Raw genomic sequence first — 125964 nt, 5'->3', positions numbered from 1 at the left:
GAGCCCATACCTGTGCCTTGGGTGTAACACCACATTACTAAATTCATTTTAAATACAATAAAAGGCCACACCATGGTGGGAAGGGAAAGACCTCCGTTTCCATTTTACAGCCAGCAAAGACCAAACAGCACTCAGGCCGCTACTGCCATCAGCTGGGACTATCCTGGTAAGTGGGCAGCAGAGCCGGTTTATGCCCATAGCCATTCAGCCACCAAGCCCAAAACACATGGGGCAAAGTTTGAAAATTTGCACTACTGACCCTCTGCATGGGACCTCTCAGCCTCTGGCCAGGAGGACAGGATGTCCTTCAGGTCACATCTCTAATTCCTGCACCCCTAGAAACACTGTGGGGACCTCAGGAACGGCAAGGGTGGGGGGAAATTAGACCATATCTCTTCTATATCCTCTTCCACTGATTCACAGCACCTGTAGGCTCAACTCAGACAACAGAATAGATGCAGCAGCTGACTTTCACCACCAGGTGGCAGCACTGCCCTCCAAGCAGCAAGAGTGCATGGGTCTGTGTCAATGTGCTTCAATCGCTGCCTGTGTGTGACCCAGATATTTGTCAGCAAGGCTGAGGGAGGAGAGAGTCAGGTGGTTGATCTAACAGAAGGAACTGTGCTCCCCTCCCCCGCCCTCCTGCCCATTACACCACACTGGTTCCTGTCCCTTGGCAGCCCTCACTCCAACACCTTGGCTGCTAGTCACAGCTATTGATTTGAATTTCAAATAAATGATTGAGGCACCTGACAAACTTTGCATGAACCAGCACAAAGCCTTGTTTAGTCAGGGCAACTGGGAAAACAGGAGCCAAGATATTTGCACCCTGAATTCCACCACAGCTCAACCTCTGGAGACCAGCCTTAGGGAAAAGCAGTCGCACTTCCGACCAGGCGATGGGGCAGTGGGAATGGCTTACTTGACTTTCAGTCAGCAATTCAAATCCAAACCAAATGAGGGCCTGTGTGTGCAGTGAGTTAGTCACCACAGAAACTAGAGGTGAAAAGGGGCCCATTTAGCCTGCTGCCTGCTCTCCACAGTATTCAAATTACAGTCAAAGTTTTCAGGCAGGTGACGGCCTGGTGTCAGACACCTGTACAATTGGGTCATGGCTGGCAGCTTCAGACGAAAGGTGTGATGTCCTCCTTTACTTCCTAGAGGCGGCATGCAGGGCAGTGATGAGATGTACACACAGCACCCAAGTCACCAATGAATAACTGTGTCTATAAAAAGCCCCTACCTGGACTCACAGCTCTGATTCCAAGCTCCAGCTGAATGACACATCCTTGAAACAAGGTTTATAAGGCAGCCCCAAGCGCAGCTTGAGGGGGTCGCAGGACTGCAGTGCTGCCCATCTTAAATGTGAAACTTGAATTGCCCTGCTGCTCCCTCCCCATGTACCACACAGGCCAACCCAGTCATACATCCCAGCCTCTCTCTTAGGCAGCCCACCAGCCCCCACTGTAGGACTCCACCAGCTCCTAGAGCCAGCATCCTGCCTGTCCCACAGAGGTCCCACAGCCAGGGAGCTTCCATGTGCTTCTCCCACTGATCTAATAACCACATGATCACCTATCTGATGGCACTGTGCCCCGGGTAACCGTGCCCCCTATTGAAGGGGAGAGGGGGACGCTCATGGGGAAGATCACAAGAAAGGAGCTCTTGTCACATGCACCTGGAAAACATGGGACAGCAAGAGAGAATGGGTGTGTTTGTTGGGGGAGGGGGATTACTGCAGTTACAAGGACTACCAAGTACCTAATAGGTAGAAAGGCAGATGGATTTACAAGTGGAGTTAGCTGGGTCTGGAGGAGCAATGACACAAGCAGGCCTATGTCCGCCAGCATCCACCACAAGAGCACAAAAGCAAGAAACCAGCCCAGCAAGTGTGTCCGAGCCCCTGGCCTAAGCTCTGCTGTCCACTACATTGGGTGGGTCTACTGCTCCACAGAGGAGAGGAAGGATTGCTGGATCTCATCTCCTCCCTGATTAGGAGCTGGCTGAGAGGGATGCTACTGTGTTCATGCCCCAGTAAGACAGATCCCAGTTCAACGCTCAAAGAAAGTCACGGAGGGACCCCATACCAGTGGAGCAGCCCCTTAATCCTGCCATCTGCCAGCTCCTAAGGGGGGCAAAATCCATGGAGAACCTCCCATGTTTTAACACAGTCAGCTGGTTGCCAACTGCCTGCAGCAATGCTCCTTGGTGTGATGTGCTTTTTAATGGTGACCCCGGGTTTTGCAGTAAGAGGCTTACAGCAGAATCAGGGCAACTCAAGGCACTGGTCATTGATGACACTGACTAGAAGATAAGATACAAATAATCCGATTGAGACAACTTTCATGCAAAGCAGCCAGCACATTCCCCTGAGGGCTACATGGGGAAAGTGGGTCCCAACCAGCATCTGCATGGACCCCTGCTCCTTGAGAACTTCAGGGTTGATTAGGGTTGAGATTCTTCACCCCACCAATGGAGCCAGACAACCTCCCCTAGGGGGAGACGAGAATTCAGCTCCAGGCTCCCCTGGGCTCCTCCTGAAGTCTAGGTCAGGAGATGTGACCTAGGAGGAAGGGGAAGGGAGACTTCAAGAGCTGGAGCATCAACTCTACTGGATACACGCGGTGGAACTGCACCTGGGCCATCTGTCACACTAGAGTTCCAGCAGCGGGTGAACAACAGGCTGTTTGTGGCACCAGCACTTCCCGTGGAGACAAGCTGCACCACAGTAGGGGAAACCCCTTTGCAGTGAGGTGCTTTGTTAGCTTCCTGGGACAGAAGCCCATGGACTCATGTAACTTCCAGCACAGACTTGGTTTCCAAATAGCCGTCCTGGGAAGAGATGAACCTAGCATCCTGTGCTCCCTTGAAATGGATCTGGGGTGAAGCCCCTGGAGTGCGAGGAAAAATGAACCTGGACCGGATTTCTATGCCCCTAGGGGATGGTGTCAGGGCAGCACTTATTGGAACACACCCAAATGTGGGGTTGTGACCACCTTCGCATTGTGACTCAAGTTTGCCATTAGCTGCTGCTCCATGAATAGTTTGCTGAGCTTTTAAACTACTCTGCTTAGTGACCATTACTGACAGCAGGGAATGTTCTGCAGGGCACACAGAAAGCACATGTGACTGCGTGAGCAGTTGGTGGGGAATTAATCTGGGATGTTTGACTAAATTCAAAAAAAACCATGCTTCAGTCCTATAGTATCATGGTCAGGTCTCACCTCCCAACCAGGAGAGCATACAACCTCTCCCAAAGGTGAATGATGCTCTATGTACCAGACCAACATCCAAATCATAGGGATGGACAAATAACTACAGTTGCCTGCAAGGATCTTTCACCCCAGCAGATCCCTCATTGCAGGGAGAGGTGCAAACCTATGGACAGACTCATCAGATGCAGAACCTGTGATCATAAACCAGAGGTGGAAACTGAGTCACAAAGCACATTCCAAACCTAGCAAGAAGCAACTTCAACCAGCATAACAGGGAGAGACTCGCAGTGTGTCCGCACACGAAGGAGCCAGAAAGTCCCCAAATGATCACGGACAAAAAAAGAATAAAAAAGCAACAAGGAGGAGCTGGGCCCTGGACAAGGAAGAGTTGTGGAGATGACACTGAGCTACCTATCACTGGGCATTAACCCCCAACAGAGGGTGAAGCCCTGCCCTACGCAGATCATGCCATCTGTGACACAGACCTGAGAGCTCCACCTCCGTTACACACTGGCTGTGTTTGTATAGCTTGTCAAGCCAATGAAGTATAAACTGAATGCAGGCATTTCACATCAGTGTCTCGCTGAATATATCCAATTCAGGGAGGGGAGGGAGAAAAAAGCCTCTGTTTCCCATTTCTTTCTCCCTCCGACACTGGCTTTCAGCTCCCCTGAGTGAGGCAGTGGCCACCTGCACAGCATGACCAGGCAGAATTTAACTTTTTATTAGCTGAATTTTGGCCTCATGAAAGATGCCTGACTCAGAGCCCAGGAGATGGAGGGCCTCTATTTCTCCCCAGACTGGGGACAGAATAGGAAGCAGGCTTCCCACACACCCAACTTTCTCCTTAGTCAGATCCAAACTCCACTGAAGGATCTAGGGATCTTGCTGCAGAAAGTCTCAGCATTCATTCTACAGCTACTTCCGATCCATGCTGAAAAGTGTGAAAGTGTCCAACGATCGCTGCAGCTTGTTTTGATGTTGAATTCAGTATAATTTTCACTGTCCCCACACTTTCACTAGGCCACAGACTCATCCTGCTGTAGCGTTACAGTCCTATCACAGAGTGGCTGGCCCCTGTAAAGGAAGCATGTCCAGTCCTCCTGTGCCAAAACGGGTGCTCCCAGTTTGGTCAATTAAGAAGGTGGGGCAGCACCTGGGGGCTAAAAAAGGTCGGGAGTGACATCCGGTGAATCAGAGCAGTGGAGGAGGAGACTGGAGGAGGTTTCTAGGGAAAGCTTTGCAGGTGCTCCCTGCAAAGACGAAGGAATTGTCATCAAGAATTAAAGCAGAGGGCTAACTGGCTGATCTTATAGACCCAAAGCCAGGGCTGGGAGGCTGAAAAGGTGGGGGGAAGGGAGGAAGCCAGGAAGAGGCTAGCCAGCTGTCCTTCCTGAGCCAGAGAGCCAAGGCCAGAAAAGGCTGGAGAGGGATGAAGGCTGGGAACAGCAGCGGGAGATGCCTGCTGGCTCTTGGAGCTAGACAGCTGGACCCAGAGGACTTGGGAAAGGCAAGGGAAATGAGGGAGGATGCTCCGGGGGTTTCTTCTGAAAATAGCAGGACTGCACTCCACTGGGAACGGTGAGGGGGAAGGGGAAAGAGGTCATCTGCATACAGACGGGGACGACTGAAAGTCTGGGCGTGGTTGAAGGCACTAATCCCTCATTGCTCCACATACCACACACAAGATGTCCTGAGTTTTAATGACTGCTTATACTGGGGTGAGAAACAGACTGTGCGTGGGGGACTTTTGTTATGGACTTTTGGACTATATTGTTTTAATTATCCAACCCCATCGAGGTGTAGCATTGAGAAAAAAAAGCCTGAAGTGAAGTTATCAGGCCACCATAGGGGGGAAACTGAGGCAGGCATGCCTGTCATGCAGGGGCAGGTCATAGGAGGGTGCTCCAGGCAGGGCCACCCTATAACAAGCCCATTAGATGAAAGAGCAGTTCACTTCTCTCGGGGCTATTGTTTCAGGCCCTCTACAAGCTCAGGAAGACAATGCTGTATTGGTTACCCTGGGTTCACCTTTCTGAGGTTTCCTTCACCACCACCACGGCTAGAAACTATTTATTTATTTAAAAGCAGAGATTCCAGGACACAGTTCTGTGGCTAGGGGTGAATTTAATAGCCACAGAATTGTGGGATACACCGCATCCTGCCAATGTGTTTCAGTCGCGTCCTGGAAGGACCAGCTGTAGGGGTACGAAGGGCATTCAAGTCCCAAAACCTATCTGGTTTCTTTGCTAAGACTATGGACTGGGGCTAATGAGGCCCACCAGAGGTGCTGGACTGTGCAATGCAGACACATGCCCATGTGAGGCTGTACAGAGCCTGACAGCGTCAGATGACAAGGATGTTCACCACTGACCTGTGCTACACTGGAATCAATGACCTTGAGGAGGTAACAGCCTCCAGCCCTCTCACCACAGGAGCCAGCAAGTGCATGCTTGAGAACAGGCTCCTGAGAGTCATCTCAAGGGGTGACCTGGGAACAGCAGCAAATGAAACCAGAGGGCTAAGGAAGCTATATTTAGAGGCTTCAGCAGGTCTCAGGAGAGACTGTCTGCTCCTCTGCATTACAACACAAGAGACCAGCCCTAACTCAGTATCTCTGCCCTCCTTCCAGAGCCATATCACCCTCTGACAGAACCTCTGTTCTCCCCACCTGACAGGCCCTGTCCAGCTCCTCACAACTCAGTGTTTTTACTTCCTGACAGGGCCCAGGCCTGCCCGGCCAATTCACAACACCTCACCACATGCATTCGACCCCACTACTGTCCCCAGAGCGTCTGCCCCCTCTTCGCTGATACCAAGCATTTCTGCCCATTCAGCTAATCCTCAGAACCTCTGCCTGTCGCTCTGTTTGGGCCTGCATCCAGTCCACCAACACCCAATGCTGCTCCCTCCTCCCCCACTATTGCCAATGCCCCTGCCCGCACAATGCCCAGCGCCTCTTCACCCCCACCACCCAGGGACCCTTAATCACTCCATCATTCCTGTTCCTAGCACTTCTTCTCCCTCTCTCTGCCTGAGCTCCTGCCCTCCTTGCCAGGGCCCTCTGTCCCTGCTGCCAGGGCCCATTGCTGGCCTGACACCCAGCATTTCTGCCCCAATAGGGCCCATACCCACAACTCCAATGCCCAGAACCCCTCCTGACATGGCCCGTACCAACCCAAGTGCCTCTAGCCCCCAAAGAGGGCCCACATCACCAATATCCAACAAGTTGCCAATGCCCCTGAAATGAGAAACAGGCCCAGGCAGAAATGTTCCCAGGGCCGTCCCTAGCCATTTTGGTGCCCTATGCAGCCCCTCCATTGGGGGTGGGGAACGTGTCCCCAGGTCTCCATGGGGGGGGGGGGGAGGGAGGAGCAGGAGCAGGCTTGGAGAGTAGGGGGGAACCGCCCCCCAGCATGAGCCGGCAGCACAGAGCAGGTTGGGGCCAGGTCGTTCCACTTCCTGCCGCCCGGTGATTGCAGGGCGGGCCCAACCCCGCACTCACGGGGCAGCGGGAAATGGTGTGACCCAGCCCCAGGCGGCTCTGCTTTGCTCCCCTGGCTCCCAGTCTCAGGGGGAGGGGGAACTGCCCCCCTAGCACTCACTGGTGGCGTGGAGCGGGCTGGGTCGCTCCATTTCCCACCACCCCATGGGTGCAGGGCGCGCCCGACCCCTGCTGCAGTCCTCAGGGGAAGGGGTGGGGCAGGGCGGGAAGAGGCAGGGCGGAGCAGGGGCTTTGTGGAAGGGGTGGAGTGGGGGCAGGGCTGGGGCAGAGCAGGGACGGGGACCATGGGGAAGAGGCGGAGCAAGGATGGGGGGGGCTTTCCTGGGCAGCTCAGCCAGCTGGGGATCGGGCTAGCCGCTGGAGCAGCATGCAGCTGCGTAGGGCACCACGAAGTCTGGAGCAATTTGGTGCCCCAAATTTCCTGGTGCCTTACACAGCTGCATTCTTTGCGTATGGGTAAGGATGGCCCTGAATGTTCCCCTCTGCACTCTAATGAAGGGCCCACTCCCCCAGGACAAAGGGGTTTGTAGCCCTCCCCTGGGTCTCTTGTCCCCTTGACCGGATTACAGAGTTTCCTGGAAGGCGCACACTGGCCCCTAATCAGATTAGGAGACCTGCCACCTTCTCCACAGCAGCAAGCATGGAGACACAGACAGCCCACTGCTCTGACCTCTGCAGGGCAGCACAAGCAGGAGCTGTAGCTTGTCACCTCCCCCACAACCAAACAGAAGTGTCAACAGGAGAGGAGCAGCTGTCCGAAACTCCTGCAGATGCAGCTCAGCTCAGGAGCCCAAGCACTGGCTCCTGCACAGGCACGCAAACAGCAAAGCCCTTCTTCCCTTTTCCCTGACCATGCTCGTTATCTGTGAAGTGAAAGGAACGGGAAGAACCCGAGGTTGAAGGGTTCACCATGGGTGGCTTCCGGGACCCCAGCTAGTATGTGTGTGGGGGTGGGTGGGGAGGGAGGTGTCTTTTCCCACCCCCCTGCTCAAGAGCCACATCCAGGTGCAGCTGTCGCTGAAGTCCCTGTGGGACTCCTGCGTTGAATTCTTGACGGGTGCTCTGCTTGGATCACAGCAGTTTGCAGGCTTTAATCTTTAAATTCTAGGTCATCCCCATGGCTGTCTGATCTCCATACAGCATTGATTCTCAAACTTTTGTTCTGGTGACCCCTTTCCCCATAGCAAGCCTCTGAGTGCACCCCCCCTTAAATATATAAAAAAGTGTTTTTAATTTGCAACATCATTGTAAATGCTGGAGGCAAAGCGGGGTTTGGGGTGGAGGCTGACAGCTCGCAACCCCCCAAATAATAACCTCATGACCCCCGAGGGGTTCCGACCCCCAGTTTGAGAACCCCTGCCATACAGGTCTCTTGGTTCCTGGGACCAGTCCACTGCAAGGTCCCTGCACCATTAGCTGCTTTTCCCTGGCAACAGCATGGAGATATATACAAGGCCCCATGTACTACTCCGCAGCAAACTGGGCCCATATTCTGTGGCAAGGCCCCTTGGTTTGTGACAAGAGCAACAGACTGAAAATTTGGTAGCGGATTTAGATGAGTTCACATACAGAAAGGTGGCCAATTAAAGAGGACAGTGAACAATACAGTTAGTGCAATGGGAACCGGGGCAGGAGGAGACAGCCCAGCAGAGTACAGGCTACAGAGACTCCTCTCACCCACCTCCGCACATACATGAAATAAAGAGACGCCAAGTCCCCAAACTGAGTAACACCTCAGAGAGGCGTAGGCGGGAACTTGCTTTGGTTTCATGTTTGCCAGCACACTGCCTCACCCCACAGACCTTCCCTAGTGTAACTGCTCCTCTCACCCTGTTCCCAGGGTCACAGTGTGACAGCACAGTGCCAAGGGAAGGAGATCAGCCAGATTCATACCACAAGCTAGCTGGCAGCTCCATCTACAAGCCTGGACTGGGGCTTGTATCGCCATCACTGCTGATCATTAACATCCCCATGGTTTATAATTCTCAGTGTTTGGTCTGATCACCCTATTTACCTCCTCTCACAAAGAACCCATTACACTCCATGGATGGGGCCCTATTTCAACTGCTCACCTATAGGGCAAGGAAGGTTAGGAAAGGATTTAATCCCCATCACATGCACCCCTCCCCCCACGTGGGAGGGACTTCATTCTGACTGCTCACTTACAACATGAGGAGTGGGGTAGCCAGAAAGGTGGTGGGGATTAAATTCCTTATCACCTGATCAGCTCCAACCTCTTCATCAGCCCAATTAAAATACTGCCCATCTGGGGCCAGGATGCATGCACTGTGTGCTTGTCTGTATCAATTCCGGAGCCTCCCTTTAAGGCAATTACAGGATACAGAAATAAGCCTGTTCTCAGAATGCATGAACCTAACTTGCTGCAATTGTGGCTTTCAGAGAAAGCCAGTGCCACCGCCTCTTCCGCCTACCAGGCCCATTCCCAGCTCTTCAGGGAGCACTTTATTAGAGGTGGCACCAAGTTCACAGGCATCACATGCCACTGATGCCCACTCTGGATCCCAGAGAAAAGAGTAGGAAGCAGAGAGAATGCCCTCACCGTTTGGATTTGTTGCCCCTCCAGTGACACTGCATTTTTATGAGACGTGAGTGTGGTTACTAATATATGGAGATATACCTATCTCATAGAGCTGGAAGGGACTCTGAAAGGTCACCGAGTCCAGCCCCCTGCCTTCACTAGCAGGACCAAATACTGATTTTGCCCCAGATCCCTAGGTGGCCCCCTCTAGGACTGAACTCACAACCCTGGGTTTAGCAGGCCAATGCTCAAACCACTGAGTAAGCAGCTTAAGCTACGCTGCAATCCACCCGCAGGATTCCATTGCAGTGAGGTAGCAATGACACATCAGGTGTCAGCTATTTGGGTGGGCGGGTATCTGGGGCATACATTGCTGGCGAAGGCATATGCCAGGCAAAGGGCAGGGGGGCTGGCATTGGCTCAGTCTCTCCTACACAGTATTGCCTGTAGTTCCACGTACTCACTGCTTACCTGATTGAATGCGAGAAGGCTGTCGCCAGGTCACCTGAGGCTACAATCTCATCAGCTTAAGCTACAGTGAGCAATGTCAGGTCTGGGCAGTGCTAGGATGGGAGTCTTTCAAGGAGCAGTCAGGTGCTTCAGAGAGTGGTGTGGACGACTCAGCAGGGGGCGCCCTCCTATATAAGCGAGGACTGACCCAAATGCTAGGGAGCATTGTGATGCTGGAGGGGACATCTTTCAGACAGGACATAAACCCAAATTCCTGATCAATTGTGGTCACAAAAGGTCCCTGTGGATTTAACCCCCATGTGCTGGCCACGTTCCAGCCTAAGGGAGGTGTACGCTTCTCAGACAATCACTGTTAGAAGGAAGTGCATACCAGGGATAAAGACTGTCCAGTATTATCCCTCCCCAAAACACTGCCCCTAATACACCAAATGCCAGCCTCACCTCACTCCCAATCAGGTGGGACTCAAGCCCACTTGCCACTCTGAAATTCACATGGGAGCCACTTGCATAGCAACTGAAGCAGCTCACAGGTGATGTTCTACCCGGTACTCACACCCCACCCCAAGGATCACTGTACAAGGACTTTCCCTTTCTCCAAGGCCCAGAGAGAATTCTAACTACCCTATATTTTTCTGCAGTGCCCATGACTGAGATTCTTAAGTGATGTATCTAAATCATCCCCATCCACAGGGGAACAACCTACCCCTCCAGCATGGTGCTTCTGCTGAAAGAAGAGGTACAAGAAAGGATACAGCCACCAGATAGCTGGACTAGAGATTCCAGCAATGCTGGACAGTACAACGTCATGAGTATGCAGGACGTCCTTTCCCCCACACACACACACCCTGCCTCCTTCTATACCAGGGGTAGGCAACCTTTCAGCAGTGGTGTGCTGAGTCTTCATTTATTCACTCTAATTTAAGGTTTCGCGTGCCAGTAATGCATTTTAACATTTTTAGACGTTATATTATATAACTAAACTATTGTATGTAAAGTAAACAAGGTTTTCAAAATGTTTAAGACGCATCATTTAAAATTAAATTAAAATGCTGATCTTACACCACCAGCCTGCTCAGCTCGCTGCCAGCCTGGGGTTCTCTTCACCTAGGCCGGCAGCGGGCTGAGTAGGGCCTGCGGCCAGGACCCCAGACCTGGGGGTGGGTGTTTCAGGGGTCAGGGCAGAGGGCTGGGGGAGAGGGTTCAGGGCAGAAGGCTGGGGTGTGTGTGGGGGGTTCAGGGGTCAGATCAGAGGTCTGGGGGCTGTGGGGGGTGCAGGGCAGAGGGCTGGGGTGCTCGGCTCGTGGGGGTGCTCCCCTGCCCTGAGCGGCTTATGGCAGGGGGTTGGAAGGGATATGCCCTGTTCCACCCCCTTCCCCCAGGCTCCGTCCCTACCTCTCTCTGCCTCCTCTACAGAGCTCTGTGCACGCTGCCACTCTTCCCCCTCCCCCTCGCTAGGGCCATCAGCTGATTGGCCAGGGAAGGAGAGGAGGAGGGGCAGGAAAGCACCACGCTGGGGGAAGAAGCGGGGGAGGGGAGAAGCTTGGCTGCCGCAGAACCAAGCTTCTGCCTCCTGCCCCCGCAGGGGAGAGCGGTGGGCGGTGGACAGGGGGCTGGGACCGCATCAGGGGAGCTGCGTGCCACTCAAAATCGGCTCGCGTGCCATAGGTTGCTGACCCCTGTTCTATACTGTCCTGTGTGACACTCCCATCCTCCTCATCACCAAGGAGTCCACACAGACACCCCCAACACACAGAGTTTACTCTCCCTACAGATAATGCTGCACTTAAAACTGCAGTATATATACTCTCAAGGACACGTACCCCCTTGGGAAGGGGAGGAGAGACACTATCTAATCTTGGGAGAAGGACAGAGATGGCATCATGCACTGTGCCAGCCTCTGCCACCAAATCTGAAACCGGAGCAGAAGGAAGCAGCTCCCACTCTGCCACTCACCCTCTGCTTAGAGCCAGCCTTGCGATGGAGTCACCTTGGCAACATGTCAGGCCTGCTCATATCAATATAAGGGCTGGAATGGGAGAGAGAGCAAAGAGGGGGACTCCTGACTGGAGGATGGGAATCAAACAGTCTCCAGAACACTGAACAACGAGCTAGTGCCCCAGAGCATTAAGGCTGAAGAGGAATGGGGCAAACACTGGAAATCTGACAAATTCAGGTGGGTGATGGGGGAGGAAGCAGCACACAGGGCCTGTAGGCAAGGAAAATGGAGTACAAGCAAGCACCCCAGAGCCTCACAGCCATGGGGACATCACAATCATTGCCTGGTAGGCTTGCAGGCTTAATGCTCTGCGGGGGGCAGATGTCACTCATTTCCTATGTCTCCCAGGGGCTGCAGGATTGTTCTATCACACCCAGAGAGAAAAGGAGCTGTTACCCAGTCAGCTCTGAGAATGCAGAAACAAACCAGAGAAGCCAGAGTCCCATATCTGCAGGAAAGAGAGCTGTGGGGGAGGATGATTCCCAGTTTCCCTTTACTCAACTTACATTCAGAGATTCAAAGGAAACAGTGCTCACTAAGAGTCCAAATACATCACCAACCCCATCACCCTTGTGTCCAGCTCATCCCCAGGACACTTCACGGCTTAGCCAGGCTCTTAACCTTTAAGATTCTGCACCTGCCTCAAAACTTCTGACATTACCAGGAAAAATAACCCTCACATACTCCCCTCATACAGTCAGCAGCTTCAGTTGTGGAGATGTCCCAGGACTGGAATAGCGGGGTGTGGGGAGCGGGTATGTCAAGATCAAGGGGCATTGTCAGAGCTGTATATGGGCTGCCCAGGACTGGAATAGCAGAGGCCAGGAGGACAGGAACAAGGTGTATTTGATTCACACTTATTCACCACATATTACCTTGAATTATTTTGCAATGTGTGAACAGACTAGCAACCGCTTAGTAACACTTACCATACAGGTGACCGCTTAGTAACACCCACCATACAGAGCACAGTGCAGCCTCCACACTGACCAATGTGATTACACACAGACTCAGCCAGCTCTCACCACAACATCTGGTCCAGTCCTTTGCCATTGCATATTGTTCACTGCCTAATCAGACACTAGGCCGCTCTCTTGTGGGCAGGAGCCTCTAATTACGTCTCTACGACTGAAATTATGGCCTGCTCCTATCCACACCATCAGCCTCCCCACAGAGCTCCCTGCTCAGCCCAGTGAGGGTACATGTGTGACACACAGAATCCGCGACAGCAGCCTGACCCTGTTTGCCAGGCGCCCAGACCTACACAGCCCCTTCCCACACTCCCCATCAAAGCGAGTGGTACTGACGCTACTTGCACAAAGAGGAAGCAGAGAGCTCAGATCTCTTTCTGAAGAGCAGCTCCTCAGCCGAAGGATGGAATGTGGCCCAGTGAGATGAAGGAGAAAGGAGCACAAGATACAGAGGAAGACATGGTGCCTGCTCCTACAGCTACAGCTATATTGCAAAAAAACCAAAACAAAACAAAAACAAAACCTAACAACTCTCGGCAGCGAAACTCAGAGCCCGGGTCAACTGACTCAGGCTCACACTACAGGGCTCAAAATAGCAGTATAGGTATCTATACCAGTGGTTCTCAAACTTTTTTTTCCCCCACAGACCACTTGAAAATTGCTGAGGGTCTCGGTGGACCACTTAATGATCTTTCCAAATGTTGCTCGTACCATTAGCTAACTATTGTAAAGTGCTTTGGATAAAAGTGCTATGTGAAAAAACCTTAATAATAAACTTTTTTTGTTCTATAAATAAAAGCACACAACTCATATTTTAATACCAGTAGTTTTACCTTTCTAATGCAATGGATGTGCCCTCTCTCTCCTGCTGTGGCAGCCCTCGAGCTGGGGCTGGGAAGAAGGGGGGTCTCTCCCCAGCAGCTGCAGACTTGGAGCTGGGGAAAGTTGCCTCTTTCTCTGGCCACCGCAGCCCTGCACATCCCAAATTCCCCCCACCCCCTCTTCTCACCTCACTGCCCCCTCCCACCTACCCCCTATTCTCCACAAGGCCACCACCTCACATCTTCTCTAGGGTCCAGGCACCTAATTAGTGGAGCCACACCTGCGCAGCTCCAGTAATTAGGTGGGTGGCCCTTCATTCTTTCGTGTGCAGCCGCCCAGGCACACACCTTAAAGGGAACTATCTGCGGACCACCTGAATGGAGTGCGCGGACCACAGTTTGAGAACCTCTGATCTATACTATACTATAGGTATCTATACTGCCATTTTGAGCCTTGTAGCACAAGCCCGAGCCAATTGACCTGGGCTCTGAGACTCGCTGCTATGGATTTTTTTCCCCCCCCCAGTGCAGACATACCCTAAGAGACCCAACCCTTCCTGGTCTGGAGATCCCCCTGCCCCACAAGCAGTAAGTCAAGTCACAAACACTGGAGCAACAGGGAACCTGAAGAAACAGCTCCTTCTGGTCACCAGTCCCCATACCCCAACCCAGCTGATATGTGCCTCTCTGTTCATCTGGGATGCATACTGTCCCTAATACCGACTCCTGGGATGCCACGCCCAACACACCTCTTCGATAGCCAAGCTCTGTCTCCAGTCCAGCTGTGCTCTTATCTCTAACTGGATAAGAGAGTGGAAATAATGAAAATTTGTGTTTTATTTTTTTATTTTTATTTTTAAACAGTGAAGGTAATTAACCATTGGAACAATTTACCAAGGGTCATGGTGAATTCTTCATCACTGACAATGCTTAAATCAAGACTGGGTGTTTTTATAAAAGCTCTGCTCCAGGAATTATTTAGGGGAAGTTCTATGGCCTGTGTTAGTCAGGCTAGATGGTCACAATGGTCCCTTCTGGCCTTATTATCTATGAACAGTCCTGCTTCCTCTCAGACCTCCACGGCAGGCTGATCCAGTGCAATTTAAGGAGAGGATGAGACAGGGGCTTTATATCTAGGGCTGCTGATGCCCTGAAGTATGAGGATCAATACCCCTTGTGCTTGTACAAAAGCCAGTGTCACTGCTGTTATACTAGTGGTTTTTTTCTCCACATAAGCCCACGTGTAGAACCTCTTCCACTAGTTTTGCGGGGGAGAATTCCCAATCTGATTATTTAGAATTTCTATTACATTAGCACCCAGAGGCTCCAGTCAGGATCAGGTCCCCCTTGTACTTGGTACTGTACATACACAAACAATACAAAGACATGGTCCCTGCTCCAAAGAAGCATATAGTCTAAATTCTACAGGAATCAGCAAACAGCAGGAAGTGTGAACCAGCAACAACACAGCTCAAGTTCGCTCACCAGAGGGTGAACAGTACTATCTGAGGGCCCCAGGAGCAAGGGAAAGGTGTGTCTAGGGGAAATGGACTGGGTATGAATAATAGGGACTTTCTTGCCTCATATCACCTCCCACCACAGCAAAAAAAACAGACCAATGGTCCATGTAGCCTCCTCTTCTATTTCCAACAGCCAGAAGCTAGTTTCATGACACTATATGCTCTGATTTCTTGCTGACCCCACCTAGTGATCAACTGATGCCCTGAAGTATGAGGATCAATACCCCTTGTGCTTGTACAAAAGCCAGTGTCACTGCTGCTGTTATACTAGTGGTTTTTTTCTTTTTCTGACTCAATAGTATATTGCAGCAGTGAGTTCCAAAGTTTAACCATATAGTAAGCAGCAAAATAAAGAAGTCCAATGGCAAGCATGAGGGAAGGGGAAGAGGTGTTGTGCCTGACTTGTGAAGTTCTTTGGAAATGCTAAACTGTAGTTTGTTCTCTCCAAAATCTACATATCTCCCACCCTGCAAGTTGCAGCATCAGGAATACGACAGTAAAGACTTGGGCCTTGTCTATATTAGAAAACCACAGCTATATTAACAAACCCTTCTAGCAGAGATGCAGCTTACACCAGCAAGAGTTTTTTTGACAGCATAGCTCAAGCCAGTTCCCAAAATGAAATAAGCTATACTGGCAAAAAGTTCCTTTCTGCTGGCATAACTTGGCTAGGGCTTCTGCAGGCACTGCTGCACTGGTTAAGGGCATGATTTATTTCCCCTCGTAAGTGACATAGCTATACCCACAAAACTTAAGTGTAGACCCTAAGACCAGAGCTTAGAAGGAGCGAGCTCTGTGCACCAGCACAACAGGCACCTGTGTTAGGGCAAGCCAGGCTAGGGTGCCCAGGATCCTGAACCAGAGCCCACATTAAGACACAGCTGCAGGCAAGCGGCCCCGGGGACAGTCTGGCCGCGAACACTGCAGCCCCTGGCTACCTGCCGCACGCCCCAATTGCCACAAGGGCACGCTGCTCCCTCGCCGCTCACCTGCGCCCGAAGATCCTGAGCCCCGTGAATCTCTTGTTGCTGTGCCTTCGCCCCAGCGCGGGGCCCTTCTCCGGTTCCAGCGAGATCTCCGAGCTGGTGGAGGACGGGGAGGTGGAGGCGCCGGCCCCCGCGCACCCCTCCTGCTCCTGCGGCTCCATGACCCGCGGCGGACCCGGCCCAGGGGCTCTGCGCTCACCTGCCGCCGGGAGCCCCTGTCATACCCGTGGGTGCCGGCGGTCAGCGGGGGCCACCTGCCCATGCGGTGCCGCGGCAGGAGCGCGCCGGAGACGGCCCGGCCCCCCGCCTGGCCCAGGGGCTGGGAAAGCACAGCACGCCCCGCCCCCGCCGCGCGCCCCGCCGGCAGCCTGGCTCATGCCCCGCCGGGCCCCAGCCGCGGGCGCGTCCCAGCGGGCAGCCGGAGCGATGCAGGAAGAGGCAGCGCTGAGTCGCGCAAGGTAGCGCCCGAGGACCCCGATAGCTGCCCGCGCAGCTGCCTCCGCGCCGCAACGCCAGGCCGGCAGCCCCACCTGCCGTCTGAGCCCCACACTGCAGCCAGCCGGCGGGGCCCGCTCCTGCCTCCCGCGCCTCCAGGCGGGACCGCGCTGCAAAGGGGGCGATGCGGCGCGGGGGCAGCCGGTGCAGAGCCCCCGGGGAGGGGACAGCCCCGCTCTGGGGCCGCCGCTTTCGGGTCGCGCCCCTCAGGCCCAGCGAGCTGCTGGAGGGAGCTCAGAGCCCCACGCAACTCTATCGTGCCCGGCCGGCCCCCGCTCCCTCCGCCCGCCTCTGCGCTCAGCGGCACCGCCCGCTTCCACGCTGGACAGTTCCCCGGGGCACTGGGCATCCGACTCTGGAGGACCAGCGCATACCAGCGTAGGGCAGGAAGGGAGGGAAATGACTCTAGCCAGAGAAAACTGCAGGGGGAAATGAAGGAGGCCAGGGGGATTTGACTGAGACCCTGGGGAAAGAGCTCTGTGCGATCCTTCATGACCTCGCTGGTATGGCTCATCCAAAATATGGCTCCTGCACAGGGCAGGGAGACTAGCTTGGTGCTGACTGTGCATATAGTGCCACCTGCTGAAGCACCAACACCCTGGGGATGTTCTTTGGAGGTCTGCCATCTAAATACTGACCAGAACTGACCCTGTTTAGCTTGAATTAAGATTCTACTGCTGTGAGCTTCCTCAGAGCAGTGCCTTGTTGGTGCCAGCACAAAGACTTTGTCGGCAGTGCCTTAGTTATGTTTGGATTGGTTCATCTGCAGCAAAGCCACATCCTGCCAGCCCTTTCACTTTCATGCAATTGTCTCAACACCTTATTTGTCTTAGTACATTAAAGAAGCCTTACATTATCTGACACCAAATCAACCTCATATGACAACAGTTAACACCTCTTAGCCAAAAAGCTGCCTCACAGAAACAAAACTCAATGCCACTGATCCACATTAGAATGAGGATGGTGTCATTCTGGTTAAGGAAGAGTTAACTAGAACTCCAGTAGCACAAGTTTCCACACAGCACTGCCAGTCAATGCCATCTGTGACTCTAGCTGTATGAACTTCCTTGCTGTAGTGCCCTGTTGATATCCTAGATTTCAGGCCACCTGGTCACCATCACCCCAAGCAAGTCAGAGGCTGAGCTCCAATCCCATCCATTCTCTGTCTAAATGCCACCTTGGCTTCAGCTGGCTGTCCATGTCCCAGAAATGCTTTAGCAAGACCTCCCAATTTACCAGGCAGCAAGAAAGTGTTATCCAGGGACATCCTCATTCCATAGACTTGGTTCCCCCATGGGAAGCTGCTGCTGCTCACCTTGGGATCAGTAGCCTGCAAGCAACTCACACAGCAAGACGCTGATAGCCACACTGGTAGATGCTTAAGTGGTGAGGCCTTACTGGAATGGGAGCTGCTATCAATAGGAGCAGGTACCTTTGAAATGAACCCATTCCAACTCACAGTGTACCTGGAGGGGCAAGGGTGTTTCAGGACTTGTCCCAAGGGCCACCCCATGCCTGATTCCTGTGTCTACTTCTGTTATTGGCCTATGGGCCATAGCAAGGTGTGTGGAGGCCCAAAGTGTTTACACAGCAAAGGGAGGAGGAGGAGAAGGACTAGTGCTTACCACTTATCCAGTACTTCTGTGATGGGATGTTCACCCCACACCACCCCTGAAGGAGTTAAAATGGCTCAGAAGGATCTACCTGTCAGGATGGGCTGCACCGAGTGAGATATACGCTGGATATACAGCCCTCATTGAATCTGAAGCCCAGCTAGGCAGAAAGAGGAGAGCAGAAAGGGACTGCTCCAGGGGGAGAGAGTCAGCAGTCACGCTCAGGGTTGAGAGAAAGGAGTAGGAAGAAGCCTAAGGGAAACAACAGCAAGGCTGAAACTATCTGGATCTTAGCTGCTGAGTGTAGGGTCCCTAGGCTGGAACCCAGTGTAGAAGGTGGGCCTGGGTTCCCTACCAGTTGCTGCGGGAGTGGCACAGATAAGGCACTGGACTTTGAAGATTGCCTGAGGCAGTTTGTTTACAGAGACTGATACTCTGAAAGGGGGAAAACTATAGTGACCTGGCCGGAGGGCCAAGCAATGAAGAGGAAGCGCTGAAGTGTGTGGAGTGTGAGAGAGACCCCAGAGTGAAGGACTGGGACAAAGTGCAGAGAAACCACAAGAAAAGGTGTCAAACCAGTGGCGAGCCACAAAGAGGTGCCCTAGCAGTGAATGGCACAAACCCCGTGACAACCTCCCATAGTTAAAATTCTCTGCAGACACTACTAACTCTTGAAGCCTCACAATCCCTCTGCCAAGAGGGTCAGGACCATGCCCCCCATGTTACAGATGGGAAAACAGAGGCAGAGAGGGGAAGAGACCTGCCCAAGATCATGTAGGGCACCACTGTCAGGGCCAGAATTAAAACTCAAGAGATCCAGACCCTCAACTGTGTGTTCAGCACCTTAGAGTGCAGGGGGCCTGTATGTGCTGAGCCCCCTCCCAGTCAGCCTGTCAGCTCAGGAAGTAAAGTAGTGTCGCTCACACTCCCACTCTCATGCTAGCAGGAAGCTGCTGCCCAAACTCAAAAACAAGAGAGCTTCCCCTTCCCTCTTTTGTTACACTCACTGTAGCATCCTGTTTAAAATTGGACTGTGAGCCCTTCTTGGCAGCATTGTGTTAACGCAGAGTCCAGCTCAATGATGCCCAATGCTGATTAGGGCCTTGGATACAGATAACGATGATACTAAAATCAAAGCAAGGGGAAAGTGAGACCAGATTCTTGACTGTGCATCTCCCCAGAGGAACCATCTGAATTTTCCCTGGGTGTGTCCCCAACAGCTGCTTAGGCCCTAAAATCAGCTCCCTTGGCACATATAAATTCAGGAAAGCCCGAGAGACACGGCAGGGACTGTCCGGCAGCTTTCAAGTTCCTCTCCTTAAAAGCTACCCCATGCTCCCTGTCCACTTCTCTCTTTATCCCCCATGTGTCAAACAGAGAACTGGACAAATTAGTTCTCAAGTTCCTCAGCAGGCAGATGATTCCAGTAAAGGCAGAAGCCAGGCGGGTTGCTTATTTCCTTGTCCAAACCACCACACAGGTTGCAATATGTTCCTGTGACAAACAGTGAGCACTATTCCCCCACCGCCTGTATTCTCTAGCCTAGCACATGTTGTGGCCATATCATACTTGCTAAATGGCAAGATCTTTGCAAGAAACATGGAGCTGTAAAATTATATTACTCACCATGCTCTGCTCTCCAACACTATTTGCTCCCTTTGCACCAAGCTCTGGCAATATCCTGTGCACAAGTTCTGAACTGCAGTGTCTCCTGTTCTGTATGGCTAGAAAGACTTGTTAAGTCATGCAGGATTGTTACCTGCTGCTTAGCCAGCCCTAGCCACATGCTCCTGTTTTCTGTGGAAGAATGGGCAGCAACACCACACACACAGGGTGGGCTAGTAGCCAAACAGGCGTCCTCCCCTTCTGCACCTAAGCTTGTGGGAGCAGGATCTCAGGGCAGCCCAGGAGCTTGCTGGAAACTCCCCTCAGTACATTCTCCAATATTACTGATTTCAGGTCACTGCATTTTATTCAGAGTAAAAATCCCTCCCCATCTCCTTGGTGGTTGGGAATGAGAGAGCAGCCCAGCTAATTCTTACCCCAGGGAGAGACGTGGGCTGAGCTCATATACCTGCCTCAGAAACTATCATTCCCCCAGACAGCCCTCCCTCAGCATCTCCTACCCTCACAACCTCTCAGGCTCCAAGCCCCTTCCTTTTGCTGCCTCACTCACAAACCCACAATTCAAGCCTATAACGCTCAATTGTCAGAACAAGCAGTAGGAATGCTACTAAAAGGTCAGACGCAGACCACGGGGTTGCTACAGAGCTGGAGACAGCATCTCCCCAGGATAGGGCTGTACAGTGGACTTGGGTTTAATCCCCTCTATACATTTCCAAGTCAGCATCAAGCTTATTCCACACTTCGAAGGGCTCTCTATTTCCCCCCAGGTGCTCAAATGTTTTCCTCACAGATTTTGAAATAGAAAGTTGGGCTGTCAAGCGATTAAAAAAATTAATCACACTATTAATAATAGAATACCATTTATTTAAATATTTTTGGGTGTTTTCTACATTTTCAAATATATTGAGTTCAATTACAACACAGAATACAAAGTGCACAGTGCTCCCTTTATATTTATTTTTAATTACAAATATTTGCACTGTAAAAAACAAAAAAAATAGTATATTTCAATTCCCCTCAGACAAGTACTGTAGTGCAATCTCTTTATTATGAAAGTTGAACTTACAAATGTAGAATTATGTACAAAAAATGCATTCAAAAATAAAACAATGTGCAGTTATGAAACAAAAAGATATATACACATTTGTAAGTTACACTTTCACAATAAAGAGATTGCACTACAGTACTTGTATGAGGTGAATTGAAAAATACTATTTCTTTCGTTTTTTACAGTGCAAATATTTGTAATAAAAATAAATATGAAGTGAGCACTGTACACTTTGTATTCTGTGTTGTCATAGAAATCAATGTATTTGAAAATGTAGAAAAACAACCAAAAATATTTAATAAATTTCAATTGGTATTCGATTGTTTAACAGTGCTATTAATTGCCATTAATTTTCTTAATCGCCATTAATTTTTTTGAGTTCATTGCGTGAGTTAACAGCGATTAATTGACAGTCCTAATTGAAAGCTTTGCACGTGCCGGCCTGCTCCACAGATCGACATCTCTGAGGACACACCGAAGTTTTTGAGTTATGTTTAATAATGGAGATGTTGATTTCACCAAGGAAACCTGTTTCCTGGCGATGGAAGCTGCCAATCCTTTTTGCACAGAAAGAAAGTAACTTTGGAAGTGAGGTGGGGCCCTGTGAGCTCAGTGTCTCCCCCTGAACCAGGCAAAGTCAGGCTGAGGGCTCAGTGTGTAAAGGCTGGAAGGGGAAGATCCCCTACTAGAGATCTGGGGGGGTTGTCATTGTGGGCCAGGCACCGCAGGGAAATGCTTAGTCCTAGGTGTCTCCACAACCTTTTCTAGGCAGGAGTTAAGGAGCCTCATCCACAACCCATTTCCAGCAGACTCGGGGGAGGGGCAGACAGTCTTATGACCCTCTCCCCCAGCCCTTTCCCTAGCAGGACTCACCACACGCTCCATGTGCTAATGGAATCAGATGCAGGAACAAACTGACTACGTGCATAGACACCCATTGAATGTTAGAGCCAGGAAATCTCAATACCCTACCACAGGCACTGGGATAAGGGAAGGATCTGGGAACACAGCAAGCCCCAAAGAAACCTTCCCCTCAAGGTAAGATATAAGTGGCTGCTGTAGGCACTAGAAGCAGAGGGCATCAGCCCAACAAGCAAGAGAAAACTAGCAGAGACCCAGGCACAGGGGGTACCTTGTATCTGTGGCCTCTGGTAGGCTTTGGGGGACGTCCCATGACTGGTGCCGCCACATCTGCTGCAGTGCAGGCAGGTGCTCCTCACTGTACCCTGGGTCCACTCTCCTGCTTCTCCCTGTGGTTGAGTTTTGGAGTCATTCCACGGGTAGGTCCTTGCCAGCTCTCTGCCATCAGAATCGTAGGGGACTAGTGGCTTTGTTCATTCTCTTCACCTGGTTCCTCTTTCTGCACTTCCTGAAAGCACAGCTAAAGCTGTTGCTGCACCTCGCTAAACAATGCTCCAGCCCCGGACAGCCCACACCACAAGCTAAGTTCCTTTGCAGAGCTGGGATGCCCAGAAGCCTGTCCAGAGAAGCCTCTACTCCAGCTTAGGCAAGAGGAAACAAGCGCTGGTGCACAGGACTCTGGGACAGAGAAATCAGTCCCCCAAGGGCAAAGCACCTCAGATCAGCCAGACACCTCAAAAGAGGCAGCCTCAGTAGCAAATGCACTGAATGGCACCCCAGGCCGCCGCCTGCCTGGACTCAGGATTGACTCAGACACTGCAAGTAACACACAATACATGCTGTAGGGACAGTTGTATTCCCCAGGCTTGGGAACATTTCATCTATCCAGGTTCTTATATCGCATCCACCAGTAGGATCCAAGCATCTTTCAGATCCAGTAAATGTCATCACAAATTAACAGATCAACAAAACAAGAAAGCACAAGAGTAAAGTCTCCATGGCAGAATATAGAGTGTCTCTCACCCCCACCCCCATCATACAGTCACATAAAATGGCAGCTGCTCAAGACAGGCAGAGAGAGACCTGAGATATTTAAAGGTCCAGTACACAGAAAAATTCAGAGCTGTCACAATCACAGCTACTCCGTCTTATTGCAGCTACCCCATTCTCACTCCAAAACAGCACTAACTGACACTGAGACAGTTTCTGGCAGTGGCAGTTCAGAAGGAAGCCGGGTAAACAAGCTACAGACCTTGTGGAAATGGGAAACGCACATTATGTTATGAGACTGATATGTCTGAACATGTCTATTATGATGATTGAACATACCTGAAACTCACAGCCACCACCTACGTCAGCAGGGGAAAAGCAAGACCGCCTGGTGTAATGTGGTGGGAGCTAGACAAGAATGAGCACTTTTAAAAGCACATGGATACTCAGCTTAGTCTGAATCTGCTCAGGCTTTAGGAAACTGTTAGATCTCACCAGACATGCCCAGAGGCTCAACACAGCCCATAATTGCTGAATACAGTGACAAGGTGTACTCCTGAGGGAATTCTGTGCCACTGCGGAATTTATGTCCCCCGCAGATTTCTTTGCTTCCCTGCAGAAAAATGACTTTCTGACAGGGAAGCCACAAGAGCAGTCATGCGACCCTCCCAAGCAGTATGTTTCGGGCATCCAGGGCAGCCAGCAGAGAGGTAAATCACTGTGGTGCAGGCGGCAGGACTGGGGAAGACTTGGCTCCCTACCCTGCTCGGCTTAGCTGCTAGTCCTGGCTGAGCTGAGGAGGACGGGACTTCCTCTTCCCCCACCCCCAGATTTCTCCCCCAGCTGCAGGAAGCTCTGCAGACTTCCCCCCCGCACCACCACCACCCCAACCCTGATTCCTGCACCCATCACTCCGCAGCTGCAGGGGGAGGGATGCCTGTACAGGGAGCTGGTCCCCCATCCACCCAACCCCTGCGCATCCAGAACCCCTCATACCCACACCCTCCCACCGATCCTCAACCCCCCACACTCAGAACCTCTGCGATGAGCCCTACTCCCCCTGCACGTGGACCACCCCGACAAGCCACCCGCACCCAGATCCCCACCCCACCAAGCCCCAATCAGCCATACCTGGATCCCCACCCCACTGAGCTACACTCCCCCAGCATCTGGACCCCCCTGACCTCCTCACACCCAGACCCGCCTGCCAAGCTCTATCCCACACCCAGACCCCACCGCTGAGTCCCAACCATCTTCACCTGGACCTCCCTGCAGAGTCCCATTACCGTTGCACCCAGAACCCCCCAACAAGCCCCTGTGCATCCAGATCCCCCCACACCCAGATCCCCCACTGAGCTGCCCACACCCAGATTGCCCCACATAGAACCCTCTCAACTCACAGCGGGATCCCCACACACTAAGTCCCTCCACACTTGGATCCTGACTTGCTGAGCCTGCCTGCCCACACCTGGTGCACGTGGCATGGAGGAGGGGGCATGTTTCTGGGGCAGGCCCAGTCCTTGTGCTGTGTCAGGCTTGGGTGCAGCCTCCACACTGAGTCCATGTCCAGGGTGGGGGGAAGCTGCATAGTGATCTCCTGCCTCTGTGCAGCCAGTGGCCTGTGCTCCCCAATGCCATGCTGGAGCCTTCACATTTATTTATCCCCTCACAGACACTGCCCCAAGAAAACTTGGGGAAGCACAGACAGGCTGCATCCCTGTGTCACTAACACCCAAGTGGGAGGATCTGAAATTGCTAACTGACTCTCCCCTACCATGCAGCAGACCCAGGGCAGTTCGTAGCAGCCCTGAGACGGGATCTCTTTGCCCCAGCACTCCCCGGCCAGCCGGCATGGTACTGTACTTCCAGAAGCCTGCTAGAAGATGGCACAAGGTTCTCCACCGCACTGCACACATACTGAGCGTGCACAGGGAACGCGTCGCGGAGGGAAGAGGAGAGGACTGGGCTAGAGCAGGATGCTGGGAATGGCACGTGCCTGCCCTCCACACAGCCAGGCTCGGTCGCAGCCCGCCGCCTCCAGGGCGCTGGAACAATTTGTATAGTGGGGGTGCTGATAGCCATTGAACCAAACTGTAAACCCTGTATAGAATGGAACCCACTTCAAGCCAGGGGGTGCAGCAACCCTCCCCCCACAGTTCCAGCACCTATGGTCACCTCTGGAGCCTCGCTTGCCCCTCCTCAGAGCTGCATCCCCAGCTGGGAGCTGAGCCCCTAGAGCTACAACAACCACCATGTCCAGGGCAGGGTACAGCCTGGTGGGAAGAGGGATCGCTCATGAAAATCAAGCCCCCTAACTCCCTGGGTGCAGAGCTGGAAAGAGGAGACTCCCTGGAAAGGCTGACCAACACTCACACCGCACCTCCTCCAATAAGGCTGAACCTGCTGCACTCCCAAAGTTGGGCTGCACCGTGACCAGCAGCAGGGAGGGCTGAGGGCAGGGAGTCAGCATATTCCAGCCCCAGTGAGCTCTTTGCTTCACACCTGCCTCTTAGAGCAACTTAACTCACTCATGCCAGCCCTTCCCAAGCCAGGACCTGGGCTACACTCAGTGTCAAACAGCCTGCACCTACATGGAGGAAATGGGGCTGTCAGTTCCTACCCCATACATTTGGGAGCAGGGGCCTCGTTTCCTATGGGAGTTGCCCTCCCCCAGACTTTTCAGAGGTCTATATGCTCCATTAGGTCTTCCACTTCTCCCATCTTTTCATGATATAATATCACATATGTTCTGTATTCTGACACAACTTTGGCATGACATTTTTCTGAAATGAGGCCCCTGCCTGGGAGCTCTCAGACTGCTGAGCCCAGGAAGCACCTGCCTAGCTCTATGCAGCTCCTGAGAGGGGAACAAACTCTTGGTCAAAAAGCTGACTGAGTTCCAGAGCAGTAAGTGTGCCAAGTGAGTCCCTGACACATAGCACAGGCTGGATTTTTTCCGCTTCCTCAGTCCCATGGACAGGATTCCAGCTAGAGCAGGGCAGGTGGAAGGAGAACACATTAGCAAGTGAATCTATCTACCTACGTGGAACAAGGGAAACACAGGGAGTCAGGGACACCTCCCCAAATTCTTCAGAGATCTGAACTACAAGGAGCAAATAGTTTACCTAGGCCTTCCTGTCAGAGCATAGCTGAGACTCTGGCAGTGTGAGCTTCCCCACAGCGGTACCCAGCTGGGACTCCAGAAGCGTGAGCTTTGCCACAGCAGTGCCAGTGAGCATCAGCCTCTTGCAGCAGCACTCCCTTTCTCCCAGATGCACAGAGGGAAGCATAGATGGATGGCTCTGTCAAGAAGCTGCAGCCACAGCTTGGTGGGAATAATTGGGAATTTGATTAGGTAGTTCTGTGCAGCCGATTAATGTGATTAAAAGGCTAGCAGGCAGGATTCAGAGGAAAGGCTGAGCTGGAAGAAGCTGTTCACCCCTTCCGCACACAGCCCCCCTGCTGGGAGCTGGTGCACTTGATGTGCCTTTGCATCTCATTTCCTCACACCCACATTCAATGACAGCAGCTCCAGGATTCTGCTCGGTGTCGAGCTACCCAGGACTTCATGACAGTTTATGAGCCGCACAGCAAGACCACCCAGAGACTCTCAAAGAGCAGCAGGGATAGAGCTCAGGGACTCCTGCTCCATAAGTCACATGGGCTAAAGAAGAATCTCCATTACCTGTTTTGCAGTACAGGACCTATGACACACAACTGAGCAGTGATATTTCCATCCACAAGAGGACAGTGGTGTGCATCGCCTTACCCAGATAGCTATTATATTATGCAACAGAGAGCCCTGTGGCACCTTTAAGACTAACAGATGTATTGGAGCATAAGCTTTCGTGGGTGAATGCCTATTCACCCATGAAAGCTTATGCTCCAATACATCTGTTAGTCTTAAAGGTGCCACAGGACCTTCTGTGGTTTTTACAGATCCAGACTAACACGGCTCCCCCTCTGATGCTATTATATTATGTTCCAAATGCAGCCAGCAGAGTCAAGGAGAGAGATTTAGACCACCTTGTAACTGATGGGGAAGGGAGTTCATTGTGCTCAGTGTAAACATGGGATAGTTTATAAAGGGTGGAGTTCTGCTGACTTTAACCTTATGAATTAATAAAACCCAACCCTGCACATCCCATGCACTTATAACAGATAATGGTCTGGATAAGCCTTTACTTTACCTGCCTGTTACCCATACAGGAAGCAGTAATATCATATGCTAGCTGAGGCTACAGGAATTAGTGTGTTGACCATGCAGATGCAGCTCCTATTCTGATTTCAGCCCAGGCCTTACTTCACATCAGGGGGAAATGTCCCATCCAGAGGTAGATGGTGTCACCTGCACGTACATAGCATCTGGTAGTAGTTTGTCTGACTGTTGGCACATTCGGCCTGGTGGCACACAGCCTGGCGCAGGGTAAAGTGGAGGCACTTGGGCTACCAGGAGCCCTAACTCCTGCTCAGGTGCCTGTGTGCCTTGCAGCTTTTGGGGAGAATCCAGGGTGCAAGAACACCCAGCCACACTTCCTCCTGTCCCGAGCCCAACCCTATTCCCCAGGGCTTTTGCCAGGGCTCATAACCATCTCTACAGCTCCTGCAGAAGGCCTTGTCCATTGGGAGTACCCTCCTGAGGGCCCTGTGCAGCTCCTTTAATCTGATTATACCACAGCAACTGCAAAGGGGCCATTCGGCAGTGGCTCAGCAGAAGGGGTTTACAAATGGGCTGCATCTCAGAAGTGCAGCAGGGCACAGTTTCTCTCCTGTGCTTAGCCTCCTGGTATCAGCTGCCTGCTCTGGGGTTTGGATGCCTTGGCTTTACCTGTGTTTCAATAGTTTTTCTCTGCAATGTAGCAAGCAGAGCAGCTAATGAATGAGCTGGAACCCCTGGGCTGCACAGGAGCCAGCCCCATTTGAATGAGAGCAGAGATGCAGACGCAACCAGCTCCCCTGGCTGTCCAGATTCCTCTCTTCTGTGGGTCTTGCTGGCTCTCCCTGCCTCCACTCCGCCCTTTGCATGTGAAGCAGACTGCCATCGAGCTCTCTCCCCCACCTCGCTATTTACATTGCAAAGCAACCCCCTCCCGCTGCTCTGGGTTATATTTAGCTCCCCTGGCACAGCCTGTGAGAAGCATCAGGTGCGTCCTACCTGCCATCCCTGTGGCCCTGCTGAGAAGCCATGATGCTGTAGCCCCAGCCCTCATTAGCGGCCCATGATTCACCTTGGGGCCTCATTCTCTGCAAAGCAGGCATAGGAGCAGACACGCTGCAGCACGACTGGTCTCCGTGTGGGGCTAATGCCACGCTGGAGGCCAGGGCAGGAGATGAGAGCTCATCGCTGGACCACTGCAGGCAATAAGCACGAGGGTGCTGCAGCAGGCCCTGGCCTGCCTCAAGAGGGGCAGCATGGGGCTGTCAGCAGAGAGCATCAGGATAGAACAGAGGGGTTGATTGGCCCAAGCAGCCCCAGAAGAGAGGGTCTGGCAGGGCAGGAATGAGACCTATTAGCCCCAGCCTTGCTAGAGCAAATGAGGGCTAAGAGCTAGGGATTGCTGAGTGTGCAGTTGGGCCAGCTGAGATGACCAGTGCTGGAGCTGGCTGCTGCCTTCGGGGAAGTCTCCCAGAGCCCAGGTGGAGCCCTGCTGGTTGAGAAGGAAAAGGGAAATGGACTCACTCCCTGCTGCTCTCCTGCCCTTGCAAGAGCCACAGCACGTTCCCTGTCCTGAGCACATCAGCAAACAACAAGCCCAAGCCATGGGGACAGCTTAGCCTCAGGCTGCCACACTGTCTAACCTCTGTGCCCCTGCTGTTTGCTTTCTCGGGTGCAGGGCAAACAGACCCAGCTGCACAGGCATAGTTTGACTTCTATATTTGGGGGAGGAAAGGGTCATAATACTATTAATAATAGGCATAGGTCTAACTGCTGGATTTAGCGATTGTTAGTGGTATTTAAATTACAGTGTACTTGAAATCACAAATGCGGTTCACATTCATTATTTAATCACCCGTCGTTTTTTGTTTTAACTTATTTGCCATGTTTACCAGCTACCACTTAAAAAAAAAATCAACACAGCATAAAAACTAATTCTTGAATAAACAGAACTGAGCACTTTCATGTAACTATGTTGTTGACGTTACTAAACTGAAATGAAATCCTTATATGACAGGTGTCAAAATATGTGTCTTTCAGAAAGACTGGTAGGTTGGATTTTCTCTTTCCCCACGTCACCTTTTTAGAAAGAAAAACACCCCGTTCTCCTGGGATGGGAGGGCTTTGCTGCTGTTCAATAAAACAAGTGAAAACGGTTTTCTCAGCACAAAACAGACCCTGTCCAGTGATTATGATTTTCTTCAGCACATGCAATGCACACATCAAACAAATCCATTGCCAAAGCCTGGCCCCTTTGCCCTGCTGCCTAAGAACATTTCACTCACATTTTACCTTCCCTCAGTCACTCACCTGGGCTTGACACAGTCAATGCTGTACACTGAGACGCTTGGGAAGAAGCTCAGATCTTACATTCACTTGCTACGATGTGATTAGAATGTGGCCCCTATGTCTAGAGGTCTGTGTTTCAGGGACAAGTCTCTCATTTTAAAGGCTAGTAAAATTGAAACAGCCCCACGCTGGAGTTCTGCTGTGAGGGTGAGGAACTGCTCTCCTGCCCTCCCCTTCGGCAGCCCATGTGGGAAAACTGACAAAATCTGGGAGCCCCCACCTCCATGCATCAACTCTGTGATGTATCCAGTGGGGGGGCAATGCCCTCCCATGCCCGCCCTCCACCCCCACCCCAGGCTCTGCCCATGCCCATCTTCCTGCACAGCCCACGGCGCTGGAAGGCTGTGATGGTGAAGGGAGGCTGATGCTGTGAGCTGCATCCCAAGCATCTGCAGGGAACCTCTGCGGAGGTACCAAAGACAAGAGAGACCCAAACTGCTGAGATCCCTGAGGTTGCAGCAGGGACAGGCCCAAGCCCTGCCATGGAGCCCCCAGGTTTCTGCTGTGGAAAGAAGAGGATGCTCCGCTTCAGGCAGCCAGGGGCTTTGTCACTTGCCATGTGTCTTCTGGGGCGGTCTCTGATTCCCTGGCACCGAGGCAGCTGGTGCAGGGATGATTATTGACTCAGCCAGTGTAACAGATGAATCACTTCCTGTGCAGAGCTACCTGGGCCAGTGAGCCAGGGCGGATTCCCCTTTGGGGGCTTGTCTGGGCGTGAGTGCAGGACAGAGTGTGGCCCCAAATATTCAACCATACAGGCCTAAAGTGAGGCACCTCAGTCTGGTAAACGGCCTGATTCTCACAGTGGCCAAGCACCCCTGATTGCTGCTGCCAGGCCTGGGAGCTACAGGTGCCTAGCACCTTGGAAAACCAGCCCACTTCAGTAGAAGTGCCTAAATAAAAGGGGATTTGAGCCTAACTTTATGCCCTTTACTTTGACAATTTTGGCTTAGGTGTTGCCCAGAGTCACAGCATGAGTGACTGTCAGAGAATCAAGCATTAAAATCTGGCACCTGCTTAGCCTCTTATCGCGGTGGCAGAGGGAGCAAGAATTGCTGGTATTTCGGAGGCATCTCCCCAATGGGGCAGTTGTCCCTGAGTCAGTGAGGTTGTGGCATAATTCAGCGTCATTAGCAGGGTTGGCACGAACCTGCTGCTGGAAGCACTAAATATAATCTGTGCACTGAGCCCCCATTCCACCACTCCATGAACCACAGGAGCTATTTCTGGAAGGCACTAAATATCCAGAGGCTTAAAATATCATTTCCGATAATTTCAAACCCTTTATATAATGACTGACGTCACCTCTCCCTCGTGCTGGCTAATGGGGCCACAGCAGGAGCTGGGCAAGCTAGTGATGCCAGCGGGAAGGGACTCAGAAACCCCATTTATTCTGCTGGCCAGTGCACCTTCACGTGGCATGAAATCTGCTTTGATCGGTGTGACGCACAGAGGAGACCGTGCTGCACAGCAGTGTCCACGCTCAGCAGCTACCGCAGGAGCCCTCTGCACCCTCACACATCTAAGGCCTTGGGTAAGCACCTACCGAGTCTTACACCATGACCGAGCAATGGCCAAAGGAGGTGCTGAAGTGCAACACGCAGGGCTGCCCTTGTCTAGGGCTGAGCATACGGGAGAAGAGACCAAGGGCTAGATGCTGCCTGCAGCTCTCTACCCTTCCAGCAGCCACAGGCTCCATCATGCCCCCACCTCACCCAGTACTGACCTCTTAATCCAGTGTATCATAATGGAATAAATACCCGTGCCTGTTCCACACTGTTCCTACGGAGCAGCCAGGCCTGGTGGCTTCACAAGACCCCTAGGGCAGAGTCCTGCTTTGAGACACTTTCCCGCCACAGCACCCCCATCCCGTTTTTGCTCAGATGCCAGCAAAGCCTGATCAGGGCACAAGTGAGATCTCCCTAGTTCTGAACGCCCTGTCAATCTGTCACCTTCACAGAAACACTGTAAAATTCAGTACCACTGGCACAGTCTCTTCCAGAGAGCCCTGGTGCTGGGGGTCAGGATGGGGGGCATCTGCAAGCTGTGTAGGACCCAGGACTGGAAGAGCAGCAGGGGCTCTGCAGGTCAGGATTGAGGAGTATCAGTGGAGCTGTAAGTGGGGGGAGATCAGGCCTGGTATAGCAGGATGAAAGTGATCCCCAGAAATATTAGAGCTGGAACAAGTCCAGGCTGATTAAATTAGGTTGCAATATGTTCCATTCCTCCCCTGGGGGAGTTGGGATAATTGCAGCCAGCTAATCCGTTCATGCACATCTGTAGGAAAACAGCTAAGAAAGGAAAATCCCGCTCTGCATCCTCCACTGTGCAGGATAAGCCCTCACTCTCGCTGATGGTAGGGCAGAAACCTTTTAAAGCAGCTGACAAAGCACCAAACGAATGCAAATCATCCCCATGGTCCAAACCATGCAGCCTGTTGCACCTCCCAAGAAGGCATTTTTGTGAGTACGTGGGGGACCCAGAGATCCCGACCCAGTAAGATGGTGGGGAGGGGCCTGCCCATGCAGGATTGGGACTTCCCCATTCCCCACTCAGAGACTAGCAACCAGCAGAAGGTTGCCAGACTACCGTGCCAGAAAGATAGACATCTTTCTAAGGTACCTGCATGGCCCCCGGTTAGGGCAGTACTTGAGTGCCTTACAATCTTTATCGCATTTAGCCTCATCACATCTCTCTGAGATAGGGAAGTGCTGGTATCTCCACAGGGAACTGAGACACAAAGAAAACAAGTGACTTGCCCAAGGTCACACAGGAAGTCTGTGGCTGAGCAGAGAACTGAACCCAGGTCTCCCCAGGCCTAAGTGAGCATCCTAATCACGGGACCAGACTTCTACTCTGCATGTCTCCTCAGCATAAGATATTTAGACTCTGAGCTCCTCAGGGCAGACTCTGTTTGTAACTCATCAGGCCCCCTGATGAATAATCAATCACAGAGAGCCCAGGGGAGAATGCAGGATCCAGTGGGATCGGTTATCCAAGCCAGCTCACAAGAAAGCAAGAGCTGTTCCCCGCCTTTCTCCTCTTGACCCAATCCCACAGCATCTAACCATCCCAAAGTCCATATTGTCTGTGCCCCCTCCTACTCTGGGAAAGCAGTGCTAGATCCTGTGTCTCCTCTCACTTACACCAGTAAGACTGAGGAGCGACTCCATAGAGATCAATGGTGTTACACCAGGGTTCAAATGGCGAGAGACGACAATCAGGCCCCAGCCCTTCCTTCACCTCTTGGAGGAGGGAGAATGGAGTCTGAGCTACTGGAGGCAGCATGACATGAGCAGAACCCTAAACAGGAGGCTGGAGCTACTCAGGAATAAAAACGCAACTAGGTATCCAGACAGGGGATGTGTGTGGTAACAGCTCACAGAAGTGGACAGACTCATTAGAGGCCATGAAGAGCAACAAGAACGCCGTCTCTCCCCCCAGCTAACTTTTCTTGGATTTAGAGGATGGGGGAATTGGGGACAGAGCAAACTCAATGGAAGAAGAGCCATGCAGGGAGCAAATCATTCCACATTGGGTCCCTTTGCAACAACGTGCCTCAGAAGGTTTCCCAGGTCAGACCTAGAGAACCGGCATCAGTCCCCTCAGCGACTTATCACTACTCAGGGGTTTTAAGCTCCCAGGGTGGCTGCAGCTGAGGCCCACTGGCCTTGTGGGATACAAGGGGGAGAGGAAGAACAATGTCTCAGCTCAGACCAAGAGAGCCCAACAACGAGGAGAGGGAGGAAAATGGCACCACAGAGGGCAAAGCAACTGTCAAGGTCATGCCAGTGTCCTCAGGAGGCAGCTGTGCAGATGTGTGGGGCCTACCATGCTAGGGAAGGGCCTGAGGAAAGCCATAGCCTCATGGATAAAGAAGAAGGGAAGCAGGAGAGGGCAGTTAGAGAAAAAGGGGGAGAGGGGCTGTGGGGATGGTAGTGGGGAAACAGCCTGGGGAAGAGACAGTTGTTTCCCTGGGCAGAGGTTGGGGGCCAGGGGCCCTATTTGATCTGTACCACCCAGGATTGCTGGCCCTAGCACCAGACTTCGGGGGAAATTTAGAGTGAGAGGCATGATCGAGAAAAGAGCCGAAAGGCCCAAGGTCAATGAGAATACAGGCTACCAGCTATCGAACCAAGAGACACCCCTCACCACCACCCTCTTTCTCTGCAGTGGTGACTCTCCCCACTCACAGCAATTTGGAACAAGGTCCCTCAATGGGACAGGTACACCAGGGCTCAGCTTCCACGGCCTCTTGTGTAAAATAACCCCACATAAACATGGGTCGGTGAGGGGGGTCAGCAGGTGCCCCCAGAGTCACGCACATTGGGGCACAGGCATATCTCCCTGCTACCCCAAGGGATGACCTGAGGAATCTGGGATGGGAAAAGAAGCTTCTGTTGCGTAGGTCCCACTGCAGTGACAGGCTGACACTGTTTGGCAGCTCCCTGCTGCCGTGAAGGGAGCAGGGAGCCGTGAAGGTTCCCAGGACTGGCCAGGGAAGCTTCCATCACTATGTTTGCACTAGCCTCAAAGTCGTGCAGTGAGGGGGAGGCTCCTACCTGTAGGACACCTGCTTTCTGATGGCCAAGTTCAGGAACTGCTCCTCCATCTGTGCTCTTGCAGCTGGGCTGGCTGCCACTCTGGCTCTTCTCATCTCGTCCAGTTGAGGGTCCAAGTCCTGGTGCAGTTGGAGGCCTGCAGGCTGCATCAGTCCTACACGTGCCACCCCGTGGGGGTTTCCCTGGGTCCCCCCATCCTCTCTGGCTGGCACGCAGCCTCTCCAGCCCCGGGGCGCTTCAGCCATTCGCAGCGGTGATATGAATAGCCAACCAGACACCTGCCCAGAAGAGTCCTGCTCCCTCTGAGCACGCTGCCTGGTATGCTCAGCCCAGCCCCACGACGGTGCTGCACCTCACTCGCCTCTCTAGGGCCCCAGCAAGGTTCCTGGCGTGGCTTGAGTTTCCTGGGAAGAAAAAAAAAAAACAGTCCAACTTTTTGCCAATCTTATTTATCGGCTTCCTGGATGGACAGTTAATGCAGCTCAGAATCTGCCGCTCAGCCTCAGTCTGTCTCCTCTGCCCCTTGGAGGGTGGTCAGCAAAAGGCAAACAGGAACAGTCTGGATGGGGGAAACCCAGGCACAGCTGAGCTCCTTGGCTGAGATCTGCCTGGCCCAGCAAACGCAGGAGGATGATGGGGAGGAGGGTGAATAAGAAACAGTCCTGATCAGAAACAGGGATCCCGGGAGGCAACAAAGCCGTGAAGAGCACAGCTCCCACCAGGAGAGGGGGAGCCCAACTCTCTGCTGCTGGGAGAAGGGTTCAGGGCTGAGTCACCAGGGACCTCAGTGTCTCCTCCAACAGCAGCCAAACTCAGAAGCAAAAAAGAGCAAGGTTCCTGTGCACAGATCCTGCAGCAGAAGCAGCAGCCAGAAGATAGACAACGCACAGAGAGAGGGGAAAGGGGCTGTGCTAATGCTACACCAGAGCGCAGTGTCACCTAGAGACACTCCAAAACTGGCACTTAACCCTTTGGAGCCCAGAGAGTTGCAGAGACCTGGGAACACGGCACAGCCCTCACCGCTCTCAGCCAGGGCTCCCTCTGACTGACACACACTATTCTGGCTCAGTCTCTCCTCATTGAGCTAGCCGCCCAGTCAAGTTAACAAGACATGCAAATTCACACGCAGTGAGATTTGATTGGCCTGAAAAGCTGCACAAGGCTGCCAAAGAGTTACAAAGAGTTGCACTGCTCTAGTCTCTGACATGGGGTGGGGCTGAGGGTGTGCAGCGTGCCCAGGGCAAGGCTTCACCCTGTGCGGGGGGATGAATGCCCAGTGGTAGGTAGGTCCATGCTGTCTCAGTGACTCTCCTTCCCTCAGGACCAGCCCAGCCCCAGCTCCTGCTTGTCCCTTTTTGATGAAAAGTCATTTCTCATCCCTGATCATCTGGGGACTTGCCTTGTGTCTCCCTTGTGTCCAGATCCCGGAGCAGAAAGGGCCTCCCGGGCCATCTCTCCCTGTCCTGCTGGTTGCAGTCGCTCCTTGCTGCCCTGGTCCTACTGCCCTCATTGAGGCCACCCACCCCAGTGAGTGCCATGCTCACTTCTCATCATCACCTCTCAGTTGGTACCCAGGCCAGCCCTGCTGCAACAGCATGGGAATCTCCCACCCTGCCAAGGCTCTTTTCAATTCCAGGAGTTCCCACCCTTGCCTTCTTCCTCCCTCAACCTCACTGGCTTCACTGGCCTTCCAGCTAAAGAGCTCATCAGCATGTGTCTGAGAGTGGTTGCTAGAGAGTGACATGAGGTACTCCCACTCCTGGTCCAAATGCAGACTGGAGGATCATGCAAACACAAACTAGAAAAACCCATCCCCATCCACAGGGACCAGGACAGGACAGGATAGGACCCTTCAGCCTAGTTACCAGAACTTTGTCCAGCCTTAAGTGTCACTTGTGACATTTCCCCCTTGTTCTTCCCCTCCTTGGGGTTTACACCTTACAGATGCTGTGCACAGTGACAAGCCCAGCTCCACCCACCCCACCCACATAGTCGTGACTTGTCACATAGCCAAGCTCCCAACATGCAGCTCTTCTCTCTCTGTGCGTGAGTCAGCTCCGCCAGCCCCCAGATACATTTTGTTCCTCTTCTCTGGATTCACTCCAGTTGATCATCAGCTTTTCCCAAGCTACACTCTCTGGGTGGAATTAACACCCAAAAGTTGCAGACATTCTCGGTCTGACAAAGTCAGTGCATTCATTGTTTGCCAGCCAGGCTGAGAGCTGACTGTGTGTTGTGCAGTGTGTTTCCTGCTTGCATTGATGTGTGATTGTTTTATGGTTTATTGCTCCCCACAAGAAACAAAGAATATTGGAGCACAATGGAAGAAAAGGACATTTTTCTAGTACTGAGGGCCCCAGGGCTGAACATGGCAACCCAGGTGAGGTCTCTCCAGAGAGTGACTAACCCCTCCCTGCTCTGGGACTGAGGCCTTTGAGTACCCAGCTTAAGAATTTAACTGGTGTTTCGTGGCCATATCGTTGCAAACTACTATCCTGCCCCGCACCCCTGTCTTTCTGGGTCATTCCTGCCCCCCTCCCCCACAAGTTCTCCCTCCTACTGAGGATCTAGGTTTCAGGTTATTTTTCTCCAGCTGCATTTCCCCAGACTGAGTCTCACCTTGCTGTTTGGGGCCTGTCTCTCTGATTTGCCTCTCAGGTGCTTTTCTGTCTTCACTGGAGTTCATGGCTCCTCCCAGGTTGATATAATCTATGCTATTCACCCATCATCTTTCAGATCAGTCAGGAAGAGTCCAGTATTACTGAGTCTTGACCTTGACTCTGAGTTTACTCTACTTCATACATTACCCTTTGCTTATGCAGTATTGGAGACTGTGCCTTTAAGGGCGGAACTTCCTAGAGAAGAGAGTCTAGATGGGACGCTGGGAAGCTCCTGTTGCTATGCGCAGCTGATGCCAGCTAGAACCAGACCCAGAGAAAAGCAGCTCTCTGCAAGCATCATAAGCACTTAGTGATCACTGAACACCATGTGGGAGCAGGAGTAGAAAGGAACTAAGAAATACCCTGAGTGGAAGAATGGGGACTCTGAACTGCTCCAGAATTAACTTTCTGGATACATAGAAAACAACCGGAGAAGGTTTACACCCCTCCCCCACTGTCTGTATCTGCAAGCAATGGGTGCCAGAAAAAAGGGAGATAGTCAGAGTGTTGCCCTTATTCCTAATAGCTGGTTCTGAAGCACATGATGTACTTACCAGTTGTCAGTGAACTATGAAAGCGCATTACAGAGATTTGAGCAGCACTGTGCACTCCATGCCAAAATAAAACGCAAGAGAGGTTTTCAAGCAGAGCCCAGAAAGAAAGTGAAACCACAGAGGAGTTTGTGACTGCTCCAAGGCTGCAGAGCCAGTCTTGCAAGTTTAGGGTGCAGAGTTCCTGATAAGGGACCAGTTTGGGATTGGATCTGGGAAAGAGAGAAAACAGCGAGAGACTATTGGAAGCCCCAGAATTCATCCTGGACAAAGCAATCTGAATTTGCCAAGCAAAGGAAGTCACCCAGTCCAGAATGAAGCTTATGAAGGCTGGGCAGTGCTTGGACTGTGGAGACATGATAAATGATCCCAAATGCTACAAGAAAAGAGACATGAGTCAGTAGGGCCATGGAGAGCTCAAAAACAGCACACGGAACCCACACAAACAGAGACAATGCCTGGCCTGCAGGCTGTAACAAGCTCCACTTCTCCTCACTGCCACACCCCCACTCTCATTCAGGCAGGTTTATTGTCCATCCAAACAAACCAGTTTCTCAGCTCACCCCCTTATATTTTAGGGCTTCACTTTCTCCAGCTTCCAGGCCCTCTCAGCCAGTCTCTCCCTCTCCCCCAACTCTTTATAGCTTCACCCTAACTGATCCGACTGGGAGGGGGAGCCTCTGTTGCATGGGGGAGCTGGACTGACTTCAGTTAGAGGGTCAGCCACCCTGAGATATACCTTCCCCTTTTCAGGAAAACCTGCCTCTTTCACAGCACTTATTTTCTGAGCTGCAAGGCCCCATCTGGACAGCTCTCACCCCGAACCCCATATAAATTCATACACATCAGTGTTCCCTAAATTCCCCACAATCCTTAAAGCCAGCCAGCCAGCCTTCCAATCCAGCCTTCCCCACCAGGGTAGTCCACGTAATCTTCTCCGGGGCTTCCAGGTATCTCCACATAGAGACTCTAATTCTCCCTCAAGGTCACTGACCATGATGATCAGGTGACCGCTCCCTTCCAGAGTGGCCCAATGTGCCACAGCTTGCTGCGTTCTTCATTGGAATCATCTGTAGCTTGCATTCTGTGGCTGCCAGTTGCTCTGTCCTCATAATGGAGCCCATAGAGCCGGTGTCCTCTGCCTCTCCTCCCACAAAGGACCACTGTGTTTGCCCCGGCCTCTTATCTGGGTCCTGGCCTGCTGATGAATTACTTGTTACATCTTTCAGGGTTCACTGAGGTGTCTGGGGTGAATTGCAAACACCTGCTCACAGCATGAGGGAGTCTTGTCTATGCCCACAGGAGGAAGTTCTCTCAAAACTACTGGCTGCAGGCAATGCAATCACTCCACTCTGGGCTCCGCAAGCCCTGCTCTTTCCCGCCGGAGAATAGTAGCTTACACACCCCGCCTTGTTACACTTGAGTGCCCAGGCCCCTATCTTCTGGTCACCCACAATGTGCACTGATCCACTGCCTCCGTGGAGACGGTATCAGTTTACTGGTTTCACCTCATTTCAATACTCTGCTTAGCACAAGGCACTTAGACATGTTTATAGTAAAACCAAAGTGAGGTTTATTTAACTGAGCTTGAGTTTAAGGTTCAAATAAAAGGATTTGGAAACAGAAGGTGACAGGTAAAAGAAAAATGTACCATGTACTCTATAACTATACTTAAATAAGTTACTTTCCTGACTAATAAGGTATTTCTCACCCAATGGTCACTCCAAACCTCGCTTGTCCTGTCCAGAGAGCTAGGATCTATTTTTCATGAGACAGTCACGCTGGCAGAGTGTCTCCCGCATAATGGATAACATTTTGTGCCCTTTTCCCTTCTATCATACAGTCCCAGACTTTTGTCTCATTTAGTAATCAGGGCGTTTCATTAACTTCAGTTCAGACCTGATGATCCCTTACTGAGTGTTTTCCCTTGGGGTTCTTTTGTCTTTGTCCATGCTCAAGCCTGCATCTACTCCAGACTATATACAGAAGGTTGCACTGGGTCCAGGGATGTCAGCATTGACTGAGTCAGCTCTGAGACCCACCCTGCCTCAGGTGACATTTTTCACCTCCAACAATTTTGGAACCTAATATTCTACAAATTACTTAACTCTAAAAATATTTCTCATACAATGTCCCACACTAACAGTGATAACCAGCTAGTGCTTAGCTTTGGAGAGACCCCACAAGATCCCCTTCAGTGAAATATTGGGGAGATGGTTAGACACAGGTGTAATATGCCTTTCTGGGCATGTCTGGGTCGCAGGACTCTCTAGGTCCCCACTGTACCCTGATCTATCTCTGCCATTACCATTTGTTCCCTGGCCCCCTTCTGTATCTGGAGCCCAGCCAACTCCTGGACCAGCATTAAGCACTCCTGCTTCCTATTCTCTGCCTCTACCTTATCCTGGGCTAATTTCTGTTCCTGTTCTATTAGCAGATAGATAATCTTCTGCTGGAGGTGCTGACATTTTGTTCAACAGAAAACAAGAATGCCAGCCCTGTTAGAAACTGATGTCAGAGTCACTGGGGACTTGCAGACGTATGAAGAGACAGATGAGGCAAAACAAAACAAAAAATCAATATAATTTGGGGTCACTGGAGGTGCCACCACTTCATAAAAATGACCCAGTGCAGCTCTGTGATGGGAAACAATGATCACAAACCGAAGTGGTGTCACACGGGGTTGCCCTGCGGTCATATGAGGTTGTCTCCCCAGACAGACACATACTGAGGAGGAATAGGTGACGCTGTGTCCAAGTCCCAGATGGGAGAAAGATAAGGGATCTGAGTCTGCTGTTTTGCCCAAGAGGGTCTCAGACAGGCAACAATCACACCATGTTAAGACAACGGCACCCCAGGACATGGAACAACCAGAACAAGTAGACTCGCCATCGCCTGACAGCAGTAGTGGTGTTCCAGGGGAGCCCCGGTGCTCCAAGCGACAGTACATGGCAGCTCAAAGACTAATTGAATGCATTTAGTTATGAAGTTGTTTATAAGTATGTTTGTAATTTTGCAGTATATTTATGTTGGTTGTTTTAAGTGTTATTCAGTTTTGACTTGGAAGGGTTGTGCCTTTAAGGGCTGAGCTTCCCAGAGAGTCTTGTTATGCACAGTCAGCTGGAACCAGACACCGAATAAAGCAGATGTCTTGCAAGCATCTTAAGCACTAAGTGATCATGAGCACCACAGCTTATGCTCCCTCAGTTGATTTTCAATATATGGGAGAGAGCCATGCACAAGCCAAGTAGAGTTAATATGTTGCTAAGAAACTAACTCTCATTGACACCAGCTCAATTACACCTTCCCTTTATCCCCTCCACTTGGGATTTTATCAAAGGAAGTGATTGAATTTATCAGGCCTGGATTGTGTTGTGTTCCATGCCAAACAACAGAGAAGTTAGATAAAAACATAAATACTTTTGCTGGAAGGTTGCATTGTAACACTACTTTCTCTCTTTGAATTCAGAATAACACATACAAACCCCAAAACAGAGAATGAGAAAACAGGCTGCTCCCTAAGGCAGCAAGGTGCAACTCACCCCCCCCCCCCCACCATTTTACTTGGCTCTTTCCAGACTGGCTGGCTGCTGACTGACTCAGATCACATGGTTTTCCTCAGAGTTCCCTAGCCAGGAAATGATAGCTTGTCATTTTGAAACAGTTCCCAACACACCACATTTTACTCCTCATAAACTTCACCATGATGATAGCTCCTGGCTCCATCACCAGCCAGAAAGACTCACCATCTGGTAGCACATTCCCTGCTACAGGCTGTTAGAGCAGCACTGTCACCTAGGGCAGAGGGGTAGCAGAGCTCCCACCCTTTGCCCCAGCTTTCAAAGTTGCCCATTGTGGGGTGACCTGTTTTTCCTTTGGGAGGAATGATATGGTTGTAGTGTGTGAGGCCATGAGCCATTCGTTCCTGCAACAGCTGGGAGAGAGAGAGGCAGCTAGCACTCATATCACGCCGGGCCAAAGTGAATTTGAGAGGATCCAGCTCCCTGTCCTTGAAGGGTCTGGCTCCGATTCAGAGCTATGCTCAGCTTCTGGAATTTTCCTGACATTTCCAAAACAAGCTGGGGCTAGTCCCATCAGACTGCCCAAGTGAACCCCAGCCATGCCCTTCGTTCCCCCTGCCTCCGACTGTTAAGTTAGCACCAATGCTCCTGCCTGCTACAGGAGTGCTTGTAAGGAGAGATGGATGGACAGAGGTACAGTAGTTAATAGATGACATGCCAGTAGATGGCGCTAAGTAACATGCAGCATTGTGTCTGAGTTTTATAAGCCCAATATAACTTCTTCATGTGTGCACTTGCAAATGGCTTCTGGGGTGCAGCTCTCAACACTGGCCACAGGAAAAGGTGCAGGAATCCTAGAGGTGAGGAAGTTTATTGCTCCTTTTCCTGGCCTTTCCCAGAAGAGGCACTTTAGGAAACAGGGCAGGAACACTGGTAGAGGGGCTGTGGTCTCAGTTACTCCAAGCCCAGCCTATTCCAGCAGATGCTTAGGAAGCAAGAGCTGGTTGTGCGCCATCTCACAGCTGCTGCAGCCCGAACCTCTCGCAACAGAAGGTGCTGTAGGCATTTCCAGTTTAGCTATTTACTAACCCCTGCAGCTAGTTCATTAGTGACTTTTGTGCTGTGACATTTCCTCTAACACCTGGGCTTGACACCCTGGGCTAATTAGAGGAGTCATCTGCAGTGATTCTGGAGGTTGGGGGGGGGGTGATTTCCATTCTCCCTGGGAGAACTGAGTCAGCATTAGCTGGGGGTGGCTGCCTGTGACAAATTTCTCTTACTGATGATGACGGTATTGAGGTTATGGCTAAAAGCAGGGGACTTGGGGGGGTGGTCTGTGTTTGCAAGGTCTCCTGAGTTACCTGGTGCACCAGCTCCCACAACTTGGAGTCCCAGCTGCAGGATATTGTTCCAGGAGCTGCAGCTAATAAATATCCTGGCACGGGAGAAAGTAGCAGGATGATGAACATATCTCTCTCTCTCCTTTCCTGTCCATTGCTGCTGTCATCCTGTTTCTATCTCTCCTGTTCCACTGGGGCAAAATAATGAAAGAGTGACGGGAGCAGGGCACTGGACCCTGGGTCTCCGCGCTCCCATGTGGGTGCCCTGACCACTGGATTAAGGAGTCATCCTCTCTCTCTGGCCCAACGACTAAGAATTTGTCTGCAGTGGTGCAAGAGCCATTGTGTCAGAGATCGGGTGACCATGTTTCCCAAAGGGAAAATGGAACACTGAGTGGGGCTGGCCCCAGCTGCTTGTCCAAGGTGCCCCCTCCCCCGGCTGTCACTGGTCACTCGAACCCTGCCAATATAGTAGTGGCATAAACTGCAACTGGCACATCTTCCCACCAGTAGCAGTTACTGCCATGTAAGGATAGGCAGCACGGCTTCAGCACATGTTACTGAGCTGACTCAGTTCATCTGATCATGCTCAGTACAACCTAGATAGGAAATTCTGCCAGGGAGCACTTTGTGCCACTACACCGCCCCCCACCACTCGAGGCTGTTGCTGGAACCTGGCTGGTCCCCCACACACTGGAACCATTACTCCCCCTCCCTCCAGCCCAGCCTCCCCAAGGCAACGGGCTGGCATCTCCACTCCCCCCCCCACAAATGTTCCTTGTACCGCACCCCACTTTTTTGACAAAAGTGGACATTTGTCCCGCTCTTGCGATCTTGATCAGTTTGACAAGAGCAAACGGGACAAATCCCACTTTTGCCAAAAAAAAAAAAAAAAAAAGCAGGACAGCTGGGACAGGGCTTAAAAAAGGGACTGTCCTGGCCAAAACATATGGGCACCCTAATCAGAGAGAGCGTGAGAGTGAGTCTGCAGTGCAGTGTTAGGGTACCCACCTGGGAGGCAAGAGATACGGGGCCCAGGCCCCCTACTCTGATAATTAGTTATTAATTAGTTATTCACAGTGGAACAGGTTCAACAGGAGAGACTGAGGAAGCCGCACATCAGACTATCCCATAGCTCAGCACCACCCTCTTCAAATCCTTTCACCCCCTCCGGCAGAGCAGGGGGAATTGAACAGGGGTCTCCCATATCCCAGTGTGCACTCCAACCACTGGGCTAAAAGTTATAAGGTGGACAGCAGTGGCTCCACCTCCACTCAGATTTTGAATGAGACCTGCTCTGGTAGGCAGCCTCTGAGCACACCTACCAGATTGGGCCCCACACAGACGTAGTTGGCCGAACGCCTGTCTGTTGCTGGTTCGTGGCTCACGCTGGTGCTTAGGCAGGAGCCAAGCATCTGAGCGCCTAGAGGGAGGCAGGCGTACATACACGTCCTGAAACATAGGCACCGAGGGAACTTTGATTCTGAAAACTTACACGCTGAGTTTAGGTGCCCAAGTACCGGCTTTGTGGACCTAGGACCTTCTCCCTGTGCTAACCCTCTTGCTAATTAATTTTCTTGTTCTGATCCAGTCAGTCACTGCAGTTAAAGTGAGAGGTGTGATTGTCCGGGAGTTATAGCAATGATCAAAGGATCCTAAAATGAATATTTTGCACAGCTCCACAATTTAGCCTGTGGACTGTGATAGCAAGAGGATGTGTCAAGAAGATGAAGTGAAATTGGCTGCTGTCAGCAAGGAGGTCTGGTCTTCTCAGCATACATCAGTTTTAAAGGGCTGGAGCGTTCAGAAGTTCAGAATGCTTCCTTTTAAGAGCACCATTTTTGAGTCACTTGCCCTGAATGTGTGGGAATAGCAAAGGAAGATGTGATGAGTCCTTATTTGTGTGATGAGCTCAGGGAGGGTCCACAGAGAAAACAAAAAGGTGGTCCCTCTCCTGCTGGCACTTCCATTGTTGGAGAGCTAAGAGATCATGAGATACAGGGAGAGACACCTCTACCTCTGGAAGGGGCACAATGGGGAGGGATGGAATCTTACACGTTATCGCAAGGTTAGCTGGTTGCTTGTTTAGGAAAGGTACCAGAGAGAAAACTCCTCCAATCTCTACTTAAACCTATCTAAGGGCTGCAAACGATGAGCAGCCCCCACACCAGAAATGTGTAGAGGGAAAAGCCAGAATAGCAAACCTGAGTACATTCCCTCCCTCTACATCCTTCTGCCTCACCCTCTTTCCCTGGTGACAGACCATGCTAGACCTCACCTAAAGAGTGTGCATTATTTTAAATGCATGTCACTGACTGACCTGCAAGTGCAGCCCAGCCCAGGATACAAACTGCAGCCACATGGATCATAGGGCAAAAAGGGAAGTCAGACTTCCTTTTTTCTCCTGTACGATGTGGACTGAAATAGAGTGGGGCAGCCACCTCTCCCTGCAAAGGGACTCTGGAGAGACCCTACATCACAGAGTAACCAGCCACAGGCACTACATCAGATCCTGGAGTGCAAACTCACCCAAAGACAGTGCATCTCACAGCCCCGTCAGGTAGTGGGTCCATTCAGCTCCCCACAAAGAAAATGGTCAGAAATAACAAGCCCCGTTGTTTTAATGGGTGACATCAATTCAGATTCGCACCCTTTCCATCTCCGTAAGGTTCCAGGTTTGAAAGCAGCCAGTCAGAGGGGTCTGAACAAAAGGTAGACCACAAGCGTGGAAACATAAGAAGGGGCCACTTCAATCCCTCAATCAGGGATGGAGCCACTTGGAACCTTCCAGAAAGCTAAGGACCTGATTCTCCATTCCCCTACACCTTGTGCAAAGTAGGTGTCAAATGCTACCACTTTTGCTGGTGTAAATGGTACAACAGGTGCAGGATAACAGAGAAACAGGCCCCAAGTCTTTACCCTAAAAGTAGGTGTAGGCATTTTGTTGTGATGCCAACAAAGAGATTTAAGTGCTGCTTTAATTGAAACCTTACCTATGGAGCTATTAATGATGCCCCCATCCATAGACATAACAGCCCTAGGCCCATTGGTAGCACTTTACAGATTTTTATTCATAATCCTCACCAACCCGTGGGAGGAAGGCAGTAGCCCTGTGTTACAGATGCGGAAGCTGAGGTACAGTGAACTCCTGGGGGAATTCTGCACCACTGCGCATGCACAGAATTCAAGGGATTGCCCCTTCCCCTGCAAGGAGTGTCTGGGGCTGTGTCAGACCCATTCCCAGAAACTTCCCCCAGCTGCAGGAAGCTCAGCATCCTCCCCTGCTTCCTGCCCCCGTCGCTCCTCAGCTGCGGCGGGAGGGGTCACTGTACGGGGAGCTGCTCCCGCATCCGCCCAACCCCTGCACATCCAGACCTTCCATACCCAGAACCCCTCGAGCCCTCCATACCCAAACCCCACCCCATTGAACCTCAACCCCTGTATTTGGAGCCCACTGCACCCAGACCTCCACCCCTGCACCCAGACCACCCCCCCACTGAGCTCCCTGCACTTAAACCCCCACTCTGATAAGCCCCACCCCCTGCACCTCTCTGAGCCCCCACATCCAGACCCGCATGCCAATGACTCCCAACTAGCTGCACCCAGACCCCCAGCCCACCAAGGCCTACTCCCCCAGCACTAAGACCCCCCTGCTGAGACCCCCACACCTAGACCCCTCCACTGAGCCCCAACCACTTTCACCGGGAAGCGCCTGGAGAGTCCCATTGTCCCTGCACCTGGAACCCCTCCAACAACCCTCTGTACATCCAGATCCCCCCACACCTAGACCCCTCACTGAGCTGCCTGCACCCAGATTGTCCCACACAGAATCCTCTCACCCCACACCTGGATCCCCCCATACTGAGCCCCTCCACACTTGGATTCTGCCTGGTTGAGCCTGCCTGCCCTTGGTGCACCTGGCACAGAGAGGCCGCGCCCCGGGTATGTCTGGGGCAGGCCCAGGCCTTGTGCTGTGTCAGGATTGGGTGCAGCCTCACCACTGAGTCCGTGTCCTGGGGGTGGGGGGCTGTAGGGTGATCCCCCACCTTCGTACAGCCAGTGACCTGTGCTCCCCACTGTCATGCTAGAGCCTCTGCATTTATTTATTGACAAATAAAACTTGCAGAATTTTTCAGAATTTTAAATTTTGTGCGCAGAATTTTTCATTTTTTGGCACAGAATGTCCTCAAGAGTAACAGTGGTTGTGACTTTCCCATAGCTACAAAACAAGTCACTGGCTCAGGTGAAAACAGAACTCCCAAGTTCACACCAGATGCCAGCTCTGACCACCAGGTCCCACTGCTTAGGGACTTCTGTGCATGTAGGGAGAGCTGGGAGCACCAGACGTTAGGGGCAAGGCTGCACATACAAGTTAGCAAGCTGACGCCTGAAAGAAAGGCCCAAACAAAGTGCTGATGCTGCATCTTTTTTTTAATTTTGCTTCTCCAAAGCGAAAGCAGAGCAAGTGACAGGAGGAAAAAAGTGATTTAAAACAAAACAAAGGAAAAGGCAGCTGCTGGGCTATATGGGGAAAAAAGAGTCCCCAAAAGGATGGAAATTCATAGAGGCCAAGCCCGCACTAACTCTTAATAAAATACAATACTGAAAATAAGATCAGAGAGTCTCCAAAATACAATATCTTAAGGGGTCGGCAATAATACAAAATAAGGTTCATTATGTACAAACAATTTCTGCTCTTGGTCTCTGTACAACGGTGTGAATGGAAGGCCCGTGTGGGCGGTCAGATGGAATTGTTGGGTAAGGAGACGTGGGGGAAGAGTGTATACTCAGACCTGACAGTGGTTCTGTACTGTGGAGTGGGGCACAAGGAAGGGAGGTGCAGTGGGTGTCTGGTGAGTGGGTCCTGGGTGGACCTTGACTGGAGCAGAGTTGTTCTGAAGGATCTTCCTCTTCCAATGCCCATGGCAGAGTGCATGTGGAATCATGGCTGGGGTTTGCTGTGTCCAGGTCTGTCCCAAGTGGCTCCAAGAGTCAAACAAAACAAAACAAAACGGAGAAGAGAGGGAAGTGAGGGCAGCCCTCCTGCCCCATCCTGTTCCTTGACTTGAAGTCCACAAGTCAGCGAGAGCCTTCCCATCCCTCCTCCTCTGGGAGTCACCTCCTATTTGCAGTCTCAGGGTGGAGGAGGAGGTGGACAGAGGAGGAGAGAAGGGCAGCAGCAAGGTGTTGAGAGGGGACCTCTTTTTATTATTATTATTTTTGGGGAAGTTGAGAAAAATGAGCCAAAGAAGTGTCTGGAGGAGAGTGAGAATGGGCAAGGACATGGTAACTCCTATTTACAAAAGTAGGACAACCCAGACCAGGTCTGGCCTCAGGGACGGCTCCAGGCACTGGGCCTGGAACAGTTCTTTTAACAAGGGGCAGCTGAAGGAAGAGGAGCAAGGAAACATGCAACTCTTCCAGCAGGGCCTTTCCGGGTAGCTACAGGGAGATTTTGTGGGGAGGGGGGAACCTCTCTGGGTTGGAGTGAGGCCTCTGACACAGAGCTAGAGATAAGACAGTTTCAACACCAGATTCAGCAAGTCCTGGAGTTAAAGGGGTGAAGAGCCTGGTAACTTTGGTGCCAGCATCTAGCGAGTGGAGACTCACAGCTCTCTTTGGTGACCCTCATTTATTCCAGGTTTCAGAGTAGCAGCCGTGTTAGTCTGTATCCACAAAAAGAAGAACAGGAGTACTTGTGGCACCTTAGAGACTAACAAAAAAGCTTATGCTCTAATAAATTTGTTAGTCTCTAAGGTGCCACAAGTACTCCTGTTCTTCTTTTTGCTCATTTATTCCATTTATTGTGGATACGGGGGCCTCACCATCACACGACGGAGAACTTCGTTCCATAAGGAAGGGTCTGTGGGGAGTGGGCAGGGAGGATCGTGCTCTGTCTTAGGGAGCTCTGGTTTCTCTAAGAGCTGCGGACTGAATTTTAAGTCAATTTATCAGAGTTTGGAGTCTTCCCCACAAAATCTGTGCACTGATCTCTGCAGATGATCAGAATGGAAGTTACGTGGGCAATCCATCAAAAGACAACAAGATCAAGGTAGGTCTTCTCTCAGCTGAGGCAGAAGCATATTAGCCATGGAGTGAGGGGAGGAAATTATCTCACTCCCAAATTCTCTAGGAGACTAACCCCAAAGTTACCATGGCCATAGCCTCTCAGCTAGGCAATAAACTTAGCTCTCTTTCCTTCAGGTGCATCTGACATGAGCAAGGGGTACAGAATTGGGCACTGCCCCCTGAATCTGGAGGCTTTGGGGAATGAGTTGGATACCTCTGAGGTCACATACAGATCTCCTCCTCCTCCAGCCCAGCAACAGGGTGAACACACACTGGTGAGGCAATGCTCACACAGGGAGGAGAGAAGGGCTTGGGCAGACACAATCCCTGGTTCTGGCAGTGACTGTGAATCTCATCCGAGAGATCAGCACTAACATGGGCTGTGGGGAAGTGACAGGCTGAACCCAAGACCAGCATGGGAGTGTCTGAATGCAGTGTCCTCTCCCACCAAGTCCCCTCAATCACTCAGCGAGGAGGGGAGTCTGCATCCAGAGGGACGAGGCCTTGAGGTTCGGCAACTGCTACAAAGATTCAGCTGCGTCACTGGAGCGTGCCTCCCTGTGGGAAAGAAAAGACAGCAATCAGATTTGCTGCGTTTACCATCTATTCCCAGCCATGGGCACTGCTCTAACCCTAGCCAAGAGAGGGCAGCATTTTCTGTCCAACCCACTGGGCCCACTTCTTTCCACAATCCCAGGAGAGTTAATTTCATACCTCCCCTTATTTCAGTTTTGGGAGCAGAGAACTCCTCTAGGATCCCTTTTTCCTCTCCCTTTATTCCCCACCCACTCACTGATCTGCATCTAGCTGATCTGCCCTTCTGCCCAGCAGGGTGAGGAGTGAGAGGAAACTTCAGTTCCATCTCTGCCCCTTTCGTTGATGGCCTCACTGCTCAGACTATCTACAATGGGAACAAAGAGGGCCAAATAAGAGGGGATGTCTTTTGCTGTGGGTACTGGTTTGTACTGATCAGGATGGAGTCTCCCAGTCCCAGCCCATTGCACCTGGGCACTGACCAGCCTGCAAATGTTGGAACCCTTTAGCCATCCAGCCCCCTCGTGTCTACTGGTCGCTATGCCAGAGCAACTCCACTTTCTAAACCCACTTGTGGACCCCACTCTTTTGATCCATGGAGCCTCACGTGGTCCTCTGTTCCCTGCAGGGAGCAGCCCCCTTCAGCCACAGTGCCTGGATTAGTGCACTCCCAGGAGATAGAAACAGGAAGGGAGCTCGTCTATCCTGCCAGCTCCGAGCCTTGTGTCAAAGAGCTCCCCTTGCTGGGGGCACAGGGTTACTCTGATGCTCTCCCCCTCTCACACTCCGCCCTTTTGGGGCTTGGAGACAAAGGCCCTGGAGTAGGCGGGGCAGGGAGAGGCGTTTCCAGCCTGCTTACCTCTCCTGGATCTGCTCTTTGAGGTGAGTCAGAGTTGGGTCAGTTTGGTTCTGGTCCGGGGCCCCCAGCTGGGATTTGCTCAGGTACTTGGCTGTCTCGTGGGCCCTGGCCAGGTGGCCCAGTATGCGCTCCTGAGGTCTCCTCTCCTCAGATTGCCCTTCATCCGTCTCCCGGCCCACAGGATGCTCCACAGGGAGGAAGGAGCTGTAGCCTTCCTCTACGGAGCCAGCGCCCTCGTCATAGAACAGGAGGCTCCGGGACTGAACTGTAAATGGAGAGAGCACCATTACAATGCTGAGAACAGGAGCAGAACCCAGGGGCATAAGCCGTCCAGCACACAGTCACCCCAGCACATTGTAAGCCACACAAGCCAACACAGCCTGTCCCACTTCAGCTGCCTGAGCCCAACACCTACGTCCATACACAGTGTCCCTGGAGTACACTCAGCCAGCTCTGTGGGGAATGGAGACGAATCCGTGATTTTCTTCTCCCATCCTGTCTTTTAGCATCTGTCATGTTTTGGTACAATGGCAAATGGAGAAGGGCACTGCTGTGAGACAGCTCTCCCTGGCAGGGCCCAGGCAGGCACAGACAGGGCCATAGGCGCCGACTTCCCCTCTGCCCAGTGGGTGCTCGCCCGCCCCCCTGGCCCTGCCCCTGCACTGCCCTCACCCCACCCCCATTCCACCCCCTTCCCCCAAGTCCCCGCCCCTGCCCTGCCTCTTCTCCGCCTCCTCCCCTGAGCATGCTGCATCCGTGCTACTCCCCCCTTCCTCCCAGAAAGTCCTAAGTGCTGCCAAACAACTGTTAGGCTGTGGGAGGGAAGTGCTGGGAGGGAGAGGAAGGAGCGGGGTCACGGCGCGCTCGGTGGGGAGGAGGAGGCGGCAAGGAGGGGGTGGGGGCGCAGGAAGCGTGGCTGCCAGTGGGAGTGGAGCACCCACTAATTATTTCCCATGGGTGCTCCAGCCCCCCAGCACCCACGGAGTCGGTGCCTATAGACAGGACACTGCTGTGAGACAGCTCTCCCTGGCAGGGCCCAGTCAGGCATAGACAGGGCACTGTTGTGAGACAGCTCTCCCTGCTGTATATCTATCAAGAGGAGAGGGGTTGGGAGTTCCTCTAATCTGGGGATTAGAGGAATGTGTCACGTCGGACTCACTTTTACTGGTTGTATAAATGTCTGATGCCGGAGCTGCTTTCACTGTCTGTGATGTGGAGGAGAATTCTGGGAGACATGGCATCATGGATCCCAGGACCAGAACAAAGCACAGCACCAGTACCTGGGGGTGAGACATTAAAAAACCATCAGCGCTGCCAGCCACAAGACAATGCTGTGATCCCAGCACACAGACCCCCAGCAGTGGGAGACCATGTGCTCAGATTGACAGCTGGGTCACTCACTCTGCTCATTTTAGATTATCAGGAGAAAGGATTAAGTCTGCTGTCCTCTACTTTCGCTTTCTCTGAAATACTGCCTGCTCCATGTGCAGGGCCAGCTAGACAGGCAACTTCAGTCTTATTGCATGGGTGGGAGATGGTATAAAGAGAAGGGGGTTAGATTCACTAGACAACAGTTTGGGAAAGAGGAGCCTACACCTAAGAGGTGGAGCCAGACTGCTGGTACAGACAATGAATACAGTTTGGGGGCATCATTTAAAGCAGGAGCTAGGAGAAAGCCAACAGGTGCTGAGAAGCACTCAGGCCAAATACATTTGCTAAGGATGTCAGCTAAATAAAGGTATCTCTGTATCCAGTAAAGGACAGGACCGAAATGACAGATGCACTGCCCAGCCTGAGATCAGACATCTTGTTGATTTATCAGAATTCAGATTCAAAAAACAGGCAAATGGTCAAAAATAAAAACTATCGGTGTCTATACGAATGTGAGAAGATGAAAAGCACGAATAGGTGAGTGAGCATGTCTGGCAGTGGAAGAAGATCTTGACATAACTAGAATTATTGAAACATAGTAGAATGATGAAAATCAATAGGCTATTGTAATACTGATCTATCACTATACAGGGGGGACAGGTTAGCTCACAAGGGGTGGGTGGGGGAACAGTGTACGTGAGGTTCTATAGTATCTAGGGTGATCATTCAGAGTAAGAATCTGTGTGGATACAAATCCCATGTCACGAGAATACAAATGGACTAATAGTGTTATACTACCAAGCTCCAGCTCAGGCCAAAGATATTGATTGCACAGTGCTGGAAAGATCAAGGAAGCAACATAGCCTAGTAAAAAACAATAATGAGTGATTTCTACTACCCACATATAAATGAGTCAAGTGTCACATCAGGACAAAGTCTAGAGAAGCAATTTCTTGACACCTTAAGCGAGTGCTTTTTGGAACAGCTAGTTCTAGAGCACAAAAGAGGAAAGATTTTTAATTCAGTCCTAAGTAACACACAGAAGTCGGTTCATCAAGAAACAATAGCTGAGTGACCAAGTAACCACAGTATAATGAAGGGCACCAAATTCTAGCACAGTGACACTACACTTTAGAAAGGGGGATTTCAAAAAAGGAGACGCTGGTCCAACAAAAGCTCCTATAGTCAAAAGTGAGGAAATGAAATTAGTTAAACTCAACATGAAGGCTACTCTCTCTGCGTGGAGGCTACTTATGCACACAAAGGCACTCAGGCCCCTCACCAACTCAGGAAAATAGGGGGGGGGGGAACAACCCAGAATGGGTAAACCCAAAGATTTAAGAGATTATTTGAGCCAAAAAAGATATCCTTCAGAAAATGGAAATTCAACCCTAATGAAGCCAGCAGAGAGGAGCATAAATGAGGGGAGGTGAAATGGAAGATGGAAATTGGGAGGGCAAAGAGGGACTACAAAGAGCAAATAGCCAAAGACAGAAAAACAAATAAATTATTGAAATATACCAGAAGCCTGTGAGAGAACTGGTACATCTGCTGGACTGCCATGGAGTGAAGGCAGCAACTAAGGAAAATAAGACATTGCTGAGAAGCTAATATATTTATTTGCATTAGTTTATAGCACAGCTGAGAGATACCTGTCCCAGACCTACCATTTCCAGGCAATAAAGATGAAGAGTTGTCAGAGACTGAGGAGGTCCAGGAAGAAACAGATACATGAAGGAGCAATGAGGTACTAGGCCCAGATACACAGTTTACATCCAATGGTTCTGAAGGAATTTAAAAATGAAGTGGCTGAGCTGCTAACAGAAGTATGCAATCTCTCATTAAAATCTTCTCCTACATGGGAGCCCTGGAGATTAGCAAATGTTTTATCTAACTGTAAAAAGGGGAGATGCTAGGAATTACAGGCTCACTTCAGTACCAAGTGTCTTGAAGCAGGATTAAAAATAAATTTGGAAACACCTGATGTACTAGGAAGAAATCAGCAACTTCTGTAAGAAAAGTGTAGCCTCCCAATCTACTAGAATTTGATGGCTCTGTCAACAAAGGGGTGGATAAAGGAGAACTGATTTCATTTATTTGGATTTTCAAAAGAACTTTTGACAAAGTCCTGCACAAGAAGCTATTAAGAAAATTACTCTAGATGTCACAAGATGAGAGGTAAAGATCTGTCATGGACCAGGAACTATCCAAGAGGCAAAAAAACAGAAAGTACAAATAAATAAGTCAATTTTCCTCATGGCCAAAGATTAATAGTGGCGTGGCCTGTGTGGGTCCATTTTAGGACTTGTGGTGTTGAATGAATCTACTAACGATCTGTGAAAAGAGCAAACAGGGAGGTAGCACAAAATGATGTGGTTAGTGCAGGCTAGAGCAGACTTTGAGGTATTTCAGAGGAATTTAACGAAGTTAGATGAATAGGCAGCACAATACTGGATAAAATTCACTGTCGAGAAATACAAGATAATGCACGTCGGAAGGAATAGTTTGAACTATTCATACATCTTGCTGCATTAAGCATTAACTAGAACCATACAGGAGAAAAGATCTGGGCACCATTGTCAGAGCTCAATTACAGCTTTTGCTTGATGTGCAGTGGTTGACAAAAAGCAAAGAAAAGGCTGTTTGCATGACAAATGAGATAGAAAATATTATAATGCCATTATAATGGCATACTCTCACCAGGGACACTATGCTCAGTTCTGGTCACCCACTCTCAAAAAATGAAATAGCAGCTGTAGGGGGGTTCAGAGATGGGCAATGAGAATGAGTGAAGGCCTGGAGAGACTCTGTATGATGAGAGATTGAAAAGAATGGGATTGCTAAATTAGAGGGGATACAAATAAGGGGCAAGAGAGAGTTAAATAATGAATGGTGCAGAGAAGGTAGATCAGACACTCCGTTTTATCCTTTCTCATAATAAAAGAACTAGGGGGAATTCAATGAAACTGAAAGGCAACAGAGTTAGAACAGGTAAAAGGGAATGATTTTTAAACAGTGCAGAATTAATTTGTGGAACTCCTGCCACAAGCTATCTGAGGCTAAGAGCTTAGTAGGATTTATAAAAAGGATCAGGCATGTATGGTTAATGAGAACATCCACACTGACATTAGAGGGGATAAAAAATACAGTACAGGTATAAACCCTCCTGCTTCAGTGCATAAACTTCCCCTGTGGACAGATTATTTCATCAGAACTGCCTACACCAGGGTTTCTTACACCTTCTTCTGAAACATCTAGCACTGGCCACTGTCGGAGGTGGGACAGTGGACTAGAGGTACCCCTGGTCCAATCTGGTCTGGCAATTCCTATATTTGGCCTCAAAGGTGGGGAATATAAAGCAGTGAAACAGGGAAGAGGCTCTTCTGGGATCCGAGAAATATGCTGAGGATCCTTGGAGAGAGGGCTATGTGCTTGATTTCCCCCCTTTATTCCAAGGAAATAATTAGCCTAAATAAAGCCCCTCTTTTTGTTGGACACTGGCATAGTATCCACTAGTTATTCAAGGCTGGAAGCATGCTATAGAGAACAATCCCTGGCCTGTCTGGGAATGGGGTGATGGATAAAAGTGCAAAAGGAATCATGGCCAATATAGAATGGAGGGCCTGAGGCACATACCATTAGGCAGGTTCCGGTCTGTGTGGAAGCCATTTTATATGGTCTGGAGACCTTCCCAGCCACTAGGGCCTGGAGCTTCTGTAATTGCTGGAGCAGAGTCCTAAGAGAGAATACAACCACAATGAAGAGGGAACGCTCACCGAGGGATATGAGACTGAAGGTGGACTCTCCAATGTCCACCTCAGCTTTTCTCTGAATGAGAAGAGCTCCTTCACTTCTCCAAGTCCTCCCACCAGATAGGCCTGGGAAGCAGAGAAATGAAGGTGATAGTGACGGAGGCAATAATGGAGCTGAAAGGAGTTGGGCGAAGGACACCTCTTCTCCTGGTGCCACATAAACCCCCTCCGCCCTGATCTCCCACAATCAGATTTAGCCGGAACTGGACTCCAGTTCAGGCTGCCCAGATACATCCAATACCCAGGGTGGGGTGCATGGTATGGCCACTGCCACAACCCCACAATACAGGAGATTCCAGTACTTCTGGGAACGGCATGACCCCATCCCCAGTGGTGTGACCTCACAGACACGGGGTGGGTGAGCTCACGCCAGCAGGGGCAGGGCAGCATGCTGTTCAAAATGGCGTCCCTCATCTGTGAAGCCAGACCAACCCACATCTGGTTTTGTCTCAGTACCGGACAGGGGACAAACCCTAGAAAATGAGGGCTGTCTGGCCCAAACCGGATTAACGGCCTGCCTTGGGGGGCACATCCCAGAGCACTACCCACACTCCCTGGAGCATAAGGCTGAGAGGGAAGCAAAAATAAAATGTGATCCGTTTCAACTTCATCTCTCTTGGCAGGCGCAGCAGGGGGCTGTGGGCAAAGCCAAATGTAGAGCTGAGTGAATAATTCCTCCTCTGGTTGCCCTGGCTGACACATAACAGGCTTACTGTCTTGTTTAAATTACCTCACATGTACCCGCCCCCCAGTTCTGAACATATTACTAAAGAGCAGAACTGTTTAGCTGGCATGGCAAAGGAATTTTCCGGGGGGAGGGGGGGGGGAGGCTGCAAGGAGCATTAGTGAGCCTTGGGCTCTGTAGCCAGGAGGCCCAGATTTTCTTGTTACAAATTGCCTAGTAATTTCCCCTCTGCAGCATTGCCAACTCTTGCAATCTTATTGCAAGTCTTGTGGTAGTTGGGGTTTTCCTTAAAGCCCCAGCTCCTGGAGTCTGGTGATTCCAGGAGAATCTTAGATTTCATATGTTTTAAAAGTTAGTTTCCAGCCCGCATGGCCATAGAGGAAAGTGGAAAACATGACCTCTACAGGCTTACAAGGCCGATAAAATGAACTCAGTGTTTCTTATTTTGTAACAACTCATGATTTTTAAGCCAATCACATGAATATGGGATCCTGACTCATGACTTTTGAATGCTTGGGATTGACAATGCTGCTTCTGCTCCTGGCTGCTTCTCAAAAGCACAGATGGAGGAAATTCAGGAGTTGTGCTGGGAAGGGAGGAATGGGCTGCCGTTCACAATCTTTCCAGCAGGTGGCAGGCCACAACCATCTATGAGGTTACAAAAGAAACACCGATTGAAAGCTGGGAAGGCATTTGTCTGACATCTCCGGGGACGGGGTCTCTAAAGAGCAGCATCTGACCTGGAAGCTGGAGTCAGAGCCTCAGCGTCAGGGGATTAGAGAAAAAGAATCTGACAAAGAGCCTCAGAGCGAGGTCAGGGAGGACAATGGCCCCTGGCGAGCTCCAATCATGGTGGTGGGGTCAAGTGGGAAGATGGGTTTGGTTAATAGGGTCACCGGTCAGTTCCTGTCCCATTGACCGAAGGCTCGTGGATGAAAGGAATCCCCATGTGCAGCTGCCAGAGCCTGTGCGGCTGTGAGGAGTGTATCTAAGTGCATGTGCAGGAGGTTGTGAATTCAGAACAAAGGGAACATGTGCATAGGAATACGTTCAGGAGAGCCCTCCCTACTCACCCCAAACTTCTGGCAGTCCCTAGCTGCTGACTCTGCTCTTGCTCTGCCACACATGCACAGGGAAAGGAGGCCGAGCTAACTCCAATTCCAAGTGCCGCTTCCTATTTCTATGGCATGTGTATGTGCCTTCCATGTTATAGATTCAAAGGAAACAAATTCCTGGGGTGGAGAGGCTGCCAGCTCCGAGCACTGAGACCCCACGCGCTCTCCAGATTTTCAGCCCAGGAAGCCAGGGGCCTGCTTTAGGGCTGAGAGGAGAGACTTACTCCCTTGGGCAAGCAGCTGTGCCAGTGTCAGACAAGGAGGAGCTCCCACAGGTTTGGGGGAACGGGGGAGATATAATGGGATCTGCATGGGTGCCAGACACCGAGAGGGCCCCCTCAGGCTGCAGGGGATAACAGGGTCTGCACTGGTGTCATGTTTGGAGGGAGCTGCTTTGGGTTAGATGGGACCTATGCCCAGGTCAGATGAGAAGAAAGTTCCTAGAGTCTGTCCAGTCACCTTGTAAACCTAGCTCTTCCTTCTAGGGAAATCCCAAACTGGTATCTTATGCCCTTGTCTTCTCCCAGGCCTTCTCCCTAGCCCTCTGTGCTTCAGAGAGCAGAGCAAGGGGGTTGAGAGATGGGTGTCATGCCTTTTGGGGCCTCCTGCATGGGAGCTTCCATGGAGACAAGGAGAAGAGTGGAGGGGTTTGAGTGGCAGTCAGAATCCGGAGAAGGATTCTGGGCTGTGGGAAGAGGAGAGGAAGGAAGGGAGGCAGAAAGCTCCCTTGCTCCTTCCCTTTCTCTGCTGACAGCCCCTGCCTGGCTGACCCAACACAAACATTCCACACTCTCTAACCAAACCCAGCTGAATTGCTGCTGCCATTGGAGGGGAACCAGGCCCTGCTGAGCAGCCCAGACTCTGCCAGGAATTGGGGGAGGGCTGCCTTGCCTTTCCTTCCAAGCACTCCCCTGGCCTCCCTTCTTGGCAGCCCACCCCAGAAGAGATCGGGGTTGGCTTCTCTCACCTGTTTGCATTTTCTAAGGTCTCCACTTTTTTCCACAGTTCATTGTTTTCAGATGTGAAAGTCTCAACTCTGCAGGAATAAAACCCAAATCCCGTTAGTTACAAACATTGCAAAAAAGAGACAAACATTGGACCCCGTCCTCCATCAGAGTCCAGCCCCTGAACAGCCCTGTGTCCTCAGCCTCCGGCAGATGTGCTCCCACCTCCAGGAGTCAAATGATCATGTGCAGTCTAGCTACATGTTCTCAGCTGATGCTAACAATCAAGGGATCAGAGCAAAGATTGAATCCCTTCAATGCACATTAATTCCTTTGCAGTGTTTCACTCGCATGGTGCCAAGTGGCTACAAGTCTCGGACCTGGGAAGAGACTCTCACTAAGTCTGGGAGAGTTACTACAGCCATGTTACATTTGTAGCATATGCAAGGCCACATAGATGTCTCCATCATCAGCAAATTACATCCATGGGCCATGGAAAACATTAACAGAGAACCTTCCACTAGAACAATTCTGGCCTCTCTACCCCCTGAGCTAAAGGAGAATTTGCATTAGCTGCACCCTATTAGGGAAAGAGAATCCCTGGCTCAAACATGTGACCAGCTCTAGCCATTGGAGGGCAGTGGAGAACCTACACACTCTCTCTTTTCTCCAAGTTCTTCTCTGTAACTACTATGGTGAAAGCATCCAGCAAAGTACGGGGAACAGCTGAAGGGAAATTTCTGCAGGGCTGGGGGAAGAATAGTGGCCATGGAAGTGACAATAATAAAACAGAAGACTTTCCAGTACATACAACCATGTGAAATGACCTTGTCCAGTTTCTGAACTACCCATTCAATATAAAAATTGTGCTTAAAGGGACACTGCCAGGTTGAACCTTTTAAGCCCAAACTGTAGGCTTTGTACTAACTAAGGTCAATAAAAATGTTTTGGTTACACTTGAAATTGCAACGAACATTTTTTTGTTAAAATTTTAAATCTACACTGTAGCCCAAGTATTGCAGCACAGTGCTAGAGTAATAAACTGCCGTGTACATACAGACACTATGGCCAGGAGTGGGGATGAACCTCGGACCTTCAGGACTGAAAGTACATAACCCTGCCACTCAAACTAGAGGAGCAATCCCATCAGCTGTAAGACGTAGACTTTTATCCTTAATATGGGCTAATCACCAGAGGGAGACATGCTCACACACACATACACTGTATTATATAAGGGCATAAGAGCCAGAAGGTGAAACTGACTCATCTGTTTTCACAGTGCATTCCTCTCCACTTAGCGAGGAAAGTGAAAAGTTAAGTAGGCCTTTTAAAGAATCTGACCACTGTAAAGATCTCAGGTATTATTAATGACATAGGAAAGGACACTATACTTTTATAATACTGGTCATGAAATTCGATCCTTGCGGACTGGTTTCTGGGTCTGAGGCCTTGTCTACACTACGAGAGTAGTTCGATTTTACTTGCATCGAATTTTTGTAATCGATATTGCAAAGTCGAACGTGTGTGTCCACACTAAGGACAGTAATTCGACTTTGTGCGTCCACACTAACGGTGATAGCGTCGACATTCGAAGCGGTGCACTGTGGTCAGCTATCCCACAGTTCCCGCAGTCCCCTCTGCCCATTGGAATTCTGGGTGTAGCCGGCAATGCCTTCTGGGTAACAAAATGAGTCGAGGGTGCTTTTGGGAAACTGTCGTCATCCGTCCATCACTCCCGCCCTCCCTCCCTGAAAGCGCCGGCGGGAAAACAGTTCGCGCGCTTTTCCAGTCATTGACAGCGCGGACGCCACTGTACTCCGAGCATGGAGCCCGCTGCGACCATCGCTGCAGTTGTGGCCGCTCTCAACGTCTCGCAGCTTATCATAAAGGTTTCCCTGAGGCAGATGCAGAAAAGTCAGGCAAGGAGGCTACGGCACCGCGGTGATGTCCTGAAGTCTGAGAGTAGCACAGACCTGTCAGAAAGCAGGCGACCCAGCGCCGAGGACATCACAGTGGCAATGGGTCATGTTGATGCCGTGGAACGGCGATTCTGGGCACGGGAAACAAGCACTGAGTGGTGGGACCGCATAGTACTGCAGGTCTGGGATGAATCCCAGTGGCTGCGAAACTTTCGCATGCGGAAGGGAACTTTCCTGGAACTTTGTGAGTTGCTGTCCCCTGCCCTGAAGCGCAGTGACACCCGGTTGCGAGCTGCACTGAGTGTACAGAAGCGAGTGGCCATAGCCCTGTGGAAGCTTGCAACGCCAGACAGCTACCGGTCAGTCGCGAACCAGTTTGGGGTGGGCAAATCTACCGTGGGGGTTGTTGTGATGCAAGTAGCGAAGGCAATCGTTGATGTACTGCTGCCAAAGGTAGTGACCCTGGGAAACGTGGAGGCGATCATAGATGGCTTCGCAGCGATGGGATTCCCAAACTGCGGTGGGGCCATAGATGGAACTCACATCCCTATCCTGGCACCGGACCACCAGGCCACCCAGTACATTAACCGAAAGGGATACTTTTCCATGGTGCTGCAAGCACTGGTGGACCACAGGGGACGTTTTACCAACATCTACGTGGGATGGCCGGGCAAGGTTCATGACGCTCGTGTTTTCAGGAACTCTGGTCTGTTTAGACGGCTGCAACAAGGTATTTACTTCCCGGACCACAAAATAACTGTTGGGGATGTGGAGATGCCTATAGTCATCCTCGGGGACCCAGCCTACCCGCTAATGCCCTGGCTCATGAAGCCCTATACTGGCGCCCTGGACACTGAAAAAGAACTCTTCAACTACCGGCTGAGCAAGTGCAGAATGGTGGTGGAGTGTGCTTTTGGCCGTCTCAAGGGGAGATGGAGAAGCTTACTGACTCGCTGTGATCTCAGCGAAACCAATATCCCCATTGTTATAGCAGCTTGCTGTGTGCTCCACAATCTCTGTGAGAGCAAGGGGGAGACCTTTATGGCGGGGTGGGAGGTTGAGGAAAATAGCCTGGCTGGTGATTACTCACAGCCAGACAGCCGGGCGATTAGAAGAGACCAGCGGGAAGCGCTGTGCATCCGGGAGGCTTTGAAAGCAAAGTTCCTGAGTGAGCAGGGTAACCTGTGATTTTATAGTTTGTGTACTGAGAAGCTAAACCTGCCCCCGTTTCTTTACCCAGGTAATGTTGACTATCCTATCCAGTTACATACCCCCTTCACCCCCCCTCCAACACACGTGTCGAAATAAAAATAGTTCTACTTTGTTAAAGCACACCGTTTTCTTTAATACTGTTTTAGCGGGAATTTTTTAAAACTGGGACGCAGACTGTGGTGCGGGGCGGGTCTAGTGTTGTGATGCGAATGCAGCTTCTAAACTCAAGGATTGACAGGCTCCGCTGCGGTGGGATGCTTGTTTCAACGGAGCCTGTCACCCCTCCTGATCGGGACTGTGTGTATGGGAGGTCTATTTGACTTTGTGGCAGGGGGAGGACGGTTACAGATCCCATGCTGTGTGGCTCTGTGATCCTGTCTAAGGACCGGCGCTTAAGATCTGTAACTGCCCTCCCCCGCCACAAAGTCACAGAGCAACCCACCCCCCCCAACATTACATCAAAACAACCTCCCAGACTAACCGGGGCAACTAGTCACTGCATCACTGCACTGTGTATGTGCCCTGCTGCTGTGCCTGCCCCCGACTATGTACCCTGCCAAAGGAGACTGTCCTGTCCAATTTCCAACCCCCTTTCCCCTCCTCCTCCAAAAGAACATGATTGAAACAGTAGTTAACAGAAACGAATTTTTTATTATCAACTACACATGGCATTGGGAGGTGAAACTTGGACGTGGGCTTGTGTCAGGCGGGAAGGAAAGAACTTTTCAAATTTTGGGAAATGAGAGCCTTCTGCTACTAGAGCTCTCTGCAGGGGTGGAGTGAGAGTTAGCAGGGACTCTGCCGCCTCTCCTTCTTTGCACTTTGGGTGAGGTGGGTATGGGACTTGGTGGCGGGGGAGGGCGGTTAGAGATGGACTGCAGCGGGGCTCTGTCCTCCTGCCTCCGTTCCTGCAGAACATCCACAAGGCGCCGGAGTGTGTCCGTTTGCTCCCTCAGTAGTCCAAGCAGCGTTAGAGTCGCCTGCTGGTCTTCCTGCCGCCACCTCTCCTCCCGATCCATGTTGGCTTGGTGCATTCGGGTCAAGTTCTCCCGCCACTGGGTCTGCTGTGCTGCCTGGGCTTGGGAAGAGGCCATAAGCTCAGAGAACATGTCCTCCCGTGTCCTCTTCTTCCTACGCCTAATCCGCGCTAGCCTCTGGGAGTGTGATTCCAGGCTAGGTTGTGAGACAGTCGCAGACGGGGCTGTGGAAATGGGAAAAAGGGAGTGAATTCCTCTGAAAGATAAATGTAGTTGTGAACAAAGAACATAGTCTTTCTCTGTGAACAAGACCATGCACAGCACCTTTCACATGCGCACTCAGCACAAGGTCGAATTCTCGGCCTTCGCATTCTGTGCCTGGGGTCTTGAACAGCACATTTGAGAAGCGAGGCAGCACAACGGAATTTCTGTTGCAGGCAGACATGGTAAGCCGTACACTTGTGGCAGTTTAAAACTTTTATATTACCACTGGCCTCATTTCACATTTAAATCAATGTCAGTCCCTGCTGCCAGCAATCCGGCAAGCGGGAACTCTGCCCCTGTCCCACCCCCTCGCGGCTGTCCCCGGGAACGATCCCTTTCGGCTGCCCCTCTCCCGCCTCCACCGCGTGGCTGCAAACCAGCGGTGACAGTTCTGTAAAGGAACGGGAAAGCAGTCCCAACACTAACATTCCCCTACCTAATTAAAAGCAGGTCACCATGGCCGACATCACCCTGATGAGGATCTCCGAGAGCGACAAAGAGAGAATGCTCCGGGAAAGCCTCCAAAGACCAGGGCCGTATGCCGCCCTGCTGTGCAGAGCAATGATCCCCGAGTACCTGATAATCTCGTGGCGCGGCAACGTGTCGTACTTCGGAGGACCCAATAAGGCCGCTCTCCCCAAGAACCTCATGCAACGGCTTTCAAGTTACCTCCAGGAGAGCTTCATCGAGATGTCCCAGGAGGATTACTGCTCTATCCCCGCACATATAGACCGCATTTTACTGTAGCTGCAGTAGCAGGGAATACACAGTAGAGCGGCTTGTGCAGGACAATCACTGAAAACCGGACATTGCTAGATTTCTTTTCAAAACTTGCACTGCCCCTTACTAAACCGTTAAGCGCCTAGGGCACACTAATCATGAACAACCCATTCTTTTAATTGTTAATATTCCTGTTTTGTTAAAAATAAATGTTTAGATGTTTACAACACTTACTGGCTGATCCTTCACCAGATTCTGTGTCCGGGGTAATGGCTGGGGACGCTTCGTAGGGGATCTCTGTAAGGGTGATGAAGAGATCCTGGCTGTCGGGGAAATCAGCGTTGTGAGAGCTGCCAACTGCCTCGCCCTCCTCATCTCCTTCCTCATCTTCCCCGTCCCCTAACATGTCTGAGGAACCGGCCGTGGACAGTATCCCATCCTCAGAGTCCACGGTCACTGGTGGGGTAGTGGTGGCGGCAGCACCGAGGATGGAATGCAGTGCCTCGTAGAAACGGGATGTCTGGGGATGGGATCCGGAGCGTCCGTTTGCCTCTTTGGTCTTCTGGTAGCCTTGTCTCAGCTCCTTGATTTTCACGCGGCACTGCGTTGCATCCCGGCTGTATCCTCTCTCTGCCATGTCTTTAGAGATCTTCTCGTAGATCTTTGCATTCCTTCTTTTGGATCGCAGCTCGGAAAGCACGGACTCATCGCCCCACACAGCGATGAGATCCAAGACTTCACGATCAGTCCATGCTGGGGCTCTCTTTCTATTCACAGACTGCATGGCCATCACTGCTGGAGAGCTCTGCATCGTTGCCAGTGCTGCTGTGCTCGCCACGATGTCCAGACAGGAAATGAGATTCAAACTGGCCAGACAGGAAAAGGAATTCAAATTCAAATTTTCCCGGGGCTTTTCCTGTGTGGCTGGTCAGAGCATCCGAGCTCGCACTGCTGTCCAGAGCGTCAACAGAGTGGTGCACTGTGGGATAGCTCCCGGAGCTATTAGCGTCGATTTCCATCCACACCTAGCCTAATTCGACATGGCCATGTCGAATTTAGCGCTACTCCCCTCGTCGGGGAGGAGTACAGAAGTCGAATTAAAGAGACCTCTATGTCGAACTAAATAGCATCGCAGTGTGGACGGGTGCAGGGTTAATTCGATTTAACGGCGCTAACTTCGACATAAACGCCTAGTGTAGACCAGGCCTGAGAGGCCCATTTGGGGCTCCACACAAGTGCAGGGGAGTCTCTTGCATGGATCTGATTGCAGGGCCATGGCATAGATTATTTCTAACCTGATAGTGTCCCATTACTTTAAACTTGTAACCGCAACACAGACAGCCAGCCAAACTGGGAACTATGAAGGGAAGTAGATCCTGTTGCCCTAGCTCACATCACATTATAAGGAAAAAACCAATGCTCAAGCAGGGGACTTTGGGGAACAAACATGGCCTTAGCTTCTTCCTGGCTATCAGCCACTTGCGTCATCAGCTTTACGTATAGGGATGAGGGGATTGTATTTAATGCCCCAAAATGTCCATGCTCCCATGGCATCCACCATATGCAAAGTAGATAACAGCGTATACAGAAAGCAGTGAGATGTACAATTACTCCATATGTTCATGCAAATGTGGGATTTCTGATCTGAGCAGATGCACATGTAATGTAGTGGTAGTCACACTACCATTACCAAAATTTGAATATAGGATGTCAGAAGAATCTGTATTTGGGCATGTACTTGACAAGTCATTTACTTGGTTTGATCCACATTGTAGTTAGCATAGGCTGCAAAGCCAGAGGGGGCCTGGGCCATGGCCTGACCACTTTTTGGCTGGGCCAAACCTCAGTGGCACTGTGACCCAGTGTGCTGACTCAGATTTCGAGGTGGTAGGCATAGGAGCTCATAGACTAGGGGTGTCAGGTGCTGGTGGGGGATGCACCTCAGAGGGAAAGAAGAGGGCCATTAGATGGTGGGGAAAATCTGTGCCTGCCCTCACCATTTTAGATGGCACTCCAAAACCCCTGATTAGTGACCAGACAGACCACAGCAGCTTCTACTATGGAAACATTCATCTTGCCAAACATGCTACCCGAACAATGGGTCATAAGGCCTGGGATATTGGGGCAAACAGAATAAGGCAAGCAGACATGAGTGAGCTTTTTAAGGAATAATCTAGTGCTGCAAGGGTCTGATAGGCTGTCTGGGGGCAGAGGGGAGGCTGGGTGGGGGGTCTGTGCACAAACCAAACCAGTGTGTCAAGAAACCCATACAGTTCTCATGAAATAACCTGACACCTGTACAGAGAATCACATTTAGAACTAAAACCTCAAACACCCCAAAGTAGAGTGCATGCTGAGGACTCACCACTGTCAAACAGGTTGTCACCACTACTAGACTGTGCTCTGAGCCACAGGAATTAATTAAAGGAGCCAACTGAAATCTCAGATACTTTAAGAATATTTTTAACTTAACAGCCCTCGGAACAGGGCTGCCAGCCCAAGCATGCAGTGCCGTTGCTTTTGCTAGCAGTAGTGTTTTGGACCATCCCTCTACAGTACCAGGATTGGGAGAGAGAGCTTTGGGGCTGATGCAGCCATTTCTGTGGGGGAAATGCTTAGAGCTGAATTCCAGCCCCCAGAAGTGGCATGTGGAGTGGACAGCCGGATGGGCTTTAGAGCCCCAAGCACGGCACAAACAGGATGAGAAGTGACAGTATGCAGGCCAGTGGCCCTCATCTCCAGTAATACCTTTGTTTGGATGCTCAGAAGGGAGGAGAAGACACTTACTTTTTCTCTAGACACTCCACATATTCCTTCTTCTTCCTGCGACTCTCCTGAGCAGAGATCTGGGAGGTGAGGAAGTACCAAACATGAGTCAGCACTATAAGTCTCAAGCCACTTCTTCGCCCTCCCCCCAGTTTTGTTACATGCCTGCTTCCTTTGTGCATGCTTTCTTCTGTCCAAAGGCAGAATGGGCTATCACACTTGCCATTCACATCTGGCCACAAAACACTTAGGAAGCCAAGAATGGGACATTTAGCATTGCCCAATGTGAAGGTTACAAAGCTCTTTTGCAATGTGCCTGAACCCCATTCCCCCCCCCCCCCCAGGCATCTCTGGGGTCACTCAAAAACCTACTGACTCATGTGGCTATGTGACGGGGTTGGCTGGAAAGAATCTTGCCCTAAACCATCTTTGAATCACCCATGGTGACTAATACATGCTGCAGGATCTCATCAGCTCCCCCATGGGGCTCCTGCTAATCTGAGAGGCTCAGGGAATCTCACAGCCTGTACCCAATTATATGACTGAATATGTATGTTATGGTAGTGCCCAGCGGCTCCATTCAGGATTTGGATTCCTTTGTGCTGGGTGCTGAACAAACAATAGAGGAGAACATGGTTCCTGCCCCAAAGAGCTTGCAATATACTTTGGAACAAGCTGCAAGAGGCGATTGTAGGAAGGAGGGGGAGAGGCGAGGGTAACAATAGCAATAGGACGGTGTGGTTACACTGGCTGGCTATGACATCTGCGCAACTTAATGTTTCTGAATCATTTAAACCAGAGGTGGGCCACATCCGCCCACGGGACTGTCCTGCCTGGCCCCTGAGCTCCCGGCCGGGGAGGCTAGCCCCTGGCCCCTCCCCCGCTGTCCCCTCCTTCCCCGCAGAGCTACGCCGCTGTGCGGGCAGCGCTCTGGGCAGCGGAGCTGCATGCTTCTGCCGAGCAGACCGGCAGCACGTCTGGCTCCGGCTGGTGCGGCAGCTAGACATGCTGCTCTGCATGCTCTGCTTGGCGTGGTAAGTGGGCCGGGGCCGGAGGGTTGTATAAGGGGTGGGAGGCCCCAGGGGGCAGTCAGGGGACAGGGGGCAGTTGAATGGGGCGGAGGTTCTGAGGGGGGGGCGGTCAGGGGATGGGGAACAGGGGGGGTTGGATAGGCATGGGGTCCCAGGGGGCCTGTCAGGGGGCGGGGGTATGGATGGGGTCAGGGCAGTCAGGGGACTGGGAGCAGGGGGGTTGGATAGGGGGTGGGGTCCTGGGAGGGGGTAATTAGGGGACAAGGAGCAAGGGGGGTTGGATGGGTAGGAGGTTCTGAGGGGGGCAGGAAGTGGGAGGGGGCAGATGGTGGCGGGGGCCAGGCTGTTTGGGGAGGCACAGCCTTCCCTACCCGGGCCTCCATCCAGTTTTGCAACCCCAATGTGGCCCTTGGGCCAAAAAGTTTGCCCACCCCTGATTTAAACTATTTGCTTAAGATGTAATGAAATGAGAGACCTTATTCTTGATTTTCCTCCTGACCCTCTTCAGTGCTTTCTCCTCTGCTTTGGTGAGGGGCAGCTTGGTAGGGATGGGATAGCCCTCAGCAATCAGGGTGCGTTTCTCCTCCTCGGTCAAGAGCAGGGGGCCTGACGTCCCTTGTAACTTCTGAAATACACAGGCAAAAGCTATCAGTGGCAGACAGAGCATCAGCAACAAATCCCACCCCACAGGTCCTCACCACAGCCACTGCAACAGGGGACCCTCACTGTAAGTATACCCATGGCAATGGTCTTCACTGCAGCCATGGGAACCTGTTCCCAGTGACACAGCCAGCCAGTTGCTTCCCACTCTGCTCACTAATACATCTGCTCCCCAAGCTGTTGTGGGCTATGGGCATTTGTTGTAGAGCTCATGAAAAGCAGTTACCACATGTCCCTTCTACGTGACTTCCTAGGAACTCCCTTAAGTGTTCTTTAGTGAATTTGGTGGTCCTGAAAGTGAAGGACTAACCTAATACTGGCTGGAGCATGGCAGTCACAGGCAGGTGCTATGCAAGTCTCTTTTCATCACTCTCTCTCTGACATATATCTCAACCCTGACCTGCAACACTCCCCCCCGCTCACCACTTCAGGCCTGGGGTCCCATCCAGCTCTGCCAACTGAGCTCACTCTTGATTTGCAGCGCCCCTCTGGTTATCCAGTCCTGGGCCTGAGCAGAAATTATCAACAGTGAGACTAACAACTAATGTCTCCCTTTGACCTTCAGCCAGGTAAATTCTCCCAGCTCCTATGAGCTCGAAGAACCCTGCACTGTAGGCTGTGGTGGAGCTTGTATCCTGCTGGAATTCTGATGTCTCCTTTCTAGTTCCTTACGTGTGGTGCTGTGAGGAGAGGCGAGGTGGAGATTGCACTGGAAGAGCGAGCAGCTGGCCGGGCTGGGCTGGAGGGAGGCAGGGACCGCGGACTCTGGGATCCATCACTATCACTGCCATGGCTGCTGGGAGGTGTTGGAGGCATCTGCACCAAGTCATCTAATGGGAAGTAAGGAGAGCACATTTATCACTACAACATCAACCTACTGGGATAGGTGTGGGGCCATGGACAGCACCAGGGCAAAGTGCTTCCATGAGAGAGGGATGGAAAGAGAAAGCACTTCCCATAGCACACTGGTGGCTGGAGGAGGGCAAGTTAGCTGAGGCTCAAGCCAGGAAAGACACAGACAATGTTGGTAGCTTGCAGGAAATAAATGGAAGAACCATCCAAGGTTGTGCCATGACCCCCACACAGAGAGCACATTCTCCATATTTGCCCTTAAGGCGTTTATTGGAGCCAGGTCTGTTTTTGGCCACAGGCACTACCTGGGCACCAAGTCGCTTTCTTTGAACGATGCTCAAGAAGAAGGATGCAAGCTAGCCATCCTTATCCAGGCCTTTGTCACCTCGAGATTCCATCGCTATGATGTGCTCTGAATGGGCCCTGAGAACACTCAGGAGCTCTGATTTTGGGTGCTTCAATTTTTGAGTGTCCAGTCTGAGACATTCAGAATCATGGACACTTGAAAATTCAGCCCCAGAAAGTTTGGCAGTTGGACACTTCAGCAGTGCCTCTTACCCGATGTGATACAGCTGCAGCTACAGTCAGTGGTGCCAATTAGGAGGGGTTGGGGGTGAACGCTTCCTCCTCTTGCACTTGCTCAGAGTTCCATAGGCTGCAAAACTGAGGGGATGGGGAGGCGTGGCCTGACCACTTTTAAGCAGTGGTCCCATACTAAATCAGTACTGTTGCAATGCCACTGAAATTTGACCCTGTTGCCCCTCTTGTACAGATGGAGGGACAGCCAGGCCAAATGGTGTTGCAACCTGGGGCACAGGAAATCTGTTCCTATACAACAGATTGCAAGGGAGTCCCCCGAGAACTTGACTCCCAGTCAGCGGCGTATTATCGCTTAGGCCAACAAGGCCTAGGCCTAGGGCGGCAAATTTGCTCACTCCCTTCCCGGCCCCGCCCCAACTCTGCCCCTTCCCCAAATCCCCGGCCCACCTCCTCCCCCGGGCGCGCCACGCTTCCCTCCTTCCACCTCCCTCCCAGGCTTGCTGTGCGAAAGCGGAGGTGAGCTGGCGCGGGAGGGCGGCAATTTTTTCAGGGCCTAGGGGTGGCAAATTTGTTAATTTGCCACTGCTCCCAGTAGCACTGGCTCACACACTGTGTGGGTAAGAGAGAAGGGAAATCCCTGGGCTGAGGGAGAACTGGGTCCCCTGTGGAGGGGGTATGAGTGGGGACTGGAATGAGGTCCCTGCTGGGGGGGATGGGACCAGAACTTGCTTCCCAAAGAAATACTTGAATTGGAACCACCTATTATAGTCAGCAGAGGTTCTTATGCTGCCATGTGCTTGGCTTAAAGGAGAGGGAATTGTTGGCTGTGGTACCCTGCACAGAGTTCTAGTCCTTGGATATAGCTCCCTGTTCCGTCCGCCTCGGCCTATATTTGCTAACCTGGCCATGCTGCAAGGCCCACCATTCTTCATAGACATTTGGGGAAGAGGTAGGCTGAAGAGATGGGATGTGGTGAAATTTGACGAAGGTCATTGTTAGCAAGGAGGCCAGTTTTATTGATATTCATAAAAGCAGGTGTGCTATAGGGATGTGATATTTGTAAGCAGTATTGTTAGTTTTAATTAGTGTGAAGCAGACGGCCCAACAGGCCTGGATTTCACATGGCTGTCCAATTTGATCCTCAAAACCCCTGTCTTGGTTGAAACAGAACATTTCCGACATTCGGTGACGCCCGCCCGCCCGCAGCTGTACGCATGTTACACACGGTGCATACCATTGGCAGGGGGTTGGGCAGAGGCAGAGAGACAGCAGCTTCAGCTGCTTCTGGACATGATCAACCCCATCAGGCATGTTCAGTGCTGCAGGGTTGCTCAAAGACAGGAGTGACACTGCACTGGGGGGTGGGCGCAGCGCAGGCTGGAAGGTGGAGAGTGAGTGTGGCACGGACTCAGTGGCTGCAGTGGAGATGGCCTGCTTTAGCCACTTGAAATGTTGGGAAGTATGGTGAAGTGCCCAGGGCCTAGGATGAGTCCTAGAATTTCTAAATACACACATATACACACCCATTCCTGCCCCAACCATGCTGTGCAGTGGCTGCCAGGCTCTCTTCCTGATGCCAATGCTGTTCTACGGCCAAGGGACAATGTTTTTACTAGATCTGAGTCAGGTATTTCAGACAGATGTAGGACATAAGTAGGTGACATCATAATTTAAGATTCTTCTAAAGTATCCCTACAATCTCGGTTACAAAATGATTTCTCTAATGGATCTTGGTGAGGTCTAGTGCCCAGGACAAAATCAGAGATGTTAGAAAGCATGTCTCAAAAGGCATGCAGTGCCAAATTATCAATGCCTGAATCAAGCCAACTTCCAAAGAACTGGCTCTGCCATCTTTAGGGAGTTTGCCAAAATGCTGAGGATCTTTACAAGGTATCCGGATACCACAATGATGGGCTGGTATAAGAACCAAAACAGCATGCAAAGTCTGTTGTGCCCTGGCTCAGCTATACTGCTCCAAAACACCGCCCAGCACACTCTCAAACACAGGAAGGTCTCCAGGGAACAAGCACCACTCTGTGCCTCAGTTTCCTCATCTGTAAAATGGGAATAAAGCTATTGACCTCATTTGTAGTGCACTTTGATGAAAAGTGCTATATGGGAGTTAGGCATTGTTATTATTAAAGCATTTCAGGGGCTCACACACTTGCCACGGTACTTAATGCACCCAAGTGGCTCTGGTTGCTCAGCATCACAACAGGTCACCAGGTGCTTGAGAAGTGCCTCAGCTCTGGCTTAGAGGGCTGACCCCACTCCTGTGGCCCTATTGTATGTGGGAGCATGATTAGGCTGGGTCTCTCTGGGGCAGTCAGAGTTCTTAATGGCGCCTTAATCGTGCATTTTCGGACTTCAAATATTTGGGTTCCTTTCAAATTAAACTGAATTTTGAATTTCCTGGCTTTTGAATGGTTGTTTTTGGATAGCTCCAAGGTCCCTGTGAGGTTTTCAATGCTCAGATCTCTCATATATATTTTCAGCTATAAGGTAGTTTCTTGTACACAGGAGTTGCAAACAATTCTGTATGTGGCAATTTGTACATGGGGTAATTCCATTTTATCTGAACACAGGTAATTCTGCATGAAGATAGGGGTTCCACGGTAACCCATGTCAGCCTGCCCTGTTGTTATTGTATGTGTAAGGCTCGGTGTATGAGAGTTGTTTTGTGTGTTTATCTGCATGGCTTGGAGTGACGAGGCTTTGTAGCCAGAACTGTGTAATATTGAGGGGATGCACGACTGGGCTAAGTACCAGCTGGCTGATTCTATTTTCTTACCTGCTGGTACATTTAGAAACTGGTTCACTTCTTTGGGCTCAGCTTTGATCACAGGTGCTGGAGTCATTTCTACTGGAGTCTGTGAAAGAGCAAGAGGACACAGCTGTCTCTGAGTGTCTTTTTCACTTCCCTCCCCACCTTTCACAAACAGCCCTCGCAGAGTGTATTGATTGCAGCTACTGCTTCACCAACTCTCTACTCTGCCACATTCCACCCCATGCCCTGGAGCCCACCCCACCAGCCTGTTCGCTGCACTAGCAGCAGGTACACTGACAACCAACAGCACACAATCACGTCAAAAATCTCTATCTTTGCCTGAAACACCGAATACAAACAAGTGTATTTGCTGAGGGAGGGGAAGCCACACACAGCCATGCTGCCATTGCAGATGATAAGGCAATATCTCTGAATGAAGACATTTACCTCTTTGGCCATTAGCCCAGCTCAAGACCCAGAAAGCACTATTTAAACTGTCCTCCCAATTCAAGAGGGATGCCTCTCTTAGATCTGCCTTAATCAGAGCTGGGAGAATGTATACAGGCTTTGAGAAATGGAGTAAAACCCCTCTAGTGCTCTTAGGACTTTCACCAGGGCCACTGAACAGCTGTTTCTGATCAAACGGATTAAGAGTTAACATGAACAGCACGTTATTCCCAGCTGGACTGAACTGCCTCTCTGCTCCCAGCCTCCCTTCCCCCATTCCACCACAGGCAAGAGAGATTTTTACACTAAACAGATACATTGCAAACTCCCCCAGACCGTAAACACAGCTGAGGGGGGCCCTTGCTACAATTGTCAGGCACACAAAACCAATCTGCATTTGAGGGCACAGCAAGTTCAAGCTGCGTAAATAACGGAGGAAGTTTATGTGCATTTTTTGCTTGAATAGTTGATTTGTTTAATAGAATTGTCTGAAAGGGAAGATGCCCAACATGAGTGAAAAAAGGAAGAGAACCCAGGAAAGGATCTATTGTACCTGATGGGCCACAAGATACAAGACAGTTCAGCACCATGCAAGATTGGACAAACCTCCCTTCTCCCAAGAACCCCCACCAGAACCAGGGCCAAACAGAGCCCTCAGTCACCCCCATGTCACCAAGGGCAGCAAGTATCCAAGGGTGTTCTTCAGAGAAATAGACATCTTAAGAACTTGGGAGTGGATGAGAGCTTTGGTTCCTCAGTTCTTGGAAATATTCATAACAATCGTTAACGCTTGGTGCGTGGCATCCACCTGCCCTCACAAACAAGAACCTCAGAGAAGAGTTATTATCCTCATTGTTCAGCTTGGGAAAGTGAGAGATTTTATGATGTACCCAAGGCCACATGACAAGTCAGCGGCAGGGCTGGGAGAGGGACTCGGGAGTATGAGGCTCATATTCAGCTCATTTGTTAATTCTGCCTTCCCTAAAATTATCTCATTGGGGAACCACCTTTGAACACTCGACAGTAGAATGGGTTCACGGCTTGATAAAAACAACCCAAGGGCTAAAGAAATATCAGCAGATTGGAAGGAAAGGGCCTTCCATCAAGTAGAAATGCTAGTGAACAACTAGATGGCTCTGGAGCTGGTAAATTGCACACCAAGTGCCTCAAGGACATTGGTTTGAATCTGACCCACACTGTTAATAATTTCAAGTCTACTGTGTTGTAGAGGGGTAAATCTTTCAGTGTCTACAAAGGAGGAGTAAGTGCCCCTTGGTCCTTTTGCTCTTTTAATTAAAACTGGGGGTGAGTTTAACACTGAGTCTCAATCTGTTCTAACTGTCATTTCAAGTGAGAAATTACTAGCAATAAGGAAATAGTTGGGCATCAGCTTTGTTTCACCTTCAGCCTCCTGTCCAGGAGGAGCCTATAACTGCAGTCAAGGGGCCTACAGAGCCAAGCCAGTGTCAGGGTTTGTTGTTGGGAAGTTCCAGTTACCAGACACATATTCTGAGTAAAATGGGCTCACCTCCTCAGGTGCTGGCAGTCTCTGTAGTGGGTTGAGGTTCAGCGCTGGCACTAAGCTGGCTGCAAGCTGGGATTCAGGAAGTTCTGGAGCCAGGTTCTGTTCCTGCTTCACCATAATGGAGCATAGCTTGTGCCCAAGGGACCACACTCCACTCTCCAGGTCTGAAACAAGCACAGCATGAGAATCAAACTCCGAGCTTCTTGGGACACCAGCAATAACAGGACAAGGCAAGAGACATCAGAAGCCTTTATTCTATCTGCAAAGGGTCCCATTCCAAGGTGTGTAGGGGATATAGGTGTCTCTCTTCTGCATTAAGATCTGTGATAGGCACTGCTGCTGCACAAGTGTGTGTATACCCTCAATATTTAAGGGGTCAGTTAATCCCTCTCCTCATGGACATTACTGGTGCTGACATTCATTCTCCAGGTGTGGAGGAATGCATGTATGCTGCTCCACACCCCCAGGCAGAAGCAGGCTGCAGTCTCCACCATGAGAAGCATTAGTGTGGAGGGAGAGGGAAAGCCCTCTGAGGAACACTTAATGGGCCTGAGTGCCCCCCTCTGTGTGTGTGCTTGGGGTGTGAATATTTAGGGGGACAGGAGATCACAGGAGTTGGATCTCAGACAAAAAGAGATAATGGTTAATTCAGAGAAGGTGAAGTCACTTGGCCTCTTTTCTGGAGTTTTGGTCCCATCCTTCCTGCTCCTTAGACACCTCAGCCTGCCAAGAAACTATTCTGCACCTGGTTCAGGTCATACATCTTCCTCCCTAATGCACTTCCCTTCCTCATTTATCTCAGCACTGGAAACTCATTGGCCCTGCCACACTATGGCCTTTAACACAGCATATCACCAGTTAGTGTGCTGGTTAGTTCTAACCATGTCCTGCTTAGCTCTAACCAGGACAGATTCTCTGCCACTACCCTCGTCCCTAGACATTGCTCTGGCAGCAGCTAGGGACTGTAAAGGGGTCACAAAAGCCCAGAAGAGAGTTCCTCTGGTGTAGGAACTGCATAGAGCCTGTGTATGCAGCCATAAACTGCTTCTCCGTGCAGCTCCCTGTGTAGGGGACATGCCAGGGGCAGGGAATGAGTGGCCATCCTGCGCTGTAGAGTAGCCTGTAGGCAGCCATAAGTCAGAACAGCCACTTATGTTGGGGCCCCATCAGCCCTGAGTGCACTCAGGAATCCAGGTGGCACAAAGGTGGTTTAAAGCCACCTTTGCCCAAACAGCTCCTGGGCTACGCTTTCTGAGAGGCACAGCACAGAATTTAGCCCATGGTTTGTTCCCACATAGAATGTAGTTAAAACTCTGGCTGTGTAAACCATGTGTCACCCTTGGCAGTGGCCTATGCTGGTTGCCTTCCTGTAACTAGTCTGGCACACTTATTTTGCTGTGTGGACAGGACTCCCTAAGTGTGCCTGTGTAACTGGTTGAGCTTGTCCTCCTTCCTTCTTTGTGCAGTAGTATGTCCCTGAGTACATTTCCTCATCCATGCCCTGCTGGTGCTGCTCTGTATGTATATCCCCCATGCCTATTCCCTGCTGAAGTGCTATGGGATAGCTACCTAGATTTTCCCAGAATGCACCAATGCAAACATGATTAGGCACCCTAGTAGGTGTGAATGCATAACACAATAGTGATGGCAGCAAAGCTGCTGTGTGGACACAAGCTGAACTGTTACAAGTTAAGGAGGCCAAGCCAAAACCAGTTACAGAACTCACAGTTGTAGCTCTAATGTGGATGGGCTCTGTATTTTGGACAGCGGGGGAGAGAATGGGTTACAAGGCCACAGGTAACTGCATCCAGCAAACTTGGATGAATTTTCCCGTCCATCCAGCTGTTCTGCTTCAATGGTAAAAGCTGGAGTGGAAAGCTTTACATGACCCTTTCTGTAAGAGGAATGACGCTCCCTCTGCCCGCGAGTGCTGTGGCTGCTGGACTTGTTACTAATCAGAGCAGAAGAGGGCAAGCAAGGGGCTCTTCCTGGCTAGAATAAACTAGGTGAGAGGGCAGCCCCCAGCTCTGTCACTCCAAATAGGCCAAGCAGTGAATACCCAAATAAGCACATGCTGTCCTTCCTTCTCCTGTCCCCATGCCAAAACCCTCTGTCTGTCCCACCCTGCAAGAGCTATTGGGTTACAGAGATGAACCAGCCAACAGGGTGTCGTTCAGGACCAGATGAGAAGGCATTTTCCATGGATGCATCTACATTCCACAGCCTCGGTGGTCCCAAAGGTACAGATAATCTAGAAACACTGAAGATGCGTCCGGATCCTGCTGTGTGAGTGGTGCCTGGAGATTCTGCCTCAACATGCTTCTCTAGATACATTGTTTACGGTCAGATATTTGGAATGTGTGTAGGGTGACCAAACAGCAAGTGTGAAAAATCAGGATAGGGGGTGGGGAGTAATAGGAGCCTATATAAGACCCACAAATCAGGACTGTCCCTATAAAATCGGGACATCTGGTCACCCTAAATGTGTGTGCAGTAAAAAATACTGACCCATCACACACAGATAGGAGAAATGTATTGCTCCTCTGGAAACAGGGAAGGGAGTGAAGAGAAATGAGGGGAGAAGGGGAATATATTTAAATGTAGTGTCTTCATTTCTCTTTCCTCTCTGTGCTACAGAACCACAGCCTGATTGTTGGCATGGAATTGGACTTCACAGATCAACAGCTCATCCACTTGCATGTAATCAGACCTACACCTTCTGCTCTAGAGAACTGTAGCCTGCTCTTGGGCATGAAATCATGACTTCACTCCCTGGTCTGCAGAACTGCAATCTGGTACCTGGAACCAGAGGTTCCATATTTGTACCCATAACCCATTAGGCAAGTGGATTCCACTGAAAAGCAAGCTCGTGAGACTGATGAGCAACCTGAACCTCACAACCTAACTGAATTAGTGGGTGCCTACCCTGGGATGGGCAGGATTCTGAAGTTTTTGAGGACAGCAGGGAAGTATGGAGAAGCCAATGTGTAAAAGGCCACAGCCGGCTCCAAAACTAGAGGCAGCCTAGGTTCCCTTGAGAATGCTGCAGGCTGAAAGGGCATACTTAACCCTCACAGATGTTAAAGGAAAACCATTACTGGCATTGCATTTTAAGGGCAGCACTAATAGGTACAATGCAGAGAGAAATCTGGATTTGGGTCCAAATATAAATAGACATTAAAATGCAGAGTTAACCCACACAATTTCAGCATAGGGCTATTGGCCCCAATTCACAGATGGACTAAAATGTGTATCACATTCAAATATGAGCCAGATATAACCCTGGACATGCAGTTTTTTATCCCCTGCATGTGACTGTGTGTATGCCTGCCACAATGATATTTTGTACTCATTCGCTGCACAGAGGTGAATTGCACCCTCTGACTAGTAATGTAAGGCTGGCACAGCACTTCAGTCCTATTGATTTAAGTGGGGTTTAACTGGTGCATAGTCTGCACAAGAGCGATTGTCACCCTCAGGGTCCCAAATATGGCTAGGGTTTCTACAGACATAAGAGAGCCCCAAAGACCTTGCAGTCTAAGCAGAGACATGACAATATATGGAAAGAGGATGCAGGGGAAGAGGTAACGTGTGTAACAGATACAAACTCCTGAGTTCGCTTAGTACAACTGCAAATCTTTGTTTTGTGTTTCACTGCTCCATCCTGTTTGCTTCTCACCCTATCATTATAATCTTTATTCTCATTTGTTTATTTTCAATGTGTGCGTGTGTCAACACACGTGGGTTAAGGTGTGTGTCCTTACCTGTGTGGGTTTTGCTAATTGCCCAAGAATACTTGCTTCTGCTGAGCCCCCCCGCAGGGATGTGTTAGTGTTGAAGTCAGGGACAGGAAACCCTTCTGAATGTTTGAAGGTTAAGGAAAAGCTGTCGGGCCTGATGTTAGGGCCCTTGCTTGGTGACCCTCTGATGTACTGTCTGAGTTATGGGTACTGACCCTAAAGGTGCTGACTGTGTAATTTGCAAAGAAGAGGCAGCAGATGGCAGTTTCTCTCCTTTCTTGGTGTTTGTTATCACAGAGCAGGAATAGTTCCTGGCTATGATGGGGAAACCTCTATCCCAGACCTTGCTCTTGCTAAAAGGAAGGGCTTTCTTCTCCTGTATATACTGAATCAGTGACACAGCTTTTTCAGGCAGCCTGGTGTCCATCAGCTGCCAGGACACCCACACAGTCCCGCAAATTACAGGACTCTCTGTTGGGATTGCTCTAAAAATATCCAGCCATCATGAATTATCCTGAAATGAATTGTTTTAAAAATAGGGTTTGAAATAACTGTTCCTCTCTGTCTTCCTCTAAGTGAGAGCCACTCACAAGGAAGCCACTTAGTTTTCCACATGAGCCAACTGGCTGCAGGCTCCCTGTATGCTCGTGCTCCCTATATCCAGGCCAAACCTCACTGGTAAGCTCCAGGAAGGGACTTGAGTCCAGTGCATCCACTCCCAACTTACCAGGGTCCTATGGAACTGCTGCCTATAGTTTGCCAGGAGCACACAGCGCGCAGAGACACAAACTATAATCATCAGCATGAATAACACACAGCAATAGAAATGAATAATTATATTGTGAGTATAGGAAATGTAAGAAAAAATGTGGACCACATTCATAAAACAACGGACAAATTTATCCGTTGACTAACTGTACTAAGTCAAAGCAGTTAGGCAGTGCCCCAGTGCTGAGGAGCCTGACTTGGGTCAAGCAGGCCCCACCTCTGCTCAAAGACATCAGCTCTTCTAGGACATGCAGTACATCTTTTGGAAACACGGCAATCTGCATATGGGTTTCTTGTGCTCACCATTGGCATTATCTTCAGTCTTGATAGGCATGAGGGGGCTCTGGGGAGCAGAATCTCCACTGAGCGAGTAGCTGTGCTCTGCCTGGATGCCCGGAGTAGGAGGGTCCAAGTCCATGTCCAGTAAAGGGTTCTTTTCAGCCAACATTGGATCATCAAAGAAACTGTTGAAGAGTTCATTGGAGAAATCCTCCATGTTCTCAGAGAAATGATCCAGATGCTCGGAGAAATGCTGAGAAGGAACCAAGTGAAAGAGAATATTATTGTCAGCTCCAGTAGGGGCTAGGGAGCCTGAACTGTGATCAAAACTTCAGCACACACATCATTTGGATGAAAAATAACAATCTCCATCCTTTATTCTGATCAGTGATGATAGCTAGATAAAATCAGCTTTCTATTTATAAGGTAGGGTTCAAATGCTCAATGATATACCTGCCTTTTTATCTATCTATCCTGTACATACCCAACTAGCTATCTCTCTGTCTCCCTTATGTACCCGTCTATCTGTCTATGTAGGGTTTATACCATATACTATTTAGTAGAAGAAAGAGCTCAAGGAAAACTTGTGTGGTAAAAAAATATAAGTACATCAAAATGTGTTCTTCTGAGCCTGTGTTTAGTGACATAAATGTTCCCATGTGTTCTCCAAGCAGCAGTAGGCACCCTGGTACCAAGGATAACAAAACCCAACCACTGATTTCTATCAGTGTGCTCAAACATTAGTGTGATCAAAATAACAGGAAGGCCCCATGTTGTATTTAATTTCCTTTAGGATTTCACAGCCCCTCTGTGGACCCTATGAGAATGTCCTAAGGCCAGTTAACACCTGTGAAATTCTGCTTCCTGATGAAATTTAAACACCACAGATGGCCGCCTGTTAACTGCAAACAATCATTCCACTGACAGCCAATAAATCTGATCCCATGCAGAATCTGTTTCCCCTGAGACATGCACTCCTATTGAGAAGTCAGATCACTAACTTTTCCATTTGATACAACAAAACATTGGTGGGGCAATGAGAAAAACAATGGCTACCCATAGCCAGCTGAAAAGGGATCCCATTTATCAGCAGAGTGATGCTTTTGGGTCAGAGAGAAGAAAGAGAAACATAGATTACGTAGGTGGTCTTAAAAGATCTGGATAGAGCTGACCCAAAGTCAGAGAAGACTAGGCAGGCCAGGAATGGCTGAAGAGGGGAGAATATGGGGTGGGGTGGGGGGCACTGCAAGCAAAATATAGAAATATTGAGAGCAATGGCATGTGTGTGTGTGAGAGAGAGAAAGAGAGAGAGAGCGAGACAGAGGCATACATTACAGCCCTCTGAGTACCAGTGGAAGGAGGCCATGTACCAGGAGGAGCCTGAGAGGGTACAGGCGTGTGTATTCCTTTCATTCTCTAAAAGCAGAGCTGAGGGAGGAGTTGGCCAGGGGACCCCGGATACCACACTCCACTAGTTCCTGTTCCAACAGGAAGGTGTGTTTGTTTTACTTTAGCACAATATCTTTCTGCAAACAGAGCCTTGGCAGTGAGAGGGTTGGGGAGAGGAGCAGGCTGCAGCTGGGCAGCCCCCCTACCTTGCCAGGGAGAAGATGGAGAGAGCAAAGAGAGCAGGGGGGGAGCAGTTTGCAGTTGGTCACACCCTCCCATGCCCCTGCCTTCGATTTGAAAATCAGACAACACAGCAGCACTAAGGAAGCATTGCTCCCTTCCAGCTCTGCAGTCTGCGACTCCTGCTTTCCTCCTGGCACTAGCTTTTCTGTGCCTTTGTTTCCTTCACCCTCACTCCTGTCCTCCCAGTCACCCCAGGGGCAGGCTGACATGAAGCCATCCAAACCTCCCTTGGGATTACAGACAGTATGGAGAGGACTGAGAAGGAGGTACTTTCATTCTAAGCCCTGGTTTTCAGCCACTCACAGGACATTTGGGCACAGTACATTTTCCAAGCTTGTTCTCTGGGAGAGGCAAATTTGGTTCAGTAGCTTAGTAAAACCCACTTGGCCATTTTCAAGGTATCTAGAAGCATTTTTGTGCTTGGATGAGTAACAGAAAACAACTCAAAGTTGCCTTGGGCATAACCCTTTGTGAGGAGAAGGCCACTGAGTCAGTGGAAGACACCTGGTTTACCCATCGGAAGAAGTGAGGTTCTTACCCACGAAAGCTTATGCTCCCAATACTTCTGTTAGTCTTAAAGGTGCCACAGGACCCTATGTTGCTGGTTTACCCAAGTTATCTAACTAGCATTGGGAAAGTAGCATCTCTGCCTCTTCCTGCGTGTCTGGGGGCTGCACTGCTCGGAACATTGGCTCTAAAAAGCACACATTCATACAGATGCTGCTGCACCTGCCCTGTGTCTTTTCTTTTTTAAATGAAACAAGCAAACTCAGTGTAAGAAAGGATGATAGTGTAGTCATAAGGGTGGGAATGTAAGTAGAAAAGTGAAAGAATCCAGAGTTCTGACATACCAGGCTCCCTCCAAGGTGAGCAAATATACAAAAGAACAAATCCACAGTCAAACCTACCTATGTGCTGAGGGCTGGAGGAACAGCTGCTGTGGGAATCATCAATGACTTTTCTGTGAGTTTCAAATCTCCTCCATAACTTTGTATTAACAAAAGGGATGAGGGTGGGGAGAGAATCAGGGAGAAGTTGCACTGAATCGTGCAGTAATTTCACATAAAATCCTCATATCTGCATCCCAACTCCAGTTAGAACAAGGATCCCTGATCACACCATGATCTCCCAAGTAGAGGATAAACAGAGGAGGTATGATGGCATGACACCCACTGGAGGAGGGTTATTTACAGGTTATAAATGAGGGAAGGGGAGATTTTTTCTTAATTTCACAGCTGTTTGGCTCAAACACCAACATTTTTCAAAACAGCCATTGATTTAGGGCACTTTTTCTTTTGGGCACCCAAAAATTAAAGGGACTCAGAATGAGTGGCCACTTTTGAAAATGTGGCTACAGATGTCAAAGCTGTCATTACAGAGATGCAAGAGGGCTGCTTCAAGCTACCACTTTTCCTCCAGGGATGTTAGCTAACTTGTACAGTGAGGAGAGAACTGGAGGTGGGAGAGATAAAGGGGTCCATACCTGCTCTGCAGATCCAAAAGGCAATAATATCAGGTGGTGCAAACCTGGCATTGGCCACTGTTGGAAGACAGGATACTGGGCTAGATGGACCTTTGGTCTGACCCAGTATGGCCGTTCTTATGATTCTGATCCTTCAGCAGGTGTAAATATTCTAACTGCCTGTTCACCAGTGCTGCTCCCTTTCATCTCTACCAAACACTCATTTACCAGCTCAGGACTAATCTAGGGTGTCTCTGAGTGAGGATAGCAGACAGGGTTTTGGAGCGGAGCCCGGAGCTGGAGCCCGGAGCAGCTCCGAAGCAATGGAGCTGCAGGTTTTTGCCTAGAGCTGGAGTGGAGGTGGAGCACAGTTCCAAAGCCCTGGTAGCAGAGATAAGAGAATGCGGTGTTTAAGGTAGGTCAGTCTCTGAGATTGGGGATAATTACAGTTATTATCAAAGATGGCACCAGGGATCAGACTCCCGTAAATGGCAAGTGCACACAGAAAAATCAGATTTGTAAATTGTTATTTTTACCCAGAAAAGCTGACAGGGGCTCAGAGGCAAGAAATGGGTGGATTGGGGGCAGGGAGGGAAAGGAAGGAGAGATAAAGGGGAGGCAGAGCCAATACAGGTGATAACACCACTTTACAATTGGACATATCTATATTGGAGATGACTGGGCAGTGAACTGCCCAGTCACAGAAGTGCTGTTGTGTCCCTCTTGATGGGCTTTGGTCTCCCATGCTGCCAACACATAAAATTAGCTTGGAGATAAATTTCTAAGCAGTACATTTATCCATGTTCATCTGGCAAAATGATAAAATAGAGTCTGTGTGTCCAGATCCTTTGGTGATGGGCATCCTGGATCCTGTGGTAATGGGCAGTCTAGAGCCTTTGGTGATGGACGCCTCTGAAACACATCTAATAAATACATATACAACTAACACAGGATGCCCAAACTCTATCCCCCTGAGGCCTCCACTGGCATCTGGCCAAGAGCCAGAGAGCTGCATCTAATTTGCACAGAAGGCTGCAGATTTACAACTACCCTCATCTTTAATTTGGAGAAGCCCTAGGGAAACTACAGAAGCCGGTATACAATGTGACCACTTGGGTCAGAAAGGAGCATTGCATATTGGGGTCTGTAGTCTCTGCAGACCACACCTCCATATTAAAGAGGAGGACCTCTGTGGACCACATTGTAGAAGTCCCTGGACTAGACTTTGTATAGACTTTACTTAATGCTCTGGCAGTAAGGAGATCAATAGAGCAAAGGCCAGAAACACACAATTTAAGAGTGAGGCCTAAGGAAGGAATTCATAAAGGCTTGGCTATGAATGAAGATGGGGATAATAAGGAGATGCACAGAACAGGCTCAGAGTCCCACAGCATCTTCCTAGTCTAGAATCTCCTTCTGGGACCATCTTCTTCCTGCTAGGAGAGACCTGCCAAGTCTCCCATGGGATTCAGCTGTGATATGATGAAGAATTCTGCAGTGAACTTCACATAGCTAGAATCTCCCTCATGATTTTTTGAAATCACCTTCTTATAAACGGTCCCAGTTAAAGCCAGCTAGGAAATGTGATCTTCATCAACCCAGTCCAAAGGGAGGGACGTGAAATTGACTTGGAGAAAACTTCTTCCAGATAGGCTCCAAAGCTAACAGCTCACTCTCCGTTCACATCATTCCCTCCTGCTATCTCCCCCTCCCTTTCATGCTCTCCTTCTTTCTCATTCCCTTTGACCATGCTCTGCAGCCAAGAAATATCACGAGATATATTTCCAAAGCGGTACTGCCAATGAGCGGTCAGGAAGGGGGCAGCCAAGGGACAGCAGCCCCATGGTGATGATGTGCAGGATTTCCTGATCCAAACCACGGTCTCTGGCACCCCTCCCCCTCAACACTGTTCCATGGAGATGGGATATGCATGTATGCATGTGTGTGCTGGAGCCACAGAGCAGCCTATCTCCAAACACAGCTATCCCAAAAGCATCTCTGAGATCACAGGAAAATCTGCTCAAGTTAAGACAACTCATCAGCAAGGAGAGAGTGTGAGTCTTTGAGACACTGGCTCCTGCACCCTCCCAAGCCTGGTGACTGACACATGCATTGAATAATCCAAACATGTTTCCACCACATGTTTTCACCCAGACCTCACATTCAGAGTTGCTTGAATGTCAAGCTCCATGTGTTTGTGCCTCTCATGTAAAGAGCCCCTTCCTCGTATACAAGAGTTACCTTGGGAGCTAGCATAAGACATCTAAATGTGAGCTCTCCATTTCCCCCACCTCAACAGTCACCCGAGCTTGGACCCTCATCTCTCTCCTCCGCCAGCCCCGCTATTGTGGGCTCTCCCCTCCCCATCTTTTATTGAGCTGCTTTGGGACAATCTCCCTTCAGATTCAGTTCAGTTCTCACAGCCTTGTCACTGCTGCTATGAAACTCAGTGGTTTCACTCCAAAGAGGAACCAGCAAAGAGCCAGTTCAGGGGAGCTGTAGCCCAAATCCAGGAGTTTAAGACCTTTGTAGGATGGAGGTATTGCACATGTTGGCAGACTAGCAAATGCGGAGGGGATTCTTCTAAGTTTTCTCTTTTATTTTTTAAATATTTTTCCTCTCTGCTTGCCAAGATAAATCTCCCATTCCAGCTGTGACAGCTGCATTTCCTTTCTCTGCTTTCACTGAGGAATGAAGCCTCTGCACTCCAGCTTCACAGCAGAGATTTCCTATTCATTCCAAGAAAGAAGAGCCACATGCTCCAGCCAGTCCTTTCACTCTCTTAAAAATGTGGTGAATTTTAGTGCTCATGAAAGTGAAGTGCTAACAAGAGCCAGGCAGAGTGTGGGCAGATGCTATGCAAGCTTTCCTCTCACAATGCAGTCAATGCATCTCCATCCTGACCTTCAATCCCTCCTGCCATCGTAGTCCGGACCTCTAAACAGCTATACCAATGCACTTCAGTCTTGATCTGCAGACCAGCTATCCCAGTCTAGCCCCTCCCCAACATGCACCTCCATCCTAACCTGCAGCTCCCTGCTATTCCAGTCCTTTCCCACAGCTCTGCCAATACACCTCGGTGCTAACCCACAATTCTCCATGCTATTCCAGTCCTGGCTATCTATGCAGCCCAGCTGAAACACTTCAATACAATTGATTGGGATCTGCTGACCCCACTGCTATGCCAGGCCCTCAATTCTGATCTGCAGCACCACCTGCTATTCCAGCCTTCAATCTTTCCCAGAGATTGCCAAACATGACCAGTTTTTCTGTAATCGTTTTTAGTGGCAAGACTTCAGAAAACATCCAAATCCCTGACACACTGCACTTTCAGAAGGCTGACCGTACAGCTCTAGAGCCTGTACCAAAGTTTGTCATTAAAATTAACAGATAAGCGTGGGAGGAGAGGAGTTTCACACCATCACAAACAATGCCGGGGGTCCAATCCCTCACAGTAGAGGTATGATATTTACTTCTTTTCAACCTGTAATGTATTTTGAAACTTAGATGGAAGGTGCTTGTGTTTTTATTCCTTGGCTGTGGCCCCTGTCCCTGACATTTCATGGAATCACAGTGAATATCATGCACATTTCATTACAAAAGCTCCTTCCATAAAATATCTGTGTCAAGGGCCTGGATTTACAATTTCTAGAGATAGGTGCCATGTGTCCTGCTAGGGATGATGCAGACTCCAGATAATCAGAGGAAAGTGTTCAGTAAACTGGGGCAGGATAACCCGCTACCCCAGATATCATAGAGAGGAAGTGGCAGTTGTTAGAAACGTCATACTACTCTTACCCAGGATCTCTTCTGGATAGTAATGATTCCTCTGCACTTTGGCCACATAAAACTAGAAGAGATCAGTTTCCAGCTAATAACTGATTCATTTATTTATTTTACAAATGTTTTCAATAACAATTTTTTTTCTTAAACAATATGCCCATCTGAGGTACATATGTGATTCCAACAATGTAATATACCTCACAACACTCCTCAGAGAGGTAAGGTAGTGCTATATTCTGCATTTTATAGATGGGGAACTGAGGCACAGGGAGGCTACAGCCTTCTCTGCACTGGCAGCAGCCTGTAGGGTACGTATAGCTTGACACTAGAGTGACAAGCAAGCTGTATCCATTTTGGTGAGTAGCTGCGAAAGGCTCTGGGAGGGAGCAGGCAATGGGGAAAGGCTCTGGCAGCAGAGAGCAGTTACTAGAGACTTTCCTCACTGCCTTCCCCCTGCCAGAGCCTTAGCCCCTACTGGATGCTTTCCGTGGGGTGGGGAAAGGTTCCAGCAGCTCCCTGCAGTGAGGAAAGGCTTCAGCAGCACAGAGGCATTGGGATGCTAACCTGATACAAACAGCAATGTAGATGGAGGAGGCACTGCTTGGGCACGTAGAGAGCCGTACGTATCCTAAGGTTCCGGTGGGTCTTTACTCACTTAAGCAATGCCTCACTGCAGGGGCGCTGGAACCGTGAGGTGGGCATGGCCCTCCCACTTTTTAACGTGGGCATAGTTTGTGGGGCATAGGGCTTCATTGCCCACCCAAACTTCAAGCCTCGGGCAGGTGCATTGATCAGCTCCCGCACCATGAAGCGCAGCGGCTGCCAGCATCACCAGCCTCTTCCCTTAGCCCCTACTCACTATGAGGCCCTCCATTTGCCCTGGGCAGCATGCCCTGAGGGTAGGGACCCAGGCTGGGAACTCAGGCATTCCGCCCTCCCACCCAGGACTGGTGGAGGATCTAGGGCTTCCCACATATGCCTGTGCTCCCTGGGCAGCTCTTACCACTGCCCAGCTCCAGCTTTCCACCTGACCAGGGGGTGGGTCCTCTGGGGGAAAGAGGAGGAGCACGGGGGTGGGAGCCTCATTCCTCCCCCGAACTGCTACCATGGTTCTGGGTAGCCATAGCCTAAGTGACTTGCCCAAGATCACAGAGGAAATCTGTGGTGGCCCAGGGAATCAAACCCGAGTTCTAGGCTAGTGTCCTAACCATCCTGCCCTGCTTGGGCTCCCTTGGAACATGAGCAGACTACCTTTACTCTGCCTTGGGGCATTGGGCCAGTTCAGCCTCCTACTCAGACCGCGAGAGAGGGCGGGAGACCCCTCACCTGAGACGTTTAACACTGGACCAGGCACATAAGGAGAGACCGTGGCGACCAATCGTGCGCTGGGGCTACCGCACCAAGTCATTTCCACCTCGCAGCTCTGAGCCTACAAGAGCGGGGCCGGGAGGCTGCTGCCAGGGGGCGAAGGAAAGCTGAGGAGAGGTGGGAAGAAAGAAGGGCAAGAACAGGACGCGAGGAGAAAGGGGAAACGGGCAGTAGGGAGGGCTAGCGAGCTACAGGACCAAGGAGCTCTGCTGGAACCCACCCCAGCCCCGGGGCCTGCAAAGGGTTAATCTACGTCCTGAAGAGGCCTTCTAAAGAACACAATGAGGAAGCTGACAGCCCATTGGACAGCTCCGAGGGACCCAGGGCCAATGGGGAAGCGCCTGCCAGCCGAGCAGCTGTTCGGCGATGATGAGCTGTGCCGATCAAGAGGAGTGCAGGGTTAGAACGGAGCTGCTCGCCGCGCGCTCGCAGGCCGAGCGGGGCCCGGGCCGGCCCGCACGTGCAGCTCGCACGGGGGCAGCCGGCCCGGCCCGAGGTTGTGCGAGGGGATGCGCTTCTGCCGCTGCCCTGCGGGGCCTACTTGGGGCGGGAAGCGACCGGCGCTCTGCTTTCCCTTTGGTCCCAGGGCCGCTGTCACCGCAGTTAGCCGGCCCCCCAGCGCTCTTTGCCTTTGTCACGCCGGCTCCTGGAGTCAGAGGGTGCGAGGCACCCCGGCAGACAGCCCGCCCGCGCAAGGCTTGTGCCCCCCCCCCGCCACATCTCACGCCGGGATTCGGGTGCTCTGCCCAGGGTAAGCGTGACCTGGGGAAAGCTGGATGGGGCACAAGCACCTCTCTGGGTTCCTGTATCACGTTCACCACTGTAGTAGCTGAGCACCTCACTGAGTCATCACTACCTCTTATAAATAGGGTGCCACTTCCCCCAGGCCACCTAGGACCACGAATGGGGCACAGCCCTTCACAGGGTGGGATTAAGGGGGGAGAAATCCCCCCTTTAGCGAGCAAGTGGGGCAAGTGTCCAAGAGGAGGAAATTCTCCTCCCTTTTGCTTCAGATTTCCATGTTCCAGCTGTCTGTGCTGTGAATCATAGTGTGATAAAACAGGCGAGCCCAGCAGGTCCCCACGCACAGGATGGGGGTATTCCTACAGAGAATGCTGCTGCCCGCAGCCTGAATTCAGAGCCTGTTGGGGAGATGTAGTTGGTGCATGGTATTTTCATGGTCAGACAAGCTATTGCCTCATTTTCATACAAAGAGACCTTGGCCTCCCCAAGGCCCATGAGTCTGTGCCTTTGAGTCATTGTGTTTGTGTAGGGGTGGAGTGGGAATGGAGCCACACGGATTCATACAACAGATCCACTAACCAGCTGCAAACTGCTAAAACTAACTCAGCCACCCAACTCTTCAAACCAGCATGGCTAGCTCTGAGTTTCCTGGCAGACATTGGGATCTGGACATGGTTGGGTCTAAACAGAACCATCTCTGGTCTCCATCTGCTTCACTAAAACCAATTACAAATCAATTTGGATCATGTGTGGCAGTCTGAAGCCCAGGGCATCTGGGAGCATTGTTGCTATCATGAAGGAAATACAGAAGGCTGGAGGGTGACTGCCCCACTCCATAGAGAACACTTCCCAGGTTACTCAATTCCCAACTCCCATTGACTAACTAACCTGACCCAATGCAAGAGAATGTTAGAAATGTCACTTCACACAAACCCACATCAGAGCCGCCTTCTTCCAAAGCTACACTCAGATGGTCACAGAACCTAATTCTAGTTCTCTCTTTCCCTGGGGCTGCATTCAGAGGACAGTCATACAAATAATAATCATACAGTACAAGTCTTCCCCTCTTTGTGCTGTACAAACATGAAACAGTTAATCCAGGCATGAGATAGGAGGGGGGCATAGAAATCCAGTTCAGATTCTTTCACTGCTGGACCTGTACCAGACTTCAGTGCTGCCAGGCTCTTGCTTTGTTAGTTTTTTTTTTTTAAAGGATTCAAGTCCAGAGCACACCTGGGAGTGTTTTGAACTTGTCACACACATACAATCTGCACAAGGTCCCAGTGCTGGCCTGTCTGTAGCCCTTGCTCTCAGCCCCAGGCCACCCATGCAATACCAGTTTATCTGGGTTCCAGGACCACCTTTTAGTTCTGGTGACAAAGCTTTCTGTGTTCTGACTCAGTTTGCTGATCAAACACTGGAGCTCAGAGACTCAGTAGCAGAATCCCCAAACCATCTCAAATTATGCTTCACATGAGATTCTTCCAGGTTACTGATGCACCCAGTCCCCATGTATCAGACCTAACTAGGAATCGGACTCTGATCCTCTGATTCCCAGTATGATTTGGTCTCAGTACTTCATCCCTTCATGTTTCTGACTTTTTGCCCAGTTCTCTCTGGCTGTTTTTAATGAGTGTCTAAGAAGAGACAATTCCAGTCTGGGATCTCTGTCGACTTAGCACTTTGGTACTCACTCATTCCACAGTTTGCATCTCCATCTGTGGCAGACACAGAGGTTTACTATTCACTACCTCCTCCCTCACAACCCCCAATGGAAAAATCAGCTGATGGAATGCACAATATTGTTAAAAACACGAGCACACACACACACAATACAGACCACATCAAAACCATGTGGCCAGAATCAGTCATGCAATGCTAACCTTAAACTTTTCACATCCTTCACTGGGGAGGAATTTTGAGAGACAACCAGGCACTTGGGGGTGGTTGGGTTTGTTTTTTAACTTTATGTTTTTGTCCCCAAAACAAAAGGAATAAGGAAAATGTATAAATCACACTCTGATTGGCTCTCCCAGCACCTCCAACAGAGGCACTAAAAGTGCCTGCTATTACAGTCCCAGAGAAATCTAAGTCCACCAACATCTCCCTGCCTCACATCAGGCCTCAGCTTGCTTTGTGTAAATGTGTTTGACAACTGGCCATGTTGGTTTTGCTGCAGGGAGCAGAGTCCCAGAAACTGCGAGTATCCAAGAGGCTAAAAGCATCCTGGTAGGTGTGTGATGCTGTGGGTGTGGGGCAGAGCCCCCCAAACTGAAGGTACCAAAAGGATTGGTATCACAGTAGTATGATAACCTGTGCACCATGGGGAACACTTGCACCAAACCTATGCCAAATTTCTCTAATGCAGACAAGGCCCATATGCTTTTTGTACAGTGGATATAGCTGGGAAGTCTAGTTTGCCAGCTGCAAGGAGCTACCTGAGTCTGCAGAGTCCTGAACAGAGACAGGGAACTCTCCATTCCAGTCATCAGCATCCTGAAGGACGGAAGAAGGAATCCCTGCTCTTTCCTGCTACCTTCACTCCATATATAGTTCATACAAAACAAAAGCCAAAATTCTGCCCTGGATTACAACTCATTGTAACCTAATGGGGTATAAAGTCAAAGCAGAACTTGACCCACACACTCGAGGGAGCACAACCTTGTTATTCCAAAGTGAAGCATTTAGACAAATGGGAGTGATCCCTCCCCTAAGTTAGGAGTGTAACCCCACTTTGGTTATCCAGGAATCTTGCCTTCATAGGATTTAGCTGTGAAGACTTGAGCTTTGAGAACTCAGGATATCTGTCAATTAAAAATTCTAGCATTCTTTATTTATGGCTATTAATGCCAATAGTATATTCTTATCTCAATCAGCTCTTGTGAGCAGAGCTTCTGCAGAATGACTTGTGTTTCTCTGTGCAGCACTCCATAATGAGACTACAGAAACCCCCACAGATATTTCATTATTCTCTATCCCCTTACTAGTCCAGGCCCCGAAAGAGACTTAATGCCAGCAACAGTTTTGAGAGGAAGCAGATCTGTAATACTCATCACTACCCATCAGTAATGGACATCCTCAGCCCCCTCACTAGGGTTAATGCAGATGCCCTAGCTCTTAGGAGTAGCTTAACAGTCTCAACAAAAGGTTTTTAACAGACTCACTAGAATCCCAAGTGTAAATGCTGAAGGGGTCAACTGAGCCACCAGCCTTTAGAGGCAGATAAGGTGAATTCTATGCCACTGTATGTGTGATGAGATCTTAAAAAGCATGGTTCTGTTTGTAGCCAGGGGAGAGTCCAGAGCTCTTTTGGTAAGATATGGGGTTTATCTTGATGTCTTTTGCCAAAATTTCTCCTCCCCTCTCTGGTGTACAAAGTGTGTTGGTTGGCTGATGCATCCCCCTCGAGGTGGCTCTATGATGGTGGTGCTGTGCAGTTAGTCAAGTGCTTTGGGACGGGTTGCAATGAAAAGCTAGAGGAATGTAAGGAACGGGATTATCCTTATTAACAATTCATCAGCTCATAGGAAGTGCCTGTCTTTCAAATCCAACTCTGCTACATCTTCATCTCCTCCCAGACACTTTCCCTTAAAAAAATATCCCAAACAGCTCCCTCCCCAGGGCTCTCAAAGACGCTGCAGCCAAAAAGCAACCAGAGTTCTGTTGTGATGCACATCTGCATAAAATGTCACTATGCAGCCTGCAAAAGAAGCCAGCCCCCAAACTGCAAACCTACAGACAAACCCTGCAGGTCTGCCCAGAGAGCTTAAGGAAAACTTCTGCCTGATGAATAGCAGCAATCAAAATGTTAGGATACATGAGGTAAAGGATGGGCAATAATACTGAGAATAATAATATTCCAGGTTCTGAATCAATTGTAGGGGGTCATCTGAAATATTGTGTTCAGTTTTTGCCACCCTGTCGCCAAAAGGCTAGGGCAGAATAAAAAGAGTCCAGATACAGTGTAGACATATAAGTGATTAGAGGCCTGGAGAGAGTTTCATATGAGGAGAGATTGAAAAGATTGGGACTGCTTAGAGAAGACACAAGAGATGATATGTTAGAGGTATACAAAATAATGGATGTTCTAATAAAGGTAAATCAGGATCTCCTATTCACTTTTTATTATAATTCATGTAGGTGGAGACATTGAAGGAAACTGAAAGACAACAAATTTTAAACAAATAAAAGGAATTACTTTTTACTCAGTGAAAAATAGCATGTGGAACTAACTGCCACAATATATCAATGGAGCCAAGATCTTAATAGGGTTCAGAGGATTAGACATTTCATAGAATCATAGAATATCAGAGTTGGAAGGGACCTCAAGAGGTCATCTAGTCCAACCCCCTGCTCAAAGCAGGACCAATTCCCAGCTAAATCATCCCAGCCAGGGCTTTGTCAAGCCGGGCCTTAAAAACCTCCAAGGAAGGAGACTCCACCACCTCCCTAGGTAACGCATTCCAGTGTTTCACCACCCTCCTAGTGAAATAGTTTTTCCTGATATCCAACCTGGACCTCCCCCACCGCAACTTGAGACCATTGCTCCTTGTTCTGTCATCTGCCACCACTGAGAACAGCCGAGCTCCATCCTCTTTGGAACCCCCCTTCAGGTAGTTGAAGGCTGCTATCAAATCCCCCCTCATTCTTCTCTTCTGGAGACTAAACAATCCTAGTTCTCTCAGCCTCTCCTCGTAAGTCATGTGCTCCAGACCCCTAATCATTTTTGTTGCCCTCCGCTGGACTCTTTCCAATTTTTCCACATCCTTCTTGTAGTGTGGGGCCCAAAACTGGACACAGTATTCCAGATGAGGCCTCACCAATGTCGAATAAAGGGGAACGATCACGTTCCTCGATCTGCTGGCAATGCCCCTACTTATACAGCCCAAAATGCCGTTAGCCTTCTTGGCAACAAGAGCACACTGTTGACTCATATCCAGCTTCTCATCCACTGTGACCCCTAGGTCCTTTTCAGCAGAACTGCTACCTAGCCATTCGGTCCCTAGTCTGTAGCAGTGCATGGGATTCTTCCGTCCTAAGTGCAGGACTCTGCACTTGTCCTTGTTGAACCTCATCAGGTTTTTTTCTGCCCAATCCTCTAATTTGTCTAGGTCCCTCTGTATCCGATCCCTACCCTCTAGTGTATCTACCACGCCTCCTAGTTTAGTGTCATCTGCAAACTTGCTGAGAGTGCAGTCCACACCATCCTCCAGATCATTAATAAAGATATTAAACAAAACCGGCCCCAGGACCGACCCTTGGGGCACTCCACTTGAAACCGGCTGCCAACTAGACATGGAGCCATTGATCACTACCCGTTGAGCCGACGATCTAGCCAGCTTTCTATCCACCTTACAGTCCATTCATCCAGCCCATACTTCTTTAACTTGGTGGCAAGAATACTGTGGGAGACAGTATCAAAAGCTTTGCTAAAGTCAAGAAATAACACATCCACTGCTTTCCCCTCATCCACAGAGCCAGTTATCTCATCATAGAAGGCAATTAGGTTAGTCAGGCACGACTTCCCCTTCGTGAATCCATGCTGACTGTTCCTGATCACTTTCCTTTCCTCTAAATGTTTCATAATTGATTCCTTGAGGACCTGCTCCATAATTTTTCCAGGGACTGAGGTGAGGCTGACTGGCCTGTAGTTCCCCGGATCCTCCTTCTTCCCTTTTTTAAAGATGGGCACTACATTAGCCTTTTTCCAGTCATCTGGGACCTCCCCCGATCGCCATGAGTTTTCAAAAATAATGGCTAATGGCTCTGCAATCTCACCCGCCAACTCCTTTAGCACCCTCGGATGCAGCGCATCCGGCCCCATGGACTTGTGCACGTCCAGTTTTTCTAAATAGTCCCGAACCACTTCTTTCTCCACAGAGGGCTGGTCACCTTCTCCCCATGCTGTACTGCCCAGTGCAGCAATCTGGGAGCTGACCTTGTGCGTGAAGACAGAGGCAAAAAAATCATTGAGTACATTAGCTTTTTCCACATCCTCGGTCACTAGGTTGCCTCCCTCATTCAGTAAGGGGCCCACACTTTCCTTGATTTTCTTCTTGTTGCTAACATACCTGAAGAAACCCTTCTTGTTACTCTTAACATCTCTTGCTAACTGCAACTCCAAGTGTGATTTGGCCTTCCTGATTTCACTCCTGCACGCCTGAGCAATATTTTTATACTCCTCCCTGGTCATTTGTCCAATCTTCCACTTCTTATAAGCCTCTTTTTTGCGTTTAAGATCAGCAAGGATTTCACTGTTTAGCCAAGCTGGTCGCCTGCCATATTTACTATTCTTTCTACACATCGGGATGGTTTGTTCCTGCAACCTCAATAAGGATTCTTTAAAATACAGCCAGCTCTCCTGGACCCCTTTGCCCTTCATGTTATTCTCCCAGGGGATCCTGCCCATCTGTTCCCTGAGGGAGTCAAAGTCTGCTTTTCTGAAGTTCAGGGTCCATATTCTGCTGCTCTCCTTTCTTCCTTGTGTCAGGATCCTGAACTCAACCATCTCATGGTCACTGCCTCCCAGGTTCCCATCCACTTTTGCTTCCCCTACTAGTTCTTCCCTGTTTGTGAGCAGCAGGTCAAGAAAAGCTTTGCCCCTAGTTGGTTCCTCCAGCACTTGCACCAGGAAATTGTCCCCTACGCTTTCCAAAAATTTCCTGGATTGCCTGTGCACCGCTGTATTGCTCTCCCAGCAGATATCAGGGTGATTAAAGTCTCCCATGAGAACCAGGGCCTGCGATCTAGCAACTTCTGCTAGTTGCCAGAAGAAAGCCTCGTCCACCTCATCCCCCTGGTCTGGTGGTCTATAGCAGACTCCAACCACGACATCACCCTTGTTGCTCCCACTTCTCAACTTTATCCAGAGACTCTCAGGTTTTTCTGCAGTATCATACCGGAGCTCTGAGCAGTCATACTCCTCTCTTACATACAACGCAACTCCCCCACCTTTTCTGCCCTGCCTGTCCTTCCTGAACAGTTTATATCCATCCATGACAGTACTCCAGTCATGTGAGTTATCCCACCAAGTCTCTGTTATTCCAATCACAAAAATTAATGGAGATATCCCATCTCCTAGAACTGGAAGGGACCTTGAAAGGTCATCGAGTCCAGCCCCCTGCCTTCACTAGCAGGACCAAGTACTGATTTTGCCCCAGATCCCTAAGTGGCCCCCTCAAGGATTGAACTCACAACCCTGGGTTTAGCAGGCCAATGCTCAAACCACTGAGCTATCCCTCCCCCGAAAATTAATGGAGATATCCCATCTCCTAGAACTGGAAGGGACCTTGAAAGGTCATCGAGTCCAGCCCCCTGCCTTCACTAGCAGTGTCCAAGTACTGATTTTGCCCCAGATTCCCAAGTGGCCCCCTCAAGGATTGAACTCACAACCCTGGGTTTAGCAGGCCAATGCTCAAACCACTGAGCTATCCGTCCATTTATATGGATAATGAGAACATCCACAGTTACATTAAGTAATATTAAAAATAAGATAAAAAGATATACAGCTTTCTGCTTCTGCACATTAACCAACCACTAGTTGATGGGGTAGGAAGAAACTTCCCTTATGAACAGCTTATTCCATAATTGTCACTTTTTGCATCTTCCTCTGAAGCATTTGGTACTGGCTGATACTGAAGCTAGGCTTCTGGAGTAGGTGGACCATTGATCTTATCTGGTACAGCAACTCCCATGTTCCTATGAGCCTGTTGTTCCACACAGTGTGGGGAAGGAGGGACACAATACAGTAAGAACACAGGACTGGGAGATAGAGGGAAACTGTTTTGGGTGGAAAATTTGTTTTTCCTTTATCATTAGATTCAATTTTCTCATTCAACCCGTTTCTCTCAATACCCAAGGAGTGAATCAGAAACAATCCCTATCCTGCCCCAGGGTAGGTCCCAGAAGAGCAATGGAGGAAGCAGGCTTTTGAGGTGGAAGACAGCACTATGCTATTCAGTTCAGAAAACTCAGGCGTTAACACCACACACTGCTGGTGGCTTTGAACCCTGATCCTTCATGAAGGGCAACCCCAGACCAAGAAGGTCTGGACCAGAAAGGAGAGAACTTGTGATTCGCAGCTGAGAGGCTTTCACCCAAAATTGCGAGAGAAGTCAAGCCATGCTGCTGGAAAACTCTTCAATGGGCAGACTGAGAGGGAGCTGCCCCCAGCACCTTTATGTAACTAACAGATTGAATAGGGTCTCACCAGGTGCTAAATTGTTTATGGCTTTAAGGCTGTGATATGCACAAGCATCACGGCAAGGGGGGAGCTCTCTGTGAGGCTGGAGCGGGAGGTAAATGTGTCTCTAGCTCTGCAGTGTTCATGCTTCTGGGCATGGGCTTTTTTCAAAGTGACGGCTTGGAATGCAGATTTCTGACCTGCTGCCAGTAACCCAATGGAAAGTCTGTGCCCTGAAAAACAGATAGGAAATTTAACTTTAACTTGTACTTTGAGGGTATCATTTTCACCTCAGCATCAGAGCTGGAGATGTGAGAGTCTGGAGAAAGCAGAACAAAGTTAATATCCTTCTAGCCGCAGCAAGGTGATGGGCCCTCTATGTCAGGTTGCTGTTCACTGTTGGGGCATGCGGGGGGCTAACCCCAAGGCTAATTCCATTCTCACCCACAAGCAAGGCTGTGGTGCTAACTGGTGGCAGCAGGAGGATAGGGGAAATTCATAGTTCTGTGAAAAAAGCATTGTTCCCCTCAGATCAGGGGCGCTAGTCCCTCTGTTCAGCTGGAGAGAGTCCTGTTGCATTGGCTGCATAATAAAATTTCAAGGTTGAGGTGCCAAGGCAGCATGGGTCAACGCCTTCCCACCACTTTCTCCCCTCACCCCCAGGCATTATATCTCTCGCTATTATTATCCCCAAGAAGGTGGACTTGACAGGGCACAGCAGCTATGTCCTAAGTTCCTTCCCAGCAAGGTCTCCTTATATCCCTAACTAGCAAAAAGAAACAAAAGGAGTTCGTTCATCTGAAAGCGGAGACCCATGCACTTTCCTGGGAATAAATATTACATTTTCCTTTGACAATAGCAAATCCCCAAAGTCCCACCCCTGAACGTTCCAAGTCAGGCACATGTATTCCAACTGCAAAGAGTCTGCAGAAACCTGCAGATTTCAGGGTTTTATCCCAGGCATGTTTGCAAATTACAATAGGATACAACTGATAATTTTGTAGATTTTAAGGCCAGAAAGGACAATTATGATAATCTAGTCCAGTGGTCCCCAAACCTAGAGAGGCATGGAGGAACACTCAGGGGGGTGGGCGGGGAGAGAGCACCATCCAGCCCTGCTCTGCCTCTAGCTCTGCTCCGCCCTGACTCCTGCCTGCGGCTCGACTCCAAGCCCTGTCCCCCGGCCACAGCCCTGGGCTCCTGGCCCAGCCACGGCGCCGCACCTGGCTGCAGACCCAGTTGTCGGCCCCTGGCTCCCAGCCCGGCTGTGGCTCCACAACCAGCCACAGCCCCTAGGGTTGCCAACTTTCTAATCACATAAACCCGAACACCTTTGCCCTGCCCCTTCCCCAAGGCCACACCCCTGCCCTACCCCTTCTCTGAGACCCTGCTCCCTGCACAGTCCATTCCCCCTTCCTCCGTTGCTCACTCTCACCCACCCTCACTCACTTTCATGGGCTGGGGTAGGGGGTTGGGGTGCAGGAGGGGGTGAGGGCTCTGGGCTGGAGGAGTGGGGCTGAGGCATTGGGAGGGAGCTCCAGGCTGGGGCAGGGGGTTGGGGTATGAAAGGGGAGGAGGGATCCTGCTGGGGGTGCAGGCTCTGCGGAGGGGCTGGGGATGAGGGATTTGGGGTGCAGGAGCGGCTCAGGGTTATGGCAGGACTGTGGGAGAGGATGCAGGGTGCAGACTCTGGGAGGGAGTTTAGGTATAGGAGGGGTCTCAGGGCTGGGGCAGGGCGTTGGGGTGTGGGATGAGGTGAGGGGTGCAGGCTCCAGCCAGGCAGTACTTACCTTGGGCGGCTCCCGGAAGTGACCGTCCTCCAGCTCCTAGTCTCAGGGGCGGCCAGGTGGCTTTGCGTGTGGCCCCTGTCTGCAGGCACTGCCCCGGCAGCTCCCATTGGCCATGGTTCTCAGCCAATGGGAGATGCGGAGTTGGCGCTCAGGGCCACAGAAGCGTGCTGAGACCCTGTGGCCACCCCTGCACCTAGGAGCCGGAGGGACATGATGCTGCTTCCTGGGAGCCATGTGGAGCTGGGTAGGGAGACTGTTTTAGCCCTGCCAACTGGACTTTTAGCAGCCTATTAAAATCTCCTGGATTGCTTTTAATAGTCACTGGGAGATTGCTGCCAATTCCAGTAGACTTCCGGTCAATCCAGGAAGGTTGGCAACCCTAGTGGACCCGGCAGCTGGCCTGGCAATGGCTCGACTCCCAGCCCCAGACTCAGCTTCAGGCCCCAACCCCGGCTCGGCTGCAGCCCCAGCCCAGCCCCCATCCTCAGCCCCTGGCCACGGTTCCCACCCCACTCCCAGTCCCCAACCCACCCCCCGCTGTGGCCCCAGCCCTTGGCTCTGGCCCCAGCCTTGGCCTCTGGCCCCAAACATGGCCCCGCTCCCAGCCCCAGCTCCCAGCTGTGGCTTAAGGGGCAGGGCATGGACAGAGGTAAGGGGGGGCACGAGGTAAAAAGTTTGGGGACCACTGATCTAGTCTGACCTCCTGCATAACATAGACCGTAGAATTTCATTCAGCCCATTACTTGTAGTTGAGCTACTGCATATATTTTGGGAAAACGTCTAATCTTTATTTTAAAAGACTTCCAGTTATGGAAAATTCACGAAGTCCCTGGGTAAATAGTTCCAATGGTGAATCACCCTCATTTAAAAATTATGCATTATTTCTAGCCTGAAGTTGCCTAGCCTTAGCTTCCAGCCATTTAATCTCGTTATGCCTTTGTCTGTGGTATTAAAGAGACTTCTTCTATCAGAGATCTTCTCCTCAGGTAGCTACCTAAAGATCATAATCAAGTCCCATCTTAATCAATGCAACAGCTTGGTGGATACCTATATCCTAGCTGATTATTTTGCTAACTATAGATACAATCTTCCTCCCATTAAAGTTAATGGGAGTTTTGACATTTATTTCAGTGACAGTAGGATTTAGCCATTTAGGTAAATTTTACCATTGAGTTTAAAGGTTAATTATTATATTACTTGTATTCAGATTTTAAGATAAATAGATCACAGATGGAAGCAAGCAACTCCTCTGGGAAAACAAGAAAGTTTGGTGTGAAATGGTCAACAGTGACGTGGAAAATGCAGAGGTAACAAGATTATTTGAACCCTGGAAAATTAAGGCAAAGTCCCCAGTGGTTTGGCTTTCCAACATTCTTTCAGATAGTACATAGTTAAATAGTTATATAGCCATGCAGAACTGGAAGCAGTGACAGGCCCGGTGTGTCTGGGATGGTTTTGTGCCAAAGGAGACAGACAAATCCATAATTAATCTGCAGGAAAAAGGCACGACCAACAAAATATTCCCCTTCTGGCCCCCAAAGAGCAGATGGCTTTTCCTAAGTATGAAACTCTTTTCATTTATTAAATTCCACAACTTGTCAAGTTTGTGCTCCAGTATATGAGTTTGTGACTCCAGGATCTCATCTGGAGGTTCATGGCACCCATTCACTATTCTGTAAGAATTCTTCTGATGTGATCACTCTTAATTTAAATCTTTGGGGCCTGATTCTCCCCTGCTTTGTTCCTTATTCTTCCTTCTCAGCCTCTCAAACAGGGTACACACGTCTTTCCCTCCCTCCATGCCTCTCTCCTCTCTCTCTGTCTAATTCTGGTGTCCTAGCCTCATTAATTGGTGATAAATCTCACCCTGCATCTTGGGTTAATTTTCTGTAGGGTTTGAATGGAGTTTTGGAAATGCTCTTGGACAATAAAAACTGTTCCTTTGAACTGGGGCCAGCTGGAAGGAGCTCCCCACACTGCAGCTGACATGCAGGCTTTGGCTTTCATTCTCACCAATTCTTTCCTCTCTAGTTTTTGCAGAGTTTGAGTTTTCCTCGGGTTTCATTTATGGAGCAGCAGTGAGTTTGTGAATCTCTCTATTAATTATTATTAATTATTATTATTTCTGTTTCTGGTGGCCCTCTGAGTGGCAAGGGGTAGTTTTCTCTCTCTGTCCCAGACATAAAAGAGCCCAGGCATGAAACTATCTCTGTTGCCACCAGACAAAGCAATGACTCAAAATCCTTGGCCCACTCCCAGGAGAGGTGCTCGATTTTCACCAGAGACTGTCATCTTTCCTCAGCAACTCTCTTGCTCAGCAAGGATCAGTCCCTGCCTCCAGGCAGAACATGCCTGACCCTCCTGCACAGGACCACCTTCAGCACATTATCCAGCAACGAGAGCAAGGCACTGCTCCCTCTAAGCACAGTCAGTCAATGTGGCATCTTAATCAGCCAGTGAAATCCATGCTAGACAAAATGTCACTCAACAGAGGCTGAACCAGCCATGTACTCAACAACCCCAGCCCTGAATCCCTGGAGAAAGCAAGAATAAAGCACATGGCCAGGAGAAGGAATCATGGGTAAGAAGTCATAATGTGCTGTCGTCAAACTGTTGCTTGCTGATTCACCCCAATGCTGTCTACATCTCTTGAATCAGAGCTGAGATCAACAATCTTGAGCAGGACTGTAGCATAAGCATGGCAGGGCCGGGCAATGGGTTGCAGCTATGTTACTCTGTGAAGGAAAGCTTTTCTTCAAGCCCAGAGCATCTACAAGCTCATCTATGCCCATGCCTCTGGGTGTTGCTCCATTTCTTCAGGATACAGGGATAAACCCTGTACTATTTGCTTCTCCTTGAATTTACGCAAAACAGAAATAACACTGTGCATCTAGATGGGCCTTTTCACTTAAAGATCTCAAAGCACTTTGAAGAGTAGGAAACTGCAGCACAGAGAAGAGAAATGATTTGCCCCAGGTTACACATAGTCAGTGGCAAAGTCAGGATGAAAACCCAGACTTAGGACCTATCCACTGGACCACACTTCCGCAAATGAATGAAAATTAACCACCACGTTACTCTGTGATATAGTGTATACAGAGAGTGGTACCAAATGAGGGGGCTTGAGGGCTGATGGCCCTGATGCTAGCAGCTCACCACAGATAGCTTCTCCCAGACAGGATAGGATGAACATTTAGCACAGTGGGCAGTATCAAACAATGCATTAATCCAGCCTTCCCCCTTTTCCACCATCCCCTGCAAGCCTGGCTGATTTCCACAGCAGCAATGGCTTTATGATTATTGGGCCCCAGCATACTAGAATTAGTGACTGAGATCACACATTGCCTTTTCCTTCACTTCCACTGGAGTGTTAGATCAAGTAAATTGTGCCTCGTACCAACAGGGGAAGTCCACAAGCTGCAGAACTTGAATGGAATGCAAGATTCTCAACAGTCACTATCTTTGCTGGTGCTTAAGGGAGACCTCCTCCAGGGCCGAGCAACAACGTTCCAAACATTATCCAGAGGGATCAGCCTACTTCCAAGCCAAGGTGTTGTTCAAGCCAGCACATACTTTGTCCAAGGATCTGCTCCCAAGGTGACAAAGCTGTCAGCAAAATGGTGTGCAGTTTCTCAGTTTGCAGAAATGCAAAACACACCAGCAACTACTGAGGACCAGCCAGGAGAACTCCACAAATAGCAACAGGAAATCAAAGTGCCCACACCAGACATGCGCCAGCTAAGAGGCTATCCAGAGCAGGAAAAAAATCAAAGCTGGACAGTGGAGATTACATCATGCTATGGATAAACCTGTGAGCCTGTCCAACTGGAGCCAGGCCAACCGGTCCAGATGGCTGAAGAATGTGCTGAATAAATAGCTACCTCTGCCACCTCCTCTTCTCTCTTTCTTCTATGTTCTCTCTATTTTCCCTCTTTCTTCCCATATTCTCCTCCTCTCTTGCCCTTTTTCTCCTTCCTCTTCTCTCAGAAAAATAATGTATCCTCAAGAGATGGTGCATAAAAATATTGATCATATATTTAACTATAATTATCACATTATTCATTGAAAGGCAGCCCCGTACAGCTGACAGGGCATAGGAGAATTGGGTTCTATCTGCAGCTCTGTCACTGGCCAGCTGCGTGATCTTGTTCAAAGCACTTCACCTCTCAGTACCTCTTCCTGTCCCACTCGTCTATTTAAACTGTAAGTTTTTAAGAGAAGGGACTGTCTCTTACTATGTATTTGTACAGTACCTAGCACCGTGAAGCTTCAATCTCAGTTTGGGGCCTTTAGGCACTACTCTGGGTCATATTAAAATTAACAGTTAAAATACTGTTAAATCAGACCCTTCTTTGTGCATAACGGTATCAATGGTGCCATCTGATACACCCATAAGCTCTTCAGACTACCTTCTGGCACTCAGGATAAGTGAAAGGGGGCAACAATTCTACCAGGTTTATAAAAAGTAGGTAAAGGGACTACTTAGAAAAACTAAAATGTGTACAGTTTGGCAGGCCTGGGGGGTATCATAAGGGAATTTGCTAATAAATACTGATAAATATACTGAACTCATGAACAGGACAGGTGCCAAAGGACTGGAAAAAACAAATATGATACTATTCTTAAAAAATGGACAAAGGAGCAATCCATGCTAACACCATCCAGAAAATCTAACTTTAAACACAAAGGAAACAACAGCTTACTATTTAAGGAAAAAATCTCTAAACATCTACAAGACAATGCATCCATGTGCAATAAGCAGCTTTGGGGACTGTAAGAGCAATGGGGATCTTCTATTGTGCCCCCAGTTAGCAGGTGTTAGTATCCTGCATAAAGCGGCTGAAGTTCTGCTGGCTCACTGGGACAGGTGCAGCGTGTTAAATCCTTCCTGTATATAATGGAGGTGGGAGCGTCTTTTGGGGACAGAAGGAACTTTGCCCAGGGAGCAATCCTAGGGACAGCCATGCCTAGGGAGTAAGCTTTGATAGAGGTTTATGTTGTGTTATTGAGTTGCAAAGCACAGGAAGGGGTTAAGTTTTGACACTGACTCAGAGTCTGTTTGTTCTCTTGGGGATGGAGTAGGGACAGGGACTCAAGCCCAGCTTCACAAAAGGTACTTAGGCACCTAAGTCCCAATTTTGGCTCCACTGCAATCCATAAGACTCCTACCAAATCCTGTAGGCTCCTAAACTCACTCGGCACCTACATTTTCAGGGTACAAGTTCCCTCAATACCTATGTATCTACCTCTGAGCATGCACACTCCTGCCTCCCTCTAGGCGTTTGGATACCTATCTCTTGCCTAAGCCCCAGGACAATTTGCAAACTGGGGGAAGACAGGCATTTGTCTACCTATATCATATTCAGGGCCAGATTCAGTAGGTGTGCTCAGAGGCCACCTAATGAATTAGGTCCCACTCAAAGTCTGATTGAAAGAGGTACCCCTCCCACAGCATTACTTTTAGCCCAGTGGTTAGAACACCTGCCTTGGATGTGGGAAATCCAGGTTCAGTTCTCTCCCCCACCCCCAGCTAGAGGAGGAGACAGATTTGAACAGGGGTCTCCCACCTCACAGGAGGCCCAATGACTATTTAAGTATTTATCCACAGCAGAACAGTCACTGGGCCAGAGAAAGATGAGAATGACTCTGTAGTCCAGTGTTAAGGCACCCACCTGGCAGGTGGAAGACTCCAGGGCCCAGTTCTCCAGCTCCTACCTCTCTTTCATTATTTACCCACCATGGAACAACTTCCACAGAGGAGACTGAGGGAAACCCACATCAGTCTATCCAATAGTTCACTGGTTATAGCACTCCCATAAGAGGTGGGAGACACCTCTTCAAATTCTCTCTCACTTTCTGGCAGAGAGGGGGAAATTGAACCTGCATCTCCCACATCCCTAACTCATTTCTGCAAGAAAGGCCTCAGGTGCTTAAGCTTCCTGACACCAAGTGGCTTCCCATTTGTGGATCACTAAACAGAGATATCTTATCTCTGAGAAGGGCAGAGCTTAGGACACAGTATGTTGTCGATATCTCCCACTGGGTAGCTTAGACGGCTCCCCAGTTAGGATGCTGACTTTTCTGCATCTCATTCTAAGGTGCCTCTCTCCCCTCATTCATTGTATACTGAGCCTAGGTGCCTAACTTGGCTTTGTGAATCAGTGTTCCTGTGATTTTCTAGGTGCCTAAAAGTTAGGTTCCATGATGATCAGTGTTGCAGTGTCTAGGTCCTCTTGTGAATCCCACTTCAGTTCCTCCATTGGGTTCATAAGGAACAAATCTTTTTATTTTCAGTTTGGAATATAGAAAGCAAGAGTAGCAACACAGCATTGTTACACTTGTGTAAATCCTGAAGCTATCTGAGTAAATCTGGACTGACTTCGGTAAAGTTACTCTAGATTTACTTGGTGTATCTGAGATCAGAATCAGACCTACAGAGTTCAAAGGTATGGAATAAGGACTTTATGACTCCTTCAGTTCAGCTGTATTCATTCAGTGCCTGATTCACTGAAGCCAATGCAAAAACTTCACTGACTACAATGGGCTTTGGATGAGGTCCTTCATACAGAGTGCTGTAGAAGTAAAGTATATGATACAGTGATGGACTTCCCAAAGTCTTACCTGTAAAATTAACTCAAATTGAGTTGCATGGGAGCACCATTAGGTGGGCTGACATTGGCTATAGGTGTGTAAGCCAGGGATAAATGGAGGCAGGGAGAGGTGTCCCTGGGATAGTGCAGGGAGTAGTTAGCCCAAAAGGCTGCTGGTGGCAACAGCATGTGAATTAAATATGCAGATGACACTAACTTGGTACTGTTCACAAGAATCAAGTAGTAATATCAAGGTATTACTTGGACAGGAACATGAAATACAGCCTGCAGAATATTTGAAGTCTTATGCACCTGGCAGAAACCAACCACAGTTATATAGCCCATTTCATCCATAGATTGCAAAGCACTGCACAAATATGAATAAATATCATCCTCCTCAATTAACCTACCCAAGATCACACACCGAATAACTAACAGAGCTGGGAATAGAACACAGCTTTCCTAACTCCCTGGGCTAATGACCCATTCACAGGACCACTGACCTTTACCAGCTCAGCTCAATTGGCAAGTAAATATTTGTGGTTTCACAGCACCTCACCCACTCCCATGTCACCATATTAGCATGGAAACAACAGAGAGAGTTCAGAGATTATCTCATTACTATGCCAAGAACTCTGAGATAGAGACACTGAAAAAGGCTTTGAAAAAAAGTGTTCCATCAACATTATTTAAAAATGTCATAGCTAATTTCCCTTCAACTAAACTGCCTGTCTTTCAGTTCCTTCCCTGGGGCAGCTGTCAGCTCAGCCAAAAGCACTTGCCCGTCCTCCCTCCCTCTCTCCTTTGGCTGCCATTAATTTACCACCTAGATTCTACATTAAGCCATTCTGACATGCAAAACTTAACTAACAATGAAATGCACCCACAAACATTGACCTCTTCTTTATTCAGCTCTGCTCATGCCTCAGAACAGCCTTTTTCATGTGTCATAGTATGTGCACTCAAACTCTCCATACAATATTTCTTTCAATACTAAGAAAGGGAGTATCACTAACAGTGAAAAGCCAGGAGGAGGATCAAGGACTCTCTGCATATTGGCTGGTGGGGACATGTGGACATAGGTAGGAAGCTCACCCTGCAAGAATTCCAGCAGCGTTGCAGCGAGGAAGCTTATCCTGCTAGAAATGAATTCCAGTGGGTACCAAGTGAGTAAATGTATCCTGCTAGATTTCTAGTAGGCACTGCAGTGAGGAAGCTCACCCTGATAGAATTCCACTGGGCATCAGAGTAAGGAAGCTCACACTGCAGAAGGAACCCTGACAACTTATCTATAAGCACCAAAAAAGAATGTCCTAGCCACCTCCCTCCTATGTAATATACCTCATAACTGATACAAAATGCATGTATAGTGCTGCCTCTGCCACCAAGTGAACGATAACACTCCTGTTGAACAGGAGCTTGATCATCAAACTAAAGGTGTTACTTTCTATTTATTCTAGGAAAAAGACCAAGTTTAAGTCAGGCTTAGCTAATACAAGTGTCATCACTGTTTGAGATAGTGTGACTCATGCAACCTTAGAAGGACAAAGGGTTCATCACAGCCCAGAGAGAGAGATGAACAGGGAGAGGTTACTGGACAGTGTGTATCATAGTACATGCATTCAAACCCTCCATGTGACCTTGTCTGGTGTGGAGAGAAGACCTACTTCAAGCACCTTTTCACTTGGACACTGACCAGGCCAGAAAAAGTCCAGAGGATTATGAAGGCAGACAGATAATGAGAGATTTAGCAACAGAAAGGGTGAGAAAAGGAGGCAGGAGAAAAAAGGAGAGAGAGGGTAAGGAAATATGGGAGACCATAAAGAAAAAAGGAGAGGGGATAGTCAGATGGATTCATGAACATCATGAATGGGAGAAAGCACATTTCAAACTCTTCCTCTTTGCAGCAGGAGAGAAACGGAAGCTTGTTTTCTAGAGCAGCCAGGAATAACTAGACAGTTGTAAACATTGCATGGTGGGTACATGGAAAGCAACTGGATTGAAACACACAGCCTGCCTTTCAGTGCATACCTGCAGTCACCTCCTATTCTGGCATTGCACTAAGGTTCCCACTCCCTGCTCTAGCTTTTCCTGCTCTGAGAGCAAATACAAACCATGCAATGATAAACATACTAAGCCAAGAAAGCACCTAACCATTCAGTCCTATTTTTACAAGGCCTTATCTGAGCTTCCCATACAGGAAGGAACAAAAAAGGAGATCTTGAGAGTCACCAGCTCTCTTCCATCACACAAGCCTAAAACAAATCATATATAGTTTCTGTACCATTCACCCAAGGAATATCAAACAACACACACATATATATATATATGAGTCACTTCACCTCTGGGGTAGGAAGCAGCGGCTGTTTAACTGCACACAGAAAAACTACATATTATTAATGTTAATAGTAAATAACATGTACAAACATTATCCAAAAATTTAGATCAGTGAGCTAAGAAGAAGATCGTGTTTAATTGAAACTGCAGTGGGAGTTTAGGTTGGTACAATATAATTACCCAAGACTGAATTTGGCCTGGAGACCAGGACTAACAACTCTGACTCCTACAAAAAGTGCCATGGGATCTTTAATGGCAATAGGTATCCAGAACCTCCATTTTACCTCTGATCAAAAAGATGGTGCCTCCACTGCAGTGCTTGGGAACTAACGCAGTGCTATCTCTCAAGGAAGGAGGGCTACTAGTGAGTCCTCATCACCACTTCTTGCAGTGCCTGGGTTTTCCTAGAAAGTCTGCTATCCAAGGAATGACTAGATATGACTCTTCTTAGCTTATTAGAACAGAGATCACAGTTGGAAATGAGCTTTCCTCCCATCAGCTATCTGTTCCTCCACATCATCACAACAGCAAACAGTATAATCAGGGTGGTTTTTTTAGTTCCATCTTAGTTCCTGAAGTGAACTTTCCAATAGTAGAGTCAGCTAGTGGGCCTGAGTTGTTGCAATCCAAGTAGTGTGTTCAGAATGCACAGATTTTAATAACTGGAATAATCTATTTTCTAAGTTGCACCAAAATAAATAAATCTTGAGAAGAAATACAATCACCTTTAGACCAAAACACAATCTTCACCACCTGGCTGTGAGGGGAAACCTGTCATGCTGTTACCCTGGGACCAACGTCATAGATGAAATTAAATTCCCTCATCTCCATTGGTATTATAAGGATTCCCTACATACAAAGAGATGGTTTGGAAACATGAAGTGATCATGTGGAGCCTAGAGTTATACCCTTCTCAGAGACAACACATGATTCAGAGGGGAAGATTTATAGCCAAGGATGGACTGTTATCATAAAGTCACTCTCCCCAGGACTCCACGTTAAGAGCCTGTTTTGGAGAGAAATCCATTCATTATTCCTTTTTCCAGTCACTGAAACCAATCTGCTACTAGAAATGGATCCTGTTCCAGTCTTTCAGAGTACAACCAAGGTACACCACGGTAAATAGATATTGTAACCAACCTAGTGTCTGTGTATAACAGCACAATACCTATGGGTATTTAGAACCCACTCACTATTCATGAGTATGTCATCTATTTCTTTGAATCCCTCCACTAGCTCTCCCCTTCTCTATTTCTTCAAACATAAGCTGCTTGTATTCACTGCCAAGGGCCTTCACAGTCAATCCCCTACCTATCTTCTCTCATTCACTATCAAGTGTTGTCGCATACCTCTGATGGGCCCATAATGCCAGCCTCTACTTCTCACTTGTTAAATTTTCAAACAAGCACCTTGGGGCTTTCATCCATGCTGCCCGCATGCTTCAGAGGCAATCCCTGCAAACATCTCAGACTCTACCTTACTATTCACCTTCAAATCCCTCTTCAAAACTTTTCTTTGCTGTGATGCCCACATAAAATTTGACAATAGCTGTTGCTGTGCAGAGACCTTCATGAGACAATACTGGGCTGTATTGTTTACTAGTACTCCTCTATTGGTCTGTATGTATCCATGTTGACTTTTGACTTATAGTTAGATTGTAAATTCCCTGGAACAGGGACTGTATTTTTGCTCTGTGTTTGTACAGCACCTAGCACAATGGGGGCCTGGTACATGCCCAGGGCTCCTAGGTACTATGGTAATACAAATAAATAAAATAATAATTCAGGTGTCCTAGCATCCCTGAGAACCTGAAGGTGTCTCCTACCCATGAGCACCATTAAACTCTGAAATTCCCCCAAGGATAATCAAGTATCCTGACCTATCAACTATCTGTAAAAATGCTGGTTGGGTATTTTCTTACCCACCAGATAGTATTCCCTCAGCATCCCCTCTCCCCACCACCAAAACAGCAATCTGAGCTTGCACCAAAGACCAGCCTTCAGGTGTATTCAGCACCAAGGCCAGAGCCTGAGGGGGAAAACCCCAAGCACCATGACAATGGAAGCTGAGAATCAAAAAGGAAAATAGGCATTTGAAGCATGTGATTTACTTCCTTCCTTTGGGCATGTGGTGTGTGTAGTGAAGACAGACCAGCATCAGTGGCTTATCTTGCTATTTAGCAACCAGGCTTTCATCTACTGGAGAAAGGAAGGGGGCAAGAATCCCTCACATATGTTTCCCAGAAGAGGAGTCATCCATTGAATCTAAGTGAATCAAGCCATGTTCCTAGCAGGACTCTTGGGGGTGGGGGTAAAATGAGTTAATTTACAATCTGGGAGGTTTTCCATATTCTGATGCTCTCATCTGATCTATTACAGCAAGGTCCTCCTGCCTCCATCAAAACTGCCAGCTGCACTGACTGCTGGGCATGTCTCAGGAGACAGCAATTTTCTGACAGATCTGTCCAAAGTGCATTTCTAGGCACAGTAATTTAGACACCTTCCCCAACATCTGCAGAGCTACTATCTTGCAGTTTCTGATTCACAATTGCTGCTGCTTACGTGCGCTTCTGGATTGGCCTGTGTAACCAGTGACTTCAGCACACATGTAACAGGAAGCTTCCACCCTCTGCTTGTTGCTTAATATATTTACTTTGCAAACATTTTCACATAATCCCTTCCTGTTTCTCCCCACTCAGATGCCCGTTTCTGTCTCTCTCTTTTATTCCTTTTTCTGATGTCTAGCTCTCTGCAGATATGGCCCAAGGCCCTCTCTTCTTGTCTGCCTCTGAACAGCAGCAGTCAGGCACTACCATAACCATTAACTGTGGCATGCCACCATGATTACAGGGATCTCCTCAGGACATGAGGATGGTGGCTGGGATGAGACTGTCCAGCTGATCCCAGCCCACATGCCAGAAGTTGTCTAATAGGAGAGTATGCTGTTTCCAGGATGATGTTTCTCAAATGTTCCTGACAGAGAGTTCTTCGTTTCCTTCAAAATGTGTTATGTATACTGTCATAACTATAAAGTGAAGGGTAACAGCCCTCCTGTGTACAATACTATAAAATCCCTCCTGGCCAGAGACTCCAAAATCCTTTTACCTGTAAAGGGTTAAGAAGCTCAGGTAACCTGGCTGACACGTGACCCAAAAGACCAATAAGGGGACAAGATACTTTCAAATCTTGGTGGGGGCTTTTGAATTGTGCTCTTTGTTTTTGGGGGGAGTTCGCTCTTGGGACTAAGAAGGGACCAGACATCAATCCATGCTCGCCAAATCTTTCTGAACATGTCTCTCATATTTCAAACTTGTAAGAACAGCCAGGCAAGGCGTGTTAGTTTTATCTTTGTTTTCTCAACTTGTAAATGTACCTTTTACTAGCGTGTTTACCTCTGTTTGCTGTAACTTTGAACCTAAGGCTAGAGGGGGGTCCTCTGGGCTCTTTAAGTTTGATTACCCTATAAAGTTATTTTCCATCCTGATTTTACAGAGATGATTTTTACCTTTTTCTTTAATTAAAAGCCTTCTTTTTAAGAACCTGATTGATTTTTCCTTGTTTTTAGATCCAAGGGGGTTGGATCTGTATTCACCAGGGAATTGGTGAAGAGTCTCTCAAGGCTACCCAGGGAAGGGAATTAGCACATTGGGAGTGGTGGCAGCGACCAGATCTAAGCTGGTAGTTAAGCTTAGAAGTTTTCATGCAGGCCCCCACATCTGTACCCTAAAGTTCAGAGTGGGGAAGGAGCCTTGACATATACACAACCCTCCACCACTCAACAGATGATGAGACCTTCCAAAAAAAGGTCATATCTCCCCACTGCCAAAAAATAAATGTTGATTTTCAGTTTAAGGCTACAAAGTGACATTGTCGTAGGCTCAGGAGGTACCTTATGCCACAGAGGAGAATGATAGTCTGGTGGTTAGACTGCTAGCCTGTAAAGTCTGAGGCCTTTTTCTGCAGCCACATTAGGACAGCAGCAGCCATGAGCTAAAAGACAGAAAGTCACATCCTCACATTCCATCTAAATTACATTAAAACAATTAAATATTGGGCTGTTAAGAAGATGCTCCTGTCCTAATAGTACCCACCATCACCAGATAAAGAAACAGATCTTTAAACATCTTAAGAAAACTTTGTTTGATAGCATTCTGGCTGGCAAGGAATCACTTATCAACAGTTAAGTATCAGAGGGGGAGCCGTGTTAGTCTGGATCTGTAAAAAGTGACAAAGAGTCCTGTGGCACCTTATAGACTAACAGAAGTATTGGAGCATAAACTTTTGTGGGTGAATACCCACTTCGTCAGATGCATGTGTCTGACAAAGTGGACATTCACCCACAAAAGTTTATGCTCCAATACTTCTGTTAGTCTATAAGGTGCCACAGGACTCTTTGTCACTTTTTATCAACAGTTGTGATTGTGAAATCTATACTTCTTTATTGTTTTGCCTTCATTGTCCCTACTTTTCTATTGTTTATCTGTATGGTTTCTGTATGGTTCTTTGATTGTTTCAGTCGCATAACTAATTTTGCAAGATCTAAATCAACTAAGGGGGTGGGGTATGATTGGTTAAAGAATTGTTTTGCAATATGTTAGGATTGGTCAAAGAATTATTTTGTAGTACTTTAGTTTAAAATAATTGGTTAAGGTATAGCTAAGCAGGACTCAAGTTTCACTATATAAATTGGGGTCCAAAAGGAAGTTCTTTGGAACCTACCTCCAGGACACAGCCCAGGATCAGAGCTGCCAGACCTCAACCCCCTGCCAACCATATCAGGCAGAAGCTGGAGGAGCTCCAGATGACCTGATCCTGATTGGCCACCAGGAAAACTTCGTTTGCCTTACTGGCAGTGGTGAGCACCGTATGCTTAGCATGTGCATTCTGTTTTGGTAACTGTTAACAAATAGAGGTTAAGAATATTACTGGGTAAGGCACTTTCACTGACAAAAGGCCCTGAAAACCCTCAGAAGAATATGTCCTGAGTCCTAGGAACTGAGTATGGGTAGCCCTGAGCCCTAGGAAATGGGTATTGGTGGATGCCTTTCACCTGGAGCCCTAGGAACTGGGAAAGGGTAGGGATGCCTAAATTAACTTGGTTACCCCTTGAGCCCACAGCAGGGTAAAGGTGGGGCACCCTAGAGAGTGTGGGTAACAAGCCCAGAACTTGCAAGACCTGGGTGCAATTCCCTATATGGCCACAGACTTCCTAAGTGACCATGGGCAAGTCAGTTAGCCTCTCTGTGCCACTCACCCCATCTGTAAAATGGGAACAATAGCATTTCCCTACCTCACACAGGTATTGTGAGGATAAATACATTAAAGATTGTGAGGTACTCAGAGACTACAGTAACTGGGGCCATATAAATATCTTAGAAATATCAACAGTGGAGGAAGTGTTTTTACTTTCTTCCTTTTGATTTCTGATCATATAAGGAACTGTACTATTGTGTTCCATTGAGGGCTGCCAGCGCTGGGTTAACTGCCCTATTCCATTGATGCTTCTCAGACATCTCTGGATCAGCTGCAAGGGAATGTCCAAAAAGAGGAGCTGGAGGAGCAAAGTGACTGAGCCAAAGGAAAATCAGGAAAACAAGGAAAATCTGGGAACGTTTTTATTAAAATGCATTCCTTCAGCCAATGTCTCTCCATATCTACTACATCTCTAGTGGGGTCACAGAACTATTTCTTGACAAGCCCAATTCTAAGCAGGATAAAAATCATATATTTTTATTGACCTGCTCAATGCTCTCACCACTCCAAAACAGACTAAGAAGCTAAAGACATGTAATTATAAGAATGTTACAAATTAACTAAGTTTACTAGCTTGAGGAATAGGAAACTATGACACTTTCAGAAGTGTCCATGACTGGCTTCAGCCCCAGAGACCATTGTGTACCTCTCATAATGTCTGGTATCAGGGGCGTGCAGAAAGGGGGGCAAGCAGGGGCACCCCCAATAATCGGTGGGGGCACAGAACTCCTCCAGCCTCAGGGCTGAGGAACAAAACATGCACCTCCAAAATCCAATGAAATTTAAATCTCTGGAATCCAACAAGAGAAATGGAAATTGATGAGAATTCCTAGCTAAGCCTTTAGGTCCAGCTGTGGGGGGCAAGGGAGGAAAGAATGGGGCTCATACAGGATGAAATTCACCCTGTGCCAAGGGCAGAACAAGGCCTATGCACTAGTTAACGCCTCAAAATAGGGCATAAAAGAGGAACTTATGGTACATAGGCCTTGCACTGGCCTTGCACAAGGGTAAATTTCACCCCCAAGGAACAGACTATATTTACGTTTGTTAGCAAAGACCCTTTCCAGTTTCTGTTGGCACTGTCCTTAGCATAGCTCTGTTTTCTACATACAATTCACTAATTAGCTCATTTTTGGTGGCCCACATTATCTGATTTCAAGACATATATGCAGTAACACAAAAGACACCACACTAAAGATATAGAAAATAGCAGTGTGAACATAAAAATAGTAAAAAGTAGAACCAGTTTACATGATGTCCCTCAAGAAACAGTCCAGAAATACATGTAACTTTTCCCATTCCATTATATCATATTATTTATCAAATAGTGCGGGCTGTCACACAGTAAGAGTTCATATCGTAACGCATTACCACAGAACGACTGGCCCCTTTTAGAGGGAGCAGCGGGTACAGTGCACCTATGACTGATTACTAGCTACCCAGTTGGGTTTAAAGGCTGGTGCCTGGATCTTATGAAGGGGAAGACAGGAATAGGGGAAGGAAGGTTATCCACTGAAACTCTCTCAGCTCAGGGAGGTGAGGGTACTGTTAAAAGAAGCTATGGTAGAAGCCACAGCAGAGAGCAGGAGACTCCTGCAGGAGACCCTTGACTGGGGGAAGGGTTTTGGGCCTGGAGGACCTTGGAGACTGTAAGCATGTGGAATAACTCCAGGTTGAAAGGCCTGAGATTTCCTGCAGACATAAAGAGAAGGGGTCGGTTCCAGGTAAGAAGGCCTGAAAGTGGATGTTCAGAAGAGGCTGGGTTGAGGAGAGAGGCTAAGCAGAGCCTGGGAAAGGCTCAGATGCTGTGCCCAGCTTGGAAACTTGAAGACAGACAGACTCCAGGGAAGAGGGGCTGTGCTCTGTGTACGACTTGGGTAGAAGAGATTTTGTTGTATGTTAAGAACAAGACAACAAGAAGGGGTGATGTTATTGGACACAAGCTTTGGTGGAGTTATTGAGGAGCCTGGGTGAAAGGGAAACTGAGGCAGGACTCTGCAGAGTCCTGCACAGCCAGCAGGAGGCTGATGTGTGGATGCACTATCAAAGTCTGCCTACATATGGGTAGACAATGGAACCCTCAATAATCAAACACGAATTTTCATGAGTGGCAACCAAGGAAGCTGAAACATGAATACAGTGTGGCTGGAGACAAGGAACCTGAGGTGTGAACAGACTGGATTTTTAGCATGTGGGTGCAGATACAGAGTATGCAATTGAGGTGTGTGATTGCAGCATGAGTAAACACACCCATGCTATCTTTAGTCTTGCAAGTTTGGGTACCAACAGCAATATGGGCTGCAATGTGGGCTATACAAGCCTGCCCAAGTCCCTGGGTACTTACTCAGAAGCTAGTCCATGCTGAAATCCATGCTGCTGCAGTGTCACTACTATTGGTACCCAAGCTAGCTAGATTAAAACTAGCTCTGGTATGTCCACATATTCTGCAATCACACCTCTGATTGCAGCCTATTCATACCCACACAGTGAGAGAGACCAAAGGAAATTGCAGGGGAGCATGGCATATTGGCAGGGCTAGGGTTACCATATCTCATAAATAAAAAAAGAGGACCCTCCACGGGCCCTGGCCCCGCCCATTTCCCCCACCCCTAGCCCCGCCCCAACTCCGCCCCTTCCCTGCCCTAACTCCGCCCCTTCCCTGCCCTAACTCCGCCCCCTCCTCCCTCCCACTCCCAGCCAGGGGGAAAGGGCTGCCCCAGCGCTACCGGCTTCAGGATTTGCCGGGCAGCCCCCAGACCCTGCGCCCCCAGCCGGCGCTTCCCCAGCGCAGCCGGAGCCCGGGAGGGGAAGCGCCCAGCCGGCATTTTCCCGGACATGTTCGGCTTTTTGGCAATTCCCCCTGGACGGGGGTTTGATTGCCGAAAAACCGGACATATGGTAACCCTATGCATGGCAGAGGCCTGGAACCAGAGCTCCCCATCAGCGTCCATGGAGCTGCACAAGCTCCGGGTCACTCGGGGATTCTGCACCAAGGGGCTGACTGTGAGCTGCACCCCAGCAAAGCCCTGGCTGGGCTGGGGAGGGGGTGTGCCCACCACACTTGTGATAAGTGAGGGAGGGTCCCTAAAGCCCTGGTGAGCAGATCTTCCCTTCTCTCGCTCTGCTCTCGATGAGCCGTCTGCCCAAAGCATTGCTCCAAAGCACTGGTTCTCAATCGATTTCCCATTGTGGGCAGCACACGCGGCTTTCTGGGGGTTCTATGGGCTGCAGCCACACAAGATACGTGCTGCCTGTATGGCCCTGAGGATGGCACATGGGCTGCAGCCGGGTGCTGATTGGGCTGCAAGCGGCCGGCGGGCTGAGAATCACTGCTCTAAAGAGCCACAGCGTGCTCGCTCCACGTGGGGCTGAGTTAGCTGCCCCTACAGCACCCTGCCAGAAGAGGGCAGTCATGACCCGATTGCACCCTCCTGCCCCTTCTTCAACCACACAAACGTTGGGGTGGATTTGGAGTTGAACTGAGAGGCTAGGCAAGCTTCGCCCACAGCAATGCCATGCCCCTCGTGGCTGGCCTGCAGCACCCCTGCCACACCAGCCTGATCCCCAGCCCTGCCATGCAGCACCCCCTGCTCTGCCAGCCCCCCCAACGCACCACACACCTGCTCTGCAGCACCCCGTGCTCCACCAGCCCGATCGCCTCTGGCCTGCGCTACACGGCCCCTGCTCTGCCAGCCCAGGACCCCCACCCTAGTGCTGGCTCTCAGCTCCCACAGGATTTGAAGTGGCTGGTATGTGAAGCCCAGCACCTGACCTAGCCCATGGCATCCCTCAGTGGCACTAGCATGTTTGCCTCAATCTCCTGTCTGCAGACAGACTCCCGCCCCCCCCGCCCGCCCGCCCCAGGCCGGGCTGAGCCACGGTGGGGTCCCTGTCCCTTTAAGAGCGGGGCTGGGCTGAGCCGAGCTGGCGGGGGTGGCTCTGCTCCCGGCTGCAGCCTGATGCCGGAGCCTGGGCTGAGAGCCAGGCTCGTCTCCTGCACCAGCTCCAGGAGGGGCTTTTCTGCGGCTCCCCCAGTCCCCCCGGGCCGAGCCGCCGCACGGTAGGGGCGGGTTGCTTGAGGCAGGGCAGGACCCGGTGGGGCCGAGGGCTGAACAGGCCCGGCAGGGTGGTGCGGGGGCTGCTGGAGGGGGAAGCTGGGGAAGGAGTGGCACGGCCTCAACCCCCCAGGGCTGCCTGCCCCGCGGAGGAGGCAGAGGGGCACAAGCCGCAGCAGGACCCCAGCCCCCCGGGGGAGGGGATCTGGGGCCAGCCCAGGGAGGCAGGAGCAGTCCCGGGGGTGCTGGGCGTGTGCAGGGCAGAGCCCCGGGAGAGCCCCAGCCCCGCGGCGGGCAGCGCTGCAGAGGAGGAGCCCGCGCTCCCCGGAGGGCGAGGGGAGCCCCAGGCAGGGGGAGCCGGGCCGCCCGCACCCACCGCTCGCGGCTGCTCCCAGTACCGCTTTCAGCCGGCGCGGCTGCCCTATCAGCGGCTTTTGGGTCTTTAAATAGCCGTCCGGGGGAAATCCCGGACATTTTTAGCTTTTGACAAATTCCCCCCGGACGGCTATTTAAAGACCCAAAAGCCGGACATGTCCGGGGAAACCCGGACGTATGGTAACCCTAGGCAGGGCCGGCTCTAGGCACCAGCAAAGCAAGCACGTGCTTGGGGCAGCCCATTTGCAGGGGCGGCAGGGATCCAGCATGGGAGCTGAGAACCAACAGGGGGCCCTGGGAGCTGTAGTTCCTTGGTTAGCTCCCTGCTTATAGAGCCAGCCCTGGAGCAGGGAAAGAACTACATTTCCCAGCATTCCCTTGGCCACTACCAACAGGAAAGAGGGGGAGGGAGTGAGGTAGCTGAGACCTCATGCTGCAGCCTGCTGTGAATGGAGAGCTGCGCTGTGAGTAGGGATACCATATTTTAACATTCAAAAAATAGGACACTCCACAGGGAGGGAGGGTAGCCCCACCCTGCCACCATCCATTCCCTCCAACTGCCCCCCACAGAAACCCCAACTCATCCAACCCCCCCTGCTCCCTGTCCCCTGATCACCCCTGCCCCTAACTGCCCCCCAGGACACCACCCCCTATCTAAGTGCCGCTGCTCCTTGTACCCTGATTGCCCCCTCCTGGGACCCCACCCCCTATCTAAGCCTCCCTTCTCCTTGTCCCCAACTGCCCCCTCCTGAGACCCCCACAACTTCCGCCCTAGGACCCAACCCCCTACCTGTCCCCTGACAAACCCCGGGGACTCCCATGCCTATCCAACCACTGCCTGTCCCCTGACTGCCCCCCCCCAAACCCCTGACCCATCTAACCCCTCCTTCTCCCTGTCCCTTGACTGCCCCCCCTGGAACTCCCTACCCCTTCTCCAACCCCCCCAGCCCCCTTACCGTGCCACTCAGACCAGCGTGTCTGGCTCCGTGCAGCGCCAGACACACTGCTGCATACATGCTGCCGTGCTCCCCTGCGGAGCCACAGCCCCCCCCCCCAGCACCTGCCTTCCAGATTTGAACACCTCAAAATTCAGGAGTGCTCAAGCTCAATTTGGGCAGCTGTTACTTCATTTCTCCCAAATCAAATATACTGATCCACTGTAACTTGCTGTAGAAAAAGTAGGATAAAATTGAGCAAGAAATGCTTCCCAGTGGTTATTAGGACTGGAATTGCTATTTTCAACAGACATTGCCTTTTTTGTTTGTTTAAAAGGAAGACAGTGATATTGCATTGGCAAATTCCGCATAGAAAGAAAGAAGGGAACAAAAGAATAATAAAGGCACCTCAACTTTTCCTCATTTATGTAGGACAGTCTTATAATATGCATCCAGATATCCTCCAATCACACAAGCTGAAAATTGTTCCACTTTACTAGAGTTCTGTAATCATATGGGAACCAATCCTGTCTGTGTTCTGTGCATATCTAGAATTCCTGCTGAATGACCTGCCGTGGGAGCAAGTTACCAGTGACCCAGGGATGCGGCGGAAGGAGGGTGCAGGGGGGTGGGGAGGGCAGGAGGGGGGAGCCCAGGGCTGGGGGAGCGGGGAGTGCAGTGAGGAGCCCAGGGCTGGGACAGGGGGCAGCCAAAAATTTTTTTGCTTGAGGCGGCAAAAAACCTAGAACCGGCCCTGAATATTGGGGCAGTTACTTCTGCCAATACAGACTGTCTTGGCTTGGCTGTTCCATGCTGCCCTCCGACTCTGTATTCTGTCACAAGGCAGCCTTTTAAAAACAAATGCTTACAGGGTGCATGCTTCCTGAAAGGGGGAGAAGTCTCACCAGAAGTCTGAACACATTGAAAAGCACAGAGTGAGAAATGGGGTGCTGGAGCCTGAAGGCCCAGTCTTGGAATCATAGAGCTGAGAAGCTTGATACTGAGGAGGGCTGAGAGAGAGTGAGAGCTCTCTGAGTCATTCCTCTGATAAAACCAAGGAGTGAGTACGCGTATTCTGACAAGAATAATGAAAAATGCCAAAGCCTGGTGTGGACAGTACAGAATTCAGAAAGGTTAATTCAATGAGCAAACATCACATGAAGGATTAGCTTTATTAATAAACAGTCATTTCCAGTGAAAACACTGAACAAACTCCTCTGTGTTCAAAAGCAGTAGGTGACCTAGCAAGCTGAAGGAAAATCTGTTTTTGCTGTCATTAGTAATACACTCATCTTGGTGAACAAAAGGAGCATTTTCCATAGACACCTTTCCCCTTGGAGTTCACCCATCCAAGCACTGATTAAGCCCAGCCCTGTTTATGCTTTTTAAACTAGATATCAGTCATATTCCAATCAATAACACTGTTCTCTTTCAAGCATCCCTTTTCAATCACATTAATTTATTAATTCCAAGATGCACCTAGACCTATGATCCCATTATTTCAGCTTGTAACATCCTTAGAATAAAGGAGTTATAAACTACTACTTAAGTGACAAGACGATTAACTAAGGAAGGTTACTGTTTCAGGAAGGGGTTGATGGTGAACACAATATTCTAACAGTGTCCAACCTCTTTAGAGGAAACTACATTTGCTGAACAATACATGGAAGGGTCTCCATGTTGAATCTCATCTCGCTCTGAAGTGAAATCATTGATGGTTTAAAGAATTATCATGCAACCATAGCACTTTGATTTAAAGTGCAATACATTGAAAAGCGATTATGTAAAAATAAGACCTCCTTACTTAACAGATCCCCTTCCCATCATTATCACAGTAAGATTTGCTGAATTTACACTAAAGTTCATCTTTACTCCTTTTTCTGGCTGTTATCCCTGCAGAGCCACTACACGGACGGTGAATTGGATTACAGTACATTCAGGCTCCGGTATCATCAACAGATTTGTTATCTGAATTAAGATTACAAAATCTTTATTGTTGATCATGCACAAGAACAAAGAGTCTCAGATCCCCAGGGGAGTTTGTGGTGCAAAAGAAAAAAAAGCTTTTACTTGTCAACTGAGTGCAATAAATCTAGAGTCACTGAGAAATAATGAACATGGAGACCTTTCATGCCAGTTTTGCAGTCACTGTTAGAGCAGAAATGGAATTTAATCAGTCAGGGAAGTAACATACTGCATATGGTCAGTACGCATTTTTAAATATAGTGTCATGGCAGGTATCACTGGGTGGTGTTGGTATGTACAGTCTTCCAAGTTATTTTTCTTAGGCCTTGTCTAATTTATACAACTCCCCTAGTGCGGATCCAGTTATAGAGACATAAGAGTGCATATAATGGTATAGATTATTTTTATGTAAGAATAAGCTAATTTGCTGTAAGGCACTTTTATACTAGTATAACTACATCCATACTAGGGCTTTTACCAGTATTACTATTTCTTGAAAAATAATCATACCCATAACTGAAATAGTTACACCAGTCAAACTTTCAAAAGTATGTAGACCAGGCCTTAGGGTGTGAGCAAATGTTCAGTCTGGAGAAGACCTGCTGTGTGTGTTAGTTTTGCCATGCAAAGTTCCTCAGTAGGGGGGAGCAGTGCAAGGAGTAGAAGATTTTGCTCTCTACCTATGGGTAAGTCTACACTGCAATTAGAAGTGTGACTTCTGCACATGTAAACATAGCAGTGCTAGATTTGATCTAATTAGCTCAAATAATGTACTGTGAAGTTGCAGCAGTACAGGCTAGCCACTTGAATATGTCACCAGAGTTCTGGGAGGGGTTGTACAGCCCTTGCTGCTGGGATTCACTGCTACTGACTGAGCTAGCTAGATCAAAGCTAGCTCAGGCATGTCTACATGTTCTGCCGTCACCCACTGACTGCCATGTAGACTTACCCTTTGCCTCAAGAATTTACTCCAATCAGAGACAGAGGTGCATCCTTGAAGGGGGGGGGGGGGGAACTTGAGGTGAGATTATTGAAAGAAGGGATTAGCTGCATGCTGCTTGTGACCATCTCTGTTCCAGGACTGATGTATGTGTATATAAAACAAGTTACACTTAGAATATACCCAAATTCTGTGTCACTGATTTATCCTCCACTGGGAAGGTGACCTGAAAAGCCCCAGATGTTGTCTACTGGTTGGCAGAGGGACAGCAATATTCATACTAGTTCAAAGCTAAATTTGCTCACAAACACAAAACTCATATTCCTCATTTGGAACAAACTAGTTTGAAGTTTTAAAATGGACCAACTGTACATGTGAGTTACATGAGTGCACAAAGTCTGGACAATTTTCTTAAAGGCGAATACACTGTTTTTACATACTTGGAATCAGCTGAATGGATTTTCCTCTAGTTCACTCCCCTCCCCACCCCAAAGTAAGTCACAACTTTGTTAGCCAAGCAACAGATGTTTCACCCTCAAAATGTCATTTTACAAAAAGCTGTTAGCAAGGGAAAGTAGAGGTTTCCAACAGAAGGGCCTGCTGCCCCCTAACTTTAGTGTCTCCAGTACCGTTAGAGTGGGAAGAGTTAGTTAAGCAATGGAACAAAGTGCCAGGACCCGCTGTGGAATTCCCATTAGACATGGTTTAAAAAACTGGCATCAGTCTTGCCAAAGGGGAGGCTGATCCCTAGAGGAGGTCGCAGGAGTGTGTGTGGGGGGGGGGGGGGGCGGAGAGGGTACAGCTGTAGGGGACTCTCAGTGACAGGAGCCTCAGGCCGGCTGAGCTTTGTAGGGCCATGGGGAGCATTGGCTTTGGGGCGCTCAGTGCTGGAGACAGGTTCAGGGAAACGGGCGCTGCGCTGCCCAGGCTCACGCTTCCCTGCCCGGCGGACAGGCAGGAATTCCCCGAGCAGCGGCCGTGGCCCGGCACGAGTAGGCGCCGTTTGGAGGAGAGCCCGAGGCACCCCAGGACGAGCCCAAGCAGCCCCCGCCCACCCCCAGCTCCCTTACCACATTGCTGAGGAAATCCGCTTCGTTCAGGTCGCCCAGGTCCAGGAAGCCGGAGCCGCCTCCGGGGAAGAGGCGCTCGGAGGGGAAGGGCTCCAGGATACTGTCCATGGTGCCGGGCAGCGCCCCGCCGGAGCAGGGTTAAGTGAGGGGCAGAGCCGCCTTCCCGCCAGCGCGGCGGGCCGGATCCCGGGCGTCCCTCGCTCCCTCCACCAATCCAAGGCTCGGGGGGTTACTCCAGCGCTGCCCGGTGCAGCCGATGGCAGGGCCCCGGGCACCCACAGGGCATGGCACCTCCTCCCACGGGACGGCTGCAATCCATAGGGCACGGGGGCAGAGGGGCTCCCCGGGGCGGCGGAGGCAGCCGGGGGCCCCGCGGCAGCTGAGGACGGGGGACCGGGAGGAAAGGTTGGGTGCAGCGCCTGGGGCTGGGCAGGATCCGAACCCCGCGGGAGCGTGCAGGGGCCCGGGCTGCCGCCTGGGGCTGTGCAGGAGCAAGGAGGGGCGGTGTACTCCTCCGGGACTCCCCTCTGCCCAGCTGTCACTTTCACACTCCGCAGAGGATCCCCTGGCTCAGCCGCCTGGCCGGCCTGAACATCACGCCCTCCAGCTCATGAATATTAAAGACGGTGAGAGGCATAACTCCCCTCCTGGAACAGCCTCTTAAGGAAGCACTGGCGCAATGCATTGCTCCTCCCTTGCTCTTCCACTGACAGCTCAGAGCTAAGGAGAATGTTAGCAACCCAGAGCCATGGGCACTGCCAAGGGCAGGGAACAGAACTCACGGCAGATCTGTATAGTCATCGGGCCCCATGCAGCCCCGGGGGCAGCCGCAGACAGAAGAGACAATGTGGGGAGATGTAAGAGGGAGAATGCTGTGAAAGACCATTACAGGCAGGGGTGGCAGACAGGCCAGGGCTGGTCGCTCAGCATTTTGCAGCTGCCCTAAGTGAATGTGTGTCCCCTGCACATTCTATAATTTCTCCTGACATCCTGATGACTCTTACAAGAATTGACATGAGATTCTTAATGACCACATGTGATCAGAACCATAGTCTTCTATATCATACCAAAGACACATATCTGCAGCACTGCACTCAGTACTCCCAGGGAAGATCACCCCCTACTGAGTTACACCACTTGCTACAGCACAATGTTCCCTACCATTGTATGGTGTCGGTACACTACTGACTTAGAAGAAAGAGTGCCACCTAGTGAATTCCCAGCACCCTATGTTCTAGGTATTCCCTTCAGTACCTAGAACAGGGGTGGCCAAACTTACTGACTTTTTGTGCTGCTTACAACAATCTTCAGAAGTTCAAGAAGCCCCAAGCCCCGGCAGGCATGCCCACAGGACTGAAGCCCCAAGCCCCGGCAGGCATGCCCCACAGGGCTGAAGTCCCGAGCCTTGGCAGGCACCTACCACAGGGCTGAAGCCCCAACAGGTGAGCCCCTGCTCTTGAACTTCTGAAGCTTGTTGTATGCAGCTCAGAGTCAGTAAGTCCCCGCTGGGCAGAAGCCTCTACTTCACCACCCCACTGCAAGGCAGAGGTCCCAAGCTCTCCTAGTCTGGTAGGTGGAGAATGCGGGAGGGGATGGGAGGGGGGCTCTGCAAGCTGCACCTTAACTGTAAAAGAGCTGCATGTGGCTCACGAGCCATGGATTGGCCACCTCTGACCTAGAACATATGAAGATGATTTCCTGGGTTGAAGTAAATTGATTAAGAGGCCCTGCATCTGAGGACCATAATTTCAGTTTTGTTGCCAAATTCTTTAGTAGTTATTGATTTCCAATTAATTACCAATTTAAAGAGCTGGGTGACTGTAGGGTTCTAGGCCCAGAATCAAGCACAACAGAAGCAAAGTTATCAAGTTCACTATAGGAGAGAGGAAGGTGATCAGTAACAGCCAACATGGATTCACCAAGGGCAAGTCATGCCTGACCAACCTTATTGCCTTATATGATGAGATAACTGGCTCTGTGGATATGAGGAAAGCGGTGGTAGAGAAGTATGGATTGGATGAATGGACTATAAGGTGGATAGAAAGCTGGCTAGATCGTCCGGCTCAATGGGTAGTGATCAACGGCTCGATGTCTAGTTGACAGCCGGTATCAAGCGGAGTGGCCCAGGGGTCAGTCCTGGGGCTGGTTTTGTTCAACATCTTCATTAATGATTTGGATGATGGGATGGATTGCACCCTCAGCAAGTTTGCAGATGACACTAAGTTGGGGGGAGAGGTAGATATGCTGGAGGGTAGGTATAGGGTCCAGAGTGACCTAGACACATTGGAGGATTGGGCCAAAAGAAATCTGATGAGGTTCAGCAAGGACAAGTGAAGAGTCCTGCACTTAGGATGGAAGAATCCCATGCACTGCTACAGGCTGGGGACTGACTAGCTAAGCAGCAGTCCTGCAGAAAAGGACCTGGTGATTACAGTGGATGAGAAGCTGGATATGAGTCAATAGTGTGCCCTTGTTGCCAAGAAGGCTAACAGCATATCGGGCTCCATTAGTAGGAGAATTGCCAGCAGGTTGAGGGAAGTGATTATTCCCCTCTATTTGGCACTGGTGAGGCCACATCTGCAGTACTGCGTCCAGTTTTGGGGGCCCCAGTATAGAAAGGATAGACAGATTGGACAGAGTCCAGTAGAGGGCAATGGAAATGATTAGGGGTTGGGGCAGATGACTTATGAGGAGAGGCTGAGGGAACTGGGCTGATTTAGTCTGCAGAAGAGAAGAGTGAGGGGGAATTTGATAGCAGCCTTTAACTACCTGAAGGGGGGTTCCAAAGAGGATGGGGATAGGCTGTTCTCAGTGGTGGCAGATGACAGAACAAGGAGCAATGGTCTCAAGTTGCAGTGGCGGAGGCCTAGGTTGGATATTAGGAAAAACTATTTCACTAGGAGGGTGGTGAAGCACTGGAATGGGTTACCTAGGGAGGTGGTGGAATCTCCATCCTTAGAGGTTTTTAAGGCCTGGCTTGAGAAAGCCCTGGCTGGGATGATTTAGTTGTGGTCCTGCTCTGAGCAGGGGGTTGGACTAGATGATCTCCTGAAGTCTCTTCCAACCCTAATCTTCTATGATTCTATATCTGGGTGGGAACCCAGTGTGCACAATGAGAAAACCCACACTGAGGGCAAAGCAAAGCTTTAACCACTTCTATTAGCACAATTAGCAAAGACACAAACGCTTCAAACATGTAAAAAGAAAGCAAAAATACAGTATTAAAGCAGTCTCTTGTACCATTCCCTCACACATAGTCACATCCTTCCTTGGGGATCTGATGGTAAGAGACAAAGGTCCTGCTTGTCTCTGGCATGCCAAACAAATCTCCCTTTTACATGGTGGTCTGGCCTATTATAGGGGCTAGGGGCTGTCATGAATACCCATACAAATACTCAGCCTCCTTTCTCTATATTTAACCTCCTCACCCTAATTATGTTGGGGTATCCCTATCTGATAGATTAATATATATTAATGATTTCAACTAATTATCATATACCTCAATTAATTGCCAAGGCAAGTTCATGGTTAAGCATGTGCCAACATTTTATCCTAAAATATCCAAGGCTAGCATCAGCTCAGTGTTCATGTGGTTACTTGGTATCATTTTGTTCTGACCCTCCCCTGCCCCCAAGTACAATGTTCCCAATTCCCCAAACTGAGAGTCACTGTTGGGCCATTTATCTGTGCTAAAGTTCATAGGCTGTAAAGTTTTAAGTCAACTGCTTAAGCTAATGCCTTACAGGTTTCAGGCTTGTAAGTTCCTTGCGTTACACCGGAGTAAAGTAAAATGCTGAAGCTAGTTCTATGGATACAGTCTGATGAACTGAAAAAGAAACCTTTCCTTTAGCAGGTCCAGTGTCATCACTGGCTTCTGCAGACAGAAATCCAGTGACTGTATCAGTAGGTACTGAAGTATCCTCGGGGAGGAAAGCCAAATAGAAGATATGTCTTTAGAGAGTTCAATTTTTGAAGGTAAAATGAAAGCATGTAAGGGGATATTACTGCCAATTGCCCTCAGAAAAGTCAATGCAGGTGGGCCTGTTTGCAGCAGCCCATCTTGCAATTCTGTAATTAAAGATTCAGGCACCATTTAAGAGCTTCAGGAAGATTATATGGCTTCAAATAAATAGGATTTATCCCTGTCCTCTCTAATCTTCACACCGATGAACACTCAGGAAAACCTCTTAGAATAATCCTGTTGAAGAAGCGCTGGTATCTCTCCATCCCTACCCTCATGGCTCAGCCAGAGTAGCTTGAGGAATCCTGACTTCCACAAAGGCTCTCCCTTTATCAGTGTCAGGGAAACAAATTCTGCAGAGAGGATCAAGGTACATTTCTCCCAAAAGAAACCTGGCTGGTGACTTCCAATGACAAGAGTAACTTAAAAAGGCCAAACTCACCAGAAGGGGATATGCACTTTGGTGACACCTGGAAGGCCTGAGTTTGCATCAGACTTTGAGATTCCATCCACAACTGAAGCTTCATGCACACTCTTTTCTTGATTCCACCCAGGTCTCAGGGCTAATGCTACAGCCCTAGAGACTGACCTGAGGCTGCCCCTCACACTAGCCCCCACATGCAAACCCTCTGCACACATTGTGTAAACTAGGGCCTAAGGCCACTTAAATTAAATTTGCTCTCACTTTACCAATCCCTTTCTGCTGTCCATGAGGTGTAAAGCGGCCTTAGGGCTGGTCTACACTGAGGGAAGAGGGGGGATCGATCCAAGATACGCAACTTCAGCTAAGCGAATAGCGTAGCTGAAGTCGAAGTATCTTGGATCGAATTACCTGGGGTCCAGATGGCGCAGGATCAACGGCCACGGCTCCCCCCATCAACTGCGCTACCGCTGCTCGCTCTGGTTGAGTTCCGGAGTCGACGGTGAGCGCGTTCGGGGATCGATATATCGCGTCTTAACTAGAGGCGATATATTGATCCCAGCTAAATTGATTGCTACCCGCCGATACGGCAGGTAGTGAAGACATACCCTTAGTGTAAATGGGAATCATAGACACAGACACAGCCAGCAGAGAGTTGGGCCATGGTTCCAGAGACTCTCAGCTAGTCACTCACATCAGGGACGGATGGTATTTGGGACTAATTGTTTAACAGGGAGGAACCTTGCAATGTCCACAGTGATGCACTTCATACTCACTGCAAGGAGACACTGGGAACAAAACAAGAACCTTACACTCCCTCAGCCCATAGGCCCTGGTAACAGAACCATCTCAGAGCCAGCTCTCTATTGGGGGATGGAGAACTGGATATCAACAGCACCAATTGGGGGGGCAGAACCCCCTCCCCCTCCCGAGTTTCATACAGGAAGTGTGCAAGCTCCCAGGTGGAGCTCTTAACTACAGCACAGCATTAGTGTGAAATGTAAGTTCTGCAGAGGAGTTGTGCCTCTGCGGCAGGGAGCCAGTATTTTATTTACAAACAGAGGCAGGGTGATTAAGATAAAAAAGGGCTGGTGATTAAATTAAGGATATGGAAGTTTAGCCTGAAAAAGAGGAATCCCTCTGTGGAGGGTTGTTTTAGAGGGAACATTGCGGGGAGGGGAGTGGGGCAGGAATTCATCAAAAATACAGCAAAGCACTGAGCCTAGGTTACATTCAGAAAAGGGGGAGATTTGGAGGCATAGGTGAAAAGAAGGGGTCAAACCCAGAGAAGGGCTAGCAGTGTATAGAGAAGATCCCATTCTACCTGTGGTACTTATGGGGCCCCATCACCATGGTATTTAAGACTGCGCCTCACAATATCTAACCTATTTCTCCTCACAGCCCCTCGGTGAGGTAGAGCAGTGCTGTTATCCCCATTGTACAGATGGGT

At 49.8% G+C, this 125964-nt stretch overlaps 2 protein-coding genes across 3 annotated transcripts; both read right to left on the bottom strand.

Annotated features, from left to right (window-relative positions):
* Window positions 1–46209: 46209 nt before the first annotated feature.
* CREB3L1 (cAMP responsive element binding protein 3 like 1) lies at window positions 46210–120704 on the bottom strand. 2 transcript variants are annotated; one of them, XM_005302248.5, is made up of 12 exons: window positions 120133–120704; window positions 77677–77905; window positions 72869–73029; window positions 70918–70996; window positions 67407–67564; window positions 66550–66699; window positions 65065–65123; window positions 57209–57277; window positions 54266–54365; window positions 50418–50538; window positions 49259–49523; window positions 46210–48423 (listed from the first exon to the last, which is right to left on the bottom strand). In XM_005302248.5, the coding sequence occupies exons 1-12, from the start codon at window positions 120238–120240 to the stop codon at window positions 48387–48389; spliced, it is 1536 nt and encodes a 511-aa protein (XP_005302305.2). In that variant the 5' UTR covers window positions 120241–120704; the 3' UTR covers window positions 46210–48386. The 2 variants fall into 2 exon arrangements, with proteins under 2 accessions (XP_005302305.2, XP_005302306.2); XM_005302249.5 differs by lacking the exon at window positions 120133–120704 and adding an exon at window positions 85856–85995.
* LOC135983114 (uncharacterized) lies at window positions 60948–63227 on the bottom strand. The gene is made up of 2 exons (XM_065592848.1): window positions 62512–63227; window positions 60948–61517 (listed from the first exon to the last, which is right to left on the bottom strand). The coding sequence occupies exons 1-2, from the start codon at window positions 63086–63088 to the stop codon at window positions 61042–61044; spliced, it is 1053 nt and encodes a 350-aa protein (XP_065448920.1). The 5' UTR covers window positions 63089–63227; the 3' UTR covers window positions 60948–61041.
* Window positions 120705–125964: the final 5260 nt, after the last annotated feature.

Source organism: Chrysemys picta, chromosome 4 (genome assembly GCF_011386835.1).
Source record: "Chrysemys picta bellii isolate R12L10 chromosome 4, ASM1138683v2, whole genome shotgun sequence".
NCBI lineage: Eukaryota > Metazoa > Chordata > Testudines > Emydidae > Chrysemys > Chrysemys picta.
Note: the sequence above shows the minus strand (reverse complement) of the source record. Positions and strands in the feature narration are given on the sequence as shown.

Bases quoted from the DNA above. Each gene is read 5' to 3' on its own strand.
- CREB3L1 (XM_005302248.5), bottom strand. From the start codon at position 120,240: ATGGACAGTATCCTGGAGCCCTTCCCCTCCGAGCGCCTCTTCCCCGGA. The intron at 73,030-77,676 runs GTGAGCACAAGA...TGCTTGTTTCAG, and splicing joins GACTGAAGATAATGCCAATG to ACCTGGAGAGTGGAGTGTGG. The intron at 67,565-70,917 runs GTAAGAAAATAG...ACTTCCCATTAG, and splicing joins GTTTCTAAATGTACCAGCAG to ATGACTTGGTGCAGATGCCT.
- LOC135983114 (XM_065592848.1), bottom strand. From the start codon at position 63,088: ATGCAGAGCTCTCCAGCAGTGATGGCCATGCAGTCTGTGAATAGAAAG. The intron at 61,518-62,511 runs GTAAGTGTTGTA...CCATTTCCACAG, and splicing joins ATCTGGTGAAGGATCAGCCA to CCCCGTCTGCGACTGTCTCA.